The following is a 144,179-nucleotide window of genomic DNA, read 5'->3' as shown; positions in this document are numbered from 1 at the left end:
TCTACGGGGGGGCTTTATCTACGTGGGTTTTTATCTACGGGGGCTCTATCTACAGGGGGGCTATATACTGGGGTGGGCTATCTATGGTGCACCATATACAGGGGTGGGCTGTATCTACAAGGGGACTATATACAGGGGTGGGCTATCTATGGAGCACTATATACAGGGGTGGGCTATATCTACAGGGGGGCTATATACAGGGGTGGGCTATCCATGGAGCACTATATACAGGGGTGGGCTATATCTACAGGGGGGCTATATACAGGGATGGGCTATCTATTGGGCACTATATACAGGGGTGGGCTATATCTACAGGGGGGCTATATATGGAGCACTATATACAGGGATGGGCTATATCTACAGGGGGGCTATATACAGGGGTGGGCTATCTGTGGAGCACTATATACAGGGGTGGACTATATTTGGAGCACTATACACAGGGGTGGGCTATTTCTACAGTGGTGCTATATACAGGGGTGGTCTATCTGTGGAGCATTATAGGGGGAGCTATTTGTGGGACACTATATACAGGGGTGGGCAATATGGGGGCACTATCTATGGGGGCCACTATCTACAGGGGGCTCTATGGCAGGCACTATCTACAGGGGGCACGGTGTGTGTGGGATACAGTGTATGATGCTATTATAATTAGAGGTGCAGTGTATGGCGCTATTATATTTAGGGGCATAGTGTGTGGTATAATGAGAACTTTATCTTTATTTATAGGTGTAGAAATGTTGGAAAAGTGAGAAGCTGAAGACATCTGAGCGGCAAACTGCAGAAATGGGCTGTGACAGGGAGAAGTCATCATATAGGTCTGGACCGGATGGAGAAAAATAACTAGAATCTGAGACGTCACCAGTGAGTCACTTAATGTAAATGTTAATACTGCCTCTAATCAGCACCGTAGTCACTATGATCTGCAGTGAGATGATGGGTGGTATGATTATGATATGATTTCTTTTTTGTGAAACAGCAACTCCCAGCATATCCTTACCATTGTTCGGGCCATGCTGGAAGCTGTAGTTTTACATCGTACAAACCTATACGGCAGGGGTTGCACTAAATTGAGCTGTATTTGTGCTGGTGTTGTATTTATGTGCTGAGCTTTGTTCTGGTGCTGTATATATGTACTGAGCTTGGTTCTGGTGTGGTGTATAGAACTATATTGTTTGTAAAAGGTAGAAATGTTTTTATGCTCGAGTTACATAAAAAGAAATGTGGAAAAGAAATTACACATCATTGATTGGTAGAGAAAACAAACACGGCGAGGGGGAAGGAGATGTCGGGAAAGAGGTTGGGGGGGTGCCAAACTGAATCGTTGCACCGGTTGCTGGAGAACCTAGCTACGCCTCTGCCTTAGGCGGTTGCCTATCCCTCGTCTAGGCCATGATGTTCTAATTTTTGTAGTGAATGGGCAGATTCATTGTACATAGTTCATAAAACTCAAATCTTAATTACATATTATGTAAGCAATTTAGTCATAAATTATTCTGCAACCTTCAACACTTCAGTATCAACCATGACACCATTTATTTTATGATCATTTATTTTTTATGGTAGATTGGCTCAAACCACCAACATTCTCTTCTATGTTGTTAGAGGAGATTAGCTTTGATCAGATTCTTCTGCCACTCGTCTGAATTGATATTTTCTTGCTAAGGTTTGCTATACATAGCATGCTGAATTTTTGGACAACTCTATCTCTGTTATCGAGGTAATGTCTCATGAAGACAAACCCTTTTTAAACAGTATCCAGCTCTGTGATCAGCTGATTTCCTCAGGTCCGGCTTCTCTAACTTAGCCTGCCGATCAGTTGCTCTATATGTAAGAAACTTTGTAATATATCTGATTAATGAAAAATGCCTCTTTCTCCACTTATCACTTATCCACTTACTCTGAATTTACTGCTCAATCCATCCCTTCAAGACAAGACGGAACTATTCGCTCACTGAAAGATCAAGTTATATGCTGCCCATATAATTCTATAAAGAAGGGGGGAGAGAGCAAAGAGAGAGAGGCACAGACGCTGCTGCAGTTTATAGTATAGTATAGTGCTCAATCTCACCGCATTCACAGCTACACTGCTCATTACTGCTGTGTGATGTCCTTAATGTTGCTGCTGCTTCTGAGGGTGTTCTAAAAAGAGTTAGAGGAGGAAGATGTTCTCTTTTTCTATGTGTTCTTTCTAGGGAAGACATGACAGCAGTTCGACTTCTCACACTAGCTGTGGGAAATCTGAGATAAGAGATAGAGTCTTCAGTGGAAAAAACTGCTAAAAAATACAGTCATATACAGTCATATAATGGGCAGAAATAATGTTATTCCTCATGTACACTGTACAGAGGCGAGCTGGGCCAGGATGCAGGGGGGCGTCCCCCAGTAGCCCACATTTAGGGCCGCACCAAAATTGGGCTGGGGAGCAGGGAGTATGGCTGAATTAACTCACTTCTCCTCGCTCCACAAGCCTCTTCCTCTTCACATTTAGGGTTGTGACCCCACCACACCAATCTGGACCACAATGGCAGATGCGAGTTTGGCTAATCAGGAGAGGAAAGGGGTAAAGCCTATTTATTAAAGAATTGCCAAGCAAGGAGGAGAGGAAGATAAGAGAGAAGGAGCATACAGAGAACAACAAGGGGAAGGCATGTATGATGATCATACATCCAAAAGGTGCCTCAGGGAGTGTGGCAGCCGACATGGATTCAGGAACCACCAACAATACCTTCCCTTAGGGCGTAGGATCAGGTAAGCACCATACTGTGCAGTTCTACGCTGGCATTTTATCACCACTGGGCAACAAGCAACCCAGAGAGAGCTGTTTTCCAGTTCTTGGCGATTACAGGGGTTGTGCCACAATGGACATTTAGTACCTATCAACAGAATAGGTGATAAACATCTGATTGCTAGGTGGCTCCACTGCTGGTACCCCCACGATCACTAGAATGGGGGTCCCGCAGCACATTATATCTGGCGCCGTCCAGCGTCAGGACGTGGTGTGTCTACAACTGTTGGACGTTGTGTGTGGCAGGTCACACGACGCCCCGGCAGAAGAGGAGGTAAAGAGGCACAGGAAGCACGGAGCAGTGCTTCTAGGAGGAGTCTGATCTAAGTCTGAATATTTTTTTCTTTTCCCTCTGGTCTGGGGTCTTAGTTGGGGGTTCTAGTTGAGGTCTGATTAATTTAGGGAATCTGATCTGGGGTCTGATTAATTTGGGGGGGTCTTGTCTGGGGTCTGATTAATTTAGGGAGTCTGGTCTGGGGTCTGATTATTTAAGAGGTCTGGTGTCTAAATTTATTTGAGTTGGTACAAAGGCTTGGGATCCCTGCAGAAGCGAGGGGCCAAAAGATGTCTGGGCAGCAAAATTTGAAGTAATTATGAGAAATCGCCATGCAGTCTGTGCCGGATGGAGAAGAAAAGAAAAGAGAACGTCTACAATTAGAAAATAAATCACTTGTGAGTCACTGGACTTATAGTAGAGCTGTCAGCTCTCCTGCCATATCTGTTATAGTAAAGCCTTGTACTACCCATGAGGTAACAATTCTGGAGGATCTTCACTTAAAAATCTGTGTTATGATGTTCCTTTGTTATTCCTCATGGAAAAACTTTTTGCATACAAATAATTCATTTTAACTATAGACATACAGGTGGAGCACAAAGCAATTCATTGAGTTGCATGCAACCTTGTGGACTGCCGATATACCTATAGCTTTTAGTTCCTGGTCTCTCTAAATGATCCATCTGTTGCTAACAGTTCAATCATGTATCTGGGATTGCACATGCATGTGCGATCCCAACATGAAAACACCACCACCAGCCGCCTGCTGGATATAAAGCCCTTTTACCTCTGCAGTGGCGGATTAAGTGTACCATTGGCCCTGGGCTGTTGACACAACTTGGGCTCCCTACTTCCCCCTCACATGCAATTCAGCCCCCCCAACCCGCTGACACTGTAGCCGTCAGTGCCACTGAACTGACGAATACAGGTTTTAGCACTAGATACAGCTGCTCTGTATACAAGATACAAAGCAGCTGTATCTCAAAAAGTAAAAATCATTTATAATAAAAAGTATTTAGAAAGTTGCCCCAAACACACTGATACACTGTTTTATTAAAGAAAAAAATAAAATTAAAAATAAAATAATAAAAAATTGTAACACCTCTCTGAAATGTAACTAAACTTTTAAAAAACTTTTGACATGTCATAGTGATATGTCAGAACTTTTAATCGGTGGGGGGTCCTAGCACTGAGACCCCACTGATAGCTAAAGTGAAGCGGCAGAAGCACTTGGTTGAATGCTGAGCCGCTTAGTTTCTGATCGGGATTCCTCTGAGTGGCATACGTCCGTACACCGCTTGCCCGGCTTTCCGAGAAAAGAGATCAGAAACGAAGCTGCACAGTGGTCACCTGAGCGCTTTTGCCACTTTGTTTCAGCGATCGGTGGGGGTATCGGTGCTCGGACCCCCACCGATCAAAACTTCTGACATTTCACTATGATGTGTCAGAAGATTTTCAGAAGTTTAGTTACACTTTAAAGAGGTTTTTGCCATGAGGGACATTTATGACATATCCACAGGATATGTCATAAATGTCAGATAGATGTGGGTCCCACCTCTGGGACCCGCACCTATCGCTAGAACGGGGCCCCCTAAACCCCGTTCTACCTCTTTCTCCTCTCGCTGCCTTCCAGCCACTTCCTGACTTCATGGTTGGGTGTTACAAAAACAGCATTTCCGTAACACTCATAGTAGTGAATGGCAGATATGGAAGCAGTGTAGCATGCGGGCTACGTTGTTTCGGTACTACCATTCCGCTCTATGGGACTTACGGAAACAGTGTAGCTCAGCGAGTTTTTGTAACTCCCGACCATGAAGTCAGGAAGTGGCTGGGAGGCAGCGAGAGCGGAAAGAAGTAGAACGAGGTTTAGGGGGCCCCGTTCTAGAGATAGGTGCAGGTCCTAAGGGTGGGACCCGCATCTGTCTGACATTTATGACATATCCTGTGGATATGTTATAAATGTCCCTCATGTGAAAACCCCTTTAAGTAGTCAGACACCCCTCCCCTTGTAGTAAAATAACTACTGAGAGCGGTATGGGGGGGGGGGATTATATTGCAAGGGGAGGTCAGACTGTCTGAGGGGGATATCTCTCCCATAGAAACCTCAGAAGTTAGTCGCTCAGACTTCCTATAGTGCACCCAGCAGTCAGTCAGACAATCTTACCTCCCCTTGCAATATATTAGTAACTGCTAAGGGCTCTATGGGAAGGGGGGATTATACTGAAAGGGGGGGTCTAACCATATAAGTGAAAATCTGATTGCTGAGTGCTCTATAAGGGGAAATTATTATCCCCCCATAGAGTCCTCTGCAGTGAGTTAGATGGACCCCCCCTTGCGGTATAATTAATCCCTCCATAGCGTCGGTCGATCAGTTTAAAGTTGGCTGGCGAGTACCTCACTAACCTCACCGCATGACCACCGCCCTGCTTTCCTGTTCCTCCCTGCCGGTGCGTGCATCGTCAAGAGAGGCGTGTATTAACTTCTACCACTAGCAGACGTGCTTATTGCGACGCACGTCTGCTAGGCCTATCCCGCCCCTGCAAATGCTGTCCCTCCCCCAGGGCCGATTCTAGATTTTCTGCTGCCTGATGCGAGAATTTAAATGGCGCCCCCCAGATTTTGATTGACATACCCCTGGCAGTTCTACTTCACTAGCAGCCTCCTCCAACTCTTTCAGATGCGCCGTTGCCTTGTACTAGCATGCGCGGTGCAGCCGGACAGAGTACACCTCATTGCACGCTGCGTGCCCAAGTAGTACAAGGCAATGATGCATTGAAGAAAGTTGGAGTGGACTGGTAGTGATATATAACAGCTAGAGGGATGTCAATCAAGCATGGAAATGTGGGTTTGGAGGCAGGACTATGTGACTCTTCAGGATAGCGGCATCGCCCCATGACCCCAATTACAGCATCAGATCCAAGCTCTGACATATACGGCTCTAGAATCAAGCTCAGTACATAAATACAGCACTAGAACCAACCTCCGTACATATATACAGCACCAGAACCAAGCTCATACATATATACAACACCAGAACCAAGATCAGTACATATATACAACACCAGAACAAAGCTCAGTACATATATACAACACCAGAACAAAGCTCAGTACATATATACAACACCAGAACAAAGCTCAGTACATAAATACAGCACCAGAACAAAGCTCAATACATATATACAGCACCAGTACAAAGCTTAGTACATAAATACAACACCAGAACAAAGCTCAGTACATAAATACAGCACCAAAACAAAGCCCAGTACATAAATACAGCATCAGAACCAAGCCCAGTACATATATGCAGCAACCGTACCAAGCTCAGTACATAAATACAACAGCAGCACAAATACAGCTCAATTTATTGTAACCCCTGCCATATAGGATTGTACGCCGTAGAACTACAGCTTCCAGCATGACCGGACATTGGAAAGGATATGCTGGGAGTTGCTTTCCCCCCCCCCAAAAAAATCATGCCACCCATCATCTCGCTGCAGATCATATAGTGACTACAGCACTGATTAGAGGCAGAATAAACATGTACATTAAGTGACTCACCGGTGATGTCTTTTCATATTTTAGTTGTTCTTTTTTCTCTTTTATTCTCCATCCGGTCCAGATCTCTATGATGACTTCTCCTGGCTTCTCACTTTTCAAAAATTTCTGCACCTAAAAACGAAGATAAAATCCTCATGGTGCCACATACTGTACCTCTAAATATAATAGCACAATAGACTGTGTCCCCCCCCCCCACACACACACACACACACACACACACACACACACACACACACACACGCCCCATAGAGCCCCCTGTAGATAGTGCCCCCCATAGAGCCACTGTAGATAGTGGCAACTGTAGATAGTGTCCCCCATAAAGCCCCCTGTAGATAGTGCTCCCCATAATAGCACCATACACTGTGTCTCCCCACACAATGCTCCCTGTAGATAGTGCCCCCCTAGAGCCCCCTGTAGATAGTGCCCCCATAGAGCCCCCTGTAGTTTAAGCCCCTTGTAGATAGTGCCCACAATAGAGCCCCTGTAGGTGGTGCCCCCATAGATTCCCCTGTAGATAGTGCTCCCCATAGAGCCCCCTGTAGATAGTGCCCTCTGTAGATAGTGCCCCCATAGTGCCCCCTGTTGATAGTGCCCCCATAGAGCCCCCTGTAGATAGTGCCCCTGTAGATAGTGCCCTACATAGAGCCCTCTGTAGATAGTGCTCCCAATAGAGCCCTCTGTAGATAGTGCCCTACATACATTCCCCTGTATATAGTGCCCCACATACAGCCCCTGTAGATGGTGCCCCACATATTTTCCCCCTGTAGATAGTGCCCCACATACTGCCCCCTGTAGATAGTGCCCCACATATGGCCCCCTGTAGATAGTGCCCCACATATAGCCCCCCTGTAAATAGCACTCTACATATGGCCCCCTCTAGATAGCACTCTACATATAGCGCCCCCTGTATATAGTGCCCCAAATATAGCCCCTCCCTGTAAATAGTGCCCTAAATATAGCCACCCTGTAGATTGCATCCCACATAAAGCATCCCATGTAGATTGTGCCCCAAATATAGCTTCTCCTGTAGATAATGCCACTCACATTTTTAAGTAAAAAAAACAAACTTTACATACTCACCTTGATCACGTTCCCGCGCCGTTCTGTATCAATGCAGGCCTGCTCTCTTCTGACCAGGTCTGCTGGGGCTGAACAACACAAGTGGCGTGATGACGTCATCGCACCGCTTGCTTAGTTGAAAGGCGCTGATTGGCAGGGCAGAATGACTTGCCCCGTCAATCAGCGCCCTTCAGCAACAGAAGCGGTGCGATGACGTCATCGCGCTGCTTGTGTCGTTGAAAGGCGCTGATTGGCAGGGCAGAATTACTTGCCCTGTCAATCAGCGCCCTTCAACACCAGAAGCGGCGCAATAACGTCATCGCACAGCTAGTGTCCTTGAAAGGCATTGATTGGCAGGGCAGAATGACTTGCCCCGCCAATCTTCGCCTTTCAACAACGAAAGCCGCTAGCATCGTTGAAAGGCGCTGATTCTGCCCTGCCAACCAGCGTCATTGTAAGGCGCTGAATGATCGGGCACGGAACGTACCCGGCCATTCAGCACTTATGTATGTAATTGTACCTGCGTCCTATATTCACAGGTAGAATTAGTGCAGGTGGGGGCGGCGGTGGCTGCTTTCGGTTGTGCCGCCGCCCCCTCAGAGAGGCAGCAGGATGGACGGTGCAGCCTTGCCCTCCCCATCAGCAGCATCCCTATTCCCTTCCAGCCCGCTTCTGCTATTGCTCTCCCTGCCCGCCACTGCTATTGCTCTCCCTTCCCCTCCTCCCCATTAGCGGCGCTAGCGTGCTGCAATACTGATTTTTTAAAATGATGTGTGGTTTGTGCCGCCAGAACCGCCCATATGATGATCCGCCACTGTACCTCTGTCGCCTTTATTTGGTAGGCAGTGGTAAACAGGCTAAGGAGGGGCCGCTTCTCATAGGTTAGTTCCATGTGCTTGCCCCTAGTCTAAAATTTGACGCCAGTCCCTGTGTACACACATATGACAGCTTATTTGGAAAATTCACCTGAAATGACAGGTACACTTCAAGGATAATGAAACCTTGTGAGTGGAATTACAAGGAGAGGTAAACACTGAATAAACATATTTTTGATGTAATCTTTAGACCCCCAACATCAATGAGAAGATGGATGATTAGATGTACAAACAAATAGAGTGGGCTGCTCCATTTGTTTATTACCAATCTTCCACTATCACAGTGTTGATAACTGGAGATTTTTTTTCTACCCAAATATTGAATTGGGGCATGATTCGTGCTTCAACTGTAAAGGGAAGAGAGCTCCTCAACTTGTTGCAGGATAATTTTACGGGCCAATTTGTGGACCACTCAACAAGTAGTGATGCCCAGCTGGATCTGGTAATTTCTAATAATGCAGATCTTGCTGGGAATGTCACTGTTAGTGAAAACCTTGGTAACAGTGACCACAATATTGACAACTGTAAAAAAACAAACACAGGGTGGAAGGGCAAAAACATTTAATTTTAAAGAGGCCAATTTCCCCAGGATGATGGCTGCAATTCAGGATATAGACTGGAAGCAAATAATGTGAAATAACAATACAAATGCTGAATGGGACTGCTTTAAATGGGTTTTACCATAATCAATATTTATTATCTATCCACAGGATCGGTGATAAATATTTAATTGGTGGGAGTTTGACCGCTGTGACCCTCACAAATCCTGAGAACAACCACACCTGGCCATCCCTGTATGCCCCATATGAATGAAGCCCGAAAGCCCCATAGAAAATAAATGGAGTGTTGGCCATGCATGCGCAGTAAATGACTACAATAAAACCCTAGATGGATTAAACCTACTGTTAAAAGGGCAATCCTTGACAAAAAAAGGCAATTGAAAAACACAAAACTGAGGGTTCAGCTCTAGCCTTTAAAAATTACAAAACGTTTAATAAAATCTGTAAAAAAATTATAAAATCTGCAAAAATACAGAAAGCAAAACAAATCCCACATTTTTTTTAAGTGAATAAATGCAAAGAAAAAAAAAAAGGTCAGAACATGTAGGACTCCTGAAGAGTTGTAATGGGGAGTTGGTCACAGCGGATCTAGAGAAGGCAGAGTTACTAAATAGGTTCTTGAGCTCTGTATATACAGTTAGGTCCAGAATTATTTGGACAGTGACACAAGTTTTGGCATTTTAGCGGTTTACCAAAACATATTGAATATACAGTTATATAATCAATATGGACTTAAAGTGCAGACTCTCAGCTTTCATTTGAGGGTAGAAGAACATAAGAAAGACCCTTGGCGGGGATTAAATTATATAAAGAAGCAACTAATGTGCATAAGCACAGAGGTCCCAATTTCTCAACTACTACTTGATTTGGTTAGTGCATTAAAACATAACTTTTATTGTTTAGATTAAAGATAAAGCAAAGGAACGTACAACATGTAGGTTAGTTAAAAGCTTGCTCAGAGTCGGTTAGCATGACGTTTGAAAAGAGGTGTGTCCTCTGCATCTACTGAGCCATCTACAGTGAAAGTCAAGTTGTGTCACCGCTACTGTCTACTTTGCCTCAGGTACCCTTTCTGGACTATAGACATTGTATTGTACCTAGTTGGCCAGCTGCTATCCCGCTACGCGTTACGGCACAGTGGGTCCACACCCGGCACCGTGAAAATACGCTCAGGCCATGGACCCCGCTGGTCAATTTAAAGGCCTGTCATCCTCCCAATCCATGCAGGCGGACCTGCAGGATCTGCAAGCACGACAGTGTCAACTTCTTGTAGCAGTAGACTCCATGGCACAACAGATAGGGGCGTTAGCTGCTTCCTTCCCTGCTCCAGGTCAAGCTCCTCCGATTGATCCTCCTGCTACACCTCCTGGCAGCTCCGGTCCTGATCCGCGACTCTCGTTTCCATTGCCACCTCGTTTTCATGGAGACACAAGTACGTGCAGGGGATTTCTTAACCAGTGTCATATCCACCTTACCCTGTATGCCAGAGCATTCCCGTCAGACGCAGCTAGGATCGCCTTCATTATCTCCATGCCGGAAAGGCTCTGGCATGGGCGAACCTAATCTGGGAACGACAGGCACCCGAGACCCGAGACTTCCAGGAGTTCGTGCGAATATTCCGTACCGTGTTCGAGAAGCCTGGACGAGTCTCGTCGGCAGCCACTGCTATGTTGACTCTTCGCCAGGAGAACGCCTCCGTGGGCGAATACACCATCCAGTTCCGGACCCTGGCAGGAGGACTCTCCTGGAACAATGAGGCACTGGTAGCTTCCTTCTGGCATGGTCTATCATCCTTGACCAAGGACGAACTTGCTGCTCGGGATCTACCATCTTCCTTGGACGACTTGATTCTACTTGCCACTCGAGTGGACATAAGGCTCAGAGAGAGGTCTCAAGAAGTGTGACATAAGACGACTTCCTAGGCTGGCGCCTAACTTCCAGCAACCCCTCTTGCCTTCTTCTTCTGCTTCACCCGAGGTCTCGATGCAGGTGAATCGGCTCAAGCTGACAGTACAGGAGAAACACTGCAGGCGCACCTCTGGACTCTGTCTATATTGCGGCCTCGCTGGCCATGTTGTGTGTCTGTGCCCCACAGAAGCCAAAAAATCCCAACGCCTAGGATTGGTTGGAGAGACAACCCTGGGCGATACAGCATTTAATAGAGAACTCTTCTCAAAACTGTTCATTCCTGTGACCATCGTCGCTAGTGAGAGGCCCCATCCGGTCTCTGCCCATCTAGACTCTGGCTCTGCAGTCAATTTAATCTGTCAAGACCTGGTGTAAAGGATCCGCCAGACACAGCTTCTGTATCGACGTCCGTGGTTAATCAGTCTGCATCTGCTCCTAGGTCTGATAGAGTGACTCGATCTACTACCACTCAGGCTGGTAGGCTAAGGAGTGGGAGAACCTATCACAGCCTGGCCAGACGGTTCTAGCTCCCGCCCTCGGTCTATGTATACCTTCATTTGCTTCTTGTCTTTGCCTGTGATTCTCTACTGTTTCCTGTCTCTGCTGTTCCAGCTATTACTATTGTCCTCAGCTTCATATTGACCCTGGCTTTACTGACTACTCTCCTGCTCTGCGTTTGGTACCTCGTACACTCCTGGTTTGACTCGGCTCGTTCACTACGCTTGTTGCTCACGGTGTTGCCGTGGGCAACTGCCCCATTTCCCTTAGTTTCTGTGTACCCTTGTCTGTTTGTCTCTCGTGTACATATTGAGCATAGGGACCGTCGCCCAGTTGTACGCCGTCGCCTAGGACGGGTTGTGCAAGTAGGCAGGGACTGAGTGGCGTGTAGATTAAAGCTCACTTGTCTGTCTCTTTACCCCGTCATTACACCTGGTGGACTTTCTTCATTTGCCCACTGTTCTGCTGGAAAGGCCGTTGATCGTTGCCTCGGTAGATGGACTGCCACTGAGTGACCCGATTTTGTCTGTGACCAAGCCATTGAGGCTTCAAGTGGGAGCTCTTCACTCTGAGCTCATCTCCCTGTTTGTCCTGCCCAAGGCCACCAACCCCATGCTGCTGGGTTTGCCTTGGCTCCGTCTACACGCCCCAATCCTGGATTGGAACTCTGGAGAGGTTCTCCAGTGGGGTCCCAAGTGTCTCAACCGCTACCTGGGGCATATCGATCTGCCTCAGTCTCTTCAGTCACAGTCATTGGCAGGGTTGCCTCCTTGTTACTCTCTGTTCTCTGATGTCTTAGACAAGAAGGAAGCAGAGACTCTGCCACCACATCGGGCTTTTGATTGTCCTATCGACTTAGTTCCTGACTCGTCTCCTCCCCGCGGTAGAGTATACCCTCCCTCCTTACCAGAGACTCAGTCTATGTCGACCTACATTAAGGAGAATCTTGAGAGGGACTTCATACGGAAATCCTCATCCCCGGCCGGAGCCGGGTTTTTCTTTGTCAAGAAAAAAGATGGATCCCTCCAACCCTGTATTGACTAGCGGGGTTTCAACCAGATAAAGAACAGATACCCATTGCCGTTAATTGGGGTCAATGTTTTTTTAAACTAGACCTGCGGGGGGCCTACAATTTAATCCGGATTCGTCAGGGTGAGGAGTCGAGGACTGCGTTTAATACACGTGATGGGCACTACGAATACCTGGTTATGCCCTTCGGCCTGTGTAATGCCCCCCCGCGGTGTTTCAAGAATTTGTCAATGACATTTTTCGTGATCTCCTCTATGTCTGTGTTGTGGTGTATCTCGATGACATTTTGATTATTTCCCCAGATCCAGTATCTCATCAGAGTCATATCCGCCAGGTTCTTCTGCGATTAAGGGAGAATCATCTTTATGCCAAGCTGGAGAAGTGCGTATTTGGAAGAAAGTCTCTACCCTGCCTGGGCTATATCATCTCCGATCAAGGCCTCAGAATGGATCCTGAGACGGTAAAGGCTGTCCTGGAATGACCACGCCCTGAAGGCTTAAGAGCCATACAACGCTTCCTCGGATTCGCCAGCGTCTACCAGCTGTTCATTCCCAACTTCTCTTCATTGACTGCTCTCATCTCTACTCTTACCAAAAAGGGCATGAATGCCAAGGTGTGAACTCCGGAGGCAGAGGCCTCGTTCAAAACCTTAAAAAAGGCCTTCACATCAGCCTCTATTCTTCATCATCCCGATGTATCCCTACAGTTTTCGTTGTAGGTGGACGCCTCGTCTGTTGGTGCTGGCGCACTCTTGTTCCAGAGGGGTTCGAAAGTCAAGACTGTGGTATGTGGCTACTACTCCAAGCTGTTTTCTCCCACGGAGCGCAACTACTCGATTGGGGATCGTGAGTTACTGCCCATCAAGCTGGCCCTGCAGGAGTGGAGACACCTACTAGAAGGTACAGCGCATCCTATCCTGGTCTTTACGGACCACAAGAACCTGACCTATCTTCAAATGGCCCAACGGCTGAATCCTCGTCAAGCCATGTGGTCGCTGTTCTTTGCTCGGTTCCAGTTCGAGCTCCACTACCGACCTGCCATCAAGAATGTGAGGGCCGATGCCTTGTCTGGGTCATTTGAAACAGAGGACACTGTAGAGTCTCCACAGAATATTATCGACCCTTCCGGCATCTATTCTGTTAACCCTCTGCAAGTTAGTGACATTCCTCCGGGAAGGACTTTTGTACGCAGACAGAGGAAGAATCCTTCGCTGGGGTCCTAGTTCTAAGCTGACAGGCCACGCGGGTGCCCGTAAGACCCGAGATATAATTGCCTGTCAGTTCTGGTGTACTAAGCTGCCCAAAGATGCCACAGACTTTGTCTCCTCCTGTACGGTATGCGCAGCAAATAAAGTTGCCCACTCCAGACCAGCTGGTTTGCTCCAACCACTGCCTGTGCCTGATGCCCCATGGCGACATATTGCAATGGACTTTGTTACTGATCTGCCTCTCTCTGCTGGATGCAGTGTAGTCTGGGTGGTGGTGGATAGATTTTCTAAAATGGCCAGTTTCGTTCCACTGACTGGCCTGCCTTCTGCTGCTCAACTGGCTGATCTTTTCATTCAACACATCTTCCGGCTGCACGGCTTGCCTCTGCATAATGTCTCGGATCGAGGGGTCCAATTCACCTCGAAGTTCTGAAAAGCACTTTGCGGCCTCCTCTGTGTAAAGTTGGACTTCTTCTTGGCTTATCATCCTCAGTCCAATAGTCCAATGGACAAGTCGAAAGAATTAACCAAATTATGGAGAACAATCTGCGGCACTTTGTCTCCAGACGGCATGATGACTGCGTGCAGCTGCTCCCGTGGGCGGAGTTCTCCTATAATAACCATACTAGTGAGTCCACCACCTCCAGTCCGTTCTTCATCGCCTACGGCCAACATCCTCGTATACCTCTTCCTTTCTCTACTATGTCCCAGGTGCCTGCAGCTGACTGCCTTCAGGGACTTTCTGCAGATATGGCAACAGACGCAATCTTCCATTCTGCTGGCGGTGGACCGCATGAAGAGAAAGGCAGACACTAGAAGACGAGAACCTCCCAAGTTTCTTCCAGGTACGAAGGTCTGGCTGTCTTCCAGGAATATCCGGCTGAGTCTGCCGTCTTGCAAGTTTGCTCCCAGGTTCCTCGGACCCTTCGAGATTCTGCTACAAATCAATCCTGTGTCTTACAAGCTTCCGCTGCCTCCTACCCTCAAGATCCCTAACTTCTCCCATGTCTCCTTGCTGAAGCCCGTGGTCCTGAACCGCTACTCCAGGACTCCTAGTTCCGCAGTGGCTCCTGGCGGCTTGTCAGGGACTTTTGAAGTGAGAGAGATCCTGGCCTCTCCCACTCTGGTCCCAAGAAGCGGGTGCGTAAGAGGGAGGATACTGTAACGTCTATGGCCGCGGACCGCTGTTCAGACTTACCCTCTAACGGATGTGGCCACGGACGTCTGTGTTCTTGGCGGCATCTCCCTCCAGGGAGACGCCGGCACTCACTTCCGGGTTCTGAGACTGTTTCCTGCAGGGCGCGCAAGCCCACGCGTGCACGGCCTTAAAGGGCCAGTACGCGTCCAGTTGTTAATAATCAGTAATTAGCCTAGAATGCTGCTAAAAGGCTCTGCCCAATTAATCTTTACCTGAGCGTCTTTGTAAACCTAAAGTTTGTCTTGCAAATGGTCTCCTAGTGTTTTCCAGTTCCCAGTGTTACCCGTTCCTGCTGCCTGTACCCTGTATCCCGTGCTACCGTGCCTCTGTGCCATCTACAGTGAAAGCCAAGTTGTGTCTTCCGCTGCATCTACTGTGCCATCTACAGTGAAAGTCAAGTTGTGTCACCGCTACTGTCTACTTTGCCTCAGGTACTCTTTCTGGACTATAGACATTGTATTGTACCTAGTTGGCCAGCTGCTATCCCGTTACGCGGTACGGCCCAGTGGGTCCACACCCCGTTCCGTGACAAGAGATATACTTTCTGCTCAGATTAAACCAAATGCAGCAAGGTTGATTGGACGTCGCTTCACAGTAGAGATGGACAATGACCCAAAACATACTGCGAAAGCAACCCAGGAGTTTTTTTTAAGGCAAAGAAGTGGAATATTCTGCAATGACCAAGTCAATCGCCAGATCTCAATCTAATCGAGCATGCATTTCACTTGCTTAAGACAAAACTTAAGGCAGAGAGACCCACAAACAAGCAACAACTGAAGACAGCTGCAGTGAAGGCCTGGCAAAGCATCACAAAGAAGGAAAACCAGCGTTTGGTGTTGTCCATGGGTTCCAGACTTCAGGCAGTCATTGCCTGCAAAGGATTCTCTACAAAGTATTAAAACTTTTTTTTATTTATGGCAATATTAATTTGTCCAATTAGTTTTGAGCCCCTGAAAAATGTGTAGAAAAATGGTTGCAATTCCTAAACGTTCACAGGATATTTTTGTTCAACTCCTTAAATTAAACCTGAAAGTCTACACTTCAATTGCATCTTAGTTGTTTCATTTCAAATCAAATGCAGATTGTGTCACTGTCCAAATAATTTTGGACATAACTGTACAACAGAAGAAAGAGCAGCTGTTGTAGCCAGTGCCAGTGCTGTTAATACATCATTTAATATACTGAATTGTCGGAATGTAGATATTGTCCAAGCTAAGTTAAAGGCTATATAAACCTCTGTAGCCTTTTTTTTCCCCCAATAATTAAATGTATGTGTTTATGTGTTTCTCTACATTTTTCAAATTATCATTAATTAAAAAATGTATTTACTTGTTACGCTGCAGCTTTTATGTGCTTAGATGTGATCGGTGTTGGGTTTCGAGATTTTTTTTAAAGGCTATGTACACCTTCGAAGGCAATTTTTTTTAATAAAAATGTGTATCAGTGTGTTTGGTGCAACTTTGTAATTACATTTTATTAAAAATTATTTTTAGAGATACATCTGCTTTGTGTTCTGTATAAACACAAACAGAAAAAATGGGACATAGATATCATCAAAACCACAAAAAAGGCCAAACTTACTAGGTAGGTAGGTGGGTGGGTGAAAACCCGTTCCCATCAGGACGCAGACGGGTCAAAGAATGCTGCAGAAGGAGTGTGCATTAAATAGTGATAGCCCCTCCCACTAGTCTTGAGGGGAGTGGCGAACTAAGTGCTCAAAGGTGTGCGATAAATGAGTGTCAGTGTAGTGCTAGGGTGTGAATGGATGGTAAAAAATAATAAATATGTATGTATGAAAGTGTCAGAACTGTGTAATAATGTAATAAAAATAAATAAATAAATAAATGTGATGAATAGGGGTCAGTGCTGTGAATAGTACATGGGGTGTCAGTACTATGTGTAATACGTGGAGGGATAATGTGCTGGTCGTCAGGCATGGCGTATCTTGCCGAATAACAGCCTATTTGTAACGCCGCTAGTGTTAGCTAAAGCGGGCTGCTCTGCATTCCAAACCAAACACCAGCACATCATGCCCTCCCAGCATATAAGACCCGGCTGCGTCCTGAAAAAAAGTGTAGTATACGTAGTAAGAAATATCCATGAAACATGGGGTATTAGTTGTTATTTTGGCCAAAATACGCAAAGCTCGCAACCCAACGTCAAGGGTCCCCAGTGCCTTGCGAGTCCCTAACCAGAACTTTTCGTTCCTAATTTAAAAACACAAACAGAAAAAATGGGACATAGATATCATCAAAACCACAAAAAAGGCCAAACTTACTAGGTAGGTAGGTGGGTGGGTGAAAACCCGTTCCCATCAGGACGCAGACGGGTCAAAGAATGCTGCAGAAGGAGTGTGCATTAAATAGTGATAGCCCCTCCCACTAGTCTTGAGGGGAGTGGCGAACTAAGTGCTCAAAGGTGTGCGATAAATGAGTGTCAGTGTAGTGCTAGGGTGTGAATGGATGGTAAAAAATAATAAATATGTATGTATGAAAGTGTCAGAACTGTGTAATAATGTAATAAAAATAAATAAATAAATAAATGTGATGAATAGGGGTCAGTGCTGTGAATAGTACATGGGGTGTCAGTACTATGTGTAATACGTGGAGGGATAATGTGCTGGTCGTCAGGCATGGCGTATCTTGCCGAATAACAGCCTATTTGTAACGCCGCTAGTGTTAGCTAAAGCGGGCTGCTCTGCATTCCAAACCAAACACCAGCACATCATGCCCTCCCAGCATATAAGACCCGGCTGCGTCCTGAAAAAAAGTGTAGTATACGTAGTAAGAAATATCCATGAAACATGGGGTATTAGTTGTTATTTTGGCCAAAATACGCAAAGCTCGCAACGCAACGTCAAGGGTCCCCAGTGCCTTGCGAGTCCCTAACCAGAACTTTTCGTTCCTAATTTAAAAACACAAACAGAAAAAATGGGACATAGATATCATCAAAACCACAAAAAAGGCCAAACTTACTAGGTAGGTGGGTGGGTGAAAACCCATTCCCATCAGGACGCAGACGGGTCAAAGAATGCTGCAGAAGGAGTGTGCATTAAATAGTGATAGCCCCTCCCACTAGTCTTGAGGGGAGTGGCGAACTAAGTGCTCAAAGGTGTGCGATAAATGAGTGTCAGTGTAGTGCTAGGGTGTGAATGGATGGTAAAAAATAATAAATATGTATGTATGAAAGTGTCAGAACTGTGTAATAATGTAATAAAAATAAATAAATAAATAAATAAATGTGATGAATAGGGGTCAGTGCTGTGAATAGTACATGGGGTGTCAGTACTATGTGTAATACGTGGAGGGATAATGTGCTGGTCGTCAGGCATGGCGTATCTTGCCGAATAACAGCCTATTTGTAACGCCGCTAGTGTTAGCTAAAGCGGGCTGCTCTGCATTCCAAACCAAACACCAGCACATCATGCCCTCCCAGCATATAAGACCCGGCTGCGTCCTGAAAAAAAGTGTAGTATACGTAGTAAGAAATATCCATGAAACATGGGGTATTAGTTGTTATTTTGGCCAAAATACGCAAAGCTCGCAACCCAACGTCAAGGGTCCCCAGTGCCTTGCGAGTCCCTAACCAGAACTTTTCGTTCCTAATTTAAAAACACAAACAGAAAAAATGGGACATAGATATCATCAAAACCACAAAAAAGGCCAAACTTACTAGGTAGGTAGGTGGGTGGGTGAAAACCCGTTCCCATCAGGACGCAGACGGGTCAAAGAATGCTGCAGAAGGAGTGTGCATTAAATAGTGATAGCCCCTCCCACTAGTCTTGAGGGGAGTGGCGAACTAAGTGCTCAAAGGTGTGCGATAAATGAGTGTCAGTGTGTTCTGTATACAGAGCAGCTGTATCTTATGCTGAATCCTGTATCCATCAGGTCAGCGAGACTGACAAGTTCAGTGTCAGCGGGTCCTGTGTGTCCCTGACACACAGGATCGAGCTGTTACTGATCACTTCTAAGGTTATGGATGGATACAGGATTCAGCATAAGATATAGCTGCACTTTATACAGAATACAAAGCAACTGTATCTCAAAAGTAAAAATAATTTTTAATAAAAGGTAATTAGAAAGTTGCACCAAATACAAATATTTAAAGAAAAAAAACTTTCGAAGGTGTATATAGCCTTTAAATATCAACTTGAAAAATGTACAAATACACATAACACATACTGTACTCCCCCTTGGTGGCTGTCACATACAGTTACGCATGTCACCTAGGGGTTAAAACACTATCATATACCAATGTGTTTACATGACCATATCATAAAAGCGGGAGCTAAAATATCACACTCCGAAAATCCACATAGACATGATAGGACAAACTTCATGTTCACATATACTCTCTAATAAAAAGTGAACCAGATGTTTTTCAACTAATGAAATGTGTACCGAACTATAATATAATTTACCTAATAAGAAAGCCTATATGTGTTTATATAGCAGGATTTTTTGCTTTTATCCTTTTTGCCCTGGAGTTAGAAAAAATACAAAGAAGAGCAACTAAACTGATAAGGGGCATGGAGAATCTAAGTTATGAGGAAAGATGAAAAGAATTACATTTATTTAGTCTTTAGAACAGACGTCTAAGGGGAGACATGAATAACTTGTATAAGTATATAAATCACCCATACAAAAATATGGTGAAAAGTTGTTCCATGTAAAATCCCCATAAAGCACAAGGGGGTAGGTCCTCCGTCTAGTTATGTCTGCTAAATATAGGAAATGTTGAAAAAATGCCAGAAGTAAAAGGTTAATGTTCATTTCTCCTCTAAAATTCTCAAGCCGATCATCATTGGTCTGTAATATTATGCTGTAGTCTTCATTTTAAAATGATCAAACATCAGGAGGTTTTATTTTTTTATACAATACAGAGCACTTCTCAGAAGTTACTCTGATGTACAATAATCAATAATATTAAATGATTTTCTAAGTAGTTATTATCTTATCTATAGTCCATATTTTACACGACAGAATGGAAAGTGACAGCAAGAATAAGTCTGGGTTGTCATCATTGTGTGAAACCGTGTCTGGCCATACATGTAATATTACTTGCAGGCCATTCAAATTAATTACTGGCCATGTAATATATATGGGCCAGATCTGTCAAAGTGGGAGACAATCTTTGCGAGAGACAACCCCTTTAATAAGCTACTATTCTATTAGTAGGAATAGCACTGGAAAATTAAGAACCACAGCAATTTAGCCACAAAGTGGCAGACCACAAAAAGTTACAGAGCGGGGTTGCTGAGTGCTGAGGCGCATAGTGCATAAAAATCGCCAACACTCTGCTAACTCAATAACTCTGGATTTAACACCCGTTTAAAAACTGTGCACCGGGAGCTTCATGGCATGGGTTTCCATAGCTGAGTTGCTGCATGCTAGCCTTACATGAGCAAGCACAATGCCAAGCATCAGATGGAGTGGTGTAAAGCATGACTCTTGAGCAGTGGCAACGTGGCAGTTTGATGGACGAGTCTGGGCTTGGCGAATGGCAGGAAAACGTTACCTGCCTCACTGCATTGTGTCAACTATAAAGTTTGTAGGGAAGAGGGATTATGTTATGGGGTTGAGTAGTTCCAGTGTAGAGAAATCCTAATGTTTCAGCATACCAAGACATTTTGGACAATTGAATGCTTCCAACTTTGTGGGAACAGTTTGAAGAAGACCCTTTTATGTTCCAGCATGACTGTGCCTCAGTGCACAAAGCAAGGTCCGTAAAGGTATGGCTGGCTGAGTTTGATGTGGAAGAATTCAAATGACCCGCACAGAGCTCTGACCTCAAACCCATCGTACACCTTTGGGATGAACTAGAACGGAGATTGTGAGCCAGACCCTCTCGTCCAACATCAGTGTCTGACTTCACAAATGTTCTTCTGGGTGAATGGGCAAAAATTCCCACAGACACACTCCAAAGCTTTGTAGAAAGCCTTCACAGAAGAGTGGAAGATGTTTTAGCTGCAAAGGGGGGGAGGGGACTAACTCCATATTAGGATGAGATGTCATAAAAGCTCCTGTAGGTGAAATGTGTATTTGTCTCAATACCTTTGTCCATATAGTCATATTCAAAAACCAGATTACACTTTATATATAGATGGAATTTTCATATAATTTGAGTATCTTTGTAAATACACAATATTACTCATCTTGCACTGGAGCAAGGTATAGCAAATGCAAGGCCATATGTACTATAGAAGCAGCATAACTGGCTGCTATGGTGCCTCTGGAGAAAGTGGGCCCATTTTAGTTTGTTCCTGTCTTCATTTTATTGGGTGGTGAGAACCTGCGCAGGGATGTGGTTTCCGCAAGTTAAAAATGTATTAGAGTCATAAAAATAGGATGGGGCACCAGGACTTCCGCTTAACTGAATTTAGTAATGTCGTGGTGTCAAGCAGCTACTAATAGGGGGCCTAATTTTTATCTTTGCTATGGGGTCCCAAGTCCTCTAAGCAAATGTTAGGGCTCCGGGATGTTTTTACAAGTTTGCTGGCAATTACTGGAAAGCTAAGAGCTTAGCTGAGCTTTCTTAATACAGTGGGACGTTTAGATACGGTATACCTACATAAAATGACTGTACAGTAGTAGTTGTAAATATAACACTTCAATATGACAATTCACAAGAGCAAGCAAAGAACGATGGAAGATTTAAGTTCTGAAGTCAACAGAATTGTGAATGCAGCTCTGGACTATAATGCAGACTGTTTCTACAAGATAAGTAATGTCTACAATGTATCTACAAAGTTAATTAACTTTTATAAAAATAAATTATATATACTGTATAAACTGTAAATGGTGTTTAAAGGTGAACATCCTCTTGGAGGTGAAGGCTAAGAGGCACTTGATATCACCAAAGAAAATTCTCTAAAACATATTTGTGTTATGTCACACATTTCTAGTAGTCTATCTGAAATACAAAGTAGAGAAATGACACCCTACTGGAGGTGTGTAAAAAGTATGGTGTCTATTATTATCATTATGTGTGTGTTCGGTACATGGTTGAAGGATTACATTTACAGAGTATTCTAGTCCCCAGGCATATCACTAGATAAGAATAATTTGCCATTTAATGGAAATGCGAGCTCTTAATATTTTTTTTTTTATCACATTTGTTTTTATTGAGTTTTTCAAATCGAACATACAAGTAAGCAGGAATTAAGCTTACTTACAAAACTTAACATAGTAAAAATAGAAATAAATTTACATAACTTAACATAACAAAGGTATCAGTACAATATCATAGCTTTGTGTACAATAAATCATTATGAACAATAAAACAATATGTAAGGGAATACATCATGGAATCTCAATGGTATTTTTGCACAATAATATATGGTTTGTATGTGTGAATATCCATAAATCTAGTGTATCGCATTACAATACTGGCTGGAGGTCCAAACATCCCACATGTTGTCAAATGAGCTTTTTTTATTTAACCCCTTAATGACCGCCGATACGTCTTTTTACGGCGGTCATTAGTGGGCTTTATTCTAGAGCGCCGCCAAACTACGTCGCTGCTGTAGAATAAAGTAAACAGAGCAGGGAGCCGTGAAATCTCCCTGCTCTCAGCTGCCAGAAGCAGCTGAGGGCTGGGGGCGTCCCTGCTCTGCCGGGTGAGATCGATATTAGTATCGATCTCACCTGTTTAACCCTTCAGATGCGGTGCACAATAGCGAGCACCGCATCTGAATGGTTTTGGAGAGAGGGAGGGAGCTCCCTCTCATCTCACTGACACCCGGCGATAAAATCGCCGAGTGTCTGTGTCTTCTATGGCAGCCGGGGGTCTAATAAAGACCCCCAGGTCTGCCTGCAGCGAATGCCTGCTAGATCATGCCGCAGGCATGACCTAGCAGATGCCTGTCCGTTTTAAACGGACAGGCAGTAATACACTGCAATACAAAAGTATTGCAGTGTATTATAATAGCGATCGGAGGATAGTGAAGTCCCCTAGTGGGACTAGTAAAAAAGTAAAAAAAGTTTAATAAAGTTAATAAAAAAAAAAGTGAAAAAAAAAAAATGAAAAACCCAGCTTTTCCCCTTACAAAATGCTTTACTATTAAAAAAAACTACAATAAAGCAAAAAAGTTACACATATTTGGTATCGCCGCGTCCGTAACGACCCCGACTATAAAGCTGTTATGTTATTTAACCCGCACGGTGAACGCCATAAAAAATAAAATAAAAAACAATGGAAAAATTGCTGTTTTCTGTTAATCCTGACTTAAAAAAAATGTGATAGAAAGTGATCAAAAAGTCGCATCTACTCTCAAATGGTACCAATAAAAACTGCAAGTCGTCCCGCAAAAAACAAGACCTTATACAGCTATGCCGACGCAAAAATAAAAAAGTTACAGCTCTTCGAATGTGACAATGGAAAAATCTAAAAAATGGCTTGGACATTAGGGCCCAGAATGCCAGCAGGGGGAAGGGGTTAAGGAAGAGGCGATCATAGATTCAAACCAGCAGTTGTTGTTTATTCCCTGAATAATTTCTGACAAGGATGGTATTTTATTGGTTTTCCAGTATTTTGCTATTTTGAATCTAGTCACTATAATAGTGTGTAGGATAACTGCTCTGTGAGTGCGATCATACTTATCGGCACCAATTGCCAACAAGCATAATGGGGCATCTAGGATAATTGGATAACCACATATATTTGACAGAAAACGACCCATTTTTTTCCACACTTCCAGGATATGTGGACACTTCCACCAGATGTGCAACATAGTGCCTGTATTGCTACATCTCCAACACTCTTTTGATTCTTCATAAAATTTATGAAGTTTCTCCGGGGTGAGGTACCATCTATACAAGAGTTTTCTGGCTGTTTCGATATGATTAGTACATCTGGAGATCGATGAGACAGCATAGAAGGCCGAGTTCCATTGATCTTCAGATATAGTGACCTCAAGATCATGTTCCCACTTTTGTTTGTATATATGCAAGTCATTTGGGAAGGAGTTTAGTAAAAATTTATAACATTGGGAGATATTACCTCTGGAGGATGAGTTATTTGCTAACCATTTGCTTAATTTGGATTCTGATGTTGGGAGAGGTTTGGGTATGGATGTCAGTGCATGCCTAATTTGTAGATATTTATAAAAGTCATGTTTCTGAATATTGTACATTTGGGCCAGAGTTTGGAAGGGTATCAGGATGTCATTTTCCCATAAATCGGACATGTGGAGTAATCCATTAGCCATCCAAGTAGAGATGTCAAGATCTGGAATGAGAGCCATCAGTAGTGCAATACTAGATTTCTCATAATCCGTAGAATACAGGCTATGTTTAATAACTAGGTGGTGCCATAACTCCGTGATTGCCCTTATTGTAGGATGTGTGGACCTCATATGGTTCCCAAATAAAGAGGAAGCAGATAGGGATATTGCTAATGAGTGCCTTCCCAATACAGATGATTCAATGGAAACCCAGTGTTTAGAAGCATCCTGTGACCATAACGATTTTAATTGGTCGAGTATAGCGGCTCTATAGTATTGTAATAGAGTGGGGCATCCCAATCCCCCCTCACGCATGGGTCTGTAAAGAATATCTGCTTTAACTCTTGATTTGGTTTTCCCCCATACGAATCTCATTAAGATGGATTGCAGTTTATTTATGAAAGCGTTTGTCACAAATATGGGAACATTCCTAAAAGTGTAGAGAATCTTAGGAAGAGTTAACATTTTGATGGCAGCTATTCTACCTAACCAAGAAACACCGTGGTGTTTATAGTTATGTAGGTCCTCAATGATTTTCTTGTGGAGAGGAATATAATTTTGGTCAAACAATTTTGAGACTGGAAATGTTAGATTAACCCCTAGATAAGGCAGGGCGTCTTCCACCCATTTGAAGGGGAATGATGCTTTAAGTTGTGCTACCATTTTCTGGGAAAGCCCCATATTCAGAATTTGTGACTTAGAAGTGTTTATTTTGTAGTAAGACGCATTACTAAATTCTGATAAAACTTTACTTATTTCTGGAAGGGATGTGGTTGGGGAAGAGCATATTATTATTACATCATCCGCGAACAGACCTATACGGTGTTCCTTTTTCCCTATTGTGATTCCAGAAATTGAACTAGAAGACCTTATTTTCTCAGCCAGAGGTTCCATTAAAAGCGCAAAAATTAAAGGGGACATGGGACATCCCTGTCTAGTTCCATTTGTAATGTCAAAGCGTGAGGATAAAAATCCGGCTGAGTATACGGAGGCGGAAGGACCGGAGTATAGAGCTAAAATGGCTTTCCCAAACGGGCCCACTATTCCTATTTTATCCAGAACCGACTCTAGATAACCCCAATGGATCCTATCAAAGGCCTTCTCTGCATCTAATGATAGGAGCAGAGAAGGGGTGTTATGCGTTTCTGCATAGTGAAGGATGTTGATTAGTCTTCTAGTTCCATCTACCGTTTGTCTATTTTTAATAAATCCTACTTGATCAATATTGATTAGAGAAGGAAGGATATCAACCAGCCTGTTGGCCAACACTTTTGAATATATTTTCAAATCGCAATTTAGCAAAGAAATTGGTCTAAAATTTTCGGGTCTGTCAGGAGATTTACCTGGTTTCGGGAGGGTAATTATTAGTGCTTGTAGCATTTCTTTAGGAAAACGACCTGAAATAGTGGCCTGATTGAACATTGATACTAGGTGAGGGGCTATAATCTGAGAGAACTGTTTATAATATTCGTTTGTTAGACCGTCTGGTCCGGGAGATTTATTAATCTTGAGTTGTTTAATGACATTTTGTACCTCTGATACTGTGAATTGTGCATTAAGGAGTGTCATTTGATCACTCGGGATCGACGGTAAATTGACCGAATCTAGAAAGCCATCTATAAGTTGCTGCGTAGGTTGTTTGGTGAGAGGATCTTTGTTTAAATTGTATAAATGACCATAATATTCAGCAAAGGCTTCAGCTATCCCCTGTGGGTTTAAGATTTTATCCCCAGATGGTTTAAAAATATAGGGTATTTTAGCCTTCAAAGTTTTGTTTTTAAATTTATTAGCTAACATCTTCCCAGCCTTATTACCCTGCCAGTAATAGATCATTCTGCTCCTTCTCAGGGCGTATTCACACTTGTGGTATAACAATTGGTGAAGTTGTGTTCTTAATTGTTTTAATTCGATTGTTAGACCTCTCGTGGTTCTCTTTTTATTAAGATCTTCTAATTTCTTAATTTTAAGCAACAATTCTTCTGTTTTAGCTAATCTTATTTTCTTTGCTGTTGCCGCAATTTTGATAAGGTGACCTCTGATTACTGCTTTGTGTGCACACCAGTTGTTAAAGGTGGACTTGTCATCCCGTTTGTTAGTTTCGAAAAAGTCAGTCAACGCTTTGTTTATCTGTGCATTGTATTCCTCTTTGTTTAGTAAGGAGTTGTTTATGCGCCAGGGGGAGGTGGGAACTCGATTATATTGCTCATTAATAGAGATAGAGACTGGGGCGTGGTCCGACCAAGTGATTGTCCCGATGCTAGGGTTGATCACACGCTGGAGTAACCATTGGTCAGCAATAATAAAGTCAATTCTAGAATAGCATTTGTGGGGGTGAGAGAAAAAAGTATAATCTCTTTCTGAGGCATTACAAGTTCTCCACGTGTCATAGAGATTTCCCCTGAATAAAATATTATAGATATCTGTGTTTTTTTCTTTTGGCTTGCTCCTACTCTTATCTAATTGAGGAGTCAGTACTTTATTGAAGTCCCCACATAGTATTAGGGAACCAAATTTATTATTCTCAATTCGTTTAAGTAGACGTTTGAGAAATCTGCCTTGATGCTTATTAGGAGCGTATAGTGAGACCAAGGTGTATTTCTCATTGTTAATGAGGCACTGTATGATTACAAACCTATCACATTTATCATAAGTTACTTGTATAAGTTGAAAGGCCAAAGAATTTTTGATAGCAATCAACGTCCCCTTTTTCTTGCCTAAGTTTGGGGTACAAAAAATATGGGGGAACTGTGCATTTTTAAGCCTGTGGATGTCTTTCTCCAAGAGGTGCGTCTCTTGTGCACATAACACATCACATTTCAGCATTTTACACTCTTTCCACATGAGAGAGCGTTTGAATGGACTATTAAGGCCCTTCACATTCAAAGATGATATTTTAAAGACCATTATACCCTAAGAAAGATCGATACTGTGTACTCTTGTAGCATACCTGATCTCTAAATATCTCCCCTACGTGAGTAATATTATGTGAGTGAGGACCACTCATCTCCGTTATTCCCCGACAAGAAAGACTATATGTACATAACGTATTTTTCTTATCAATCAGTAGTGATACCTTGTAACATAAAAACCTGAGAACACATATGAAAATATGTTCAAATATATCTAGCCAACTCCTTGTAAAGATAGTTGGCCTCATGGGGGGGGGGGGAAGAGACACAACACGTGTAACATAAGTGCCTTCCTAGCCCACATGGTTATTTAAAGGCACAGTACAACCTGCAGCAATAAGATTATCAAAAAGAAAAAAAAAAGGATATCAGACAACACCGTGAGTTCCTTATTCTGGATTCAACAGGGAGTCCAAAATTCTTGCTGGGCCAATCTCCTCTATATTCAATCAGATTGAATTCAGGGATTCTTAGGAGATCCAACCTGTGTCCATTCCTGGGATAATACCGGTGGTTTCTTTTTCGCCATCATTTGATGATCTCGAGGCTGAAAGTCGGGAAACCATTTTGCTAGAAGAGACGCTGCTTCTTTGGGTGTGTGAAGGACATGGGTGGCTCCATTTTTCGTGATGAGGAGCTTGACCGGGTAACCCCATTTATAGGGAATTTCTTGGTCACGTAGATGCTTTGTGAAAGGCGCAAATTCTCTTCTGCGATTCATCGTGGTTGGTGATAAATCTTCGTACAACGAGATGCCCACAAACCGCTCAGGGATGTCGTTATTTTTAAACGCCGACTTCAAGATGGCCTCTTTTGTTTGATAAAAATGAATTCTTGCCAGAACATCTCTCGGCGTTGTTTGCGGTAGATGTTTGGGTTTTGGCAATCTGTGTACTCTATCAATCATCAAATCTCTTTGATCCGCCTCTGGGATTAAAGCAGTAAAATAATCAATCAGGAACTCTCTGAGTTGCGCTGGCGTGATGGATTCCGGTATACCGCGGAAACGAATGTTGTTCCTTCTGGAGCGGTCTTCCAAGTCAGCCAATTTTAATTTTACTGCTAGCATGTCTTCATCTGTCTCATTTTGAGCGTCCACCAAAGTATTAAAAGCAGAGGAAAATTCATCCATTTTTGTTTCAAGATGAGCTGTGCGATCACCAATATCTCTAATGTCTTTAGACAGTGTGGTAAAGGCAGTTTGGAAATCGTTTTGCATGGATGTCCTTAATTCTGACAATAGACTCCTCATATTAGATAAGGTGATGGCTGATTCCTCAGACGGGCTGCTTTCCCTAGATTTCCCCAGATTGGGCACACTAGGAGGGAGAGAGACTGACCTGAAATCCAGTGCATACAGCTTGTCTGGTGTGCTTGAAGATCCTTCCACACTTGGACTGCCTGCTGTGCAATGTGCTGCCTGGGAGAGGATAGGAGCTCCTAGGACCGGAGCGTTTTCCTGCAGAGTGTGGCCGGCGCCATTTTGTGAGTTTCCCGCCGGGGGATAGAAGGACGTGAGTTTAACCGGGGCAGCCGGTTTAGATCTTCCTCTCACCATCCCTGCTGCTTTGTGGCTACTTCAGGAGTCTCCGGGTATATTTTTGTGTCGGTATCCGACCTTTAAGGGTGGTTATGAGCCGCTTTATCTGAGGCTAGGAGAGGAGCTCAGACTTATGTGACCGCTCTCCTCGGCATCCGGACACGCCCCCCCGCGAGCTCTTAATATTAAACAACTGCTGCCGAAGTTATCTTTATGTCTTCACATCCGTTTATGCAATCACCTTTATGATCGCCACTTGCAGGTCATGATTTGCCGGCTATAAACCTTCTTAGTTAAACAACACTCAACCTGTGTAATATTTTTTATTCCATGACACTATTCTATGACTCTGAGATTAGTTCTCTCTAATAAAAATTCCACTTGTAGCGTGTATGAACAGCTGAAAGTGTTACCATAGATAAATTGAATCAAAAGCCTTTCAGATGTGCTTGCCTTATCAAAGGTTACAATAGATTTTTTACCCTTCTTAGATGTAATGGAAAATATGTCTCTAAACCAGAGACATATCTGATCGGTGGGAATCCAACTCTCACCACCTCTGCCGATGTACTGTTTGAAGGGGCCGCGGCGCTCGTGTAAGCACTGCTTCCCCTTTATTTCTTTCTCTGCTCCATACTATCAAATGCTGACACACTTGTAGCGGCGGTTCATAATATCACAGCCTTCGCCCACTCAGGTGATGTGAAAAGGCTGTAATACTATGACCGCCGCTACAAGTGTGCCAGCGTTTGACAGTATAAAGCAGGGAAAGTAATGAAGGGGAAGCAGCTTGCTGTGGCCACTTCAAACAGCTGATAGCAGGGATGCCGAGAGTAGGACCCCCGATCAGATTCTAATAACCTATCCTGAGGATAAGCCATAAAATTTATCTGACTGGATAACCAGCCATTTTTTTTAGCATTTTAGTTTTACCCTTTCACCTATGACAGCACCCCTGGAGAGACATCCCATTCGCTGGACAGGAAGCCTGAGGATATAAAAAAGGACACACCTCTCCACACACCCAGTCAGGTTTCCTGTCCTCTGGAAGGGATTGTCCTTTTAGAAAAAAGCACTTCTCCCTGGGTTGAAGACCCCCTAGCAGGTTCTTACCTTTTCTCCCTATGGGTGCTCTGGAAGATGTAAGTCTCCTCTGGATGGAGCAACCTTAAGTCTGGGTTCGGTTACTCCCTCCTCTCCTGGTCCATCGCTTCCCTCCCTGGAGGTGGTTTTAGGTCCCACGAGGTGAGACCTTCCTCTGGCAGAAGAGCGGCTCTCCCTGGGTCATACTCGGTTCCCTAGGTGGGGCCGGAATGCATGCCCAGCATTGGCGGCTTCCGGCGCACTCTGTGCAAAACTTACGGTCGCTGCGTCGTGTCACTTCCTACGCTCCAGGAATCGTTGATTCCGGCGACCCCAACGGGGAGGAGGGGTTCCAGGCGTCTGGAGCAGAGGACCTCCCCAGCCAATTCAAGACCTATTTAGGCCTGAACGACATGGATCCTCAGTCTCCAGCATCTCCTTCCATAATGGAAACGCCAGGAGAAGCAACATGACACGCTGACTTCTAGGATGCCACAAGATCCTCCAGTTCGGTACTTGAGGAGAAGGCAGGACTATAGGGTAAGACAAAAAAAACTCTCTTTCTTTGCTAATACAGTTATCTTCTCTTGTACATATGTTTAGGCCAGGGAAGGTCCTAGAAAAAAACTGGATAAAAGCCGTAACAAGGAGTGTGCAGTTTGTAAAAAAAACTAGCAGCCTCTTATAATAAAAGACTTTGTCATAATTGTCTACATAAGATCATCCCGGAAGAATCTACAAGTCTGGCCTCAAGCATTAAAGAGATGTGAGGGCAGAAGTTAGGAACTCCCTAAAGTCCCTAAAAAAAAAGTAGGTTCTTCCATCCACCTCTTCTAGTTGGGTAGATCTATCCGATTCCTCTGCTGAAGAGGATTTTCAGCTAGAAGAAGGACAATTCTTCAGATAATTCCTCAGGCGAGGACGTGGGGGGATTTGTTCTTAGCAGAAGACGTAGACCAGCTTCTTAAAACCGTAAGAACAACTATGAATATCGATGACCTCAAAGAAAGTCGTTCCGTCCACGACATAATGTTTCAAGGCTTGGGGCCTGGAAAGCAGAGAACCTTTCCCATTCATAATAATGTATTAAGCCTCAAGGGAATGGAAAAATCCAGATAGGAAAGTTGGCATTGCCAAATTTCTTAATAGGAAATATCCCTTTGAGGAAGAGGTCTGCAAGCTGGGATAATACCCCTAGACTTGATGCCCCAGTGGCAAAAATATCAAGGAAGAATGCTCTTCTATTTGAGGATCTAGGCTCTTTATCCGATCTCATGGATAAAGAGCATAGAACCTGGGAAGCTTATACGGGGGCTTTTAAGCCAGGCATTGCAGCCACCTGTGTGGCTAGGTCTCTAAAGATATGGCTAGCGCAATTAGAGCTCCACCTTAGAGATAAGACTTCTAGGGATCAGATCCTCTCCTCCCTTCCAATGTTATCTAAGGCAGCAGATTTTTTGGCCGACGCCTCAGTAGATTCTGTACGCCTCTCTGCCAGATCAGCCGTGCTCTCAAACTCCACTAGGAGGGCTATTTGGCTAAAAACCTGGAAGGGGGACAGTTGGTCAAAAGGGAAGCTATGTGCTATTCTCTGCTCTGGTGATTATTTGTTTGGGCCCCCACTAGATGACCTATTAGAAAAAGCATCTGATAGGAAGAAGGGGTTCCCTAAACAAGGAAAACCAATGGATTCCTTTCGCCCCAAGAGGGTAATATAAGACCTAACCCAAGGGGACAGGAGTTTACGCCCTCGAAATTTCCTAAGAAAAACAAGGCAAAAGGACCCCAAAAACAGAGACCACCAACAATGACGCCAGAAGGCCCATGGTGGAGGGTTGTCTATCCATGTATTACAAAAATTGGGAAAAAACATAAAATCCGGGGATCCTAGGAATTATAAAAACAGGGTACGTCCTAGAATTCGGAGCTCTTCCTCCAAACAGATTCTTTCCCACAAAGACCCTAAAAAATTTAGAGAAACAAGAAGTATTAGAGGCAGAAATGCTGTCACTTATAAAAAAAAAGGGGTTCTAATTCAAGTCCCAAGTGCAGAGGCAGGCCAGGGCTTTTATTCCCCTCTCTTCCTAATGAAGAAATCAGAAGTGAAGTACCGGGTCATAATAATTCTAAAGGATTTGAACTCTTATCTGACATACAAAAATGTTTGCATGTAGAGCATTCCTTCCACTATAAATCTCCTCTCCAAAGATTGTGTGATGGCAACACTTGACCTGGAGGATGCATATTATCATGTGCCAATATGCAGTCCTCACCAGAAATATCTAAGGGTAGCAGTGGCCCTCAACAAGTCTTTCTTTTACCTTCAGTACAGAGTCCTCCCCTTTGGCATTTCACAAGCCCCAAGGGTGTCCTCAAAAATAATAGCAGAAATGACATTATACAGCAGGACGAGGGACATCCTCCTGATTCCCTACCTGGACGATTTTCTAATAGTGGCAGAAACATCTCAGGCCCTGATCCAACAGATAGAAATAATAATAATAATAAATCTAAAAAAAATCTAATTTAATCCCATCAACCAGATGCGTCTTTCTAAGGATTCTGCTAGATTTCTCCAGGCAGATGTCCTTTTTCCCAGAAGGGAAGATCAATCCCCTGATAGACAGAGTCTCAGAGCTATATTGAGGCCATATGACCTCTTTCAGGAAAACTATGTTCGTTCTGGGCCTCATGACATCATGCATCCCAGCAGTATTATGGGCTCACTTCAGATCCAGGGCTCTACAATGGGACATTCTAAATCAGTGGGATGAGAACAGTCTCTCCCTAGATCAATCCCTCCACATCTCATCAGCTCCAGGCTGTTTCTCAGATGCTGATTGAACAGGGAAAACCTCAGACGGGGACCCCTACTCTAAATAAAACTAAGGATGCAATCCTTGGGGATGGGGAGCTCACTACGACTCCACTTTTCTTCAGTGTCAGTGAGATCACAAGATTGCGCAGAGGTCCTCCAACTTCAAGGAACTGGCAGCAGTTTTTCAAACTATGAAAACCTCTAAACCAGCAATTTCAGGTCAGAATTTAAACATACTGTATATTCAGACAACACGACGACAGTGGCTTATATGACGAGATCGGTTCCACTGATGGATTTACCTTACCAGATATTTTCTCTGGCAGAGCACAATCTGTTGACCCTCTCAGCTGTCCGCCTGAAGGGAAGGGACAACCAGGTGGCAGACTTCCTAAGACGAGAAAAGTTACGTCAGTCAGAATGGTCTCTGAATACGAAAATATTTCAGAAGATTGTTTACAGATGGGGGATTCCCTCAATAGACCTATTTGTATCCAGACGAAACAGGAAGGTCAAGAAATTCTTGTCCCTGGATCCATCCGAACACCCAACAGCAATAGATGCATTCTCCCAGTGTTGGAGTCAAGAGAGGGGTTATGCCGGTCATTGGACTATGTCGGATTTGAGGACTACTTCAATGACAGCATTTTTTTTAATTCTCAATAAAATGGTTAATGAGGGTTGTGTGTTTCTTTTTATTTAAATTAAATATTTTTTCCTATGTCCTTGTATTTTTTTAAACTTTATTGTTACCACCTTAGTAATAGCTGCTGGCTGATTGACAACATTCATTACTAAGGCCGGGGCTTAATGTTAAGCCGGTGCAGAGGCTAACACTAACCCCCATTATTCCCCCGATACCCACTGCCACCAGGGGTACTGGGAAGAGCCGGGTACAAACCAGTACCCGACCATCTGCAGTGATGGTCGGGAACTGGAGCGGCCGCAGGCTGGTAGCATTAGGCTGGGGAAGGCCAAAAACAGTGGCCCGTCCCACCCTGGTAACGCTGCCTGCTGCTGCTATGCTGTTTCTGGCTGGTTATGAAAATTGGGAGGGGACCCCACATCGTTCTTTTCAATTATGTTTCCGGACTTTCCTAGCCTGATAATACCAGCCCACAGCCGCCCCAGTATCCGACCATCAGTATAGATGGTCAAGTATGGGATCGTACCCGGCTAACCTGATGACTGTGGGTACCAGGGTAATAATGGGGGTTAGTGTTCGCCTCTGCACCGGCTAACACTAAGCCCCACCTTAGTAATGGACGCTGTCAATCAGCCGGCGGCCATTACTAAGGCGGTAGTAACAAAGTTTAAAAAAAACACAAAGACATAGAAAAAATATTTTATTTAAATAAAAAAAAAAAACACACAACCCTCATTAACCATTTTATTGATAATAAAAAAGCCGTCATCAAAGTAGTCCTCGAATCCGATATAGTCCACCGACCGAACCTGTAAAAAAACACAAACACAAAAAAACGATTAGTAACACATGTGGTAGGCTTAGATACAGGACCCATGTGTGATACTGTCTGTTGGACCCTGTATCTAACTAACGAAAACCTATTCGTACAAAAAGGGGATGATCTTGTTTAATGAATGTAAAGAATCATAGCATCAGTGCTAAACACAAGATCTTACGTAAAACCAAGTATATCTTGGTGCATTGACCCTCAACAACTGATATAACACCTACAAAGAATGGGGTACAATTAACACAAAAAGTGAAGCAGAATAATCACAAACTTTATTGAGAAAAATGTAACAATGATAAAAAATGAGTCATGCAAAGCATGGATAAAAACGTTCAAAAATTACAGGGAATAAGGTACAAAAAAATGGGAACAGAGTATAATGACATGAACTCAGGTGGGGCAATAAGACTAGTTGGTAACGTGATCAGAGCAAAAATACAACATTGGTAATATATTGTAGTCAAATAGCATGTATTGATGCTGATATGTATATAGCGATTCTGTTGCCAAACACTCATCTACCATGAAACTGTTATGAGGATAAGAACAGATGGATACATGATGCTTCAAGTGAATAAATCATGGAATAAGTAGATAGACATGACATACCCATAGTGATGAAAGAACCCTGTAATGAGAGACCGTCAGACCCGACGCGCGTTTCGGCGGGATGCCTTCGTCCGGGGGTGGCGTCTCTCCAGCTGGTATCTCCCCTTATCTATAAACCCCTGCCCAATCATGTGCTAGTACACAAGGTAAACAAACAGCTTGTCATCGGCGTCATGCGACAGGTGTAGATGAGACCGCTTACGAACCTCTGACAGCACGTCATCAGAGTGGTAGCGGAGCAACGGCGTCTGACGCCGGGGTGCCGTGCCCACTCCGATACAGACACACCAATCCGAGGGAAGCAGAGGCCCATCCCCCTGACGTAAGCGCACAGCTCAAGCGCCAGTGCAGGTGATAGGATGTACAGAAAAGGCACATGATTGGATAGAGCGATAGAAGACGTCGAGACAACATAACCTCGTAATGTAAATAACTACTGTGAATTCATTAAACTTTACGATAAAAAATCCATATGTATGTGTAAAAACATTTAATGCTATAGCCATTAAAGGTAGTGTAGCTTATATAGTGAAAATAAATCGATTGGAAGTCAATGTGTATGTCTGTATGTTTATGTTAATGTGAAAGACGCAACAGTGTGAACAGGGATATACCCAAAGTGACAAGTAAACATTACAAGAAAAAGATATGCTGAAAAATAATAAATAAACAATAATCATAATGAATTGGAGAGTGATAATGTGTTTAATAAATAATGTACCATACAAAGACATTAATACTCATAAAATAAAAAAGAATGTATGAGGAAAGTGTGTGGTGCAGCATAGGAAAGAATATAATTGAAAAAAATGTGGAAAAAATATATATATATATAATATAATATATATGTATACATGTAAATATGTGTGTTTAAACAAAAAATATTAAGATTATTAATCAATAAAAAATTCATTGATTAATAAAAGTTACATAAAGAGTGAGTTGTGAGTGAAAAATACAGTGATGAATAATATATCCAATGAATATAAAGTATATGTAATATATATATGTGTGTGTGTACATCACACTCAATAAACCCACATGTACAAAAATATACAAGTATTTACGGAGAGAGTAGTTTTATATACATTTGGATACAGTATATATACATACACAAATATAGATATATAAAAATACAAATGGATAATGTATATAATGATACAAAATAAAAATTACAATAAATAATCAAACAGTAGTATATTATTATTATACGAAAAAAGGAAGTTTCTTCGAATACTTTGTAATTTCCAAGTCTCAGTTTCCTCTAGCTATAAAGTACTTGATTGGTTCTATATGAAAGGGAAGAAAGTAATAAGTTAGATACACAATAACATAAATAGTTAAAAGATACTTAAAAAATGACCCGCTGGAGGTCAATGGTCAGAGAAACGGAGCAAAATTAAGATTTTCATTGAGACCCAAGGGGCGCATTGTTCTCAGAGTCCAGATCCATTTTGCCTCACACTTCGCCAGATTTTTTGCAACTTCACCTTTACGGATATTTTGTTTAATACAATCTATCCCTTTTATTTTCAATTTAGTAGAATCACAGGAATGGTGAGTTTTGAAATGTCTTGCAATGGGTTTTAAGGTCTCAATCACCTCTATCTCTTTAGCCATTGTGATGTCGCGTATATGTTCCCTTACTCGTATTTTAAATTCTCTCGTAGTCAAACCAACGTAGATCTTAGGACAGGGGCATGTTGCATAGTAGACAACCGCTTTCGTGGAGCAGGTAATTGAGTGTGTAATATTATAAGAATATTTACCTGTCGAGTCGGAGAAGGATGTCGCTTGTTCAATGTTAGGGCAGGCGACACAGTGCCCGCATGCCTTACATCCCCATTTAGGGCCTTTAGTTCCGAACGGGAATCTGTAGTTCTTATTCTGATAATGGCTTCTCACCAGGTAATCTTTGAGATTCTTAGACCGTCTCGCTGTAACACAGGGGTATCTAGGAATATATTTTGCGATGGTCGAATCTGTGAGTAAGATAGGCCAGAATTGTTTTAAAATTCCTTTCATCTGATGCCAATGTGAATGGTATTCTGTAATGAATCTCACCTGTGTGTCGGATTTGTTTTTGGGTTTGGGGAACAACAGAGTTTCTCTGGGCGTGTTCTTAGCGCGATGGTAAGCCTTCTTTATTGAACGCTTACTGTAACCCCGTGCCAGGAAACGATTGGTGAGATCGTATGCCTGTTTTTCAAATCCGTCCAAGGAGGAACAGATCCGTCTGATTCGTAAGAATTGACCCGTTGGAACGGCCCGAACCGTCTGTACGGGATGAGAGGAGGAAGCAAGAAGAAGAGAATTAACTGCAGTGGCCTTACGAAAAACATCAGACTGGAGGAAACCATTTGAGTCTCTGGTTAGTTTAACATCCAAAAATTCCACCTGGTGTTTATCACAATGATATGTGAGTTTGATGTTCAATTTATTTTTATTCAAGTCCCCGATAAAGGTTTCAAATGACTCAGATGTACCCTTCCAGACGAGGAGGATGTCATCTATGTACCTGGCCCAAAAGATGACCCTGTCCATAGAGACATCCTGCCTCCCCTGGAAGAGGTCCCTCTCCCACAACCCCAGGAACAAATTGGCATATGACGGGGCACACGCTGCCCCCATCGCCGTGCCCTGGAGTTGTAGGTAGAAGTTCTCGTTGAAGATAAAAAAGTTATGCGTAAGAGCAAACTCCAATAGTTTGACTAAGAAACTAGAGAGGGCACTTTCCATATTCCCTGACGTCAAAAAGAAGGAGAACGTTTTTATCCATGCTTTGCATGACTCATTTTTTATCATTGTTACATTTTTCTCAATAAAGTTTGTGATTATTCTGCTTCACTTTTTGTGTTAATTGTACCCCATTCTTTGTACCTGTATCTAACTAAGCCTACTACAAGGTATGCTTAGATACAGGGTCCAGCAGACAGTAATCTTATACGGTATAAGATTACTGTTTGCTGGAGCCTTGTATCTAAGCCTACCATGTGGTAGGCTTAGATACAGGGTCCAACAGACAGTATCACATATGGGCTCTGTATCTAAGCTTACCATGTGGTTATGTAAGATGCTTAGATACAGGGCCCCAGCAGACAGTAATCTTATACAGTATAAGATTACTGCCTGCTGAGGCCCTGTATATAAGCCTACCGTGTGGTAGGCTAGATACAGGGTCTAACAGACAGTATCACACATGGGCCCTGTATCTAAGCCTACCATTTGATTGGCTTAGATACAGGGCCCAGCAGACAGCATCACACAATCTGTGATCCTGTTTCATGGGCCCTCTAAGCCTGTTACATCGTAGGCTTAAAGGGGTTGTCCAGTCCCTAAACATTGATGGCCTATCCTCAGCATAGGCCATCAATAGCTGATGGGTCGGGATCCGACTCCCGGGACCCCACCAGTCAGCTGTTGAAGGGGCCGCAGCGCTCGTACGAGAGCTGCTTCCCCTTCATTTCCCTTACTTGCTCATACTGTGAGTCACCGACACAGATTCACAGTGTGAGCAAGTGACCAGAATGAAGGGAAGCAGCTCTCGTACGAGTGCTGCGGCCCCTTCAAAACAACTGATTGGCGGTGTCCCGGGAGTCCGGACCCTGACCTATCAGCTTCAGCAGACGGATATTAATCTTACCCTTTTCTTCAGCCGCAGCTGAGGTCCTGTCCTGACTCTGGCGCTGTGATGTCAGGGCCTCTGCTGCGCTCCGGAACAAGGTGGATAAGTACTGTCAGTTACTATGCACCGATTTCCAAATTATTATGCAAATGTTATTTTTCTCTGATTTTCCTAAATAGTCGATGCAAATGACAGTCAGTATAATCATCAAGCCATCAACCGTTGGAGTATAATGCAAATTTTATTGAACAAATCTCCTAATGATAACAATTTTTTTTTTAGAAGTAAAAAACTCAAAATGCACTGTTTCAAATTATTATGCACAACAGATATCAAAACATTTTAAAGGTTGTAAAGAGAACTAAAATGGTAATTTGTTGAATTTGCAGCATCAGGAGGTCATATTTACAGAAATCAAAAGCTCTTTCAATCAAAAAAAAACTTAACAGTCCAAGTTACATGTTAACATAGGACCCCTTCTTTGATATCACCTTCACAATTCTTGTATCAGTTGAATTTGTGAGTATTTGGACACTTTCTGCTTGAATATCTTTGCAGGATGTCAGAATAACCTCCCAGAGCTTCTGTTTTGATGTGAACTGCCTCCCACCCTCATAGATATTTTGCATGAGGATGCTCCAAAGGTTCTCAATAGGGTTGAGGTCAGGGGAACATGGGGGCCACACCATGAGTTTCTCTCCTTTTATGCCCATAGCAGCCAATGACACAGAGGTATTCTTTGCAGCATGAGATGGTGCATTGTCATGCATGCAGATAATTTTGCTACGGAAGGCACGGTTCTTCTTTTTGTACCACGGAAGAAAGTGGTCAGTCATAAACTCTACGTACTTTGCAGAGGTCATTTTCACACCGTCAGGGACCCTAAAGGGGCCTACCAGCTCTCCCCCCATGATTTCAGCCCAAAACATGACTCCGCCACCTCCTTGCTGACGTCGCAGCCTTGTTGGGACATGGTGGCCATTCACCAACCATCCACTACTCCATCCATCTGGACCATCCAGGGTTGCATGGCACTCATCAGTAAACAACACGGTTTGAAAATTAGTCTTCATGTATTTTTGAGCCCACTGCAACCGTTTCTGCTTGTGAGCATTGTTTAGGGGTGGCCGAAAAATAGCTTTATGCACACTTGCAAACCTCTGGAGGATCCTACACCTTGAGGTTTGCGGTACTCCAGAGGCACAGGCCATTGCACAGGGCACATCACTTCAGCAGGTGGAAGGGGGCACTGCGCTGGCTCCCTTTCCCTGCTTGTTTCAGAAGCGCCCGGGCCCGGCGACTCAGCAGCTGCCTTTCCGCCCTGGGCTCTCCTTCTCTCAGTGGCGTCGCTACTGCTGTAGCAGCCATGGTAGCTGCTAGCGGCAACACCGGGCATGAGGGTGCCCGTACTGCCCATCGGGACAGCCCCCCCATCGCTGGCGGCACCGCTAACAGCTGCTACAGCGGTAGCAATGCCACATTCAATAGTATCTGCATCCTTAGGACGCAGGTACTATTGAATACTATAGCAGAGCAGGGAGGTATCTCCCTCCTCTGCTATCTACTAGCGCCACTGTAGCTCCCTGAAGGAGCGGAATCCCCGTGTGGCTGGGGATTCCGCTCCTGGACGGAGCGCTTGATGTCTCTGTCCATATATGACCGGGGATTCCACTCTAGGAGTAGCCCCTGATGTCACTGCTGTGGACGGAGATTCCACTTTAGAAGTTGCCCCTGATGTCACTGTCCACCATATATTACAGAGACATCAAGCGCTCCATCCAGGAGCGAAATTCCCGGCCACATGGGGATTCCGCTCCTTCAGGGAGCTATAATGGCGCTATCTACAGAAAGGAGGGTGCTATCTACAAGGGGGCTGTATGGCACTACCTACAAGGGGGTGATTGGAACTGCTTACAAGGGGACTGTGTGGCACTACGTACAAGTGGCTGTGTGGCACTATCTACAGGGGAAATCTGCGAGTGGCGGGCTGATCGTCATTTTACTGTAAGTGGAGGGATAATGGTCATTTTACTGTGAGTGGCGGGCTGATTGTTATTTTACAGTGAGTAGGGGGCTGATTGTAATTTTTACTGGGAGTGGGGGGCTGATGGTAATTTTACTGTGAGTTGCGGATTAAGGGTAATTTTACTGTGAGTGACCGGTTGTCTTCATTTTACTGTGAGTGGAGGCTGATGGTCTTCAAGTGGTTTCCACCTCTGAGCTCCAATTGAAATTAATAGGAGGAAGAAAATACCTGCGGCGTTTGTTTGGAGTGCTTTTATGCCTACGTCTTTTGCATTAGCTTCAACGTCTTTAAAAAAAATGCAAAAAAGAACGTCAAATATCGCTGTCATTTTAAAATCTGCCTCAAGTTTCCTCAAGGAATTTCGAGGCAGATTTTTTTCTGCCTTACAAAAACGCTGTGTGAACATAACCTGAGAGTGTAGTGCTTGTTTTTAGCCATTTCTGTCTTTCTCCCCAAAAAATTTGGTAGGGGTGCCCAGGGGAAATTAATTTTTTTCCAGGGGTGCCTCGAGTTCGAAAAGGTCAATCCGGCCATCACAAGGATCCCGTCGTGAAGCAGCTCAGTTTGTCGTGGGAACGAGACCTGGGTGATTACAATGTTTTTTTGTTTGGGGACACTTTCTACAAGGGGGCTGTATGGCACTGTCTACATGAGGGAGGTGGGAGTGGGTGTAATGCACGATCTACAAGGGGGAGATGGGGGGATGTATGACACTGTCTACAAGGAGGAGGTTGGGGATTATGACATGGTCTATAGGGAGGCTGTATGGCACAATCTACAGGAGGCGACTATCTACAAGGGGGGGCATTATACTGTGTGGAGGCCACTAAGCAGACATTACACTGTGTAGGGGCAATACAGGGGGCAATATACTGTGTGTGGAGCTTAGGGGGCATAATACTGTGTGGGCACAATTAGAGGACAAAATACTGTGTCCTTGAAGGGGTTACAATATATTATAATTTAAATATTATTATTATACTGTATGGGGGACACTAAAGGGGCATTATACTGTGTGGGGCACTATATAGAGCATTATACTGTGGGGGGCATTGTACTTTTTTCTGGGGCATTTTTTTATGATGGGATGGGGTGCAGAAAGATAATTTTGCACAGGGCGCCATCTATACTAAGGCCGGCCCTGGGTTTAGCGCATAGGGGGGGGTGGGTGAACGCATTTTTAGAACTAAGGAGACGCACTCTAATTATAGCGGTCATCATTCCGAATGATCACTGTGCTCCATATACTATCCATTCTTAATAAAGTTTCATATTTTCTCTGACAGAGGAGTTTGCATTAGACCTCTCTGAAAGTAAATTAAAGAATATATAACCGCCATCATCCCTTTATATACCATTCATTAGCCCTATATATACCAGCCATCACTCCTGTATATAGCCCACATCATCCCTGTATTTACCAGTCATCATCCCTGTATACAACCCCATCATCCCTGTTTATACCTGCCTGGCTGGTACATACATGGATGATGGAGGTTATATACAGGGATGATGGTTGTTATATAAAGGGATGATGGGTAGTCCAGCCATCATCCCTGCATTATCCCCCATCATCCCTGTATATAACCAGCCAGGCTGGTATATACAGGGATGATGGGGGTTATAAACAGGGATGATTGTTGGTATATACAGGGATGATGGGGGTTATATACAGTAATCATGACTAGACCAGTCATCATCCATGTATATAACCCCACTCATCCCTGTATACAACCACATAATCTCTGTATATACTAGTCATAATTCCTGATGGAGGTTATATAGAGGGATTATGGGGTTATATACAGGGATGATGGTTGTTATATACATGGATAATGGGTAGCCAAGCCATCATCCCTGCATTAACCCCCATCAACCGTGTATATACCCGCCATCATCCATGTATATAACCCCCATCATCCCTGTATATACCAGCCATCATCCCTGTATATACTAGCCGGGCTGGCATATACAGTGAAGGAAATAAGTATTTGATCCCTTGCTGATTTTGTACGTTTGCCCACTGTCAAAGACATGAACAGTCTAGAATTTTTAGGCTAGGTTAATTTTACCAGTGAGAGATAGATTATATAAAAAAATAAAAATGAAAATCACATTGTCAAAATTATATATATTTATTTGCATTGTGCACAGAGAAATAAGTATTTGATCCCTTTGGCAAACAAGACTTAATACTTGGTGGCAAAACCCTTGTTGGCAAGCACAGCAGTCAGAAGTTTTTTGTAGTTGATGATGAGGTTTGCACACATGTTAGATGGAATTTTGGCCCACTCCTCTTTGCAGATCATCTGTAAATCATTAAGATTTCGAGGCTGTCGCTTGGCAACTCGGATCTTCAGCTCCCTCCATAAATTTTCGATGGGATTAAGGTCTGGAGACTGCCTAGGCCACTCCATGACCTTAATGGGCTTCTTTTTGAGCCACTCCTTTGTTGCCTTGGCTGTATGTTTCGGGTCATTGTCGTGCTGGAAGACCCAGCCACGAGCCATTTTTATTGTCCTGGTGGAGGGAAGGAGGTTGTCACTCAGGATTTGACGGTACATGGCTCCATCCATTCTCCCATTGATGCGGTGAAGTAGTCCTGTGCCCTTAGCAGAGAAACACCCCCAAAACATAATGTTTCCACCTCCATGCTTGACAGTGGGGACTGTGTTCTTTGGGTCATAGGCAGCATTTCTCTTCCTCCAAACACGGCGAGTTGAGTTAATGCCAAAGAGCTCAATTTTAGTCTCATCTGACCACAGCACCTTCTCCCATTCACTCTCAAAATCATCCAGATGTTCATTTGCAAACTTCAGATGGGCCTGTACATGTGCCTTCTTGAGCAGGGGGACCTTGCGGGCACTGCAGGATTTTTTTTTTTTTTCATTATCAAGACACTGCAGGATTTTAATCCATTACGGCGTAATGTGTTACCAATGGTTTTCTTGGTGACTGTGGTCCCAGCTGCCTTGAGATCATTAACAAGTTCCCCCCGTGTAGTTTTCGGCTGAGCTCTCACCTTCCTCAGGATCAAGCATACCCCACGAGGTGAGATTTTGCATGGAGCCCCAGATCGATGTCGATTGACAGTCATTTTGTATGTCTTCCATTTTCTTACTATTGCACCAACAGTTGTCTCCTTCTCACCCAGCATCTTACTTATGGTTTTGTAGCCCATTCCAGCCTTGTGCAGGTCTATGATCTTGTCCCTGACATCCTTAGAAAGCTCTTTGGTCTTGCCCATGTTGTAGAGGTTAGAGTCAGACTGATTAATTGAATCTGTGGACAGGAGTCTTTTATACAGGTGACCATTTAAGACAGCTGTCTTTAATGCAGGCACCAAGTTGATTTGGAGCGTGTAACTGGTCTGGAGGAGGCTGAACTCTTAATGGTTGGTAGGGGATCAAACACTTATTTCTCTGTGCACAATGCAAATAAATATATATAATTTTGACTATGTGATTTTCTGTTTTTTTTTTTTTATATAATCTATCTCTCACTTGTAAAAGTAACCTAGCCTAAAAATTCTAGACTGTTCATGTCTTTGACAGTGGGTAAACTTACAAATCAGCAAGGGATCAAATACTTATTTCCTTCACTGTACAGGGATGATGAGGGTTAAATATAGGGATGATGGTGGCTGGTATATAGAGGGATGATGAGGGTTATATACAGGGATGATGGCCGGTATATACAGTGATGATGGCTGGTATATACAGGGATGATCACTGTTAGATATATACAGGGATGATGGGGTTATATACAGTAATGATGGGGGTTAATGCAGGGATGATGGCTAGACTACAGGGCTGGTACATATAGGGATGATGGAGGTTATATACAGGGATGATGGTGGTTATATACACGGTTGATGGCTGGTATATACTGGGATGATAGTTGTTATATACAGGGATGATGGGTAGTCCAGCCATCATTCCTGCATTAATCCCTATCATCCCTGTATGTAACAACTATCATCCCTGTATATAACCCCATCATCCCTGTATATACCAGCCATCATCCCTGTTTATAACCCCCATTTTACCTGTGTCTACTAGCCAGGCCGGTATGTACAGGGATGATAGGGGTTAAATACAGGAATGATGGCAGGTATATACAGGGATGATGGGGGTTATATACAGGGATCATGGCTGGTATCTACAGGGATGATGGCTGGTATATGCAGGGATGATGGCTGGTATATACAGGGATGATCACTGGTATATACAGGGATGATTGCTGGTAGGTATATACAGGGATGATGCGGTTATATACAGGGAAGATGGTGGTTAATGCAGGGATAATGGTTGGACTACCAATCATGCCTATTTATAACAATCATCATCCCTTTATATAACTCACATCATCCCGGTATATAGCCCCATCATCCCTGTATATACCAGCCTGACTGCTACATACAGGGATGATAGAGGTTATATACAGGGTTGATGGCTGGTATATACTGGGATGATGGTTGTTATATAGAGGGTTGATGGGTAGTCCAGCCATCATCCCTGCATTAATCCCCATCATCCCTGTATATACCAGTCATCATCCTTGTTTATAACCCCATCTTACCTGTATATACTAGCCAGGCTGGTATATACAGGGATGATAGGGGTTAAATACAGGGATGATGGCTGGTATATACAGGGATGATGTGGGTTATATACAGGGATGATGACTGTTATATACAGGGATAATGGCTGGTATATACAGGGATGATCGCTGGTATATACAGGGATGATCGCTGGTAGGTATATACAGGGATGATGGGGTTATATACAGGGATGATGGGGGTTAATACAGGGATGATGGCTGGACTATCCATCATCCCTATATATAACAATCATCATCCCTGGTATATACAGAGATGGCTAGTATATCCAGAGATGACAGCGTTTATATACAGAGATGATAGCTGGTATATACAGGGATGATGGGTTATATACAGGGATGATGGGTGGTCCAGCCATCATCCCTGCATTAACCCTTATCCCTGTATCCAAACCCCATAATCCCTGTATACATCCATCCATTATTGGGGAGGGCTGCTTGCTCACCCTCCCCTCACACGCAGGCTTCTTCTGTTCTTCTGCTCCTCTCTGGCGGGCAGCATCAGGGGTGTGCTTGAGTAGATGTGCCTAGCATGTGGCACATCTGCTAGATAGAAGGCGTGGCCGCGGCAGTCATGGCAGGAGCAATGGCATTCATGGTGGGGACAGTGGGAGCGGCAACAGTTATGGCAGGAGTGGCGGGCCCCACCAACTCAGTGGGCCCAAGGCCACCGACCCCCTTCTCCCCTTGCTAGCTATGCCACTGTATGGTAAAATAACCAGTTTAAATTACAGCTTGCATGTCAATATGTCATCCTTCCAGCTTTTTTAGAATAATTCTAAGGGTTTATGCAAACGTTTATGGCATTATGCAACACCGACCTTTAGGAATTCAAGCACTAAATATTTAGTTATGCCAGATCAATTATGAAACAGTCCTTTTGGGCTGTCAAAATAGCTCACCATGTGTTACGTCCACTTGATGGTCAGTTAAAGAGGCTCTGTCACCACATTATAAGTGGCCTATATTGTACATGATGTGATCGGCACTGTAATGTAGATTACAGCAGTGTTTTTTATTTAGAAAAACCTTCATTTTTGTCGGAGTTATGACCTATATTAGCTTTATGCTAATGAGTTTCTTAATGACCAACTGGGCGTGTTTTACTTTTTGACCAAGTGGGCGTTGTGGAGAGAAGTGTACCAATCAGCGTCATACACTTCTCTCCATTCATTTACTCTGCACATAGCAATATAGCTATATCGCTATGTGCTGCCACATAAACAAACACTAACATTACTGCAGCGTCCTGACAATGAATATACATTACCTCTAGCCAGGACGTGATGTGTATTCAGAATCCTGACCACTTCTCTGCACGTCTCTGTGATTTACAGCTCAGCACAGCGAGATCTCGCTGTAAATGATAGCTTACAGCGTAATCTTGCAAGACTACGCCTGCTATGCTGTAAATCACAGAGAAGCGCAGAGCAGTGGTCAGGATTCTGAATACACATCACGTCCTGGCTGGAGGTAATGTATATACATTGTCATGACACTGAAGTAACGTTATAGTGTGTTTATGTGGCTGCACATAGTGATATAGCTATATCGTTATCTGTAGTGTAAATGAATGGAGAGAAGTGTGTGACGCTGATTGGTCACTGATTGGTCAGCGTCATACACTCCTCTGTACAACGCCCACTTGGCCATATAGTAAAACACGCCCAATTGGTCATTAAGAAACTCATTAGCATAAAGCTAATATAGGTCATAACTCCGTCAAAATGATCGTTTTTCTAAATAATAAACACTGCTGTAATCTACATTACAGCGCCGATCACATCATGTACAAGATAGGCCACTTATAATGTGGTGACAGAGCCTCTTTAATGGTCATTGTTTTTTATCTATTTAGGACAATAATGAGAGAAAACTTTAATGGCATAGTCAAATAAACAGCTTTTTATTTAAAGTTGGGAAAAAAAATAAGATAAATCACAAAATCTATTTTCCCTGATCTTTTTTTAGAGCTAAAATGACTGTAATCTACAGTATGATAGGATTTTCTTTTCTCAATAAATTGTTCTTCAGACATTGGTTTACTCTTACTCTGACCACAATACATAACATTAGTGATGTAATTCTGTACTATATATATATATATATATATATATATACATATATACATATATATATATATATATATATATATATATATATATATTCAGTTACTACTGCAGCACAATGTCATTACAGTATACCATATGCAATAATTAGAATTGTTATACTTTTTAATTTAAGAGATCTTATAATTATGATGATACACAATGTTGGCACATCTGTTTTGTTTACCTAACCAAGTGTTGTGAGACGTATTGAAGAAATAATATAATCAACCTGAAATGCTGTTAAGAATTAAATAATTCCATTCTACCATACCCTTTCCTATGTTATAATATCCTCCCATACCTACCCCAACCTATCTTACCCTACTGTACCCTATCCTTTCCTAACCTAACCTAACTTACCCTATCCTACATTATCTCACCTCTTCTATACTATCCTACCCTATCCTGTCCTACCTTATCCCACCCTTCTCTACCCTGTCCTATCCTATATTCAATGTAATGGATGTTTGTTGCTAAAACGCCTATTCTATAAAAAAATTACAAACTTCCAATGTGCCGTGTAGTGCACATGCACATCAGTTTTATGAAATTCTATTCAATCTCCATGCAATCCTCTTCCTAAATCAGCTGATAGACCACATTGTAAGGAATAGGCTACATGCAAAAATGTTAAATAAGTAACAGTACTTTATTTGTACGCACAAGCAAAATTATTAAACAGAGCCTCAAAATGTAATGTTATATAAGTTTTAAGTGGTCTTTACTGACTTCTAGATAGACTGGACAAACTGGGAAAATGTCAAATACCTGGGCAAAAACAACATTGTAAATGATAGGGCTGATGGACAGATTCCTCATTTATTTTCTTTTAAAGTATAACTACCATAAGATCTATTGTAAGATTTATAGTGAAGTTCCTTCAGCAGTTAAGGTGGCCGTACACATTAGATTAATGTCAGTTAATGTTAATGTTGAACACATTTCAACGGGACTGGCCAGCCATCTAATTTATACGACGGTGTCCTGTCACTCTCCGACAGCAGATTTCGGTGGAAAGAAGCATTGGACATTAGATTTCAACATGCCCGGCCCTTTTGTTTACAATGAGACAAGTTGCTGCCAGGGTGGCTTTCTCCTTCTCCGTATTTAGAGAACATGCACATGTCAAGCCGAGCGTGTATGGGGGAGATGAGAGGAATAGCTTTCGACCGAACGTGCTTCACTGTCTCCATAGCCAAACTTCCTGCTCTTGTGATCGGGCAGTTCAGCTTTATCATTAGGGATACTGGGCCTCATAGTTAACAATCAGTAACCAGCTAGCATTGTTCAACTACATATAATAAAATAAAATAGAAGATCTATTGCTTCCTTCTAGGCCTACAGTGCCTACAATGACATTGAGCTGTCAAAGACAATCAGTCTTTATTCTCTCTGTGTAAGTGGATTCCCAAGTATTGTACCATTATTGGAATACAGCATATAGCCTCAAATCTAAAAAATACATTTGTAGCTACTATCAATGTTTTCTCCATGTTCATCCTAATAAATCATTAAAAAAAAAAGCTATGTCTTTGTTGGGAATATTTATTTTTTGTTAACAATAACCAAACTTCTTCCAGGTAGTAGAAGTTGTGAATATGTTACCATTATTAAAAGCTAAATATTTTGCATGTGATTTGGTTTAGTTGTCTTTGTGGAGGCAACCTGTTCCATCAAAACCAATGTGCCTACGTATGATGTTTGTATCTTTTAATCTTCATGAACATGGACTCATCGGTCAGTCAAACAATTTCTTTTTTCAAAAAGGCAGACATGAAATATATAAAAACATGCTGAAATTTAGAAGTACAGTAGTATTTGTAGAACATATTTCCAATGAATGAGAGCACACTTTAGAAAACATCTGGTCTCTCCAAACATGGCATTGATAATAAAGGACTGTCTGATAGAGGGCTAAACATTGAGTCCTTATTGAGACCATACCATCAATACATCAGAATTGAGTTTCAGAAGACACCTAGAAAAGAAATAATTATTAGACAATGGAATGTATAATAAGCATGAAAACAACTTGTAACTTGTAGTGCACTCAGGAGTATTAGGAAATTGTACACTACATGTGTGACTAAAAGTACATACAGATCTAGCCATCTTAAAGGTAATGTGTCGCTAGAATTTTCTTTTATTTTTTTTTAGTTAAACAGTTAGTGTATAAGTGATTAAACATTCTTCTAATTTTTTTAAATTTTTTAAAATTTAGATTCTAATTTATAACACTTCCCAGTGCTGGTCACTAGATGGAGCAAGATCTAGCGTATTTTTACTTTCGACCAAGTGGGCGTTGTACAGAGGAGTGCATGACGCTGACCAATCGGCATCATGCACTCCTCTCCATTCATTTACACTGCACTAGCGATATAATTATATCACTATGTGCAGCTACATACACAAGCCCTAACATTATTACAGTGGCCTGATAATGAATACACATGACCATCCAGCCTGGACGTCATGTGTACTCAGAATCCTGACACTTCTGAATCTTTTTTGTGAGATTTCGGCAAGTGAAACGAAATCTCGCGAGATTACGGAGCTAAACGAGATTTTGTTTCACTTGCTGGAATCTCACAAAAAAGATTCAGAAAAGTCAGGATTCTGAGTACACATGAAGTCCAGGCTGGATGGTCATGTGTATTCATTATCAGGACACTGTAGTAATGTTAGGGCTTGTGTATGTAGCTGCACATAGTGATATAACTATATCGCTAGTGCAGTGTAAATTAATGGAGAGGAGTGCATGATGCCGATTGGTCAGCGTCATGCACTCCTCTGTACAACGCCCACTTGGTCGAAAGTAAAAATACACCCACTTGGGCATTAAGAAAGCTCATTAGCATAAACCAAAATCGCTCCTAACGTTGTGAAAATAGATCGGCCATCTTATTGGTCTGGATTCACAATGCTGCACCCATAGCCTGCTATGGGCCCTACTGGATCTACATGTGCTAAGTTTATACAGAGACACACAGGTTGTTATTTATTTATTTTTTTACCACAGATTCACGAGAAAATAATCTCCATCACATGCTGTCTCTCCTAGAAGCATTGTCTCATGGTGGCACAATATGGCAGCATGAAAAATGCCTATGAGTCCAAAATACTCATTATGTGCTGCCGTATGAGCTCTACGCACATGACAATGCATGTATACCTTTACAGAGATTGTTTGTTTATTTTTCACTCTGACCCATTCAATGGAGCATACAATTGTATACCCTACCTCAAGCATACACACATATAAACCTATCAGTATGCTTTTTAAGTATTTAGTATAAACCCTCACACCTAGGTATCTACATTGCAGCCACTATTGCACACATTTAATTGTAATTTATGTGACTGATTTTGTTGTTCAGTGCATAAGAAAGCTGTGCATATTTCCTATATTACCTGTTACTTCCTACCCAATAACTTTTTGCATGGTTAGGATCATTATTATCTATTTTTAACACTGCCCCAGACACGCAGATGTATGAAGTATTGTTCTTCTGACAATTGAGTGCCTAGCTGTCAGTAATAGCTGGACAACCAAAAGAGAATGCAGAACTAGTCTATAATGTCATTTACAAGGCTGCTTCTATTCTAACTGGGCTGCTTTGAATTAAAAATATCATATCATGTATATACAATTAATGTTAAGATGTATAAAAAATAAAATAAATTAACTAAAAACTAAACTGCGTCACAAACCTACCCACTTGACAAGCATGCTATGTTATAAATGGAAATAAATATTAGGGAAACAAAATGTTTTTGTTGGTTTTCTATTTCAAACTCTGAAAAACTGACACGAAAAACTGGCATTAAACTACCCCATGGGTAACTCAAATGTTAAATTAAAAATAATTATTAGAAGAAGTATTAGATATTACAAAATAGACCAAATACATATGTTCAAATAATGTGCAAAATTTAAGTTTATTCTACTTACCACATTGTCATTAATGTATATAGTTCCTTTGGTAGCAACTTGTAGAGACTTACAGAATGTTCCAGGATCCTGAAGAATTATAAAGCAGTAAAAGTTGAAAGATAGTTTTATTTAATTTGATTGTAGTTTTTCAAAATTGAGTAATGTGACAAGAAGCTCATTGTTAAAGTTGCTATCTATAACCTACACCCTAGGTCGTCAACGTGCGATAAGTTTACCCTAGGGGGCACACACCATGTCTCTAGAGGGTACTCACATTGTCCTGATGCTGTGAGTTTAATAGGTCTAGCATAGAGTATGAGCATAGTGTTGAGGGTACTTCGATGTAATTTATTTGATATGGAATGCTTAGCTTAGAAACATTGAGGAACACGGACCTACACCATAACTAAAAGATAACTATCTCCATGTAGAGCAGTGAAAGAGTGACATCTTCAGGATATAAAATATGAAAATGTATAACCTTGGAGGGTGAATCACATAGTCAGGGGCGTAACTAGGAAAGACTGGGCCCCATAGCAAACTTTTGACTGGGGCCCCCCTCCCCTGGGTGTCACACAACCCCCCGCCTTGTAGATAGTGCCTTTTTTGCAGCCCCCCCTGTAGATAACGCCATACAGCCCCCTCTGTAGATATCTACAAAAGGGGCTGTATGGCGTTATCTACAGGGGGGCTGTATGGCGCCATCTACAGAGGGGGCTGTATGGCGTTATCTACAGAGGGGGCTGTATGGCGTTATCTACAGACGGGCTGTATGGCGCTATCTACAGAGGGGGCTGTATGGCGTTATCTACAGAGGGGGCTGTATGGTGCTATCTACATGGGGGGCTGTATGGTGTTATCTACAGAGGGGGCTGTATGGCGTTATCTACAGAGGGGGCTGTATGGCGTTATCTACAGACGGGGCTGTATGGCGCTATCCACAGGGAGACTGTATGGTGTTATCTACAGAGGGTGCTGTATGGCGCTATCTACAGGGGGGCTGTATGGCGTTATCTACAGGGGGGACTGTATGGCATTATCTACAGCGGGTCTGTATGGCGTTATCTACAGCGGGTCTGTATGGTGTTCCCTACAGGGGGGTCTGTAGGGAACACCATACAACCCCCCCCTGTAGGGAACGCCTTACAGCCCCCCCTGTAGGGAATGCCATACAGCCCCACCTGTAGGGAACGCTATACAGCCCCCCCTGTAGGGAACGCCATACAGCCCCCCTGTAGGGAACGCTATACAGCCCCCCTGTAGGGAACGCCATACAGCCCCCCGTAGGGAACGCTATACAGCACCCCCTGTAGGGAACGCCATACAGCCCCCCTATAGGGAACGCTATACAGCCCCCCACTGTAGGGAACGCCATACAGCGTCCCCAACCTCCCAAAATGCGACCTACAGTTTGAAAAGACAAAAGACATGTATCCCCTATACACAGGATAGGGGATACATGTGTGATCGCTGGCAGCGATAGGGATAACGGGGGACCTAAAGTCCCCTGAAGTTCTCCATGACTAGCCTCTGACTTCCGGCGTCTGCGCAGCTCAATAAAAATGAAAGGAGCGCTGGTCACGCATGCGCACAAGCGCGACCGGCGCTCCATTCATTTCTATGGAGCTACCGACACAGACCCCGGAAGTCAGAGGTTTGTGATGGAGAACTTCAGGGGACTTTCAGTCCCCCGTTCTCCCTATCTATGCCAGTGATCACACATGTATCCCCTATCCTGTGGATAGGGGATACATGTCTTTTGTTTAATGGCAGAGCGGGGAGATACCTCCCTGCTCTGCCGTAGTGTTCAGTGGCGTCCCGCTGTAGCAGCCATAGCGGCTGCTAGTGGAGCCTCCAGCCATGGTGGGGGCCCGTGCCGGCGGGCGACACGGGCCCCCTCATGCCGCGGGCCCCATAGCAGCCGCTATGGCTGCTATAGCAGTAGTTACGCCACTGCACATAGTAACTGTGGCGCTCATTGACACCATTTGTTCCTAATCAGACCAATTATTAACCAGTGGCGTAACTACATTGTAGCAGCCATAGCGGCTGCTACGGGGCCCACGGCATAAGGGGGCCCATGCCACCAGCCGGCACGACCCCCCAGTGCCCGGAGGCACCGCTAGCAGCTGCCATGGCTGTTACAGCGGTAGCGACTCCACATTCAATAGTTTGAATGCTATTGAAAACTATGACAGAGCAGGGAGTTGTCTCCCTGCTCTGCCATAGGCTACTGTACACAGTTGTGTAGCTCTAGGGGTCGCAACAATCACAATTGCGACTGGGACCCTAATGCATGGGAGGCCCAAAGGGCCGCCACAGCCACACAGCGCTGGTGCTGCTTTCTGAATGCTGGAGCAACTACTCCTTGCTCCAGCATTCACTCCGCCGTGAATGGCTCGGTGCAGACAGGTGCGATATAGTGACATCACCGCGCCTGTCTGCGCCGAGTTACTCACAGCACAGACCATAGGAGAAGGATCCACTACCCGTCGTCAGAACGGGGATAAGTAAGTAATCATTGTAATGATGGGGGTAGGTAAACGGACAAGTGAGCCCTAATCTACCCTGCCTACTTGCAACGACCCGCCCTAGGCGATGGGGTACAACTGGGCGGCGGTCCCTACGCTCAGTAAGTGCACGAGACAAACAGATAAGGGTACACAAAGCAAAGGGAAAAGGGGCAGTTGCCCATGGCAACACCGTGAGCAACAAGAGTGATGAACGAGCTGAGTCAAACCAGGAGTGTACGAGGTACCAAACGCAGAGCAGGAGAGTAGTCAGTAAGCCAGGGTCAGTATGGAGCAGGATCAAATAGCCGGGGTCAGTATGGAGCAGGATCAAATAGTCAGAAGCTGTAGCTGGGCCAGGAAACCACACAAAAAGAATCACAAGCAAAGGAGGAACAGGAAAGGCAGGTATAAATAGACAGAGGGCGGGAGCTAGGCTCTCCCACTCCTAAGCCTGCCAGCCTGAGTGGTGGAAGCTGGAGTCAGTCTCAGAGACATAGACTCAGGTGCCGACTGATTGCCTATGGGCGTATACACAGAAGTTGTGCCTGGCAGATCCTTTACAGTACCCCCCCTTTTATGAGGGGCCACCAGAACCTTTCTACGTGGACCTGGTTTATTGGGGAAACGGAGGTGGAACTTCCTGACCAATACCCCAGCGTGAACATCCCGGGCGGGTACCCAAGTCCTCTCCTCAGGCCCGTATCCTCTCCAATGGACCAGGTACTGGAGGGAGCCTTGGACCATCTTGCTGTCCACAATCTTGGCCACCTCGAATTCCACCCCCTCAGCGGTGAGAACGGGAACAGGAGGTTTCCTCGAGGGAGCCAAGGACGGGGAGCATCGTTTAAGGAGGGAGGCATGAAACACGTTGTGTATTCGAAAAGATGGGGGCAGCTACAGTCGGAAGGAGACAGGATTGAGGACTTCAATTACCTTATACGGCCCAATAAACCGGGGAGCAAACTTCTTGGACGGAACCCTAAGGCGCAAGTTCCTAGACGATAACCACACCAGATCCCCGACCATAAACAAGGGGTTAGCAGAACGTCTTCTATTAGCCTGAGTCTTTTGTACGCACTGGGATGCCTCTAGGTTCTTCTGAACCTGGGCCCAGACTGTGCACAGTTCCCGATGAACGACCTCTACCTCGGGATTGTTGGAACTACCAGGTGAAACGGAGGAGAACCGTGGATTAAACCCAAAATTACAGAAAAAGGGGGAGACCCCTGACGAGTTACTGACCCGGTTATTAAGGGAAAATTCGGCGAGGGGAATGAATGAGACCCAATCATATTGACAGTCAGAGATAAAACACCTTAAATATTGTTCTAGAGATTGATTAGTCCTCTCAGTTTGGCCATTAGTTTCAGGATGGAAGGCAGAGGAGAAGGACAGATCAATTTCCAACTTTTTACAGAAGGCTCTCCAAAACAATGAAACAAATTGTACCCCTCTGTCAGAAACAATATTGACAGGGACCCCATGGAGACGCAGGATGTGTTTGACAAACAAGGTAGCTAACATCTTGGCATTGGGTAGTTTCTTGAGGGGCACAAAGTGGCACATCTTACTGAAGCGGTCTACTACAACCCACACCACCGACTTGCCTTGAGATGGAGGCAAATCGGTGATAAAATCCATGGAGATATGGGTCCAAGGTCTCTGGGGAATGGGCAAAGAACGTAGTAAGCCCGCTGGTCGGGACCTGGGAGTCTTGGACCTAGCACAAACCTCACAAGCGGCGACGTAGGCCTTAACGTCTTTAGGCAACCCAGGCCACCAATAGTTTCTGGCAATGAGGTGTTTGGTACCCAGGACGCCTGGATGACTAGATAGTGCGGAGTCATGATTTTCCCTAAGTACCCTTAGCCGGAATTGCAGGGGAACAAACAGCTTGTCCTCAGGAAGGTTCCCGGGAGCTGAACCTTGATCAGCCGCAATTTCAGAGACTAAATCAGAATCAATCGAAGAAATGATTATACCAGGAGGCAAAATACAAGCAGGATCTTCCTCCGAAGGAGGGCTGGCCATGAAGCTACGCGACAGTGCATCGGCCTTAATATTTTTAGACCCAGCCCTATAGGTAACCAAAAAGTTGAATCTGGTAAAAAATAGCGCCCATCGACCTTGTCTCGGGTTTAGCCTCCGGGCAGATTCTAGGAAAACCAGATTCTTGTGGTCGGTAAGGACCGTTACCTGGTGCCTAGCCCCCTCCAGGAAGTGGCGCCACTTTTCAAATGCCCATTTAATGGCTAAGAGTTCGCGGTTGCCAATATCATAGAAGCGAAAACTTCCTGGAGAAGTAGGCACAGGGACGGAGATGGGTGAGGGACCTGGTACCCTGGGACAAGACAGCCCCCACCCCCACCTCGGATGCGTCAACTTCCACGATAAATGGCTCCATTTGGTTGGGCTGAACCAGCACCGGGGCCGAGATAAAGCACTTCTTAAGGACCTCAAAAGCCTGGACAGCCTCAGGAGGCCAGTGGAGGAGATCAGCACCTTTGCGAGTGAGGTCCGTAAGAGGCTCAGCGATGACCGAGAAGTTAGCAATAAATCTCCTGTAATAATTAGCGAAGCCCAAGAAACACTGTAACGCCTTCAGGGAGGCAGGTTGGACCCATTCCGCCACAGCCTGGACCTTGGCGGGGTCCATGCGGAATTCATGAGGAGTAAGGATTTGACCCAAAAATGGTATCTCCTGTACCCCAAACACACATTTTTCGGTTTTCGCAAACAGTTTGTTTTCCCGAAGGACCTGGAGCACCTTCCTGACATGCTCAATGTGGGAGAACAAGTCCTTGGAAAACACCAGTATGTCATCAAGGTACACTACAAGAAATACCCCCAGGTAATCTCTTAAAATCTCATTTATGAAATTCTGGAAGACCGCAGGAGCATTACACAACCCAAAGGGCATGACGAGGTATTCGAAATGACCTTCGGGCGTGTTAAACGCAGTCTTCCACTCATCCCCCTCTTTGATGCGGATAAGGTTATACGCCCCCCGTAGACCAAACTTAAAGAACCATTGGGCCCCCTGAACCTGATTAAAGACATCAGGAATCAAAGGAAGGGGATACTGGTTCCTTACAGTGACCTTTTTCAAGTTACGGTAGTCAATGCAAGGCCTAAGACCACCATTCTTCTTCCCTACGAAGAAGAAGCCAGCACCTACCGGGGAAGTAGAGGCGCGAATGTAACCCTTGGCCAGGCATTCCTGGATATACTCTCTCATGGCTTCACGTTCGGGACAAGAAAGATGAAATATTCTACCCTTAGGGAGCTTAGCTCCTGGTACCAATTCGATAGCGCAATCGTATTCTCTATGAGGAGGTAACACTTCGGAGGCCTCCTTAGAGAAAACATCAGCAAAGTCCTGAACAAACTCAGGTAGCGTGTTCACCTGCTCAGGGGGAGAAATCGAATTAACAGCAAAACATGACATCAAGCATTCATTACCCCATTTGGTAAGCTCCCCAGTATTCCAGTCAAACGTGGGATTATGCAACTGCAACCAGGGAAGGCCTAAAACCAAATCGGACGATAATCCCTGCATCAACAGTACAGAGCACTGCTCCAAATGCATGGAGCCAACAAGGTGTTCAAAAACAGGGGTATGCTGTGTAAAATAACCATTAGCAAGAGGAGTGGAGTCGATACCCACTACCGGGACAGGTTTAGGCAAATCAATCAAAGGCATAGCTAGAGACATAGCAAATTCCACAGACATGATATTAGCAGAAGACCCTGAATCCACAAAGGCACTGCCGGTAGCAGACCTACCACCAAAAGAGACCTGAAAGGGAAGCAAGATTTTATTACGTTTCATATTTACGGGAAATACCTGTGCGCCCAAGTGACCTCCCCGATGATCACTTAGGCGCGGAAGTTTTCCGGCTGCTTATTCTTACGCCTAGGACAGGTGTTCACTTGATGCTTGTCATCCCCACAATAGAAGCAGAGACCATTCTTCCTGCGGAACTCTCTACGTTGTCGGGGGGACACGGAGGCCCCGAGTTTCATAGGTACCTCCGAGTCTTCCGTGGAAGAGCAAAGCAACGGGACCTCGGGGGGCTTCATGGGGGAGTCAGAGGGGAAAACACAAAAACGTTCAAGTTGTCGTTCCCTGAGACGTCGGTCAAGTCGTACCGCTAAAGCCATAACCTGGTCTAGGGAGTCAGAAGAGGGATAGCTAACTAGCAGGTCTTTCAGGGCGTTCGACAGGCCCAACCTAAACTGGCACCTTAAGGCAGGGTCATTCCACCGAGAAGCTACGCATCACTTCCTAAAGTCAGAACAATACTCCTCAACAGGTCTCTTACCCTGACGTAAGGTCACCAGCTGACTCTCGGCAAAGGCAGTCCTGTCAGTCTCGTCATAAATGAGTCAGAGAGCAGAAAAGAAACGATCAACGGAGGAAAGTTCAGGGGCGTCAGGAGCCAAGGAGAAGGCCCACTCTTGGGGCCCTTCCTGGAGCTGGGACATATTAATACCCACCCGCTGGCTCTCAGAACCTGAGGAGTGAGGCTTTAAGCGAAAGTAGAGCCTACAACTCTCCCGAAAGGAGAGAAAAGTCCTCCGGTCCCCTGAGAACCGGTCAGGCAACTTGAGGTGGGGTTCAAGAGGTGAGGTGATGGGCACTACCATGGTAGCGTCAGGCTGGTTGACCCTCTGAGCCAGGGCCTGGACCTGTAGGGAGAGACCCTGCATTTGCTGGGCCAGGGTCTCAAGGGGGTCCATAGTAGAGTCAGGGACCAGTGTAGACTAGGTATATGGGCTTGTGATTATGTAATGGTGGGGGTAGGGAAACGGACAAGTGAGCCCTAATCTACCCGCCACTCTGTCCCTGCCCTAGGCGACGGGGTACAACTGGGCGGCGGTCCCTACGCTCAGTAAGTGCACGAGACAAACAGACAAGGGTACACAAAGCAAAGGGAAAAGGGGCAGTTGCCCACGGCAACACCGTGAGCAACAAGAGTGGTGAACGAGCCGAGTCAAACCAGGAGTGTACGAGGTACCAAACGCAGAGCAGGAGAGTAGTCAGTAAGCCAGGGTCAGTATGGAGCAGGATCAAATAGTCAGAAGCTGTAGCTGGGCCAGGAAATCACACGAAAAGAATAACAAGCAAAGGAGGAACAGGAAAGGCAGGTATAAATAGACAGAGGGCGGGAGCTAGCTTTGTCTGGCCAGGCTGCGATAGGCTCTCCCACTCCTAAGCCTGCCAGCCTGAGTGGTGGAAGCTGGAGTCAGTCTCAGAGACATAGACTCAGGTGCCGACTGATTGCCTATGGGCGTATACACAGAAGTTGTGCCTGGCAGATCCTTTACAATTATGTTATTATTTTTCTATTAGGCACTATGGGGCATTATATTGGGTAGGCAAGGGGGGCTATTATGGTGGCAGCCATAGGAGCATTTTACTATATGAGGGGCATTATACTGTAAGGACGGCATTATACTGTGGGGGCATTATTCTCTAGGGACAGCTATGGGGGGCATTATACTGTATGGGGGGTATTATACTGTGGGGACAGCTATGGATGGCATTATACTGTGGCAACAGCTATGGGGGCATTATACTGTGGGGGCATTATACTGTGGGGGCAGCTATGGGGGGCATTATACTGTGCGGGCAGCGATGGGTGGCATTATACTGTGGGGACAGCTATGGGGGCATTATAGTGTGGGGGCAGCTATGGGTGGAGTTATACTGTGGGGTGAGCTATTGGGGATATTATATTGTGGGGGCAGCTATGAGGGGGATTTATACTGTGTGGGGCATTATACTGTGGGGGCATTATACTGTGTGGGCAGCTATGGGGGGCATTATACTGCTGGGGGCATTATACTGTGGGGGCTGTTATGGGGGACAATATACTGTGCGGGAGCAGATATTGGAGGCATTATACTGTGTAAGGGCAGCTTTGGAGAGCCTTATACTGTGTGGGTGCAGCTATGGGTGGCATTATACTGTGTGGAGCAGCTATGGGGAGCATTATACTGTGGAGGCAGCTATGGGGGTATTATGCTGCATGGGGCAGCTATGGGGCATTATGCTGTATGGGGGCATCTGTGTGGGCATTATACTATATGGGGCATCTGTGTGGGCATTATATTGTATGGGGCATCTGTGTGGGCATTATACTGTATGGGGCATCTGTGTGGGCATTATAATGTATGGGACATTAAACTGTATGTTGGCAGCTATGGGGCATTATACTGTGTGGGGGCACTATGGGAGCATGATACTGTGTGGGCTGAACTGGGTGTGTAGGGCTGGGATTGGGCGGGATTAGAGGCGTGGCTTAAAATAAAAAATGTGGCGTTGCGCACCGCAACGATTGTCCCTCTTTGTGATACTTCAAAGTATAGCACTGTCTACAGGGGGGGTGTATAGCACTGTATGGAGAGGCTCTATAGCCCTGTCTACAGGGGGCGCTGTATAGCACTGTCTACAGGAGGGGGCTGTATCACACTATTTACAGGGGGCACTATCTACAAGGGCGGGCTTTGTGTGCCACTCAGGGGAGGTGGACCCAGTCAAAAGTTTGCTATGGGGCCCAGTGTTTCCTAGTTACAGCCCCTAATATTAACCTCAAGTTACATAAATAGCAAGTATCTATAGTATACTCATTTACAACTATGTGTCTGAATTAGATTCTGAACCTTATTATGAATAAAATATTATTAGGGGAAATTCCAATATAAAATATAAGTGAATAGCAAAAACGAACTGTAGCTAAGATATATTATTTTAAAGTTTATGCAAAAATCCCTTAGGCTTAATCTTGCACTGACACTCGTTCCCTGACTCTCTGTCTACTGTATTTGTGATTGTATGGATTCTTATGTGTGTATAAGATTTTGTGTGTATCTATATGTATTTGTTTTTATTTATGTATAGGTATTTGTGTATATGTATGTACAGTATATATACCCCCTTGTGATAATCCTCTGAATATCACGCTTAGGCCACGGGTGTATTTTGGTCATTATTTTGTAAACCAAAACCAGGAGTAGGCCCAGAACACAGTACAAGGGTGTGCCCCCTTGTATTTTGAGGGGGCTTTACATGGAACATGATTTCACCAATTTTTTTTGTATGTGCCATTCATATATTTATGTAAGTTAATCATGTCCCCCCTTAGTCGTCTCTTTTCAAGGCTAAATAGGTTTAATTATTATAATATTTCTTCATAACTTAGATTCTCCATGCCCCTTATTAGTTTAGTTGCTCTTCTTTGTATTTTTTCCAACTCCAGGGCATCCTTTCTATGAAATGGAGCCCAGAACTGAACTGCATATTCCAGATGAGGCCTCACTAATGCTTTGTAATGTGGTAATATTATATCCCTGTCCCGCGAGTCCATGCCTCTTTTAATACACAACAATATCTTGCTGGGCTTAGAAGCAGCTGATTGACATTGCATGCTGTTATTTAGTCTATGATCTACAAGTACACCCAGGTCCTTCTCAACAAGTGAATCCGCCAGTGTAGCTCCCCTTAGGACATATGATGCATGCATTGTTGGTACCCAGATGCATAACTTTACATTTATCTATGTTAATCCTCATTTACTAAGTGGATGCCCAAACACAGTGCGTCCAAATCGGCTTGTAATTTATGAACATCTTCCACTGATTGAACAATACTACATAGCTTGGTGTCATCTGCAAAAATAGAAATAGTGCTATTAATTCCATCCTCTATATCGTTAATAAATAAGTTGAATAATAGTGGTCCCAGCACTGAACCCTGGGGTACATCACTTATAACCGGGGACCATTCAGAGTAGAAATCATTGACCACAACTCTCTGGATACAGTCCTTGAGCCAATTCTCAATCCAATTACAAACTATACTTTCTAAACCTATAATTCTTAATTTACCCATTAGACGTCTATGAGGGACTGTGTCAAATGCCTTTGCAAATTCAAAAAACACTATATTCTCAGCGGCCCCTCTGTCTAGGCTTCTATTCACTTTTTCATAAAAACAAATCAGGTTGGTTTGACAATTTCTGTCCTTAGTAAAAACCGTGCTGTTTGTCAATTATAATACTATTTTTTGTCACATAATCCTGTATATAGTCCCTTAAAGGGAATGTGTCGCTAGAATATTATTATTTTTTTTTTTTAGTTAAACAGTTAGTGTGTAAATGATTAAACATTGTTCTCATTTTTTTTATTTTTTCACGAGTCAGGAAATATTATAAATTAGATTCTAATTTATAACATTTCCCTGTGCTGGTCACTAGAGGGAGCAATTCCCAAAATTGCAGCATTGGCATGTGGCGAAGCAACCACATTGCTTTATGCTGCAAAAATTGAGAAGACACACTCGCTCTAGCGTCCTCAAACAATCCCCCCTCCTTTATCCTGGCTAGTGCCAGGAGAAAGGAGGGGATTGAATGTTCAAACCTCCTACACTGTGTGTCGTTATTTTTTGAGCGAATACACAGTGTAGTAGGCTTACATACAGTGGTAATCACACAGTAAAACACGAACAAACACAGACATAACTTACCTGCTCCTGCCGCCGCCGCTCCCTCAGGTCCATCCGCTCCGTCTGCTCCCTCTGCTCCTAGTGCTTGCTTCAGAACACATGTCCGGAAGCCGCGACCGGAAGTAGTAATCTTACTGTCCGGCCGCGGCTTCCGATCCACAAGAAAATGGCGCCGGATGTCGCTCGGCCAAAGACCTTCCATTTGGACTGTGTGGGAGCGGCGCATGTGGGATGTATGTGCCGTATTCCATCTCTGTATGTGTCGTCAATCGACACATACAGAGATGAAAAAAAAAATGGCAGCCCCCATAGAGAAGAAAAAGTTCGAAAATAAAAAAAGTAAAACACAAACACACAAATAAATAAAAACATTTTTAATAAAACACTAAAAGCAAATTGATATAAAAAAAAAATTGCGACACCCTTACTTTAATAGCCCCTCAAATATTTTTCCCACGATTGATGTTAAGCTTACTGGTCTATAATTACCCGGGGAATACCTAGAGCCTTTTTTAAAAATAGGCACCACATTCGCCCTGCGCCAGTCCCTTGGCACTATACCAGTCACTAGACAATCTCTGATTATTATGAAAAGGGGGACAGAAATAACTGGACTAAGTTTATTAAGAACTCTAGGTTGTAACCCATCTGGTCCTGTACTGTATGAGTTCCAAATTATTTCCTAGTTTAGATCCTGTCTTTCCTGACAGTAGTTTAGAGAAGAAAAATTATATTCATACAGTACCTGTACAGAGATTTTTACACAGATTCGTAAATGTGAATGTAATTTTTAAGTCTCAATTGACTTTTATTGGAGAAAATTGGCACACATATGGCAACTGATGGAGCACGGCACAATTTTTATTCATATGGCATAACACCGAGTGCATACAACACCTCTGTACAAGCATTCGGAAACTCATGAAGGTACGGAGACTTCCATAGGATGTCATTACTTTCGTATTACATCTTGGAACTGGTTAACAGTAGTAATATGGATGTAGCCATATTTATCTTGATTCTGATAACTTGGAGTAGAGTCACACATATCACACAACAAAAGATAAGTCAAGATAAAGATAACTACATCTGTACATTGATACATGTTTTTGATTTAAAAAAAAGTGATCATAGTGAAACGGTTGACGGATCCTATCAATTCCTATGACACACAAACTGATACCAAAGTACAGTCATCAATCATCAGTTCTGTCATGATTGTGGAGGTCAATATGTGACAGGTTGAAAAAAACCTAATTGAAACTGATGCAATATGAGGTCAACTTAACATCGGTTTTTCAATCAGTTTGGATCAGTTGCAGAGAAATAAACATACTGCAAAAACATGTGTGACCCTAGATGACCCTCATATTGAGTTTGGTCTGGCCCTGGGGAGGAGAAACAAATCCCAAAGATTGTTTGGTATAAGTGATTGTAACACACTGACAACATTTTGGGACACAGCACCTCTACAAATGATTATTACTATAAGGGTATGTGCACACGAGAAGTGCCTTTTACGTCTGAAAAGACAGACTGTTTTCAGGAGAAAACAGCTGCCTCGTTTCAGACGTAAAAGCTCCTCCTCGCATTATGTAAGGCGTCTGTGACGCTCGTAAATCTTGAGCTGCTCTTCATTGACTTCAATGAAGAACGGCTCAAATTACGTTGCAAAGAAGTGCCCTGCACTTCTTTGCCGAGGCAGTCAATTTACGCGTCGTCGTTTGATAATACGCCTCGTTTACGCCTGAAAATAGGTCGTGTGAACCCAGCCTAATGCTTACTGATATAGATTTTACAATATACTGTAGCTGAGCAAAATATTAGCTCATTTTACATTCTATAAATTATTACATTGGTGTAACTAACATATGCCATATGTATGCAGGACTGGAGCCGGACTTCCAGGGTGAATACCTCTGTGGCAGATGTGAGCATGTTGTTCACCTGGAAACTAGATTAGAGATCTGGAGGAGCAAAATGCAAGCCTGAGGGCGATAGACAATCTTGAGCGAAGCATGCTGCTCACTGAGCACGCAGTTAGTGGGATATATCTGGAGGATGAAGTCATGGGTCAGCAGGGTCAGCAGGATCAGGTAAGTAGCTGGGTTAATGTAGACAGGGGTCCAAGAAAAGGAAGGCCAATCCTGTTTCTGTTATTCCAAGCAAAATTGCCATGTTGGATGATGATGCAAAGTTGTCGGTCTCAGAAATGGCAGCGCTAGTGGATACTGATCTCCCTAACAGCCGGGAGAACAGCCCAGCTAGTAGTCGGTGGGATGATAATGAAGATAAGGCAAGACAATTAGTAGTTGTAGGGTATTCTATAATCAGGAAGACGGATCGAATAAGACCGCCTCAAAAGAATGATTTGCTGGCTCCCTGGTGCCAGGGTTCGGCATGGTGCCAGGGTTCGGCATGTACGGGTGGATAAATTACTGGGAGGGGCTGTTCATGATCCAGCTGTCGTGGTCCATGTGGGTTCTAACGACAGAATACATGTGTAACGTCTATGGCCGCGGACCGTCGTTCAGAATTACCCTCTGACGGCCCCGGCCATGGACGTCTGTGTTATCGGCAGCATCTCCCTCCAGGGAGATGCCGGCACTCACTTCCGGGTTCTGAGACTGTTTCCCGAAGGTCGCGCGCGCCCGAGCGTGCACGGCCTTAAAGGGCCAGTACGCGTCCAGTTGTTAATAATTAGTAATTAGCCCGGAATGCTGCTGTACTATAAAAAGGGCTCTGTCCACTTGATCCTTGCCTGAGCATTGTTGTATACCTAAAGTTTGACTTGCAAATGGTCTCCTAGTGTTTTCCAGTTTCCAGTGTTACCCGTTCCTGCTGCCTGTACCCTGTATCCTGTGCTACCGTGCCTCTGTGCCATCTACAGTGAAAGTCAAGTCGTGTCGTCCGCTGCATCTACTGAGCCATCTACAGTAAAAGTCAAGTCGTGTCTTCCGCTGCATCTACTGTGCCATCTACAGTGAAAGTCAAGTTGTGTCTCCGCTACTGTCTGTATTGCCTCAGGTACCCTTTCTGGACTATAGAGATTGTATTGTACCTAGTTGGGCAGCTGCTATCCCGCTACGCGGTATGGCCCAGTGGGTCCACACTCCGCACCGTGACAGTATGCTCAGGCCATGGACCCCGCTGGTCAATTCAAGGGCCTGTCACCTTCCCAAGCCATGCAGGTGGACCTGAAGTATCTGCGAGCACGACAGGATCAACTTCTTATGGCAGTAGACTCTATGGCACAGCAGCTAGGGGGCGCTAGCTACTTCCTTCTCTGCTCCTATTCAAGCTCCTCTGATCGACCCTCCTACTACACCTCCTGGTAGCTCCTGTTCGGATCATCGATTCTCGCTGCCATTGCCACCTCGGTTCCATGGAGACGCAAGTACGTGCAGGGGGTTTCTGAACCAATGCCATATGCACTCTGCATGCCCCAGCATTTCCTTCGGACGGAGCCAGGATCGCCTTCATTACGTCTCTACTTGCCGGCAAGGCCCTGGCGCGGGCGAATCAAATCTGGGAACGACAGGAACCCGAGACTTCCAGGGGTTTGTGCGGTTATTCCGTACTGTATTCGAGGAGCCTGGATGAGTCTCGTCGGCAGCCACTGCTATCTTTAACCTTCGCCAGGAGGACGCCTCCATTGGCGAATACACCATCCAGTTCCGGACCCTGGCAGGAGAACTGTCCTGGAACAATGATGCCTTGGTAGCATCCTTCTGGCATGGCCTATCTCCCGAGATCAAGGACGAACTTGCTGCTCGAGATCTACCAGCTGCCCTGGACGACCTGATTCTACTTGCTACTCGAGCGGACATAAGGCTCAGAGAGAGATCTCAAGAAGTTCGACAGGAGAGATGGCTTCCTAGACTGGCACCCAACTTACAGCAACCCCTCTTGCCTTCTTCTACTCCTCCACCCGAGGTTCCGATGCAGGTGGATCGGCTTAAACTGTCCGTTGAAGAGAAACAGCGCAGGCGCACCTCTGGACTCTGTTTATATTGCAGCCTCGCTGGCCATGTTGTGCGTCTATGTCCCCTGAAGCCAAAAAACCCCAATGCCTAGGATTGATTGAAGAGACAACCCTGGACGATACGGCATTTAATAGAGAACTCTCCTTCAAACTATTCATTCCTGTGACCTTCGTCGCTGGCGAGAGGTCCCATCCAGTCTCTGCCTACCTGGACTCTGGCTCTGCAGCCAAATTCATCTGCCAAGACCTTGTGGATCTTCTTCAGTTGCCCACTGTTCTGCTGGAAAGGCTGTTGATCGTTGCCTCGGTAGATGTACTGCCTTTGCCTTACCCAGTTTTGTCTGTGACCAAGCCATTAAGACTCCAAGTGGGAGTTCTCCACTCTGAGCTCATCTCCCTGTTTGTCCTGCCCAAGGCCGTCAACCCCGTGCTGCTGGGTTTGCTTTGGCTCCGTCTACCCGCCCCAGTCCTGGATTGGAGCTCTGGAGAGGTTCTCCAGTGGGGTCCCAAGTGTCTCGACCACTGTCTGATGCATGTCCAACCGTCTCAGTCTCCTCCGCATCAGTCACTGGCAGGGTTGCCTCCTTGTTACTCTCTGTTCTCATATGTCTTCAACAAGATATTGTCACCACATCGAGCATATGATTGCCCTATCGACTTGGTTCCTGATTTGTCCCCTCCTCGCGGTAGAGTATACCCTCTCTCCTTGCCTGAGACCCAGTCTATGTCAGCCTACATTAAGGAGAATCTGGAGAGGGGCTTCTTACGTAAATCCTCATCCCTGGCCAGAGCCGAGTTTTTCTTTGTCAAGAAGAAAGATGGATCCCTCCGACCCTGCATTGACTACCGAGGACTCAACAAGATCACGAAGAACAGGTACCCATTGCCTTTGATTTCGGAACTGTTTGATCGCATACGGGGGGCAATTTTTTTTTCTAAACTAGACCTGCGGGGGGCTTGCAATCTAATCCGGATTTGTCAGGGTGACGAGTGGAAGTCTGCATTTTTTACACATGATGGACACTATGAATATCTGGTCATGCCCCTCGGCCTGTGTAACGTCCCCGCGGTGTTTAATGAATTTGTCAATGACATTTTTCATGATCTCCTCTGTGTCTGTGTTGTGGTGTATCTCAATGACATTTACATTTTTTTCCCCAGATCTTTTGATTCATTGGGGTCATGTCCGCCAGGTGTTGCTTCAATTCAGGGAGAATCATCTTTATGCCAAGCTGGAGAAGTGCGTGTTTGAAAAGAAGTCTCTACCCTTCCTGGGCTATATCATCTCCGATCAGGGTCTCAAAAATGGACCCTGAGAAGGTAAAGGCTGTCCTGGAATGGCCACACCCCCAAGGCTTATGGGCCATACAGCGCTTCCTGGGATTCGCCAACTTCTACCGGCTGTTCATTCCCAACTTCTCTTCATTAACAGCTCCCATCTCCACCCTCACTAAAAAGGGCATGAATGCCAAGGTGTGGACTCCAGAAGCAGAAGTCGCATTTAAAACCTTTCAAAAAGTCTTCACGTCAGCCTCTATTCTTCATCACCCTGATGTATCCCTACAGTTTTCAGTAGAGGTGGACGCTTCCTCTGTTGGTGCCGGTGCACTTTTGTTCCAGAGAGGTTCGAAAGGCAAGACTGTGGTATGTGGCAACTATTCTAAGCTGTTTTCTCCTGCAGAGCGCAACTACTCAATTGGGGATCGGGAGTTACTGGCCATCAAGCTGGCCCTGCAGGAGTGGAGACACCTACTGGAAGGCGCAGCTCATCCTATCCTAGACTTCACAGACCACAGCAACCTGACCTATCTACAGACGGCTCAACGGCTGAATCCTCGTCAAGCCAGGTGGTCGTTGTTCTTTGCTCAGTTCCGGTTCGAACTCCACTACTGACAAGAATGTGAGGGTCGATGCCTTGTCTAGGTCATTTGAAACAGAGGACACTGTGGAGTCCTTTTTCATATGATTGATTAATAACGGGGCCCCTTCTCCTGTTATAACCGATTTACAATGCATTGTAATCAGTTATAACAGGAGAAGGGGCCCCAAGATTAACCCGTTAGTGACCGGCCCATAGTGTTTTTACGTCGGTCACTAACGGGCCTTATTCCGATGCAATAGACTTTTTACGTCGCTGCATCGGAATAAGTAAACAGAGCAGGGAGCTGTCAAATCTCCCTGCTCTCAGCTGCCAGAGGTAGCTGAGGGCTGGGTGCGTCCCTGCTCGACCGGGTGAGATCGATATTAGTATCAATCTCACCCGTTTAACCCTTCAGATGCGGTGCTGAATAGCGTGCACCACATCTGAGTGGTTTTGGAGAGAGGGAGGAAGCTCCCTCTCATCCCACTGACAGCCGGCGATAAGATCGCCGAGTGTCTGTGTCTCCGATGGCAGCCGGGGGCCTAATAAAGGCCCCCAGGTCTGCTTGTAATGAATGCCTGCTAGATCATGCCTCTGGCATGACCTAGCAGATGCCTGTCCGTTTTACACGGACAGGCATAATACACTGCAATACAGAAGTATTGCAGTGTATTATAAATGCGATCGGATAATCGCATAGTGAAGTCCCCTAATTGGACTAGTAAAAAGTTTGATAAAAAGTGAAAAAAAAAAAAGTGAAAAAAATAAAGAATGAAAAACCCACTTTTCCCCCTTACAAACTGCTTTATTATTAACAAACAAAATAAAATAAAAAAGTTACAGATATTTGGTATCGCCGCGTCCATAACAACCCCGACTATAAACTTATTACATCATTTAACACGCACGGTGAACGTCGTAAAAAATAAAATAAAAAAACATGCAAAAATTGCTGTTTTCTTTGAATACAGCCTTAAAAAAAAATGTGATAAAAAGTGATCAAAAAAGTCGTATCTACTTCAAAATGATACCGATAAAAACGACAAGTTGTCCCGCAAAAAAAAAACCCTCCTACAATTGCGTTACGGCTCTTCAAATATGGAGACACAAAAACAAATAATTTAAAAATAAAACTGTTTTCACTGTGTAAAAGTAGTAAAACATACAAAAACTATACAAATTTGGTATCATTGCAATCGCAACAACCCACTGAATAAAGTTATTGTGTTATTTATACCACACGGTAAACGGCGTAGATTTAAGACGCCAAAAAGAGTGGTGAAATTGCTGTTTTTTTTCTATTCCCCCCCAAAAAAGTTAATAAAAGTTAATCAATAAATTCTATGTACCCCAAAATGGTGCTATTAAAAATTACAACTTGTCCCGCAAAAAACAAGACCTTATACAGCTATGTCGACGCAAAAATGAAAAGGCTATAGCTCTTTGAATGAGACGATGGAAAAACTTTAAAAATGGCTTGGTCATTAAGGCCTAAAATAGGCTGGTCATTAAGGGGTTAATGTTATTAATGATAACGTGATTTATGCTGCATAGTAAACGGCATACATTTATAACGTAAAACTCAATGCTGGAATAGCTGTTTATTTTCAATTCTTTCCTAAAATAAAGTTAATAATAGTTAATCAATATATTATATGCATCCAAAAATATTGCAATTGAAAAATACAACTCGTCCCGCAAAAAACAAGCCCTTATACGGCTATGTCAACGGAATGAAAAAAAAGTTACGACTCTTGTAATACGACCGTGAGAAAACAAAAAATAATCCTTGGTCATTGACGCGCAAAATGGCCTTGTCATTATGGGGTTAAGCATGTGGAATAGATGGCATGTTCAGGACGTAGCCCCATTTTTCAAATCTGACATGTGTCACTTTATGTGATAATAACTTTGTAATGCTTTCACCTATCCAAGCGACATTGTACTTTATGTTAGTGGTAAAATTTGGTTGATACATTCAGTGTCTATTTGTCAAAAACACCAAAATTTAGAGAAAATTAGCAAAAAATAGCATTTTTAATAAGTAGTTTCATTGCTCCACAGAAACAATTAAAACAGTAACAACGAAAAATATAACATACAACAATAACACATGGATGACAATACATTAAGATCCATAAAATTAAACCAATTTGAAATAAAAAATACACATTACTGACCCAATAGTTCACATTTCCCATATGCCTACTTTATGTTTGCATCGTTTTTTGAACGTTCTTTTATTTTTAAAGGACGTTACAAGGCTTAGAACGTTAGCATCAATTTCTCACATTTTGAAGTAAATTTCAAAAGCCTTTTCAGTTCCAAAGTGGCCCATTTTAAAAACTGCACCACTGAAAGTATTCCGTTTCTTAACCCTTTTGGCGTTTCACAGGAATTAAAGCAAAGTGGAGGTAAAATATACAAATTTCATTTTCTTTTTTGCAGAAAATCTGTTTGAATCAATTTTTTTCAGTATATTTATTAGAATATATTTTAGGCGCCATGACAGGTTTGAAGAGGTCTTGTGGGGCCAAAACAGTGGAAACACCCTCAAAAAGGACACCATTTGGAAAACTACACCCCTCAAGGAATTTATCAAGGGGTATACTGACCATTTTGACCCCACAGGTTTTTTGCTGAATTTAGTGGAATGAGGCTGCAAAAATTTAAATCTAAAGTTTTTCCAATAAAACGTAGAAACTTTCAATTTTTGCAAGGCATAAAGGAGAAAAACACCCGAACATTTGGAAAGCAATTTCTCCCGATTATGGCAATACCCCATATGTGGCAATAAACGTCTGTTTGCACACATGGCAGGGCTCAGAAGGAAAGGAGCACCATTTGGCTTTTGGAACTCAAGTTTTGCTGGAACGGTTTTCGGGTGCCATGTTGCATTTGCAAAGCCCCTGTCGAAAACAGTGGAAAACCCCCCAAAGTGAACCCATTGGGAAACTACACCACTAAAGGAATTTATTGAGGGGTATAGTGAGCATTTTGACCCGACAGGTTTTTTGCTGAATTTAGTGGAATTAGGCAGGGAAAATTAAAATCTAAGTTTTTTCTAATAAAATGTAGTTTTATCTCAGATTTTTCCATTTTCACAATAAAGGAAAAAAAGCACACCATCATTTGAAAAGGAAATTCTTCCGATTACGGCATGAACCCATATGTAGCAATAAACTGCTGTTTGGACCCATGGCAGGGCTCAGAAGGGAAGGAGCACCATTTGGCTTTTTTTTAGCTCAAATTTTGCTGGAATGGTTTGCGGCGCCATGTCACATTTGCAAAGCCCCTGCGGGACCAAATCAATGGAAACCCCACAAAGTAACCCCATTTGGGAAACTATACCGCTGTTTTTTTGCTGAATTTAGTGAAATTAGGCCATGAAATTGGCATGACATTTCTTCTGATAAAACATGGACATTTTAAATTTTTACAAGGAATAAAGTAGAAAAAGCACCCCATCATTTGAAAAGCATTTCTCCAAACGGCAATACCCCATATGTGGTCATTAACAGGTATTTGGACATATGGAAGGGCTCAGAAGAGAAGGAGCGCCTTTTAGTATTTGGAGCTCAAATTTAGCTGGAATGGTTTTTAGGTGCTATGTCGCATTTGCAAAGCCCCTGCGGGGCCGAAATAGTAGGTATCCCCCAAAAGTGACCCCATTTGGGAAACTACACCCCTTAAGGAATCTATCTAGGTGTATAGTAGCATTTATACCCCACAGGTCTTTTGCAGAATTTATTAGAACTAGGCCGTATAAATGAATATCAACATTTTTTTCCAATAAAAAGTTAAATGTTTTCATTTTCACAAGGGATAAAGGAGAAAAATCACCACAACATTTGTAAAGCAATTTCTCACGAGTACGGCAATACCCCACATGTGGTCATAAATTGCTGTTTAAACACACAACAGGGCTCAGAAAGTCTATATGGCAATCAGATTTTGCTGAATTGTTTTTTGGGCTCCATGTCGCATTTGAAAAACCCCTGAGGTACCTGGTACAGTGGAACCCCTGAGAAGTGGAAACTACACCCCTCATGGCATTTACCATTTGCCTGGACATATGACAGGGCCCAGAAGTGAAGAGCACCATGCGCATTTGAGGTCTATTTTGATGATTTTCACAGCATTGGCCCACAATTGCAGAGCTTTGAGGTCAAATAGTAAAACGAACCCCTTAGACGTGACCCTTATTTTGGAAACTACACCCCTTAAGGCATTTTAAGGGGTGTAGTGAGCACTTTCCCCATACAGGTGTTTTTTTTATTACAAAATTAATGCTCAGCGGATGATGCAAAGTGAAAATTGCTATTTTCCGCTGATATGCCAATTTAGTCCACAATATGTTGTGCTCAGTTTGTGCCACCGATGACAAATATCTCATAAAGTGTTAAGCGGATTCTCCCAGGTATGGGGATGCCATATATGTGGACGTAAACTGCTGTTTGTTCACACTGTAGGGTTCAGAAGGGAGGGAGCGCCATTTGGCCTTTGGAGCGCAGATTTTGCTTGGCAGTTGTTCTGTGTGGGTTTTATTAGTGTTTTAGTTTATACAGAGGCGTAGCTAGGTTCTCCTGCACTCGGGGCAAAGACTCAGATTGGCGCCCCCCCCAAACTTATTTCCCGATATCTCCTTCCCCCTCGCCATGTTTTCTTTCCCTACCAATCAATGAGATGTAATTTTTTTTCACAACTTTTTTAATGTAACAAGTATAAAAGCATTTCTACATTTTGCAAGCGATGTAGTTCTATAATGTAATTAACATAAAAATAAATTAAAAGAAAATAAATTAAAGAGGCCACACACAGCCCCCTGTAGATAGCGCCACACAGCCCCTCTCTTGTAGATAGTGTCACACACAGCCCCCTGTAGATAGTGCCACACACAGCCCCCCTTGTAGATGGTGCCACACACAGCCCGACTCCCCCCTAGTAGATAGCGGCACTCTCCCCCCCTTGTAGATAGTGTCACACACAGCCGGCTTCCCCCCTTGTAGATAGCAGCACACTCCCCCCCTTGTAGACAGTGCCACACACAGCCCGCTGCCCCTTTGTAAATAGCGCCACACTCCCCCCCTTGTAAATAGAGCCACATTCCCCCCCTTTTAAATAGCGCCACACTCCCACCCCTTGTACTTAGTGCCACACTGTGAACAGACCGGTGAGCGGTAGCCTACTGCTACCACTCTCCGCTCTGCCTGGTGTGACTTACTGGAGGAGCCGAGGAGGTCATGCGGCGCAGGAAGCGGCAGAGTTTCTTCTGACTAGGGTCGGTGACAACCAGGGCCGGCCTTAGGTTGGATGGCGCCCTGTGCGGGACTCTCTATTGCCGCCCTCTACACAAACCAAAAATGAACCACATATATGGACACGTTGGAACATATATACTGTACATACATAAAGACAGATATTTAGACATACAGGCATATATACATACACACATTCTGGAATACATACATAAAGGTAAATATATAGACATACAGACACAGACACACATATATATATATATATATATATATATATATATATATACACACACACACACACACACACACACACACCGGCAGATAAATACACAGACAGGGACATATACAAATACATAAAAGGCACATATATACAAGCACAAAGACACATTCACAAACAGACCCATATATACGCACACAGGCACATATGTACACAGCACAGATAATGTAGTAGATGTTACCTGCAGTCCTATGTAACACCACAGATAACACAGAGATAACTCTCTAAATACAGATAGTAGTGTTACCTGCAGTCCTATGTAACACCACAGATAACACAGTGATAACTCTCTGAGTACAGATAATGTAGTAGCTGTTGCCTGCAGTCCTATGTAACACCACAGATAACACATTGTAGTAGAGCTGAGATTGTAATTTGTGATTGTAATCCCTCCATGTTTCACTCACTTGCACCCCATTATCCATTTATTTCTATTGAGGCACTTCATTTATTACTGCCCCCTATATTTCACTTATAGTATTACACTTGCACACACACTATTCATTTATTATTTCTTACTACACATCCCATGCACCACACACCACTCCCCTCAAGACTAGTGGGAGTGGCTATTATTATTTAAAGCACCTGCTCGCCCTTTCATCAGCATTTCTGGCCTGGCTGTGTCCATTTGCAAGTATGGCCTTTTTCGGTGTTTCTGAGATTGTAATTTAGCACAATGTGTTATCTGTGGTGTTACATAGGACTGCAGACAACAGCTACTACATTATCTGTAATCAGAGTTATCACTGTGTTATCTGTAGTGTTACATAGGACTGCAGGTAACACTACTATCTGTATTTAGAGAGTTATCTCTGTGTTATCTGTGGTGTTACATAGGACTGCAGGTAACATCTACTACATTATCTGTACTGTGTAGCAGAGCTGAGATTGTAATTTAGCACACAGTACAGATAATGCAGTAGATGTTACCTGCAGTAGATGTAAGAGACAAACACATGCAGAGACACATACAGAGACACACACACACACACACACACACACACACACACACACACACACACACACTCTTCGGCGCCCCCCCCCTTCCCTACACACCGGGTTGCGCCCGGGGCACATGCCCCGCCTGCCCCCCCTAGCTACGCCCCTGGTTTATAATGTGGGGACATATGTAATCGGTGCGGATGACATCAGGGCATAATAAGAGGGTATAATAATGCTGTAAATAAATAATAATCCGCAGATATGTGGCCACTGTCGCACCAAATGGTGCCTAATTTTATCCGCTTCAGGAACGCTCTGAAAATTTTGCATCGCCATATTCTGAGAGCCAGAACTTTTTTTTTCTCCAACGGAGCTGTGTGAGGGCTTATTTGTTGCGGGACAATCTGTAGTTTTCAATGGTACCATTTTGGGGCACATTTTTTTAATCACATTTTATTCCATTTTTTGGCAAGCAATGTGACCAAGAACCAGCAATTCTGACAATGTTTTCTATATTATTTTTTTTTACATTGTTCACCGTGGGCTATAAATGATATTCTTACTTTATTCTACGGGTCGATACGATTACGGCGATACCAAATGTATATAGTTTTTATGTTTGCACAATAAAATCACTTTTTTTTAAAAAAAAAAATCTATTTTTTATGTCACCATATTCTAAGAGCCATAACTTTTTTATTTTTCAGTCAAAACAGCCGTGTAAGGGCTTGTTTTTTTTAGGGGACAGGGTTTTAGTTTTTATTGGTACTATTTTGGGGTACATATGACTTTTTGATCACTTTTTATGTTTTTGAAGAGGTGGTGACCAAAAAACAGTGATTCTGACATTGTTTTTTTTGGTGTTCACCGTGAAAGAAAAATAACATTATAGTTTTATAGTTTGGGTCGTTATGAATGAGGTGATACCAAATATGTGTACTTTTTTTTAAGACCGCTTTGGTTTTTGAAACTTCTAACTAATTTTTTTACTTTTGTACAATATTTTTGTTAACTTTTTTTCTGTCCCAGTAAGGGACTTGAATGCCTGCCCCTCTGATCTTTATTCTAATGCAATGCACTATGCACTACCCACGTAGTGCAATGCATTAGAGAAGTCAGCAAGCCTATTAGTCTCCGCCTCTGGGCGGGGCCTAATGGGCTTCCGTAGATGGCAGACCAGGAGGTCATTGTTAGCGCTTTTGAGCGATGTATCTAAGGGGTTAATCGGCCGGATCGGAGCCTATCTCCAGTCCTGGCCTTGCAGCAGTTGATAGTGTTAAGCTTTCCCTACTTTAAAACTGTGTCTACAGACACAGTAGCCTGTTAACGCAATGCTATAATAGTACGGCATTTCACGTTAACAGGCCAACGCCCGTGACGTAATAGTACGTGATAGTGCATTAAGCGGTTCAAGAAGTTAATTCAGTTATTCCTGTCCCCCTTTTCATAATATTCATGGATTCTCTAATGACTGGTATAGAGCCAAGTTACTGGCACAGCTCAAATGTGGTGCCTATTTTCAAAAAGGGCTCTAGGTCTTCCCCGGGTAATTATAGACTAGTTATCTTAACATCCATTGTGGGAAAAATGTTTGAGGGGCTATTGAGAGACTATATACAGGAGTATGTGACAAAAAATAGTATTGCAAGTGACAGCCAGCACAAGGACAGAAGTTGTCAGACAACCTGATTTTTTTTCATGAAGAGGTGAGTAGAAGCCTTGACAGAGCGACCAATGGGGATATAGTGTTTTTGGACTTTGCAAAGGCATTTGACACTGTCCCTCACAGACTTCTAATGGATAAATTAAGATCTATAGGTTTAGAAAGTTTTGTTTATAAATTGATTGAAAATTGGCTCAAGGACCGTATCCAGGGAGTTGTGGTCAATGATTCCTACTCTGAATGTTCCCGGTTATAAGTGGTATACCCCAGGGTTCAGTGCTGGGACCACTATTATTCAACTTATTTATATAGAGGATGGGATTAATAGCACTATTTCTATTTTTGCAGATAACACCAAGCTATGTAGTATTGTTCAGTCTATAGAAGATGTTAGTAAATTGCAAGTGGATTTGGACACACTAAGTGTTTGGGCGTCCACTTGGCAAATGAGGTTTAACGTAGATAAATGTGAAGTTATGCATCTGGGTAGCAACAATCTGCATGCATATGTCCTAGAGGGATTTATACTGGGAGAGTCACTTATTGAGAAGGATCTGGATGTACTTGTAGATTATAAACTAAATAACAGCATGTAATGTCAATCAGCTGCTTCTAAGGCCAGCAAGATATTGTCATGTATTAAAAGAGGCATGGACTCGTGGGACAGGGATGTAATATTGCCACTTTACAAAGCATTAGTGAGGCCTCATCTAGAATATGCAGTTCAGTTCTCGGCTCCAGTTCATAGAAAGGATTCCCTGGAGTTGAAAAAAATACAAAGAAGAGCAACGAAGCTAATGAGGGGCATGGAGAATTTTAGTTACGAGGAAAGATTAAAATAATTAAATCTATTTAGCCTTGAAAAGAGATGACTAAGGGGGGACATCATTAACTTGTATAAATATATGAATGGCCCATACAAGAAATATAGTGAAAACCTGTTCCATGTAAAACCCCATCAAAAGACAAGGGGGCACTCCCTCCGTCTGAAGAAAAAAAGGTTCAACCTGCAGAGGCGACAAGCCTTCTTTACTGTGAGAACTGTGAATCTATGGAATAGTCTACCGCAGGAGCTGGTCACAGCAGGAACAGTAGATGGCTTTAAAAAAGGCTTAGATAATTTCCTAGAACAAAAAAATATCAGATCTTATGTCAATGTATAGAATTTTTGTTTCATCCCTTCCCTTTTTCCCCATCCCTTGGTTGAACTTGATGGACATGTGTCTTTTGTACCTATTTAACAATTCTAAGGTCTGTATGTAATACTTAGTGCACTAGTTACCTTTGAGTTATTTTCCAAACCTTTCTCCTCTAGTACATGTAAAACAGCATCATGAACCGTGATGTACGATATTGATGTTTTAATATTTTTGTCCAAATCTTCGCTTCTCTTCAATTTATCCAAGATTGAACCTAGAGAGTATTTGTAAAATTAAACAATGCGAGTTGGATGTTAAAGGGGTATTCCCATCTCAGGCATTTATGCATATCCACAGCATATGTCACAAATATCTGATAAGTGCAGGTTCTACCACGGACCCATACCTATCAGGAAACTGAAGTTTTCAGACTCCCAGTCTGTCTGCTAAAGCGGCTGCCACATTTAGCTGTTTTACAGCTTGTTTGGCTGTTTCTGTAGCTCGTCTCTCGTTCTCCGGCTGGATGTGGACGCCAGCTGCCTCCTCATCAGGCGAGACAAGGTTTGGGGGATCTGTGTTCTCAACAAATACACCACAACATGTCAGAAATATATGGCATATCCTATGGATATGTCATAAATGTCTAAGATGGGAATAACCCTTACACCAAGCAACGAAATGAAAAACAGCAATAACATTCAAGAACTCTGTCATATATAGACATACGGTAGTAAGAGACTATCTGATGAATGCCTGATAGTTCAGGACACTACAGGTCATGTAGAACCCCTCTGGACAATGATCTTAATTTTAGAACCACATTGTATTGGAAAACTAATAGCAAACACTGGGGCAGATTTACCTATACTGTAACAATTGTCATTAATGTGAAGGTTGTCTGCAAAATATATCTTAAAATATTACAAGACTGATGATACAACATTTCCTGTTATAAAGTGGGCTGATTTTTTACACCAGGTCTGAAGTGTCCTCTTTTTGCTCCACTATTGCAAGGCCTCCTTCACATATATTCAGCCCACCAGTCTTTTTTACAAAAATGCCAGAGGGAAACTGCTGACATAACTGTTCCCATTGTTTTCTATGGAGACAGTTTTCTGTCCGGCATTATCAGCTTTGCCGCTGGACGTCTCCCTGAGCTGGGTAGAGAAATATTGCATGCAACGCTTTTCTATCCAGCCATGTATAAAGTGCAAAGATATATGTGAGCCCAGCCTGAGACAATATTCTGATATTAGTTACTTTTAAGTCACGTCCTTGTACAATCCCTGCAACGTCCCTTTTGAAAGGCAGACCAGTTCTTTGGACACTTTTAGAAAAAAACAGCAGTAGATCCTAACTGGAAGAAAACTATAAAGGAATGATTATGTCCTTTTCTTTTTTGGATCCAATATTGGCTAACGAAAAAAAAAAAAAACATGAAAAACTGACCCAAAACTGCCTAGGCCTAGCAGGGCTTTACTCCAGTTTTCCAGCTGCGGAACATTGATAAATCATTTACATTTTTTTTTGCTGCAGAAAGGAAAAAAAGACCAGCAAAAAAGACAGTGTGAGGTGTGCTCCAACAGTACAGACATGTACTGTTCTACATCTACATATGGGTGCTGTATATTTAATGTCAAGAAGAGGATCAGCTCCTGTCAGAACAAAGCAGGGCACCCGTTTCCCAAACAAAGACTTTGAGAAAGGTTTCCATGCTTTGTTCTGGCTGAGCCAATCCTATTCTTGGCACAGGATAGTTATACGTTTCCTGTCTGAATGCTGTATAAAGAGCTATTCCTCCCCAAGCAATCAGCATAAGGCCTCATACACATGACCGCATTATGGTTCAATTTTAGGGCTTCCATACAAGTGCATGGGGCATTTACTGTATGACTATATAACTGTATGTGCGTATTCCATACATATCCGACATGCTTCATCACATGTCATGGTTGGAGCTTTTCACCATTCCTTCTAGGCAAGAATATCTCCATACGAATGCTGTGCGGTTCCGTACTAAGGAGCTGTACACATTCCATGCACAGTGTGTACACGGCATATAAATACATAAGTAGGGGGAATTATAAATATAAAATCACACACAAATGCTACTATGTTCTAGATTTAGGACTATGGTGCAATTTGAGGGTAACATTGACATGACAAAACTCAGAAGTTGGAACCTCGCTTGAAGATAGTGAAGGGGGAAAATAACAAAATTGGTGTTAGGGCCTGTTCACATCACCGTTCATTTCCGTTCCGGGGTTCCGTCGGAGAGTTCCGTCAGGTGAACCCCGCAACGGAAAGTGAAACTGACAGCACAGCTTCCGTTTCAGTCACCATTGATCTCAATGGTGACGGAAGCATCGCTAATGCTTTCCGTTCGTCACCATTCCGGCTGGTTTCCGGTTTTCCGACAGAATCAATAGCGTAGTCGACTGCGTTATTGATTCCGTCGGAAAACTGGAAACCAGCCGGAATGGTGACGAACGGAAAGCATTAGCGATGTTTCCGTCACCATTGAGATCAATGGTGACTGAAACGGAAGCTGTCCTGTCAGTTTCACTTTCCGTTGCGGGGTTCACCCGACGGAACCCTCTGACAGAACCCCGGAACGGAAATGAACGGTGATGTGAACAGGCCCTTATTCGTTTTTATTGAAATCAAATGTTTACATTACGCTAAACAATGATCAACTGTTCACATTACGCTAAACAATGAGCTAATATAGTGTAAGTTATAGATTTCTACTTACAGTCAGCCCTGGTAATGTATGTGTCAACTTCAACCTTGTTGAATTCCTTTAATACCTAAATAAAATAAAGATATTTTTCAGGTCTGTGTAAAGCTGTTATATACTGTATGTACTGAAAATATCATCATGAGAGAGGAATTTTGGTTAATCATATTCATTATCGACAATACCTGCAGTGTGGTTTCATTGCTTAAATCAATTTTCTGGGGGGGAAAGGTTGAAAGATTATATGTCTCATGTTCGAAAATAAAAACTGATAGATTGTATTCTCATAGTTTCAGTGTCAAGTTATGTCAAACCATAGAGGACACCTTTGGGAAATCACAATGGGCTATTTACAGGTATATGGGCAGTAAAAAACGACAAAGTGTGCTGTATTTATATAGTGTTATTGTTTATTAGGATGCATTTAGGTAGTAGATATAAATTCTCTGCAATGTACTCCATACACTATATGTACTACAAGAACAATCATGCCTTCCGCTGCTCAGTATTCTTAACATGCGCAATGCATTTTGTACGGAAGAATCAGCCAATATTTTTTTCCCTCGCTTCTCTCTGGTGCAAGCAGTCCTGTCTAGATGCATGGATCATTTTGTTCCCCTCTAGTCCACCAAGACCATAAAAGTAGAAATTGTTTACAGAATGTTATATTTTATGGCTTCACTTAGTAGTGAAATGTATGCAAAAGTGAAGTTCAATACAGTATAATAAAAAAACTCTTACAGGTAAAGCTATGCTATGCTATGCTAAAGGGAATCTAGTGGATTTATGAAAACGGCATTACTATATAAGAATGTATAGGTAAAGGCGTCATCAACAGAACATAATTGTCTACTTCGGGGAGGTATTACTGCTAAGTACTTACTGCTTTCAAGGCCTTCATTCCAGACATATCAATAAATGACACTAGTCAAATCCAGAATTAAGCTGTGAGGATCAATTTTTGGAACCTGGATAATAAGTGGAAGATCCTTATTCCAGTTTACAACAATGGGCAGTTCTGGTGCCCCATCCAGCTCTTCTATTCTGTTAGTGTTCAGTTCTTCATCATCAGACACTTCATAATCATTTAATGTTTCTACCAAACCTTTCTTAAAAATGACAAATGTGTATATTTAGGAGATGGAATGCATTTCAACCAAACAGCAAAGAAACCCTCTTAAGAAAGCAGCGTGTTATAAAAACAGTGTTGGATCTTGGGTCCCTAAAAACAATGATTCTGAAGGTGTCAGGATATACATAAGATGCCCATGTACTGTTATAATTTCATACATAGGTTATATGATCAGTTATTACTAATAGACTATTTATAAATTAAAGGTGATAAACGCTATCGACAAGTGATCTGCCCCAAAGCCAGCTTTAGATGAGTTTACCTTTTGTTGGACATAGTCAATACAACTTATTATACGAGAAAGGGAAATCAGAGGATCCCCTGGTTCCCTGTCAGTAAGTTCCCACCCTGGTGACATGTCATCATAATTTAGTATACCATTAATACCATTGTTCTACATTACTATACATATCATTATGCTTAGTAGCAAATTAAGTACATAAACACATTATGAAGCATTTAACACATCATCTTTCAACCTGTATCATATATGCGATCATTTCAGGCATAGATCATTAGACTTACTGGTGCCATACATAATTCTCCCCTTATAACTAATTTTGTTATTTTTCTTAGAGCCTTATTGTGTTTTTAACGCAGCCACAATGCATTAAAGCCAACCTAAAATACAACATATTATAATAAAATAACTTCCATAATGTTCACTGTAAAATAATCAATCAAGCAAACGAAAGAAATAAGCAGAAAAGGACTTACAGCAGTTATAAGTGTCTCTTTGAAGACGTCAATGACGACAAAGAAAACAGGAGATGGATATCTGAAAATTGTCACCCCTTTGACCCAGATATCTATGGACAGTGAAGGAATCCATTGAGAATGTCCATATACTATAACAGCGAACATGAGGATACGTTTTCTTATACTTACATAGATATTTCTGTCTTTATAGATGTCTGTTCATGCAATATTTGCTATCACAGCATACTTGGGGCTTATAAAGTAATATTAGGTTGTATTAATGGCATTGCAATACATATGTCTAAAATGAAAATCTAAAAAGGAACTTTGAGAAGATATATATATACACATATACATACAGTGAGATCATTTATGACCATCCGAAGCTGAACAAGAGCTGGACTTGTATGATTCTGACTTGTATAATAATAGAATTTTTGGAATTTCAAAAATGTAAACAGAATTTGCTTCTATGGCTGACACAAGCAGGATTCATTTCCCAACATACAATGGTTATACTGTGACCCTGATAAACAAACTAAACAGACAGGGAATTGACAAATAATTCCAATTCAAATATTTTATGTTTTGCTTGATCTAACAGAGACATTTAATATTTAATCATGGCAAACCCCTTTAAGTTCAGACACCTTGACTTCTTTTTACCCAGAATTTTGGAGTACGTGTACATTAGCATTTTAGTTCCATCATGCAGAAATATTTATTTATCATTTTTCTACACTTTTTGTATTAAGTGAAAAGAATCAGAATGGATATGCTCAATAAAAAAGTGAATACCATGCATTGAGATCTTATGAGCCTGCTCCGAGGGCACTACAGACAGAATAACAGCTGTCACGATGTGGGGGAACTAAAGCTCAATGAAATTATTTACAGAGCATACCATGTCAATCAGATTCAAGCAAACAGACAGATATAAGTAACAGTAAACAGTGTCTTTTTTTTTTTACAGCAAATGTCATGTATTCTATTGCTAATTTGTTTATTTTAGTGGTAAAGATATGATGCAGATACAAATTATTATAAGCAGCAAACGTAACATTCACCCCAATGGCAATGTTGGGGAACTGTCAAGCAGCGCCCATCCACGTTAGGTTGTAGGTTGAGTTTAACTTGTGTCAATAGCATGAATGCATTTTTGTCAAGATCATATAAACCAATCACAAGAGGGAAAGATGGCACATTAACCCCTTAATGATAGGCTTAAAAATATCTTAATAACCAGCTACATTTTTCAGTTTTTACCTCTCTGCATTTCAGCAGCCATAACTTTTTCTTTTTTCATTGATGTGGCTGTATGAGGTCTTGTTTTATGCAGGAGAAATTGTTTTATTTTTCCCACAGTTTGGGGGTAGAAAACAATTATTTTAGGTTATTATGGTCGTTTAGATACCTAATATGTGTAGGTTTTTTGTTTTTATTTAATCTAGGGGCAATAAAATATATTTTGCGCAAAAGAATTACTTTTTTGGGGATTTTTTTTTATTTATTTATTTATTTTTGTTACTTTTTTCTAATCCAAGTAAGGGATAACTTTATTTACGAGTCTATTCTTTACTTATAATGTGTTAGCACACTCCTATATGCTAATACATTATACTGAGTCACTTTGACACAGGCCGCTGTTAGGGCAGCACATTGTGTGCCCTAACAGCAGGCAAACTGAACAGACAGCCCTGGAGTAATTTCTAGGTCCCCAGGGCTGATTGCACAGGGATTCCCTGGCCTTTGATTATGACATCAGGTTTCCATTGACACAATAAAACAGGAGAGTTCCCTTTGATCATGCCGCGGTCACGGAACGTGGCGATCAAAGGGTTAAACAGCTTGGGTCTGAAAAGTTTTCCGACCCCAACTATATACAGCAGGCTGCTCTAAGATCAGGAGCTGTAAGTTACAGCTCCTACTTAGAAGATGAGCACTCACAAGAGCGCTCATCAGCCTGATCTACAGCGACGCCAAAAGACATCGCTGTAGATTAAGGACCTGCACTGTCTGCCGTCAAAAGACGGTGGGCGGTCATTAAGGGGTTAAAGTTTTTTTATTGTTTAATTAACACAAAATTAAAATAAAAAAAGCCTATCCAACTTATCAACTCCTATTTACATATTAATGTGAGTTTACTGCTGTATACATTTCAGACACATTCTTGTTATACAATTATGTGTTGAAGGTTTATACACTGGCAAACTCACATTAATACTACTTATTATGTTATTATAGAATGACAAAAACAATAAACTCACCAGAATAATTTCAATTGGGATGGGTAAAGGCTTTTTTTTTTTTTCAGTAGTCCTTGATCTCCTTCACAATGTAAACTATAACCACTACAAGAATTGATATAACAAGGGAGGCAATATTTGTAATTTGTAATTGTGAACATATAGCATAAAGCATTTGCAACAAGTAAAACAATATTACAAATGTCAAGCAGCAGCTGCAAAAGCAAATAGTACCTTAGGGTGTATAAAAAGAGAGATAAAAACCCAGGATTCAAATGTAATATTACCACTCTATAAATCCCTTGTAAGGCCACATCTAGAATATGGAATTCAGTTTTTGGCTCCACATTGTAAAAAGGACATAGGAGAACTGGAGAGGGTTCAAAGGCAGGCAACAAGATTATAAAATGGGATGGGAGTTGTTGCTTAGGGTATGTGCACACGATATCGACAATTACGGCTGAAATTACGGAGCTGTTTTCAGGAGAAAACCGCTCCTGCATTTCAGACGTAATTGCTCGTACTCGCGTTTTGCGAGGCGTCAATTACGGCCGTAATTTGGAGCTGTTCTTCATTGAAGTCAATGAAAAACGGCTCAAATTACGTCCCAAGAAGTGTCCTGCACTTCTTTGACGACGCTGTTATTTTACGCGCCGTCTTTTGACAGCGACGCGTAAAATTACAGGTCGTCGGCACAGTACGTCGGCCAACCCATTGAAATGAATGGGCAGATGTTTGCCGACGTATTTGAGCCGTGTTTTCAGGCGTAATTCGAGGCGTAAAACGCCTTGTTTACGCCTGAAAATAGGTCGTGTGAACCCAGCCTGCAATGAAAGGCTAGAAAAATTGGGCTTGTTCAGATTGGAAAAAAAGACGTTTTAGACGTTGTTCACACGGCTTATTTTCGGCCGTTTTTCGGGCTGTAAACGGCCAAAAAACGGCAGAAAATACGGAAGCAGAACGCCTCCAAACATCAGCCAATTCATTGCAATGGGAAATACGGCATTCTGTTCCAAATGCCCACGAAAAAGAAGTGCATGTCACTTCTTGAGCCGTTTTTGGAGCCGTTTTTCATTGGCTCTATAGAAAAACAGCTTCAAAAACAGCCTTAAAAAACATAGCGAAAAACGTGAGTTGCTTAAACGGAATGTGTCGCTAGAAAATTTTTTTATTTTTTTTTTAGTTAAACTATTAGTATATAAATGATTACACATTGTTCTAATTTTTTTAATTTTTTCACGTCAGGAAATATTATAAATTAGATTCTAATTTATAACATTTCCATGTGCTGGTCACTAGAGGGACAAATTCCCAAAATTGCAGCATTGGCATGTGGTAAAGCAACCTCATTGCTTTATGCTGCAAAATTGGAGAAGACACACTCGCTCTAGTGTCCTCAAAAAAAAAACCCTCCTTTATCCTGGCTAGTGCCAGGAGAAAGAAGGGGGTTGAATGTTCAAACCTCCCACACTGTGTGCCGCCATTTTTTGAGCGAATGCACAGTGTAGGAGGATTAGATACAGTGGTAATCTGACAGTATAAGAGTATGTTCACACGGCCTATTTACGGACGTAATTCGGGCGTTTTTGCCCCGAATTACGTCCGAAAATAGCACCTCAATAGCGCTGACAAACATCTGCCCATTGAAAGCAATGGGCAGACGTTTGTCTGTTCACACGAGGCGTAATATACGCGCCGCTGTCAAATGACGGCGCATAAATAGACGCCCGCGTCAAAGAAGTGACCTGTCACTTCTTTGGCCGTAATTGGAGCCGTTATTCATTGACTCCAATGAATAGCAGCGCCAATTACGTCCGTAATTGACGCGGCGTTCAAGCGCCTGCACATGCCGTTACGGCTGAAATTACGGGGATGTTTTCAGGCTGAAACATCCCCGTAATTTCAGCCGTAACGGAAGCCCTCGTGTGAACATACCCTAACACGAACATACATACACAAACATAACTTACCTGCTCCTGCCGCCGCCGCTGTCACTGCCTCCGCTCCCTCCACTCCTAGTCCTTGCTTCTGAACACATGGACGGAAGCCGCGACCGGAAGTAGTCATCTTACTGTCCGGCCGCGGCTTTCGGTCCACATGAAAATGGCGCCGGATGTCGCTCTGCCGAAGACCTTCTTTTTGGACTGTGTGGGAGCGGCGCATGCGCCGTTCCCACACAAACGGCGTACCCTTTAGTGAATGGAACGGCTCCCATTCGCATTCTCTATGGGGATGTATGTGCCGTATTCCATCTCTGTATGTGTCGTTAATCGACACATACAGAGATGAAAAAAAAAATGGCAGCCCCCATAGAGAAGTAAAAGAAAGAAAAAAGAAAAAAGTACAACAAAAAACACAAATAAATAAAATTAATTTTAATGACATACTAAAAGCAATAACATTAATAACATAATTTTTTTTCGTGACACCTTCCCTTTAAAAAACATCTGAAAATCAGGAGCTGTTTTCCCTTGAAATGTTATTCTTGTTTGGTGGTATTATTCAGTAACAGTATGGGGGTATTTTTCAGTCACTATGTGGTTATGGTGTGGTAGTATTATTCAGTAACAGTATGGTGGTATTATTCAGTCACTATGTGGTTATGGTGTAGCTGTATTATTCAGTAACAGTATGGGGGAATTTTTCAGTCACTATGTGGTTATGCTGTGGTGGTATTGTTCAGTAACAGTATAGGGGTATTATTCAGTCACTATGTGGTTATGGTGTGTAGGTATTATTCAGTAACAGTATGGCAGTATTATTCAGTCACTATGTGGTTATGGTGTGGCGTTATTGTTTAGTAAAAGTATGAGGGTGTTATTCAGTCACTATGTAGTTATGGTGTGGCGGTATTATTCAGTAACAGTATGGGGGTATTTTTCCGTCACTATGTAGTTATAGTGTGGCGGTATTATTCAGTAACAGTATGGGATATTATTCAGTCACTATGTAGTTATGGTGTGGTGGTATTATTCAGTAACATTATGGAGGCATTTTTCAGTCACTATGTGGTTATGGTGTGGCGGTATTATTCAGTAACAGTATGGGGATATTATTCGGTCACTATGTGGTTATGATGTGGCGGTATTATTCACTAACAGTATGGGGATATTATTCAGTCACTATGTAGTTATGGTGTGGTGGTATTATTCAGTAACAGTATGGTGGTATTTTTCAGACACTGTGGTTATGGTGTGGTGGTATTATTCAGTAACATTATGGGGGCATTTTTCAGTCACTATGTGGTTACGGTGTGGTGGTGTTTTTTTAGTAACAGTATGGTGGTATTTTTCAGTCACTATGTGGTTATGGTGTGGTGGTATTATTCAGTAACATTATGGAGGCATTTTTCAGTCACTATGTGGTTATGGTGTGGCGGTATTATTCAGTAACAGTATGGGGATATTATTCGGTCACTATGTGGTTATGATGTGGTGGTATTATTCAGTAACATTATGGGGGCATTTTTCAGTCACTATGTGGTTATGATGTGGCGGTATTATTCACTAACAGTATGGGGATATTATTCAGTCACTATGTAGTTATGGTGTGGTGGTATTATTCAGTAACAGTATGGTGGTATTTTTCAGTCACTGTGGTTATGGTGTGGTGGTATTATTCAGTAACATTATGGGGGCATTTTTCAGTCACTATGTGGTTACGGTGTGGTGGTGTTTTTTTAGTAACAGTATGGTGGTATTTTTCAGTCACTATGTGGTTATGGTGTGGCAGTATTATTCAGTAACAGTGTGGGGATATTATTCAGTCACCATGTGGTTATGATGTGGTGGTATTATTCAGTAACATTATGGGGGCATTTTTCAGTCACTATGTGGATATGGTGTGGCGGTATTATTCAGTAACAGTATGGGGATATTATTTGGTCACTATGTAGTTATGATGTGTTGGTGTTATTCAGTAACAGTATGGGGGTATGATTTAGTATCAGTATGGGGTATTTTTCAGTAACTGTGGATATGTTGTGATGGTATTATTCAGTAACAGTATGGGGGTATTATTCAGTCACTATGTGGTCATGGTGTGGCAGTATTATTCAGTAACAGTATGGGGGTATTTTTCAGTCACTATGTGGTTATGATATGGTGGTATTATTCAGTAACATTATGGGGGTATTATTTAGTATCAGTATGGGGTATTTTTCAGTCACTATGGGGATATGGTGTGGCAGTATTATTCAGTATCAGTATGGGGGCATTTACAGTCACTATGTGGATATGGTGTGGTGGTATTATTCAGTAACAGTATGGGGCTACTATTCAGTCACTATGTGGTTATGGTGTGGCATAGTACTTTTCAGTCACTATGTGGTTATGATGTGGTGGTATTATTCAGTAACATTATGGGGGCATTTTTCAGTCACTATGTGGTTATGGTGTGGTAGTATTATTCAGTAACAGTATGGGGGTATTATTCAGTCACTATGTGGGTGGTTATGGTGTGGAGGTATTATTCAGTAACAGTATAGCGGTATTATTCAGTCACTATGTGGTTATGGTGTGGCGTTATTGTTTTGTAAAAGTATGAGGGTGTTATTCAGTCACTATGTGGTTATGGTGCGGCGGTATTATTCAGTAACAGTATGTGGGTATTATTCAGTCACTATGGTGGTTATGGTGTGGAGGTATTATTTTATAAATTCTGTGTTCAGTGTTTTTGAGAGCACAAGCTCTTATTGATGCAGATGATTGTGGTATAAATGAACTTTTCACACCTTGATCTATTATTTTTGCATTGTTTTTGTGTATAAACCTCTGCTTGTATGTGAGTTTTAGGTGCACTTTGTACTTTGATTTTCAGTATGTGTGTTGTATATAATTTTCTGCTTTGGTCACAGTTTTAGCCAGAAATATAATTTTTTATGCATTTTTAAAAAAAAATTACACTTTAATACAAGATTGCATGACGTTTCTTGCATGTATAAAATACTGACTGGCCAGGTGTCTGCTTTCAGAAAAGTAATAAGTATGAGGGTTTAATATTCGTTCTTTTTTTTTTTGCAATTTAGGTTTAATTTGTACATGTCAAGAGTGTGAAAATTGTCCTGGCTACCAGAGGTGCAAAATGTGCAAAAAACCCTGGTAGCGAAAGGGTTAATGACAATGACTATGAATATCAGTTTTGTAAACACACTTGCATTGGTTATTTTTGAGGGACATTTTAACAACCATCAAACAGTAATTGGTCTAAATAATCAGGCGCTCAAGGTTTACAGTATGTGCACAGCAAACACTGCTATCTTTATTTACATTAGAAACTAATTATATCATAAAACTAAATCATTGCTCTAAAAACAAACACCACATTCTACATGCTTTTACAGTAGTTTGTAGATAAATTTCTGTACATTTTTAAATAGGCCCTGTCGCCTATTCTGACATGTCTATTTTAATAAATAATTGTATTCCGTATGAAATAACAATCCTGGACCATATTTTCTTAGAACACGTGTGGTGTAATTTGCTACTCCTGGTACCATCCGCCACGTCTAGCGCAACCTGCCGCATCTAGCCCCATCCGTGCCAGGGCCTCTGCCACCTTCTGGACTATCTCAGGTACCCTTGTGCTACGCACTTCTTGTATAGACTTTGCCTAGACTGTGACTTGGTCAGCTGCCTCTCCGCTATGGCGGAGCAGTATAGTGGGTCCACATACCCCTAGATCGTGACAGTCAGTCTGTGTAGGGACATACCCCCAACTGGTAACACCCAGTTGTCAATTTATTAAAGAGGCTCTGTCACCAGATTTTGCAACCCCTATCTGCTATTGCAGGTGATCGGCGCTGCAATGGAGATTACAGTAACGTTTTTATTTTTAAAAAACGAGCATTTTTGGCCAAGTTATGACCATTTTTGTAGTTATGCAAATTAGGCTTGCAAAAGTCCAAGTGGGTGTGTTTAAAAGTAAAAGTCCAAGTGGGCGTGTATTATGTGCGTACATCGGGGCGTTTTTAATACTTTTGCTAGCTGGCCGTTCTGATGAGAAGTATCATCCACTTCTCTTCAGAACGCCCAGCTTCTGGCAGTGCAGACACAGCGTGTTCTCGAGAGATCACGCTGTGTCGTCATCACAGGTCCTGCATCGTGTCAGACGAGCGGGGACACATCGGCACCAGAGGCTACAGATGATTCTGCAGCAGCATCGGCGTTTGCAGGTAAGTAGCTACATCGACTTACCTGCTAACGTCGATGCTGCTGCAGAATCAACTGAAGCCTCTGGTGCCGATGTGTCCGACACGATGCAGGACCTGTGAGTGACTTCACAGATCTGCACTGCCAGAAGCTGGGCGTTCTGAAGAGAAGTGGATGATACTTCTCGTCAGAGCGCCCAGCTAGTAAAAGTATTAAAAACGCCCCGATGTACGCACATAATACACGCCCACTTGGACTTTTACTTTTAAACACACCCACTTGGACTTTTGCAAGCCTCATTTGCATAACTACAAAAATGGTCATAACTTGGCCAAAAATGCTCGTTTTTTAAAAATAAAAACGTTACTGTAATCTACATTGCAGCGCCGATCTGCTGCAATAGCAGATAGGGGCTGCAAAATCTGGTGACAGAGCCTCTTTAATGCATTTCTAGTAGGAATGATAGGGAAGTGGAACAACAAAGAGTTCTATGAAAAGATGCTCCGCAATTGTTATTTCATGGGGAATATAAGTATGAACTTTTTAAGCATTATCTATAAACTATAATAATAATAACAACATAAATGCACTTTGGCTAGATTCACTAGATTCACTCTTTCAGATCTCTGGGCCTAATAGTCCTGATGGTCTGAGCTGGTCAGGTAAATAGAGGAATATTTAGCTAGAATAGCAAGAAATATTGCCATATAGCAAGACTTGATTAATATCTGCTGCATAGCGCTAATTTCTCCACTGACTCCTTTAATTACTTTTGTCACCCACATCTGAACCTGCACCAGTTCATCTATGTCTCTCTTAGGCCTCATTCACACAAACGTGTGTGTTTTAAGCACGCAAAAAACATAGCGTTTTGCGCACATTGCAGTTCCGTGTGTCATCAGTGAATGGTGTGTGGCTGCGCGATTTTCACGCAAATGCCATCCTTATGACACGCGGTTTTGATGTTTAGGTAAAAAAATGAAGGAAGTGCTTTTATTTTTTCCTTCATTTATTTATCTACTGTTGCGCGAATCACGCGCGACACACGGAAGTGCTTTCGTGTGCTGCGTGTGATTTTCACGCACCCATTGACTTCAATGGGTGTGTGATGCGTGAAAAACATAGGTCCGTGCGATGCTCGTGATTTTCACGTGCGTATCATGGACGTTCGTGTGAATAAGGCCTTATTAATAGGTATCAGTGGCGGACACAGACAGAAGAGAGCCCTTGCGTAAGAACAGTATATGACCCCTAGCTCTTCAATAGCTTATCATAGAGCACTCCCATATATCTCTTAAAAAATGTATGAGCAATAGTGAGTCATATACTTAGACTCATACTTGCGGCACTGAAATCATAAATATGTGACAGATCCTCTTTAATGACAACCCTTTTTACACCGTCCAAGCATTCTCATTTTATGTGCCAATCTTTGATGCTTTTGGAGAATGTAAATTTACAACATCCACAAAGGCTGATCATATTTGGTTTCTAACAATGATCCCTCTTTAATGCATGCTGGTGCTGTTTTATACGTTTATTATTCAGTGAGATACTCCAGCATAGGTTTCTTGGAAATGTAGATTTCTAACATTAATTTGGTTTCCCTTAGTCCTAACAGCAGCACAATAATGGGGGTATTTCTGCCCCTGTGAACTAGTAGGACAGATGGAATTTTTAATTTAATCAAACTAATTAAGTACAGCCCCTCCCTACATAAGGACGTCTAGCCCCTCCCACCTTGTGTTTATTATAAAGTAGCAGCCTTAATTAGAGCGGAAAGCTTGTGCTGCTGTTAGGACTAAGGAAAAACAGATTAACGTTAAAAATCTACACTTCCCTTATGTCCTACCAGCAGAAAAATACTAATGTAATGACGGGGTAGGGAGACAGACAGGTGAGCCCTAATCTACCCGCCACTCAGTCCCTGCCTACTTGCAACGACCCGTCCTAGGCGACAGCGTACAACTGGGCGACGGTCCCTACGCTCAATAAGTGCACGACAGACAAACAGAGAAGGGTACACAGAAGTTAGGGAAATGGGGCAGTTGCCCACGGCAGCAAATGAGCAACGAGAGTAGTGAATGAGCCGAGTCAAACCGGGAGTGTGCGAGGTACCAAACGCGGAGCAGGAGAGTAGTGAACGAGCCGAGTCAAACCAGGAGTGTACGAGGTACCAAACGCAGAGCAGGAGAATTGTCAGTAAAGCCAGGGTCAAAATGAAGCAGAGGACAAAATGTTCAAGCAGCAGCAGCAGAGCCAGGAAACAGAATCACAGGCAAAGGAGGAGCAGGAAATGCAGGTATAAATAGACATAGGGCGTGAGCTAGCTCCGTCTGGCCAGGCAGTGATAGGCTCTCCCACTCCTCAGCCTCCCAGTCTGACTGGTAGAAGATTGTGTCACTCTCTCAGACTTAGGAGCAGGTGCAGACTGATTACCCACGGGCGTCGACACAGAAGCTGTGTCTGGCAGATCCTTTACAACTAGGGATTTAGCAAGAACTAACCCCATAGGCAGGGCCCTCTTGACTGGTGGAACTCAAAATTGACAGCACAAGAGCCGTCTCTTCGGAGAACCAAAAATTCAGTCTAAAACGGTTGATAAATATTAAGTGCAAACTCCAAGCTGCATAGCAAATATGATCCAGCGGGATAAGACTTTATTGAGCCCAAGAGGTGGCCAATGCTCTAGTAGAAATATACTCTAGAAAAATTTGTTGAAACAGAGATCTAACAATGTAAGTCTGCTGGCCTCTACACTTCATATACCCAGGGTAGGTCCGGTGGATTGTTACTGGTTTTTTCTTACAGGAAACAATAAATTCTCAACATTCCTAATCTCTTACTCCAGCCAAATAGATCTGAAGACAACAGCAGAGATCTAGGAATGGAGAATATGTTCCTCATGTGAGGAAGACACGTGCCAGAACACTGGAAGAGAGCTGACCTGATTTCAGGTTACAAATGAGGGAGCTTTGGAGTGAATTTGGCAGTAGCCTTAGCAAGACCATGTCATGGAGGAATCTGATGCATGGATACACTGGTGATACGGCTTGAAGGTCCTCTATTCTCTTGACAGATGTTATGATTAGTGGCGCATAAACTTCTTAGGACTAAAGCAAAGTCTAATTTTGCCATAAGTCTGAGGATAGTAGGTCTCATTCTACTAGACCATTTCAGAAACATTTTCACCAAGGGCTTTTGTGACAAGGATCTTACCCAAAAAAATGGACCTGGACAAATTTTGGACCTTTCAGGTAGATAGAGTCAGTCCTTTTCCGAATCCTTCCCGCTGGAAGTGTAGGATGTTGTTTATCCGCAGGTTGGAACTATCCATTTGACCCTTGTGTAAGCCTTCTTGATAGATCCAGACCTGGACTGTGTGCAGTTCTTCATAAATTCATTAAAGAGCCTGTTAGATTATAAAAGGGGCTGGTCAACCTTCAGGCTGTCAGGTTGAAACTCTTCAGGTCCAGGCAGAGTTGAGTGCTCTGAGACACCAAGTTCTGCACTGGGGGAAGTCTCCAGAAACATCCTCGACTCATCTGAATGAGTTAGGAATACCATGACCTCTGTGGCCAGAACGGTATGATGGCTTTTACGTGGCCTGGTCTTGCTTGATTTTCATCAATACACTGGGTATCAAGGAAACCGGAGGGAAAACGTAGGCCAGCCTGAACCTCCTAGGGATGGACAGGGCATCCTCTGCGAAGGGATTGTCTCCCTCAGTGGCGGATTAAGTAGACCATGGGCCCTGGGCTGTTACCCAAACTTTGGCCCCCCTTCCTCACCGCCGCCCTGCCGCGCCGTAACTATTTTTAACACTACCTTTTTGGGCAAGCATTAACAGTGTAAGGCTGGGTTCACACAAGCACATTAACGTCCGTAATGGACGTATTAGGCCGGGCTCCTAGCATCATAGTAATGTACGATGCTAGGAGTCCCTGCCTCTCCGTGGAACTACTGCCCCGTACTGAAAACATGATTACAGTACGGGACAGTTGTCCTGCAGAGAGGCAGGGACTCCTAGCATCGTACATTACTATGATGCTAGGAGCCCGGCTCCCTGCACTGAGTTCGGTCCGGGACTTCCGGCCGAAATACGTCCGTCCATTACGGATGTTAATGTGCTCGTGTGAACCCAGCCTTACGATTTCCCTTGTCACAGGGCTGTGTCCATACATACTGAGAGTATCACACTGTGCAGGGACACAACCTCCTGACAAGGGGAATTGTCTATCAGTCCTGGACTGCAGAAAGACTTTTTGTGAAATACAAGGATTCCTATAATAAACATGTCAGGAGAGGTGACAGATTCTCTATAAATCTAGTGACTCACAGGTGACGACGTCTCAGATTCTAGTAGTTTTCTTCCTCTTTTCTTCTCCATCCGGTCCAGCGCTCATGACGACTTCTCCCGGCCATGACTCATTTCTGCAGAATTTGCCACTCAGACGTCTCCTCACTTTTCCAACATTTCCACACCTATAAACGAAAATAAAGTTATCATGGTGCCACATACTGTGCCCCTAAATATAATAGCACCAAACACTGCGTGCCTGAATATAATACCACACACTGTAAAACGCCACATACACACAGCCCCCTGTACATAGTGCCACACACAGCCCCTGTAGATATTACACACCCCCATAGATATCGCCATACACAGCCCCCACTATATATCACATCCCCCCCGTAGAGAGCGTTACACACAGCCCCATATAGATAGTGCCATACAGCCCCCTGTAGAGAGCGCCACACAGCCCTCCCCCCTTGTAAATAGCACCAAAAAGCCCCCCTATAAAGAGCGCCACACACATACCACTGTGGATAGCACTACACAGCCCCCCCTTGTATATAGTGCCACACAGCGCTCCCCCTTGTATATAGTGCCACACAGCGCCCCCCTTGTATATAGTGCCACACAGCACTCCCCTTGTATATAGTGGCACACAGCGCTCCCCCTTGTATATAGTGGCACACACCGCCCCCCCCTTGTATATAGTGGCACACAGCGCCCCCCCTTGTATATAGTGGCACAAGGTTATGTACACATTTAAAAACTTTATATCATAATTTTATATATATATATATATATATATATTAGTATGTGTGTGATTGATTGATTTTATTAAAAAATATTTTCACTTTTTGAGATACAGCTGCTTTGTATCCTGTATCCGTCAGGTCAGCAGGACTGACAGGATCAGTGACACGCAGGATCCACCTCAAATCTATCACATCTAAGATTATAATTTAGCGCAGGGCCCGTTTCACTGATCCCGTCAGTCCTGCTGACCTGACGGATACAGGATACAAAGCAGCTGTATCTCAAAAAGTGAAAATATTTTTTAATAAAACGTAATTACAAAGTTGCACCAAACACACATTTTTATAAAAAATAAATTAAAACGACGGGATTTTTGCGACGTTTTTTCCGTAGACAATGCAGGTTTCGTTTTTTATCATTTTTATGCACACCTTTTTTGCTATTTTAGAATTTTTATTCATAAAGTTTGAAAATAATAGTAAAAAAATAAGCTTTTTTACGTTTCAGCAATTTTTTTTGGTAATAACATAGTTTTACCCTAAAATAGACCTTTTATTTGTGATCGTCATTGTCTACCGGAAATTTTTATATATTACATGTCTATATTGGGGTAATTGGGTCAGCGCTAGCGTTACAACAATGATTGGCGGGGGGAACATTTTTTTTGGGGTGGGTATTTTATGTGTATTTATTATTAATTTTTTTTTTGCACTTTACTTTATTATTTTTTTATTACTGTGGTCTGATCCTCAAAGGTCAAAAAAGACCTTTGGGGAACTTTATATATACTTTTTCTTTCTTTTACACCATGTTTTTCCACTGTAACTGGAGCTGCACAGCAGCCCCAGTTACAGGGGAAATCAGCCCTCTCATAGTGACGATTGTCACTAATAGGGCTGTGCTGGGTCTAGTTAGACCCAGCAACAGTCTGCCACTAACGGCACCCGGCGATCATGTGACCAGTCACATGATCACCGGGAGGAATAGAGACAGCGCCGCTGCTGCTGTCTCTATTCCTATACACAGCGTTCATTGAACGCTGTGTAAGACATCGGAGAAGACAGAAGCAGAATAGCTGCTTCTGTCTTCTCCTCAGGGTCCCCGGCAGTCACTGACAGCCGGAGACCCGACATTCAGCTGCCCGATCGCGCGGGCAGCAAGTTAAAACCCGAGCCGTAGAAAGTCTATGGCTCGGGTTTTAAGGACCCGTCCCTGACCGCTGGCCGTAAAAATACAGCCAGCGGTCGGGAACCATTTGGGCAGGAGGATAAGCCAACTAACCTCAGCGCCGGTGACCGCCCGCCAGGCTCTTCTTGCAGCTTTGGAGTAACAGAACAGCCGTCCGTCGCTGTTCTGTTACTCAATGGCGGCGCCCGCACTTGTCAGGGAGGCGTGTCCTACACCTGGATCCCGGCCAATTCTCTGCTCCTCCCCTCCTCATCTTCGGCTTGTAGCAGCGCTAGCGCGCTGAATAGGTTTGTAAAATGATGTGCGGTTCGGGCTGCCATGGGCCCCCTGGGAGCCTCGGGCCCCGGGCGGCCGCCCAAATCGCCCATATGATAATCCGCCACTGGTCTCCCTGATAAAGGGAGAGAAAAGTTTCCACCTTGGCACTGAACCTGTTCGCCATGTGATCGATCTCTGCCACTTCCCACATTCTGCTGATCTCCTTGAAGATCTCTAGATTCAGTGGCATTGTTCCCAGGACTGTTAGGCTTTGACTCAGTCGGTTGGCAATAATGTTGAGGGAGCATTGAATATGTACAGCAGACAATGGCTAGGTTAAACTCTGTCCATATTATCATGACTGTGGGATATGTGGACCCACACAGCCGCTGCGCCGTAGCGAAGTAGCAGTTGGCCAAACAGTAGTCAATGGAAGTCTCTAGGATAAGAGTACCTTGGTAGGAAGTGTGACATGCACTTGGCGCAGATGACACTCAGCACAGGTGACACTTGGCGTGGCAGATTACACGTGGCATGGCAGATGACACGTGGCACAGAGGATGAACTCGACTCCAACACAAGACTTCGCTCAGGAATAAACACAATTACTGGATAAGGGATACAGGAACACAGGATACAACTAAGGGACCATTTGCAATAACGAACATGGTTAGACACAACAACGCTCATGTAAGGAGGTAGAGGGCAGTGTCCTTTTTATACAGCAGGGCGAGTAGGGATTCGATAGGGAGCTTTTTGTAGGTGCACGCGCTGGCCCTTTAACGCTGGAAGCGAGCGCGCATGAGCAACATAGCATCTGTCGAGAACACTACAGTGTGCTGTCATGAGACGCCGGGATGAGCTCGTGGGTCTTCGGTAGCGGCCGTCGGCGGGTGAGTAATGCTGAGAGACAAAACTGAGACAAAACTAGAGTTAAAGAGGCTCTGTCACCACATTATAAGTGCCCTATATTGTACATGATGTGATCGGCGCTGTAATGTAGATTACAGCAGTGTTTTTTATTTATAAAAAACAATCCTTTTTGATGGAGTTATGACCTATATTAGGTTTATGCTAATGAGTTTCTCAATGGACAACTGGGCGTGTTTAACTTTTTGACCAAGTGGGCGTTGTACAGAGGAGTGTATGACGCTGACCAATCAGCGTCATACACTTCTCTCCATTCATTTACTCTGCACATAGCGATATAGCTATATCGCTATGTGCAGACATATACGCAAACACTAACGTCACTGCAGTGTCCTGACAATGAAGATACATTACCTCCAGCCAGGACGCGATGTGTATTCAGAATCCTGACCACTTCTCGGCACTTCTCTGTGATTTACAGCATATCAGGCGTAGTCTCGCGAGATTACTCTGTAAGCTGTCATTTACAGCGAGATCTCGCTTCCAAATGCAAATGGCACACCTGGAATCAACTCCAGACCTTTAACCAGCTTAATTGATGATGGATTAACGAGGGAATAGTCCATGCAGCCCATTAAATAGATTTTGAGATAATTGTCCAATTACCTTTGGTCTCTTGAAAAAGAGGCAGCTATATATTAAAGAGCTGTAATTCCTAAACTCTTCCTCAAATTATGATGTGAATACCCTCAAATTAAAGCTGGGAGTCTGCACTTTAAGCCCATATTGATTATATAACTGTATATTCAATATGTTTTGGTAAACCGCTAAAATGCCAAAACTTCTGTCACTGTCCAAATAATTCTGGACCTAATTGTATGTGCCTTATGTGAACGGTTTCCAACGTATACATTAGAAACTTAGGTTGGTACCTACAGGAGATAGGCATGCTAGGTATCGATCTTGACATCATAAGTATAAACAATATGCAAAAATAATACTTATTATCTGGTTGTGGGATATATATGGATATGTTGGGTAAATTCATTTATAGAACATTCCTTGCTGATATGCAAATATAAATGTATGTTATTAAGTAATTGTTATTTAATGTTACTAATTCTATTTTTCAGTATGGCGCCAATGAAATGCATTTGGCGTCCGTATTTGCATATAGACACACAATTTTTTACTGTACTTCATATAGTCATAGAAAAGACTTGACAACAGTGACATCTAGTGGTCAGAGCAATAGGAGTAGGTCTTTGACGAAAACAGCACCTGATTTTCAGACGTTTTTGTAACAACTCGCGTTTTTCGCTGCGTTTTTTAAGGCCCTTTTTGGAGCTGTTTTTCAATGGAGTCAATGAAAAACGCCTCCAAAAATGTCCAAAGAAGTGTCCTGCACTTCTTTTGATGAGCCGCCATTTTAGGCGCCGTATTTTGACAGCGACGCATAAAACAAAGGCTCGTGGGAACAGAACATCGCAATTCCCATTGAAAGCAATGGGCAGATGTTTGTAGGCGTGTTAGGGACGTTTTTTCAGGCGTAATTTGAGGCGTAAAACGCCCGAATTACATCTAAAAACACTGCGTGTGAACATACCCTTATACTTACATGGTCTCTAATCATTAAACTTATATAAACCAGTAATTTATTGTAGTACCAACACCCCTGAGGAAGCCACGTTGTGGCGATACGCGTGAAGCATCTCTCACCAGTATGGGTAACAGTGCTATTCACAGTGGCGGATTAAGTGTACCATGGGCCCAGGGCTGTTGACAGAACATGGGATCCCTCTTCCTCCCTCACACGCAATGTAAGGGTATGTGCACACACACTAATTACGTCCGTAATTGACGGACGTATTTCGGCCGCAAGTCCCGGACCGAACTCAGTGCAGGGAGCCGGGCTCCTAGCATCATACATATGTACGATGCTAGGAGCCCCTGCCTCTCCGTGGAACTACTGTCCTGTACTGAAAACATGATTACAGTACGGGACAGTTGTCCTGCAGAGAGGCAGGGACTCCTAGCATCGTATATAACTATGATGCTAGGAGCCCGGCTCCCTGCACTATGTTCGGTCCGGTACTTGCGGCCGAAATACGTCCGTAAATTACGGACGTAATTAGTGTGTGTGCACATACCCTAACTCCCCCAAACCCCTTTTCCCTTGTGAGACGCCTAAACCACGCTTTCATTCTTTGAACTTTTTTTAAAACTTTAAAACAAACAATCCTATTAATATTTTTTCAAATGTAAAACTGTAGCATATGAACTTAGATGTGATCAATAACCGCTCGATCCTGCTCGACACGCAGGACCCGAGGACTGGACGGATACTGGTTTTAGTGCTAGATACAGCTGCTCTTTATACAGGATACAAAGCGGATGTACCTCAAAAAGTCGTTTATTAACACATCAAATAAAAAATGTTAACACCTGTCTCTGTGTATGGTCTCAATAGAAAGTCTATGAGTCGACTGCACTATTGATTCCGCCCAAAAAAACCTGAAACCTTATGTAACGAAGACAAAAAGGAAACAATTTGCAACAAATACATTACCATTGAAATCAATGATAATGCAAACGGCAGCTATGATTTCCGTTTGCCTTTCCGTTGATGGGTTCCCCCAATGGAAATGCCTGACAGAAGCAATCAATGGAAACCAAACACTGATGTGAATACACCCGTACTGTATCAATAATGCAGTCAATTCAGAAGGCGATGTGCAGAGAATTGCATCACTGATTTCTAGCGCGTCCAAGAGTGTTACAAGCCTCAGAGCATATGTTCCCCCTCTCACACAAACAAATTATCTATATACATATACAGTTATTATAGCATACCACTATTCCAGATTAAATATTACCTGCATCCTGTTACTGAACACAACTCGCTATTATAAGACCAATGTTACCAATAATAACACAATATAAGGTCCAAATAATACCGCCACATAGTGACTGAATAATACCCTTGTACTGTTACTGAACAATACCTCCACACCATGACAACATAGTGACTGAATAATACCCCATACTGTTACTGAATAATACCGCCACAACATGACCACATAGTGACTGAATAATACCCCATACTGTAACTGAATAATACAGCCACACCGTAACCACATAGTCAATGAATAATACCCATATACTGTTACTGAATAATACCGCCATGCCATATCCACATAGTGACTGAATAATACCCTTGTACTGTTACTGAATAATACCGCCACACCGTTACCACATAGTGACTGAATAATAGCCCCGTACTGTTACTGAATAATACTGCCACACCATAACCACATAGGGACTGAATAATACCCCTATACCGTCACTGAATAATACTGCCACACCATAACCACATAGTGACTGAATAATACCCATATATTGTTACTGAATAATACCACCACACCATAACCACATAGTGACTGAATAATACCACCATACTGTTACTGAATAATACTGCCACACTATAACCACATACTGACTGAATAACACCCCCATACTGTTACTGAATAATACCACCATAACCACATAGTGACTGAATAATACCACCATACTGTTACTGAATAAAAAACACTATACAAAGACCAATCTACCACCATATAATGACCATATAGTGGAAGATGGCAGTTATACACAAGAGCTCTGTGATTACAGCACATTTATATCTAGTGACTCACAAGTCATGTCTGTCTGATTAGAATCGTTCACTTTCCCTTTTTTTCTCCATCCGGCACCAGACCACTGTGATGATTTAGTCCAGCCACGACTCGTCTCTGCAGAATTTGACACACAAACATGTTGGTTTCTCGCCTTTCCAGCACCCTGCACACCTATACACCATCCTCTAAACAAACTCATAATCGACAGTGCCCCAGATGGTAATAATGATCCCTTAGTGCTCGACACAATAAAATTGCCCCATCAGTAACCATGCCGCCTTTGTGCACCCGCAGTGATAATGCCCCCTTTGTGCCTCCTGTAGATAGCGCCACACACAGCACCCTGTAGATAGCGTCACACACAGCCCCCATGCAGATATCGCCACACAGCCCCCTGCAGATAGGGCACAGTCCTCCCCTTGTATATAGTGCCACACAGCCCCCCTAGTAGATAGTGCCACATATCTCCCGCTTAGTAGATAGTGCCACACAGACCCCCTCTTGTATATAGTGCCACACAGCCTCCTTTGTATATAGTGCCACACAGCCCCCCTTGTATATAGTGCCACACAGCCCCCTCTTAGTAGATAGAGCCACACATACAGACCCCTGTATATAGCGACACATACAGACTCCCGTAGATAGTGCCACGCAGCCCTCCCCCTTGTAAATAATGCCATAGAGCGCCCCTAGTAGATAGCGCCACACACAGCACCCTGTAGATAGCGTCACACACAGCCCCCATGCAGATATCGCCACACTGCCCCCTGCAGATAGGGCACAGTCCTCCCCCTTGTATATAGTGCCACACAGCCCCCCTAGTAGATAGTGCCACACAGCCCCCCGCTTACTAGATAGTGCCACACAGCCCCCCTCTTGTATATAGTGCCACACAGCCTCCTTTGTATATATAGTGCCACACAGCCCCCCTTGTATATAGTGCCACACAGCCCCCTCTTAGTAGATAGCGCCACATACAGACCCCTGTATATAGCGCCACATACAGACTCCCGTAGATAGTGACACATAGCCCCCCTTGTGTAGTGCCACACATCCCCCTCCCTTGTACACCGCATTCCAAATTATTATGCAAATGTTATTTTCCGCTGATTTTCCTAAATAGTCGATGCAAATGACAGTCAGTATAATCTTCAAGCCATCAACCGTTGGAGTATAATGCTAATTTTATTGAACAAATCTCCTAATGATAACAGATTAAACACCTAAACTACGGCCAGGGTAAGTCTAAACTTTTTTATAAATTTTAAAAATAGCCTTTTTTTTTTTTCTCATTTGTGATTTTTGCGGCAGAACCTTAGCATTTCCGCAACAGAGGAGCAGAGATTCCGCAGAATAAATTGACATGCTGCGGCTTAAAAAGCCACACTGCAGGTCAATTTTTTTTTGCAGCGTGTGGATGAGATTTGTTCAAATCTCATCCACTCTGCTGCGACTGTAATACGCTGCCGATTTTCCACAATAAAATGTGTTGCATAAAATCCGCAGTGTTCATGCCTAGTGTGTTCCTACCCTAAGGCCGGATTCACACGAGCGTGTGCTTTTTGCGCGCGCAAAAACGTGGCGTTTTGCGCATGCAAAAGGTCCATAACAGCTCCGTGTGGCAGCAGCGTATGATGCGTGGCTGCGTGATTTTCGCGCAGCCGCCATCATTATGACACTCTGTATGTTTGTAAACAGAAAAGCACGTGGTGCTTTTCTGTTTTCATTCATAGTTTATACTGCTGCGGAAGTGCTGGGCCTGATTTTCACGCACCCATTGACTTCAATGGGTGCGTGATGCGCGAACAATGCACAAATATAGGACATGTCGTGAGTTTTACGCAGCGGACACACGCTGCGTAAAAATCACTGACTGTCTGCACAGCCCCATAGATTAACATAGGTCCGTGCGAGGCGCGTGAAAATCACGCGCGTTGCACAAACGTATTACACATTCGTCTGAATAAGACCTAACAATAAGGCCCAGTTCACAGAGTTTTTGGGCCTTGATATTGACTCGGACACTGCGTCAGAATCAGCACCAAACAACTTCCAAAACCGCCTCCCATTGATTTAATCTGAAATCAATGGGAGCCCGTCGCGGAAAAAAGAAAAAGCACGTCCTTTCTTGCCGTTGCTCCGCCTCTGACCTCCCATCAAAATCAATGGGAGGCAGAAAATGCATTTTTCGCTGCATTTTTTGTCTGCTGTCCTCAATCGCCGCAGGCAAAAAACACAGCAAAAAACGCGGCAAGATTGTGTGGGCAGGTCAAAATCTGCCTCAAAATTCGAGCGCGAAAGCGGGCGGTGTTTGACGAGAGGGGGGCCCGCAGCTCACGGCGGTGTTTGAAGAGAGGGGGGCAGTGTTTTGGTGAAAAGAACAGGCCCCATTTCAGGGGCCTGTTTTTTTCTACCAAAGGCAAGTCGCCGCAGTTGCCGGCCCCCCCTTTCAATTAAGTTTGGCCGGGCCCCCTACAGTAGTACCAGTAATACCCCCCTGATGGCGGCCCTGAACATAGTACCCCTTCTTTGATATCACCTTCACAATTCTTGCATCCATTGAATTTGTGAGTATTTGGACAGTTTCTGATTGAATATCTTTGCAGGATGTCAGAATAGCCTCCCAGAGCTTCTGTTTTGATGTGAACTGCCTCCCACCCTCATAGATATTTTGCTTGAGGATGCTCCAAAGGTTGAGGGTTGAGGTCAGGGGAACATGGGGGCCACACCATGAGTTTCTCTCCTTTTATGCCAATAGCAGCCAATCACACAGAGGTATTCTTTGCAGCATGAGATGGTGCATTGTCATGCATGAAGATAATTTTGCTACGGAAGGCACGGTTCTTCTTTTTGTACCACGGAAGAAAGTGGTCAGTCATAAACTCTACGTCATTTGCAGAGGTAATTTTCACACCGTCAGGGACCCTCTCTCCCCATGATTCCAGCCCAAAACATGACTCTGCCACCTCCTTGCTGACGTCGCAGCCTTGTTGGGACATGGTGGCCATTCACCAACCATCCACTACTCCATCCATCTGGACCATCCAGGGTTGCTCGGCACTCAAAATTAGTCTTCATGTATTTCTGAGCCCACTGCAACTGTTTCTGCTTGTGAGCATTGTTTAGGGGTGGCCGAATAATAGCTTTATGCACACTTGCAAATCTCTGGAAGATCCTACACCTTGAGGTTCGCGGGACTCCAGAGGCACCAGCGGCTTCAAATACCTGTTTGCTGCTTTGCAATGGAATTTCAGCAGCTGCTCTCCTAATCCTATTAATTTGTCTGGCAGAAACCTTCCTCATTAAGACTTTATCTGCACGAACCCGTCTGTGCTCTGAATCAGCCACAAATCTTTTCACAGTACGATGATCACGCTTAAGTTTTCTTGAAATATCCAATGTTTTCATACCTTGTCCAAGGTATTGCACTATTTCACGCTTTTCGGCAGCAGAGAGATCCTTTTTCTTTCCCATATTGCTTGCAACCTGTGGCCTGCTTAATAATGTGGAACGTCCTTCTTAAGTAGTTTTCCTTTGATTGGGCACACCTGGCAAACTAATTATCACAGGTATCTAAGATTGATTACAATGACCCAAAGAGCCCTAAGACACAATACCATCCATGAGTTTAATTGAAAAACTAATAATTAAATGTTTATGACACTTAAATCCAATGTGCATAATAATTTGGAACACGGTGTATATAGTGCCACACAGACCCCCTCCCTTGTATATCATGCCACACAGACCCCCTTGTATAAAGTGCCACACAGCCCTCCCTCATCTATATAGTGCCACACAGCCCCCCTGTATAAGGTGCCACACAGCCACCCTTGTATATAGTGCCACACAGCCCCCTTAAATATAGTGCCACACAGCCCCCCTTGTATAAAGTGCCACACAGCCCCCTTGTATATAGTGCCACACATCCCTCCCCATGTATATAGTGCCACACAGCCCCCCTGTATAAAGTGCCACACAACCACCCTTGTATAAAGTGCCACACAGCCCCCCTTGTATATAGTGCCACACAGCCTTCCCTCCTTTTACATAGTGCCATACAGCCCTCCCTCCCTTGTATATAGTGCTACACAGGGCTCCCCCTCTTGTATATATAAGTACACAGCGCTTCCCCCCTTGTATATAGTGCTACACAGCGCTCCCCCTTATATATAGTGCTACACAGCCCTCCCTTGTATTCAGTGCCACACAGCCCTCCCTTTCCGTTATATATAGTGCCACACAGTGCTCCCCCCACTTGTATATAGTGCTACACAGTGCTCCCCCTTGTATATAGTGCTACACAGCGCTCCTCCCCAGTATATTGCCACACAGCCCCCCCAGAAAAAAAATAATATTGTACTTACCTTGCCCTTTTCCCTCAATGGACAAAGCGCTGCACAGGCTCCGGTAGTGATGCATGCGCAGACCAGCGTGATGCAGTGATGTCATCACGCTGGCCTGCTCAGGGAGCCTTCCCAGTGCCTTATAGGCTGCAGGCCTAACGTGGCCCGCAGCCTATAGATTCATTTGTATCTGCGTCCTGAGGATGCAGATACAAGTGAATGTGGCTGTCGCTAGCACCAGGGCCCCTCCAGTGCTAGCGATGCCACCGGGCATGAGGGGACCCATGTGGTAATGTGCGGTTCTAATGATGATCTGCCACTTGCTATACACTCTATTTGTTACGTTGATGCAACATTTTGTATATTTGCACACTTTCATGCTTTGTAGGCAATGATGCCTTCTGTATATTAGCAAATTTATGGTTAGGGGGTCAGTGGTGTTTGACCACTTATCTTGGTGGTATCCCTCATGTATTTTGGACAGAGCATGTTTATGCTATTTTAAACGTTTTTATTTCTGTCAGTGTGGTTTATGTGTTTCTAATAAACAGTTTTCTATTGAACTTACAATGGTATTTTCATTGTGACCATATACGTTATGTGAGGGTTTAGCATCAGGAGAGGTTGGTACAGCGGTTTCTTTGTAGCCAGAGACAGGGACACCGTGCATTAAAAGTTATAACAGGGCTTTGCCTGTGTTTTTATTCTTGTCAAAGAAACAGCCTCTTGTACAACAAGGCAAAATACAAAATAAATCCTGCTCGTCTGAGCACTAACTAAACAAGATATTATCTAACTATACCAAGTGCCTTCCTACCAGGCACTGGACACAAAGTAACACAGGTCTTTACTCACATAGAATACAGGCTACTCCAGCCTTAGTAGTCTCCAGTCTGAGTCAGGGGTGAGACTCACACACTCTGTGTCTGCACCTTTTTATACACAGGCTACAGGTGCAGCTAATTGAGCAGCAGCCTTGTCCTACAAACAGAGATGGACTAGGGATTGGGGAACCCGTCCTGCTCTTCTCCAATTCAACTCCAGGCCCTTTTTCCGGCTTTTCCTTAAGCCGAGATTGGAAAGCTAGAGCTTTTTATTGCAAAAACTACTCATTCCCTGGAGCCTAGGATACATATGACAGGATTCTAGGGGAAATGTACCTTCCCTCAATGACTTTACCTGTCACTGTTTCACATACCCTCTTCCTCGGTTCGAGCCTGTGGGATCGGACACATTTAGCTACAAGGCAGTGTGTCCTAGACAAAGCGTCAGCATTGCCCTGCAGTTTTCCTGCTCTGTGTTCCACAGTATATTTGAAGTTCTGCAAAGTAAGAAACCACCGTGTAACTCTTGCATTTCTCTCTTTAGCTTGACACATCCACGTAAGAGGAGAGTGGTCTGTAACCAACCTAAACCGACGACCCAATAAATAATATCTCAGGGACTCAAGTGCCCACTTAATTGCCAAGCACTCCCGTTCAACTATGCTATAGTTTTTCTCAGCCGGGGTAAGTTTTCTGCTCAAATAGGTCACAGGATGTTCCTCACCACCCACCTCTTGTGACAGAACTGCTCCGAGCCCCACATTAGAAGCATCAGTTTGGACAACAAACTCCTTTTTGAAGTCAGGAGTGACTAAGACTGGTTGGTTACACAGGGCCAGTTTCAACTCTTGAAAGGCGCTTTCAGCCTTCATGTCCCACTTGACCATGACAGACTTACTTCCCTTGGTAAGATCTGTCAGGGGCGCTGCTGTGCTGGCAAAGTTTGGAATGAACCTGCGGTAATAACCTACAATTCCTAGAAAAGCTCTGACCTGCTTTTTGGTTGAGGGCTGGGGCCAGTTTTGGATAGCCTCAACTTTGTTGACCTGTGGCTTTATCACCCCTCTCCCAATTATGTACCCCAGATACCGTGCTTCCTCCAAGCCTAAGGAACATTTCTTTGGGTTTGCTGTTAACCCCGTGGCTCTGAGGGAGTTTAGTACTGCTTGTACTTTTGGTAAGTGGCTTTCCCAGTCATCACTAAAGATTATAATGTCGTCCAGATATGCCGAAGCATACCGACGATGGGGTTTGAGGACTATGTCCATTAACCTTTGAAAGGTCGCTGGAGCCCCATGTAGCCCAAATGGTAAACAAATATATTGAAACAGACCATCCGAGGTGATGAACGCAGTTTTCTCTTTGGCGCCCTCCGTGAGGGGTACTTGCCAATAGCTTTTGGTTAAATCAAGTGTTGAAAAATACCTTGAATGGCCCAGTCTCTCTATTAACTCGTCAACTCTTGGCATTGGGTATGCGTCAAACTTTGACATCTCATTTAACTTGCGGAAGTCGTTACAGAAACGTAATGACCCATCTGGTTTCGGAATCAATACAATGGGACTTGACCATTCAATTTTTGACTCTTCAATAATGCCAAGGTCTAGCATTTTCTTGACCTCCTCAGATATGGCTTGTCTACGAGCTTCAGGGACTCTGTAGGGTTTCAAGTGGACCCGAACCTGAGGCTCGGTCACAATGTCATGTTTTATTATGCTGGTCTGTCCTGGCAGTTCTGAAAACACGTCTGTGTTTCTCTGCACAAACTCTTTTGTCTCCTGTTTCTGTGGCTTTGCGAGGGATTCTGACACATACACATCTGGGTTAGGACTATAGGGGGTCCTTACTGCCATGAGGGTCTCTCTTTCTTTCCATGGCTTAATTAAGTTTACATGGTATAACTGCACTGTCTTCCTTTTTCCTGGTTGGTAAACTTTATAATTTACATCCCCCACCTTTTCAATTATCTCATACGGCCCTTGCCATCTAGCAAGAAATTTGCTTTCTACGGTTGGCACTAAGACCAACACTCGATCACCAGAGTTAAAATTTCTAACTTTAGCAGTTCGGTTATACACCCTGCTCTGAGCATCCTGAGCTTGCTCCAAGTGTTCCTTAACTATCGGCATGACCGCAGCGATTCGGTCTTGCATCAACGTGACATGCTCAATTACACTCCTATAAGGTGTGGACTTTTGCTCCCACTTTTCCTTGGCTATGTCCAGGAGACCACGGGGTTGTCTGCCGTATACAAGTTCGAAAGGAGAAAACCCTATGGATGATTGAGGAACTTCACGTACAGCGAACATCAAATAGGGCAGAAAACAGTCCCAATCCTTCCCATCCTTACTAACCACCCTCCTCAACATGCCTTTTAATGTCTTATTGAATCTTTCGACAAGACCATCAGTTTGAGGGTGATATATAGAGGTACGCAGGTGTTTAATTTTCAGCAGTTTACATAATTCCTTGGTGATTTTGGACATAAAGGGAGTTCCCTGACCGGTAAGGATTTCCTTAGGTAAACCAGTACGGGAAAACATGTAAAACAACTCTCTTGCAATGGCTTTTGAAGAGGAATTTCGCAAAGGGACTGCCTCAGGGTAGCGTGTGGCATAGTCCAACACCACTAGGATATATTGATGTCCTCTAGAGGATTTGACTAAAGGGCCGATCAGATCCATGGCAATTCTTTCAAAAGGGATCCCAATGATAGGCAAAGGCACCAGCGGACTCCTAAAATGTGGCATAGGAGCCGTTATCTGACACTCCGGGCAGGACTCGCAATACCTCTGAACTTCGTCCAGAAGAATCGTTGTAAGATACGCTCTCTGGTCTTTTCGCAACCTAGATGTCCACCCAGCACGTGTTTATGAGCCAGGTCCAACACCGTTCTACGATACGGTTGGGGTATCACCAGCTGTTCAACAACCTCCCCACGTACGTTATCTATCCGATACAGCAAATCCTGGTTAACCGCCATGTGTGGAAACACCTTATCAGCCCCTGGATGTTGAGGCACTCCATTTAATACCTTAGTATTTTCCCTGGCTTTTACCAATGTGGGATCGCTAAGTTGAGCGGTCCCAAAATTGTTACGTGATACATTTAACTCTGGTATCTCAGAAATTTCCTCCTGCTCATCTGTTTCACCAGCAAAAACAGCCAGAGGAAATTTATCAGGCTCAGTGGTCACCCCTACTGCTGGCACCTCAGCATCTTCGTTAAAGGGTTCTGGGCTAATCACAGCGCACACATTAATACCATCATTAACATTTACAGTGGAGGTTACATCTTTCTTCCTCCACAAGTCCCAGAACACTGGGAAGTCTCTCCCCAGGATCACACTGTGCATCAGGGACTTGACCACACCCACTTCATGGCAAGCGGTTCCACAGGAAGTCTCTAGAGTGACCAAAGCGGTGGGGTATTCTTTAGTGTCCCCATGTATGCACAGGACCCCTATACTATGTCCGCTGAATGTTCCAGGGTCTATCAGGCTGTCATGCACCAGGGTAACCAGACTCCCAGAATCCAGCAAGGCACTCACAGTACACCCTTCCACTTTTACGACACACATTTGTTGCTCAGTCTCGAAAACAGTCTCAGCAGAACAAACAGGACGTGCAAACAAGGATATTCGCCTTGCTGCATCACACTCCATTGGCTCAGTAGTCAGGGGACAATTGGCAGCAATATGCCCAGGTCCATAACACCGCCAGCACTGTATGCGGCCCCGGTCCCCAACTTGAGACCCTGGTCTGGCCTTCAGTGTCTCTCTGGGATTTCTTCCCTCCGTCTGCTCCCCTTCTGAGCCACCTCCCTTAAAGACATTTCTCACCCCTCTAGTAAATGGAACAGTCTTACCGGGTGCTCCGCACGATTTGCTGTTCCTGGGGTTAGAACATCCAGGCGGTACTTCTTGGAGTAGATCCTGAGTAGCTCTGTACCTTTCAATCAGGTTCACCAGCTGTTCCGCATCCGTAGGATCTCCTTGACCGACCCAACGCTGAACCTTCGGTGGTAAGGAGCGGATGTATTTGTCAAGCACCACTCTCTCCACAATCTGCGCAGGGGTTGATTCCTCTGGCTGTAGCCATTTCCTTGCAAGATGGACAAGATCATACATTTGTGATCGCGCAGTTAGGTGTTCCATGAAAGTCCAGTTGTGCACCCGTCGAGCACGCACATTCATATTAACACCCAGACGGGCAAGGATCTCACCCTTCAGCTTGGAGTAATCCTTGGCATCCTGCTCATTGAGATCAAAGTACGCCTTTTGCGGCTCTCCGGTTAGGAAAGGTGCCACCACTGCTGCCCACTGATCTGAAGGTAACTTCTCTCGTTCTGCCACTCGCTCAAACACCATGAGATAGGCCTCAACGTCGTTGGTGGATGTCATCTTCTGCAGAGATGTCTGTACCGCTGCACGAGTGGTTTGGCGCAAACCATGAGGCCCCGCTGACCTCTCCACTGAGGCCTGAATTTGGTCTTGCAAATAGCGATTAATTTGCTGCTGTTCTTTTAAGGCCAGTCTGTGGACTTCACCCAGCAGAATATTGGTTTCAGAATGTGCACGCATGGCTTCCTCATGCACCATTCGCTGAGTCGGGCTGGCTTCTTGCAGAGCTGTGCTTATCTTCCCCTGGTTGATATTAGCCTGAATCAGCTGTTTAAGTATTTCATCCATTTTAACAGTCTCTTTTAGCCCTGTTGCCGCCTTCACCCAAGACATACACTTCAAAGCACTCTCAGGGAGAAAAAATGGTGTTGTTGCCCCTAGCAACGATTTTCCACTTGGAGCAGCAAAAGTCCTTTTAAATAGGTGTATGTCTCTTTAAGACCACGCCCGCATCGGCCACCATATGTGAGTGTTTAGCATCAGGAGAGGTTGGTACATCGGTTTCTTTGTAGCCAGAGACAGGGACACCGTGCATTAAAAGTCATAACAGGGCTTTGCCTGTGTTTTTATTCTTGTCAAAGAAACAGCCTCTTGTACAACAAGGCAAAATACAAAATAAATCCTGCTCGTCTGAGCACTAACTAAACAAGATATTATCTAATTATACCAAGTGCCTTCCTACCAGGCACTGGACACAAAGTAACACAGGTCTTTACTCACATAGAATACAGGCTACTCCAGCCTTAGTAGTCTCCAGTCTGAGTCAGGGGTGAGACTCACACACTCTGTGTCTGCACCTTTTTATACACAGGCTACAGGTGCAGCTAATTGAGCAGCAGCCTTGTCCTACAAACAGAGATGGACTAGGGATTGGGGAACCCGTCCTGCTCTTCTCCAATTCAACTCCAGGCCCTTTTTCCGGCTTTTCCTTAAGCCGAGATTGGAAAGCTAGAGCTTTCTATTGCAAAAACTACTCATTCCCTGGAGCCTAGGATACATATGACAGGATTCTAGGGGAAATGTACCTTCCCTCAATGACTTTACCTGTCACTGTCTCACAGTACATACACAATTTGTGGAGTTTTTTTGATTTCCGCAACAAATAAGCAGTGCAAATACAATTAACATGCTGCGGTCTAAAAAACCGCACCACAGGTACATTTCTGAGCGTTTTCTCCGCTCAGCATTTACGCAGCGTGTGGATGAGATTTGTTCAAATCTCACCCACTCTGCTGCTACTGTATTATGCTGCGGATTTTACACAACGAAATCGTTTGCAGAAAATCCACAGTATTTACGCTACGTGTGAACTTACCCTAATGGTGGTATTTGAGCATTGACTAGGTCAGAGTGGGATGAGCAGAGGATATGATCTGTCCAAATGAAAGTTAGTGACACTCCAGAACTACGCAATTAATTCCTGGTCCTCAATTTATTCAATCTAAGGGTATGTTCACACGGCTTATTTTCGGCCGTTTTTCATGCCGTAAACGGCCAAAAAACGGCCGAAAAGTCGGCAGCGTAAAATAAACGGCCGTGGAAAAAGAAGTGCATGTCACTTCTTCAGTCGTTTTTGGAGCAGTTTTTTATAGGCTCTACAGAAAAACAGCTCCAAAAACGGGCATTAAAAATGCAGAGAAAAACACGACTTTGATTAAAAAATGTCTGAAAATACGGAGCTATTTTAGTAAGCGTGTGAATATACCCTAACTGTTCTTACACCCACAATAAAGATTTCAGATACAGACCTTTGTACTGATGTGTTTTAGCAATGTTGGATATAGGATAAAGTACCACCAGCGGGAGTAGTGGCTGTGATTGTCACACGCACTCCCAATGTAATGGCCATTTAACCATTTAGATGCTGCAATCTAAAACAACTGTAGCAACTATGAACAGTAAATAAAACGATGGTTAAACGGTATTACAGTGCTATATCATTGTTACTATTATTTGAAAAACCTTCAATAATATCTTGTGTGAACTAAAAAAATATAAGTAACAGTCCAAAGGACCAAAACATTTTAAATATAGTTTAAGAAAATGAAACAAAAGATCACAAAGAATCTATATGAATATTGTAACATTATGGATAATTCAGTAATTTCGGTGCTGTAAACTTCATTTAGGCTTTTATCAGGCCCCCGGCTGCCATGGCACCCCATCGGAGACCCGCGATTGCATTTGCGTGCCGCCGATGGGTGAGAGAGGGAGCTATATGTTTGTTAAAGTGTAGCTAAACGTTTGACAAACTTCTGACATGCCATAGAGACATGTCAGAAGTTTGGACTGGTGGGGTCCGAGCACTGAGACCCCACCAATTGCTAGATCAAAGCAGCTGAAGCACTCGTGTGAGCGCTCAGCCGCTTCGCGTCTGTTCGGCTTTTACTGGAAAGCTGATGTATCGGTGTACGGGCTCATAGACTTTCTATTGAGCCGTACACAGATACATTTATTTCCGGAAATAGCGCTCATACGAGCGCTTCAGCTGCTTCGTTCTAGCGATTGGTGGGGGTTTCAGTGCTCAGACCCCCACCAATCCAAACTTCTGACATGTCTCTATGACATGACAGAAGTTTGTCAAACGTTTATCTACACGGCCCTGTTCACATGTTTTTTTTTGCCGCGGAAACTGCAGCAAAAACCGCAGCAAAAACCTGCTGAAATTGACTCCCATTGATTTCAATGGGAGGTGGAGGCGTTTTTTTCCCGCGAGCAAAAAAAAAATGATCGCGGGAAAAAGAAGCGACATCCCCTATCTTGAGCCATTTTCTGCCTCAAAAACTCCATTGAAATCAATGGGGGACGGAAATAAACGCGTTTGTTGACGCGTTTTTTTTAAGCAAAAAATGCTTGCGGTTATTCCATCTTTCTGTTGAAGAGATAGCTAAAGAAAGCCTAAAAGAAAAACGCAGCAAAAACGCATCACAAAACGCGTGTGGTGCAAAACAACTTAAAAAAAATCGGAGCTGATTTTTCCAGGCAGAATTTTCTGCCTGCAAAAAAGTGGAAACCCCCTTTCAATAGAACTGAAAGTTAGATATCCATGTAACTGAAAGCATTTGACACAACTGCCACCTAGAGGATTCTAACTGTAATTACTGCCACAGAATAAAACTGAAAATCTACCGAAATAGCAGTATGTAAGCATTAAAGCGGATCTGTCAGTTGAATATGCTGTGCTAGGTTAAAGGCAGTATATTACAAGGACAGGTCTATCCTCTACTAGGAAAAATCGCACAAAAAAATATTGTGTTGTTTGACTAAAGAGATTCAAAGAATACTCATAGTTATGAGTTCTTTGTATTCAGGGGCGTAACTATGAAAGACTGGGCCCCATAGTAAGCTTCTGACTGGATCCCCCCTTTGGGTATCATACAACCCCCCCCCCCCCCCCGCCCTTGTAGATAGTGCCTCCCTATAGATTCCACCACACAGCGCCCCCTATAGATAGCACCATACACAGCCCCCTGTAGATAACGTCTTACAGCCCCAAACCCCCTGTAGATAACACCATACAGCCCCCTGTAGATAACGCCATACAGCCCCCTGTTGATAACGCCATACAGCCCGCCTGTAGATAACGCCATACAGACCCCCTGTAGATAACACTATACAGACCCCCTGTAGATAACGCCATACAGAGTCCCCCCTGTAGATAACTCCATACAGAGTCCCCTCTGTAGATAACGCCATACAGAGTCCCCCCTGTAGATAACGCCATACAGCCCCCCTGTAGATAACACTATACAGACCCCCTGTAGATAACGCCATACAGACCCCCTGTAGATAATGCCATACAGAGTCCCCCCTGTAGATAACTCCATACAGAGTCCCCTCTGTAGATAACGCCATACAGAGTCCCCCCTGTAGATAACGCCATACAGCCCCCCTGTAGATGACGCCATACAGACCCTGCCTGTAGATAACGCCATACAGCCCCCCTGTAGATAACGCCATACATACCCACCCCTGTAAATAATACCATACAGACCCCCCTGTAGATAACGTCATACAGAACCCCTGTAGATAACGCCATACAGAACCCCCCCTGTAGATAACGCCATACAGACCCCCCCTGTAGATAAAACCATACAGAACCCCCCTGTAGATAACGCCATACAGACCCCCTGTAGATAACACCATATAGACCCCCCCCTGTAGATAACGCCATACAGACCCCCCCGTAGATAACACCTTACAGAAGCTCCCCGGAAATAACGCCATATAGCCCCCCCCAAAAAAAAACGGCCTATAGTTTGTCTACAAAAGAGATGTATCCCCTATCCACAGGATAGGGGATACATGTGTGATCGCTGGCAGCGATAAGGAGAACGGGGGACCAAAAATCCCCCCAAGTTCTCCATGACAAACCTCGGACTTCCGGAGTCTGCGCAGTTCAATAAAAATGAAAGGTGCGCTGGTCACGCATGCGCACAAGCGCGACCAGTGCAGAATTCATTTCTATGGAGCTGCAAACAGACCCCGGAAATCCAAGGTCTGTCATGGAGAACTTCGGGGGACTTTCGGTCCCCCGTTCTCCTTATCGCTGGGCGTCCCAGCGATCACACATGCATCCCCTATCCTGTGGCTAGGGGATGCATGTCTTTTGTAGGAACAACCCCTTCAGTGGCGTCACGCTGTAGCAGCCATAGCGGCAGCTAGCGGAGCCTCCGGCCATGGGGTGCCTGTGCCGGCGGGTGGCACGGGCCCCCTCATGCTGCGGGCCCCGTAGCAGCCGTTACGGCTGCTATACCGGTAGTTACGCCACTGTTTGTATTATTTGATCACTGCTGTATCTGGTGTATTCATGAGGAGAGCGTTCCCTCTTGCCTCTTCCAGCCTCCTCCCACCCGTCTCAGCGGTACAATATGTTTTTTGTGCTATTTTGTCTTATGGGAGTTTAAGTTATGGGGTTACATAAATACATTAATGTAAGTTAGATTTTTTTTTTTTAAAACAACAAAACCTGTATTTACACAATTCTACTATAGATTGGACAAGCAGCAGTAAGAGCTGAGGTTGCAAGGAATTCATCCGGCATGTAGTCCTTGCCTTCCTAAACTTTCCCACAAGGCTTTCGGAAGATCTTGTATATTTAGTATTATTTCTGGCTCTGGTAATGCTATGTTCACATCTGCGTCAGGGCTTCCGTTCCGTCGTTCCGTTGGAGCTTTCTGTCGGAACGGAACCCTGACTGACAAACTGAAACCGTAGGTTTCCGTTTCCATCACCATTGATTTCAATGGAAAGCTCCGACGGAACGGAGCCCTGACGCATGTGAACGAAGCCTTAGGACTCTTTTACGGTGTGCAAATTGGTCAGTATTTTGCATCTGTATTTTTAAGTCAAAACAGGAGTCTAACGAAAGACGAGAAGGGTATATCTTTCCATTAGGTTGGGTTCCCACAGTGCAGATTTGCTGCAGATTTTGCATGCGTTTTTAAAGGCAAAACCAGAATTGGATCCAGGAGAGCAGACCTATAAGGCCTTTCTTTATATATTTCTTCTGTTTAGGTTCCATTCCTGGTTTTGGCTTTAAAAACGCATGCAAAATCTTCAGAAAATCTGCAGCAAATCTGCACTGTGGGAACCCAGATTTAAACTTTTTCTGTGTTTTGGTTCCACTCATGGTTTTGGCTTAAAAATACAGATCTAAAATACTGACCAAAAGTGCACTGTGTGAAAGTGGACTTTGGCTCCATGCGCACGGCTGTATTTTTCATCCGTAATTAGGGACCGTAATTACGGACAGTAATTACGGACCCATTCATTTCTATAGGCTACCGACACATTTCCGTATTTTTATGGATGGGTGTCCGTTCTGTAAAAATGATCCGTAAAATATAGAACATGTCTTATTCTTGTCCGGAATTACGGCACGGACACCCCATAGAAGTCTATGGGCGCTTCCATAATTACAGACGGCTACGAATTTACCCCGTAGCTGTCCATAATTACGGAAGCGTTGCTAGGCGATGCCAGGTTTTGCAGATGTTGGATATAGTTTGTGGTTTTCGTCTTTTTGCGGATCCGTAAATACGGATGCATTACATCTGCACTACGGACCGTATTTACGGATACCGTTCCGTATATGTGGATAATTTACGGATGACTATAAGTGACTACGGATCCATATGTACGGATAGTATTTCCAGATGGATGAAATCTACTGTCGTGTGCATTAGGCCTAACCGGGAGTGCACTAGAAATAAAAACAAGATCAAGTGCTGATTTCGCAAAACCTGCAGTCTTAGGCCCCATGCACACGACCGTAATAAAGCTCCCATTCACTTTAATTGAACGCGGACACCTTTTCTTTATTGCTACGGATAAGGCCCCATGCACACGACCGTAAAAAAAACTCAGTTTTTGCGGACCGCAATTGCGGTCCGCAAAAACGGAGCCATTCACTTTCATTGAACACTGACACCTTTCCGTAGCACTACGGAAGGGTGTCCGTGCCGTGGAAATGTTCCGGGAATTATGGAACATGTCCGTTCTTTCGCATTTTGCGGGCCGTGCTCCCATACTTTGTATGGGAGCATGGCCCGAAGATGCGGCTGTCAGTCAGCGGCCGGCCGTGCCCGCAATCGCGGGCCGTGATTGCGGGCACGGTCGTGTGCATGGGGCCTAAGTGTCCGTTCCGCAGAACTGTGCCGTAAATTATGGAGCATGTCCGTTCTTGGTCCGCAATTGCGGCACGGACTCCTCCATAGAAGTCTATGGGGAAGTCAAAATTGCGGATGGCTACAGAGGTGCGTCCGCAAATACGGATAGCCATCTGCAAATACAGAAGTGTTGCTAAGCGACAAAAAGGAAATTTCCCGTCAATAAGGCCCCATGCACACGACAGCAAAAAACCTCAGTTTTTGCGGACCGCAACTGAGGTCCGCAAAAACGGAGCCATTCACTTTCATTGAACACTGACACCTTTCAGTAGCACTACGGAAGGGTGTCAGTGCCGTGGAAATGTTCCGGGAATTATGGAACATGTCCGTTCTTTCGCATTTTGCGGGCCGTGCTCCCATACTTTGTATGGGAGCACGGCCCGAAAATGCGTCTGTCAGTCAGCGGCCGGCCGTGCCCGCAATCGCGGGCCGTGTTTGCGGGCACGGTCGTGTGCATGGGGCCTAAGGCCTCTTTTTTTTTCCGGATCCGTATATACGGATGTAATACGGATGCACTACGGACCGTATTTGCGGATACCATTCAGCAAAAATGGGTACGTTGCTGATGATTTGCTGATGACTATAAAGCAATACGGAACCGTAATTTACGGTCAGTATTTGCGGATACGGTCGTGTGCATGGGGCCTTAGGCCCCATGCACACGACCGTAAAAAACCTCCGTTTTTGCGGACCGCAACTGCGGTCCGCAAAAACGGACCCATTCACTTTCATTGAACGCGGACAACTTTCCATAGCGCTACGGAAGGGTGTCCGTGCCGTGGAAATGTTCCGAAAATTATGGAACATGTCCTTTCTTTTGCATTTTGCGGGCCATGCTCCCATACTTTGTATGGGAGCACGGCCAGAAAATGCAGCTGTCAGTCGGTGTCCAGCCATGCCTGCAATCGCGGGCCGTGATTGCGGGCACGGTCGTGTGCATGGGGCCTTACGGTATGTTCACATGCCCGAAAAACTGCCGAAAAATCGGAAGCAGAACGCCTTCAAACATCTGCCCATTGATTGCAATGGGAAAAACGGCTTTCTGTTCCGATTGGCCGTTTTTTTACACGGCCGTTTTGAAAAACGGCTGCGTAAAAAACGGCCGCAAAAAAGAAGTGCAGGACACTTCTTGGGATGTTTTTGGAGCTGTTTTTCATTGACTCTATAGAAAACAGCTCCAAAAATGTCCGTAAAAAACGCAGTGAAAAACGCAACGAAAATCGCGAGTGGCTTAAAAAACGTCTGAGAATCAGGAGTTGTTTTCCCTTGAAAACAGCTAGTTTTTGGTTAAGTGTGTGAACATACCCTCAAAGGGAACCTGTCACCAGCATTTCACCTATTGAACTTTACTTATCCCTCACTGGCCACTGCTATGAGAAGTTCATTACCGTTATCCCCTCTCCTAAACTCTTCCTCCGACTGTAAATAACGGTCTGCAAACATTTCTGCTTTTTATCGTAATGCTCCGGTGTCCCTTTGAGCGCAAACACCAGAAGAGGACATCAATGCACAAGCGCAGGATTTAGTGTGCTGGGGGAAGGCGAGGAGCTGTCAATCAAAAGTAAGGCCTCATGCACACGACCGTATCCGCAAATACGGACCGCAAATACGGTTCCGTACTGCTTTATAGTCATCAGCAAATCATCAGCAACGTACCCATTTCTGCTGAATGGTATCCGCAAATACGGTCCGTAGTGCATCCGTATTGCATCCGTATATACGGATCCGCAAAATAAAGAGGTCTGGTTGATGGGAAATCCCCTTTGTGTCGCTTAGCAACACTTCTGTATTTGCGGATGGCTATCCATATTTGCGGACGCACCTTCGTAGCCATCCGCAATTTTGGCTTCCCCCATAGACTTCTATGGAGGAGTCCGTGCCGCAATTGAGGACCAAGAACGGACATGCTCCATAAGGCCCCATGCACACTTCAGTTTTTTCCTTCAGGGGGCTATCCGTTTTTGTCACTGATAGCACCCTGAACCCATTCATTTCAATGGGGCCATGCACACTACAGTTTTTTTGACGGTCCGTTGCTCCTTTCCGATCCAAAGTAGAGCATGTCCTATTTTGGTCCGGGATTCCGTGACCATGAGGCCCATGCAAGTCAATGGGGCCGTCAAAAAAACTGAAGGCACACGGAAGGCATCCGTGTGCCGTCCGTGTGAGGCGGAGCCGTTGCCTAGCAACCGCCGGGCGGGCAGAAAAACATTAGAAAAATATTACACTAATCGGCAGCCCCTTGTCTCTATCAATAACTGATAGAGAAAAGAGGCTGCTGATTAAAAATAAAATAAAAAGCATTTCATACATACCCGGTCGTTGTCTTGGTGACGAGTCCCTCTTCTTCCTCCAGTCCGACCTTCTTTTGTGACGCGGCAGCCTGTGATTGGCTGCAGAGGCCGCGGCAGCCTGTGATTGGCTGCAGCGGCGACATGGATTGAATGTCATCGCTGGAGGCCGGACAGGAGGAATGTAAGTATGAACTTATTTTTTTTAATTTTTTTTATTACATTAAAATTGTATTTTCCGCGCGCCGAGCATGGTACTGTCAGAAAGAGTTACCGCCGATCAGTGCAGCCCATTAACTCTTTCAGCACCCTGGACAGTACCATGCTCGGCGCACGGAAACGGAAACACGGAGTGCACACGGGAGTGCACATGGAAACCACACGGCCGCTAAAACGGGTTCACGGACCCGTCAAAAGCGGCCGTGAAAACGGTGACGTAAGTGTGCACGAGGCCTAATTCCCGGCACAGTTCTGCGGAACGGACACTCATCCGTAGTGATAGGGTTCTGTTCCGACGGGCCATTTTTTATGCTGCCGTTTTGAAAAACGGGCGTGTAAAAAAACGGTCGTGAAAAAGAAGTGCAGGTAACTTCTTGGGACATTTTTGGAGCCGTTTTTTATTGACTCTATGGAAAACAGATCCAAAAAAGGCCCTAAAAAAAGCATGTGAACATGCCCCAAAGCTACAGAGGTGACTAAGAAGTCAATTATAGGTTATATAGTAATGATTTTTCACCCACTACCATCAGGTATTGCTGGTTTAACCCTTTCACGCCGACAATCTGTAGATTCACGTCCTATTCGCATATATCCCATGCAGCGAGGACGTGAATCTACAGACCTCTGCTTTTGCCAGCATAGCGCTGAGGAGAGCGCTCTAACGCTGAAGGTGTCAGAGGTGTCAGTGTCCGCGGCTCCCCAGCAACCTCTTCTGTGATAGTCGAACCGATTGGTTCGGCTACAGAGAATATTATCACTGTTATTACCTGCTTGCTGACTACCCACAGTAAATTCACGTCGGCGCATGCTGGGCTCTGTGCAGCGCCAACGATAAATTCACAGTGGGTGTTAAAGGGAAGGTGTCACGAAAAATAAAATATTTTTTTTATATAATATTGCTTTTAGTTTGATATTAAAATAAATTTTATTTATTTGTGTTCTTGTGTTGTACTTTTTACTTTATTCTTACTTTTACTTCTCTATGGGGGCTGCCATTTTTTTTTTCATCTCTGTATGTGTCGATTAACGACACATACAGAGATGGAATACGGCACATACATCCCCATAGAGAATGCGAACGGGAGTCGTTCCATTCACTATAGCGTACGACGTCTGTGTTGGAACGGCGCATGCGCCACTCCCACACAGACCAAAAGGAAGGTCTTTGGCAGAGCGAAATCCGGCGCCATTTTCATGTGGACCGGAAGCCACGGCCAGACAGTAAGTTGACGACTTCCGGTCGCGGCTTCCGGTCATATGTTCAAGGCAGCGAGGACGCAAGGAATAGGAACGGAGGCGGCAGCGGCGGCAGGAGCAGGTAAGTTATGTATGTTTTACTTTCGTGTATGTTTGTGTTATACTGTCTGATTACCGCTGTATCTAATCCTCCTACTGTAAAGGATCTGCCAGACACAGCTTCTGTGTCGACGCCTGTGGTTAATCAGTCTGCATCTGCTCCTAGGCCTGCTAGAGTGACTCGATCTGCTACCACTCAGGCTGGTAGGATGAAGAGTGGGAGAACCTATCACAGCCTGGCCAGACGGTTCTAGATCCCGCCCTCGGTCTATGTATACCTTCATTTGCTTCTTGTCTTTGCCTGTGATTCTCTCTCTTGTTTCCTGGCTCTGCTGTTCCAGCTATTACTATTGACCTCAGCTTAATTTTGACCCTGGCTTTACTGACTACGCTCCTTCTCTGCGTTTGGTACCTCGTACACTCCTGGTTTGACTCGGCTCGTTCACTACTCTTGTTGCTCATGGTGTTGCCGTGGGCAACTGCCCCATTTCCCTTAGCTTCTGTGTACCCTTGTCTGTTTGTCTCTCGTGCACGTATTGAGCGTAGGGACCGTCGCCCAGTTGTACGCCGTCACCAAGGATGGGTCGTGCAAGTAGGCAGGGACTGAGTGGCGGGTAGATTAGGGCTCATCTGTCTGTCTCCTTACCCCGTCATTACATAATCACAGGCCCATATACATTTTCTACCCTGGTTCCTACTACTATGAACCCCCTTGAGACCCTGTCTCAGCAAATGCAGGGTCTCTCCCTACAGGTCCAAGCCCTGGCTCAGAGGTGCGACCAGCGTGATGCTAACCAGCTAGTGCCCTCCACCTCACCTCTTGAACCCCATCTCAAGTTGCCTGACCGGTTCTCAGGGGACCGGAAGACTTTTTTCTCCTTTCGGGAGAGTTGTAGACTCTATTTCCGTCTAAGGCCCCACTCCTCAGGTTCTGAGAGCCAGCGAGTGGGTATAATTGTCTCCCGGCTCCAGGACGGCCCTCAAGAATGGGCCTTCTCCTTGGCTCCTGACACCCCTGAACTTTCCTCTGTTGACCTTTTTTTTTCCGTTCTCGGGCTCATCTATGACGAGACTGACAAGACTGCCTTTGCCGAGAGTCAGCTGGTGACCTTATGTAAGGGTAAGAGATCCGTTGAAGAGTACTGTTCTGACTTTAGGAAGTGGTGTGTAGCTTCTCGCTGGAATGAGGTGCCAGTTTAGATTGGGTCTGTCGAACGCCCTGAAAGACCTGTTAGTTAGCTATCCCTCTTCTGACTCTCTAGATCAGGTTATGGCTTTAGCGGTACGTCTTGACCGACGTCTCAGGGAACGACAACTTGAACGTTTTTGTGCCTTCTCCTCTGGCTCCCCCATGATGGCTCCCGAGGTTTCGTTGCTTCGTTCTTCCAGGGAAAACTCGGATGAACCAATGCAACTCGGGGCCTCCGTGTCTCCCCAACAACGTAGAGAGCTCCGCAGGAAGAATAGTCTCTGCTTCTACTGTGGGGATGACAAGCATCAAGTGAACAACTGTCCTAGGTGTAAGAATAAGCAGGCGGAAAACTTCCGCACCTAAGTGACCATCGGGGAGGTCGTTTGGGCGCACAGGTATTTCCCGTAAATATGAAACCTAATAAGATTTTGCTTCCCTTTCAGGTCTCTTTTGAGGGTAGGTCTGCCACCGGCAGTGCCTTCGTTGATTCAGGGTCTTCTGCTAATATTATGTCTGTGGAATTTGCTATGTCTCTAGCTATGCCATCGATTGATTTGCTTAAACCTGTCCCGGTAATGGGTATCGACTCCACTCCACTTGCTAATGGTTATTTTACGCAGCATACCCCTGTTTTTGAACTCCTTGTTGGCTCCATTCATTTGGAGCAGTGTTCTGTACTGGTGATGCAGGGATTATCGTCCGATTTGGTTTAAGGTCTTCCCTGGTTGCAGATGCATAATCCCACGTTTAACTAGAGTACTGGGGATCTTACTAAATGGGGTAATGAATGCATGAAGTCCTGTTTTTCTGTTAATTTTATTTCTCTCCCTGAGGAGGTGAACACTCTACCTGAGTTTATTCAGTACTTCGCTGATGTTTTTTCTAAAAAGGCCTCCGAAGTGTTACCTCCTCATAGAGAATACGATTGCGCAATCGATTTGGTACCAGGAGCTAAGCTCCCTAAGGGTAGGATATTTAATCTCTCTTGTCCCGAACGTGAGGCCATGAGAGAATATATCCAGGAAAGCCTGGCCAAGGGTTACATGCGCCCCTCTACTTCTCCGGTAGGTGCTGGTTTCTTCTTCGTAGGGAAGAAGGATGGTGGTCTTAGGCCGTGCATCGATTACCGAAACTTGAATAAGGTCACTGTAAGGAACCAGTATCCCCTTCCTTTGATTCCTGATCTCTTCAATCAGGTCCAAGGGGCCCAATGGTTCTCTAAGTTTGATCTTCGTTGGGCTTATAACCTTATCCGAGTCAGGGAAGGGGATGAGTGGAAGACTGCGTTTAACACACCCGAAGGTCATTTCGAATACCTCGTCATGCCCTTTGGGTTGTGTAATGCTCCCGCGGTCTTCCAGAATTTCATAAATGAGATTTTAAGAGACTACCTGGGGGTATTTCTTGTAGTGTACCTTAATGACATACTTGTGTTTTCCAAGGACTGGTCCTCCCACATTGAGCATGTCAGGAAGGTGCTGCAGGCCCTTTAGGAAAACAAACTCTTTGCTAAATCCGAAAAATGTGTGTTTGGGGTGCAGGAGATACAATCTTTGGGTCAAATCCCCACTCCTAATGAATTCCGCATGGACCCTGCCAAGGTTCAGGCTGTGGCTGAATGGGTCCAACCTGCCTCCCTCAAGGCGTTACAGTGCTTCCTGGGGTTTGCTAATTATTACAGGAGATTCATTCATTCATCGGTAAGCCTCTTACCGATCTTACTCGCAAAGGTGCTGATCTCCTCCACTGGCCTCCGGTGGCGGTCCAGGCTTTTGAGATCCTTAAGAAGTGCTTTATCTCTGCCCCAGTGCTGATTCAGCCTAACCAAATGGAGCCATTCATCATGGAGGTTGACGCCTCCGAGGTGGGAGTGGGTGCTGTCTTGTCCCAGGGTACCAGGTCCCTCACCCATCTCCGTCCCTGTGCCTACTTCTCCAGGAAGTTCTCGCCCACTGAGAGTAACTATGACGTAGGCAACCGCGAACTCTTAGCCATTAAATGGGCATTTGAAGAGTGGCGCCACTTCTTGGAGGGGACTAGACAACAGGTAACGGTCCTTACCGACCACAAGAATCTGGTCTTCCTAGAATCTGCCCGAAGGATAAACCCGAGACAAGCTCGATGGGCGTTGTTTTTTACTAGATTTAACATTGTGGTCATCTATAGGGCTGGGTCTAAAAATATTAAAACTGATGCACTGTCACGTAGCTTCATGGCCAGCCCTCCTTCGGAGGAAGATCCTGCTTGTGTTTTGCCCCCAGGTATAATCATATCCTCTGTTGATTCTGACTTAGTCTCCGAAATTGCGGCTGATCAAGGTTCAGCTCCCGTGAAACTTCCTGAGAACAAGCTGTTTGTTCCCCTGCAATTACGGTTAAGGGTAGTCAGGGAAAATCATGACTCTGCACTATCTGGCCATCCAGGCATCCTGGGTACCAAGCACCACATTGCTAGAAACTATTGGTGACCTGGGTTGCCTAAAGATGTTAAGGCCTACGTTGCCGCTTGTGAAATTTGTGCTAGGTCCAAGACTCCCAGGTCCCGACCAGCGGGCTTACTATGTTCTTTGCCCATTCCCCAGAGACCTTGGACCCATATCTCCATGGATTTTATCACCGATCTGCCTCCATCTCAAGGCAAGTCGGTGGTGTGGGTTGTAGTAGACGGCTTTAGTAAGATGTGCCACTTTGTGCCCCTCAAGAAACTTCCCAATGCCAAGACGTTAGCTACCCTGTTTGTCAAACACATCCTGCGTCTCCATGGGGTTCCTGTCAATATTGTTTCTGACAGAGGGGTACAATTTGTTTCATTGTTTTGGAGAGCTTTCTGTAAAAAGTTGGAGATTGATCTGTCCTTCTCCTCGGCCTTCCATCCTGAAACTAATGGCCAAACTGAGAGGACTAATCAGTCTCTAGAACAATATTTAAGGTGTTTTATCTCTGACTGTCAATATGATTCGGTCTCCTTCATTCCCCTCGCCGAATTTTCCCTTAATAACCGGGTCAGTAACTCGTCAGGGGTCTCCCCCTTCTTCTGTAATTTTGGGTTTAATCCACGGTTCTCCTCCGTTTCAACTGGTGGTTCCAACAATCCTGAGATAGATGTCGTTCATCGGGAACTGTGCACAGTCTGGGCCCAGGTTCAGAAGAACCTAGAGGCGTCCCAGAGCATACAAAAGACTCAGGCAGATAGAAGACGTTCTAAAAAATTTGCGCCTTAAGGTTCCGTCCAAAAAATTTGCTCCCCAGTTTATAGAGCCGTACAAGATCATTGAGGTCCTTAACCCTGTCTCCTTCCGGCTGGAGTTACCCCCGTCTTTTCAAATACACGACGTGTTTCATGCTTCCCTCCTTAAACGCTGCTCCCCGTCCTTTGTTACCTCGAGGAAACATCCGGTCCCTGTTCTCACCCCTGAAGGGGTAGAATTTGAGGTGGCCAAGATTGTGGACAGCAGGATGGTCCAAGGTTCTCTCCAGTACCTGGTCCATTGGAGAGGATACGGGCCTCAGGAGAGGACTTGGGTACCTGCTCGGGATGTTCACGCTGGGGCATTGCTCAGGAGGTTCCATCTTCGGTTCCCCAATAAGCCAGGTCCACCTAGGAAGGGTCCAGTGTCCCCTCATAAAAGGGGGGGGTGTACTGTAAAGGATCTGCCAGACACAGCTTCTGTGTCGACGCCCGTGGTTCAGTCTGCATCTGCTCCTAGTATCACCTATATAAATATATTTCTTACCAATTTATTATACTCAAGATACCACAATATTCATATATTAAACCAAAAAAGAGATCTTGATATCATGCAATTATATTTGACAAAATACAATTTTATTTTAATTTTAATACTTTACAATATATTATACATCAATATAAAAATAACCCCCCTCCCAAGTATATACTATAGACATGTAAAATATATAAAAGAAAACCAGGTGACCTCAAATATGATGTCATAAATCATGAATGGTAATGACTCCTCATAAAATGCAAATACACCTCAGATGAAGTGAATGGCATATATATATGGCACAGAGTATAAAGCACGATCTATAATGGCAATAAGGATCACAGTGCAGTAAATTTATTTATTTAAACAACATGACCATGCTGGTAATCCTGCTAAAGGCAGTACGATAAAAATAGCACTACAAATGGCAACAATAAATGTTAGGAGTACTAATGTTGGTAGTTTAGCATACCTGAGGAGGACATAGTGAGTATATGATAGGGCACCTGGACACCGAGCACCTCGACGCGCGTTTCGCAACCTTCGTCAGGAGGTGTAGTAGCTACTCTGACGGCTTCGTTTTAAATACACAATCGAAAAACCCCTGTAATCAATGGCGCGCCGCGCACCGCTCACACCCACCGACGTCATCCCGTCAGCATCATGACGAGCACCTCTGAATGCAGAGCATAACAGAGATGCCCGTCATTATCCAGACAGCTTCCGGTCTGAGGACGGTAAGTGAAAAAGAGCGCAAGCGCGCACATCTCGGACATAATTCATGTATAAAAGATTCATTAATAAAGTGAAAATAACACAATCTCTCCAAGGGATTGTAGATCAGACATAAATTCAGAAATATTAAAATTCTTAGATTTATTAATGTTGTACTAGTACCGACCCATCTTCTGAAACCTAAAACAAAAAAACAACTAAATGATACCACTGTGAGATTTATCTCCAGATTCAATAAGAATTGGAACTCTATTCGTAATATCTTTCAGAAACACTGGTCTATATTACTTACGGATAAAAGATTAGGAAAGATACTGAATGGCAGTTCAGCGATGACACCACGTCGAAGCCCGAATTTACGGGATATGTTGGTTCGGAGTCATTATGTTCTCCCTGTGAACAAATATTTATTTGGATCTAGGGGACCCAGATGGGGCAATGTACCTTGTGGATCCTGTGGTGCTTGCCCAGTAATGGAGAGAACGGATTCCTTTCTAGGGTCAGACTGTGCGAAATCTTTTAGCATAGTACACTTCATCAATTGTAATGTGCGGAATGTGATCTATCACGCGCAGTGTCCCTGTAATAAAATCTATGTGGGGATGACCACGAGGGAGTTAAAGGTGCGCGTGATGGAGCACATTCGGGACATCAAGGGCATTACCAATGGAGAGTTTGATGAAGGTTTCGGTGATCGTAATAAGCCACTGGCTAGGCACTTTAGGGACTACCATGACAGAAATTGGAGGCAGCTCAAAATCAAGGGGATTGATCGGATTTATCAGGGGAATCTTGGTGGTGATTTCTTTAGGGACCTTTTGCGGAAGGAGACTAAATGGATTGTGATCTTGGATACTATGTCTCCTAGAGGCCTAAATGAATCTCAAAGCTTTGCATCCTTCTTGTAAGTATTGTTTTATGTTTTTTAATATATATTTTTTTATTTATATTTTTGCTACTCTGACTAGATCCCGTTTGACTGATTCTGACATGAATCCAACTGCCGATGACTTGTACATCCGTGTGACGATGCGATGGAAAAGATATTGGATGATGTGAAGAATTATTACTATGAAATTTATACCATCATTTGATTTAATGTAATTTCATCGGTGAATGTTACCTGTCTTTTGACAGGGTTGATATCTGTTCTGTAATCCTTATATTTACTGCATAAATGGATATAGTGGATAGATAATTGGCTGTTATATGTGTTCATCCTAATGATATTATGCTATAGTTGTTTACGATGTATTTGTATGTGCATGTATGACAATTTCTGGGCGCATGAATGTATATGTATAATATAATATTTTTGGAATATCCAAGGAGCTGTTGCGCCCTGGATTTTCATATACATGTGTGGATATATTTGTTTATTATATAATTTATATAAAATAATATAATTTTTTGTGGTTTTGTATATTTTTAATTATGATATATTTATATATATTTATTATTTATTTGTGTAAATATATCTGAAACGACTTTATAGTGGTATATGGTAAAGCATATGCCCATAATAGACACAATTAGCTAATTATTTATATATTTTTGATTATGGCACTATTTTTATGTAATACACACATATATAATGAATTTTTCCTGGTTGGTATGTGATTGCTTCGGCGATCGCCTGGCTGTCCGGCGGGTGTTTGGGACCCGGTGTACGTTTCTGGGCGGAGGGCCCCCGCCTGGTGGGTATCCCGGGTGTCCGCCACTTGTTGGACTTTCATGTGCTTTCGCTGTGGCATTCACTGGCTCACCAGGGAATTTTTCACATTTTTATACATTTGTATATCTTATATATATATTTTTTACACACAAATTATTATTTACAATTTGTCATATCATATATGGCCGATTTGTATATCACATTGGTGTTATATATGAAATCGTGTATTATCACACTTTTTATATATATATATATATATATATATATATATATATATACATTAGACTTTGTACACTTTGTTATTATTTCACATGGGGGCGTTTTTTATGTTTCATATATATATATATATATATTTTTCATATTTTTAATTTTTTATGATTTATGATATTTAGTTATTTAAATATGCATGTATATATGTTATCTCTGAGCCTAATTGTATGGGATGTTTGGGGTATGCACATATAGTGCTACCAATTATGTGACAGTACATTTTACATCACATCTCATTGAGATATATATATATATATATATATATATTTTCTTTTTTTGGGTAGCATACTTATATGCATCGTATAATTGGTGATGGATACTGAAAATGGTATCGTATGGGTCGGTACTAGTACAACATTAATAAATCTAAGAATTTGAATATTTCTGAATTTATGTCTGATCTACAATCCCTTGGAGAGATTGTGTTATTTTCACTTTATTAATGAATCTTTTATACATGAATTATGTCCGAGATGTGCGCGCTTGCGCTCTTTTTCACTTACTGTCCTCAGACCGGAAGCTGTCTGGATAATGACGGGCATCTCTGTTATGCTCTGCATTCAGAGGTGCTCGTCATGACGCTGACCGGATGACGTCGGTGGGTGTGAGCGGTGCGCGGTGCGCGGCGCGCCATTGGTTACAGGGGTTTTTCGATTGTGTATTTAAAACAAAGCTGTCAGAGTAGCTACTACACCTCCTGACGAAGGTTGCGAAACGCGCGTCGAGGTGCTCGGTGTCCAGCTGCCCTATCATATACTCACTATGTCCTCCTCAGGTATGCTAAACTACCAACATTAGTACTCCTAACATTTATTGTTGCCATTTGTAGTGCTATTTTTATCGTACTGCCTTTAGCAGGATTACCAGCATGGTCATGTTGTTTAAATAAATAAATTTACTGCACTGTGATCCTTATTGCCATTATAGATCGTGCTTTATACTCTGTGCCATATATATATATATATATATATATATATATATATGCCATTCACTTCATCTGAGTTGTATTTGCATTTTATGAGGAGTCATTACCATTCATGATTTATGACATCATATTTGAGGTCACCTGGTTTTCTTTTATATATTTTACATGTCTATAGTATATACTTGGGAGGGGGGTTCTTTTTGTATTGATGTATAATATATTGTAAAGTATTAAAATTAAAATAAAATTGTATTTTGCCAAATATAATTGCATGATATCAAGATCTCTTTTTTGGTTTAATTCATCTGCTCCTAGGTCTGATAGAGTGACTCCATCTGCTACCACTTAGGCTGGTAGGCTGAGGAGTGGGAGAACCTATCACAGGCTGGCCAGACGGTTCTAGCTCCCACCCTTGGTCTATGTATACCTTCATTTGCTTCTTGTCTTTGCCTGTCATTCTCTCTCTTGTTTCCTGGCTCTGCTGTTCCAGCTATTACTATTGACCTCAGCTTCATTTTGACCCTGGCTTTACTGACTACGCCCCTGCTCTGCGTTTGGTACCTCGTACACGCCTGGTTTGACTCGGCTCGTTCACTACTCTTGTTGCTCACGGTGTTGCCGTGGGCAACTGCCCCATTTCCCTTAGCTTCTGTGTACCCTTGTCTGTTTGTCTCTCGTGCACGTATTGAGCGTAGGGACCGTCGCCCAGTTGTACGCCGTCGCCTAGGACTGGTCGTGCAAGTAGGCAGGGACTGAGTGGCGGGTAGATTAGGGCTCACCTGTCTGTCTCCTTATCCCGTCATTACACCTACACTGTGCATTCGCTCAGAAAATGGCAGCACACAGTGTAGGAGGTTTGACGATTCAACCCCCTCCTCCTTCTGGCACTAGCCAGGATAAGGGAGGGAGGATTGTGTGAGGACGCTAGAGCGAGTGTGTCTACCCCAAATTTGCAGCATAAAGCAATGAGGTTGCTTTACCACATTGCCAATGCTGCAATTTTGGGAATTGCTCCCTCTAGTGCACAGCACATGGAAATGTTATAAATTAGAATCTAATTTATAATATTTCCTGACTTGTGAAAAAAAAAAAAATTGCAACCATGTTTAATCACTTACATAATAAATATTTAACTAAAAAAAAACAAAAAACATTTCTAGCGACACATTCCCTTTAAAAGCGTGATCAGGGTGTCTCAGAGTAGCAGTGACACCCGGATCGCGCTGTCAACCCCTGCCTCTGGTCCCGGAGACATGATTGGGACCTGATTGGTTCAGGTCCCAATCATGTAATCTCAGGGAAATTTTGTTGTAACAATAAATTTTCCCGGGGACCGATTGTGGGTGCTGCCGTCAGTTGCATGGCAAAACCGGAGGCCATACAACGGCCTCTGGGTCTGCCATTCATTTGATTTAATGTAATTTCATCGGTGAATGGTCCTCATTGGCTTCCTGTCAGTGTGACTGTCAACGTCACACTGACACACTGACAGTTTATAATATATAACACTACCTAGGGTTTTTTTTATGTAACTTGAGCATAAAGCCATTTGTACATTTTACAAGAAGTATAGTTATATAAGGGCGTTACCGTAACAATAAATAAAAAAAATAAAAAATAAAGAGGCCAGTGCTGGACTAAAACAGATTGTATAACTGAGGCTAATGAGACTATATGATGACATAATCAACAGCCTCCTCTTGTAGATAGTGCCACAAACCTCCCCTTGTAGATAGTGCCACATAACCCCCCTGTAGATAGTGCCACACAACCCCCTGTACATAATGCCACACAGGTCCCCTTGTAGATAGTTCCACACACCCCCCTTGTAGATAGTGCCACACACCTCCCCTTAGTAGATCGTGCCACACAGCCCCCTTGTATATAGTGCCACACAGGCCCCCCCTTGTGTATAGTGCTACACAGGCCCCCCTTGTATATAGTGCCACACAGCCCCCTTGTATATAGTGCCAAACAGCGCACCAACCCCTTGTATATTGCCACACAGCCCTCCCCCCCAAAAAAAGGAGCAACATGTGAGATCATCCAGTTACATGACATGTTCCAGTGACATCATCACGCCGGCCTGCGCAGGGAGTTTTCTCAGCGCCTTATAAGGATACTAGTATTCATTAGTATCTGCGTCCTGAGGACACAGATACAAGTGAATGTTGCTGTCAGTACTACCGGTACCCCCTGCGGTGCTTTTGATGCCACCGGGTATGAGAGGGCCAGCGCAGTTCGGTCTTGGGCCCCCGGGCAACTGCCCGAACCGCCCTAATGATGATTTGCCACTGGATACAGGGTTTATTTGTTGCAAGACCTCGCAGGGGCCGAGGGTCTTGGGAGCGAATTTGTGAGAAGGGATCTTGAGACTAATGTTTTTAGAAGACAGCCAGACCTTGACTCCGGGGAAAACTCAGCAGGAATTTTTCTTTTTTTCATCGGCATACCTTTTAATGCGATCAACTGCCGGAAGAAGGGCTTGGTTTGCTGCCAGATGTGAAGGAAAGAACCAATTGGCTGCAGGTACTTGAGTCATAGCTGGCACAGAAAGAGGAACACGGGAATGCTGACTGTGTCATGCCCATGGCCACAGGCCACAGGCCGTCAGGCTAGCTCACCTCCTGACGGCCGCAGCCATGGGTCTGTGAGCGCTGGCCCAAATCTCCTCATCAGGAGATGCCAGCGCTCATTTCCGCTTCTCTCGCGCTCGTGCCCGTTCTTAAAGGGCCAGCAGGCACACCTGAGTTTAAGTGCCAAATTAGCCCATGAGAACCCTGGACTATAAGAGGGACCCAGCCCCTTCCTGCCTTGCCTGAGCTTTGTTGTCATTACCCTAGTTTGTCTCTGCAAATGGTCTCCTAGTGTCTTCCAGTTCCCAGTGTTTCCCATTCCTGCTACCTGTAACCTGTATCCCCTGCTATCCTGGTCAAGTGCCGTATTGAGTTGGAGTCGTGCTGTGCTGTGTACCACGCCTGTCCTGTTACACCACACCTGGTGTCCGCCTGCTGCCAAAGTCCCTCTCGAGCCTGCCTCGCTACTGTCTGAAGCAACCACAGGTACACCTATACGAACTATAGACTTTGACCTGTGTCCTGTTGGCCAGCTGCCATACCGTTAAGGCGGTACGGTCCAGTGGGTCCACGTACCCAACGTCACAGACTGTACACGATGAAGAATGGAGAAGTAGTAGATTCAAAAGAGGGGAGGAAGCCTCCAGCTCACCTTGTATGAAGACTTGAAGAATTATTTATCTTTTAATCCTCTACAGCGCTGGATCCAATCTCTTCTTCCTATTGCAAGTAGTAGATTCACTTGTATAGTTGTTATAGGAGAATTCCGCCCAAAGCAAAAGCTGTACCCAGTTGTCATGTTGACCTGAAACAAAATGATGAAGATAATTATCTAATATTTGATTGGTCCTTTCCACTTGACCATTAGACTGACGGGTGATAGGCAGAAGAAAAATCTAGCTTCATATCTAGCAGCTTACACAGGGCTCTCCAGAATTTGGATGTGAACTCTACCCCCCCAGTCAGACACAATATGGAGGGGTAGTCCGTGTAGATGAAACATTTGCTGGATAAACAGATTTGCCAGACGAGGAGCTGAGGAAAGACCAGTTAAAGGAATGAAATGTGCCATTTTGGAGAAATGGTCCACCACTACCCAGACAGCAGGGATGTAGCTAAAGGCTCATGGGCCCCGATGCAAAAGTTCTTATTGGGCCCCCCTGCAAACTTCTCATGGCCGACAGCCCACAGCTTTCAGCTGCATCGCTGGGTCTCCTGAGTGACCCAACAATGCAGCACCAGCAGCCAGGGGCATCACTAAGGACTTAAAATGGCAGGGGAAATAGCCCCAATACATATACCCCCAAAAATATGTGTGTGTGTGTATACGTGTGTGTATGTATAGGAGACCGCATATCTATTGCACTACGACCCTAGGATAGGATTTGATACAGTGGCTCAGCAGACAGTATCACACATGATAGGATTAGATATAGGGCCCAGCTCGCTGACATTGCGGCTCCAGCGCTGGACCCAGGAATGGTAAGAATAATAATTGTTTTGCTTTTTTATGTGTTACTAATTATTTTCTTGTGTTTTTTTACAGGTTCGATCGTCAGATTCGAGGACTACTTCAATGACAGCGTTTTTTTATTCTCAATAAAATGGTTAATGAGGGTTGTGTGTGTTTTTTTATTTCAATAAAACATTTTTTCTATGTCCTAGTATTTTTTTAAACTTTATTATTACCGCTTTAGTAATAGCCGCTGGCTGATTGTCAACCTCCATTACTAAGGCGGGGCTTAATGTTATGCCGGTGCAGAGGCTAACACTAACCCCCATTATTAACCCGGTACCCACCGCCACCAGGGGTGGCGGGAAGAGCCGTGTACGATCCAGTACCCGACCATCTGTAGTGATGGTCGGCATCGGGCGGCCACAGGCTGGTATTATAAGGCAGGGGAAGGCCAAAAACAGCGGTCCTCCCCACCCTAGTAATGCTAGGCTGCTGCTATGTTGTATCTGGCTGGTTATGTAAATTGGGGGGGACCCCACATCGTTCTTTCCAATTATTATTATTTTTTTTTAAATGACGTGGGGTCCCCCCCATTTTTCATAACCTGCCAGATACAATAACCCTCATTAACCATTTTATTGATAATAAAAAAAGGCGTCATCGAAGTAGTCCTCGAATCCAACGTAGTCCAACGACCGAACCTGTAAAAAAACCACAAACACAACAAAAACGATTAGTAACACATGTTAGGCTTAGATACAGGGCCCATGTGTGATACTGTCTGTCAAGGTAGGCTTAGATACAGGGTCCAGCAGACAGTTTCACATATGGGCCCTGTATCTAAGCTTACCATGTGGTTATGTAAGATGCTTAGATACAGAACCTCAGCAGTTATACAGTATAAGATTACTGTCTGCTGGGGCCCTGTATATAAGCCTACCGTGTGGTAGGCTTATATACAGGGCCCATCAGACAGGATCACACATGGGCCGTGTATCTAAGCCTACCATGTGATTGGCTTAGATACAGGGCCCAGTAGACAGCATCACACAATCTGTGATCCTGTCTCATGGGCCCTCTAAGGCTGCTACATCGTAGGCTTAAAGGGGTTGTCAAGTCCCTAAATATTGATGGCCTATCCTGACACCCGGACCCTGCACAGATCAGCTGCTCCGGCTGCCTCCGGGACCGGATGTCCATGCCAGAAGCAGATGCCTCCGGTCACAGAATAGCGGCCGAGCTGCAATTCTGGAGCACGGCAGCTATGCAATGTACGGAGCCAACTGCTTCTGGCTCCGTACATTGCATACTGTGCAATAACATCCGATGTCCACAGGCAGCCGGAGCAGCTGATAGGTGCGGGGTTTGGGTGTAGGACCCACAACGATCATATACTGATGATCGATAGGTCATCAGTTATCTGGTAGTGGAAAACCCCTTTAAAAAGTAAAAAATTATTTAATCAAAGTCCATTAAAAAGTGTTATAAAATCACCTAAAACATTGTTTTATAAAAAGAAAAAAAGGTTGAGTTCAAAGGTGTACATAGCGTTTAAGACAATAAGTCTATGGAAACTCCTCTATATTTAGGAGTATCTTTTCAAGTAGATATTTTTACTAGAATGACCGTATGATTCCTGGGCAAGATTTCATTGTGATTCCCATGTCCTCTGTTATCACTTCAAAATATTTAATGGTGTGGAAACTTACGGGAATGATTTCTACTTAGCAGATGACTGATGGTAAAGGGCATAACATGTCTTTAGAGCGAAACACAGCAAATTTTCCGAACTCGTAAAATGAAGCTACTAGGGTCATGTAACATTACCGGGCTGTTAATTACTTTATTTGGTCCCTCAAATACCAGTTTCCAAGGTGCTTTCTAGATCCTTAACACCACAGACAGTAACAAAACTCCTGCATACTTGTGGGCTGTACAGGAAAAGTTTAAAACTGATGTCACACAGTGCTCTGTAGACATTTGATACAGCAGTAACTCACAGACTTCCTGTTCTGCCTAAACAGGTCGGGCCTAATTTACATGCTCGGTTTCTATGAGGAGGTAAGTGCAAATCTGGATGTTGGTCATGCGGCTGATGTGATTTATTTGGATTTTGAAAAAGCATTTGATACTGCTCCACACAACAGTCTTGTTCTGAAGCTACAGACACAGGGACTGGGGGACCATGTATGCAAGTGGGTAAAAAACTGGTTAACGGACAGAAAACAAAGAGTCGTTATAAAAGGTACTTACTAAAAATGGGCTGAAGTCAGCGGGGTACCACAATGATCGGTGTTAAGCCCAAATCTTTTTAATCTCTTTATTAATGACCCTGTGGATGGGATTGATAGCAAGGTGTCTGTTTTTGCTGACGATAGAAAACTTTGTAGGATACTTAAAACTCAGCTTGACTATAAAATATTACAGAAAGGCCTAGATAAGCTGGCAGCATGGGCAAAAACATGGCAGATGAAATTTTATGTTGATAAATGTAAAGTAATGCACCTACGATGCAATAATAGTATTAATACTTATACATTAAATGGAATAAAACTGGGGACAGAAAAAAGCTAAGTAGCAGTACTCAATATCAAGCAGCGGCTGCAAAAGCAAATAGTATCTTAGGGTGTATAAAAAGAGAGATAAAAACCTTTGATTCAAATGTCATATTACCACTTGTAAGGTCACATCTAGAATATAGAATTCAGTTTTGGGCTCCACGTTGTAAAAAAGATATAGGAGAACTGGAGAGGGTTCAAAGGCAGGCGACTAGATTATTAAATGGGATGGGAGGTGTTGTTTACAATGAGAGGCTAGAAAAATTGGGCTTGTTCAGCTTGGAAAAAATATGTCTTAGAGGGGATCTTATTAACATGTATAAATATATGTGCGGTCAATACAGAGAACTAGCACATGATCTGTTCTTTCCAAGTACTCTACAAAGGACCAGGGGACATCCATTGCATGTGGAAGAAAGACGTTTCAGACATCAATATAGGAAAGGGTTCTTTACAGTTAGAGTAGTCAAACTATGGAATGTCCTACCTCAAGAGGTAGTAATGGCAAATACTATGTCAGCATCTTAAAAAAGATAGATGATCATTTATTGATGAAAGGACTCTTCAAAGGACCGGGGGACATCTATTGCGTGTGGAAGAAAGACGTTTGAGACATAGATATAGGAAAGGGCTCTTTACAGTTAGAGTAGTCAAACTATGGAATGCTCTACCCCAAGAGGTAGTAATGGCAAATACTATGTCAGCATTTAAAAAAAGGCTAGATGATTATTGACAAATGGCATAGAGGGTTATAATTAATCAAGCAATAAATGACGAGTAAATTATTGAGAAGGGTTGAACTTGATGGACCTGTGTCTTTTTTCAACCTTTGTAACTAAATGAAACTATGCCCACCCCTTGCATGTACTCTGCACATAAAGTTGAACATAATAAAGGGTTATCCTATCACACAAAGTGATGGCAAGCACCTTAGATGTACTCACCTTAGATGCAGACCGTGCCACTGCTATGGTGTCCATGGTGAGAAGAGGGCTTAGCTATGAACTCCTCCTGTTTTTCGACATAAAGTCATAGCATTTTCCTGTAGCCACCACTAGAGGGAGCTCAGTGCTTAAAGGGTTTTTCCAATCTTAGACATTTATGGCATATCCACAGTATATGCCATAAATGTCTAATAGATCTGGGTCCCAGCCCTGGGACCAGCACTAATAATGAGAACCGGGTCTCCCGACCCTGTTCTGCCTGATGCGACGGCCATAGAATCCAGGCAGGGACTAGTGGAGAGAGGGTCGCAAAGGCTCAGCTCTCTTCATTCTGTCCAATGGCAATTCCGGAAAAAGACTAGCAAGCGCTACTCAGCTGTTTCCTGAACTCGCATTGAACAGAATGGAGAGAGTAATGCGCACGCGTGGCCCTCTCCCCACTAGTCCATGCCTGGATTCTGCGGCCAGTGGCTGCCACACCAGGCGAAACAGGGTTTAGGAGCCACATCTTTCAGACATTTATGGCATATCCTGTGGATATTGACTAAATTTATACGTTGGGAAAACCCCTTTAACTCCTTCCCGACATTTGTCGCAAGTATACATCATGGAAAGCCAGTGCTTTCCGCAAAATGTTGTATACTTAGGACAAATGGATGGAGTCGGTGCCATCATCCCCGGATGTCAGCTGTATCTTACAGCTGACATCCTGCTGTAATAGCGGGGACCAAAGTTAGCTTCGAGCCCCGCCATTAACCCCTTAAATACAGCGACCAAAAGCGATCGCTGCATTTAAGATGTTTGCAGCTCATCGACACCCAGCAATTAAATAGTGTCAGTGGCTGCAATGGCAACCAGAGGCCTAATAGTGGCCTCCTGGTATGCCTAGTATGGAAAACGTTCAGTTTTAGGCGGAGCCTAAAAGGCTTCCGTAGCCGCCGGCAAGATGGCGCCACCTCATGAGATGAGCCGGCGTCATCAGTGCTGGATGTCAGCTGTATATTACAGCTGACATCCACCTGTAACGGCAGGAACCGGAGCTAGCTACGATACCTGCCATTAACCCCTTAGATGCAGCGATCACTGTATCTTTGTGGTTGTCAGCAGATCGGCAGCTGTGCCCTGCAATCGCACGGCTGCCGACTGCTACTATGCCAGCAGGAGATCTAACAATGGCCTCCTGCTCTGCCATTATGGAAGCCGATTAGGCCCCACCCGGAGGCGAAGCCTAATCAGCTTGCTGTCAGTGAATGACTGACAGATTCAATACATTGCACTACATAGGTAGTGCAATGTATTAGAAAAAAAATCTGACAGCTGGACCTTCAAGTCCCCTAGTGGGACTAAAGGAAAGTGTAAAAAAAAGTGTTGAAAAAAAAGTTGTATTAAATATAATAAAAGTTTCAAGTAATAAAATAAAACACAATAGCCCTTTTTCACTTATCAAATCCTTTATTATTGAAAACAAAATAATAAACCATACATATTTGGTATCGCCGCGACGATAACGGCCTAAACTATAAAAATATTATGTTATTTATTCCATGCGGTGAAAAGCGTAAAAAACAATCGTAAAAAACAATGCCAGAATTTCAGTTTTTTGGTCACTTTGCCCTACAAAAATTGAAATAAAAAGTGATCAAAAAGTCGCATGTATCCAAAAATGGTACCTATAAAAACTATAGCTCGTCTCGCAAAAAACAAGCCCTCATACAGCTTCGTAGACTAAAAAATTAAAAAGCAATAGTTCTCGTAACATGGCGACAGAAAAAATACATTATTTTTACAAAAGTAATTTTATTCTGCAAAAAGTTGTAAAACATAAAAAAGTTCTATAAGTTTGGTATCGCTGGAAATCGTACTGACCCGCAGAATAAAGTAAACATGTAATTTATAACGCATGGTGAACGCTGTATAAAAAAAACGAAAAAAATATGCCAGAATTGCTGTCTTTTGTGCCTAAAATCTATTCTAATAAAAAGGAGGCCTAAAATCCACTAGGTGGTCCTTTGCTTCTGAGGCCTGTGCTTTAGTCCAGAATCACACCAGGGCCACATGTGGGATATTTACTAAAACTGCAGAACCTGGGCAATAAATATTGAGTTGCGTTTCTCTGGTAAAACTTTGTGTTACAAAAAATGTATTAAAAATTAATTTCTACAAAAAAAATTATGAAATTTGTAAATTTCACATCTACTTTGGTTTAATTCCTGTGAAACGTCTAAAGGGATAAGAAACTTTCTAAATGCTGTTTTGAACACTTTGAGGGGTGAAGTTTTTAAATGGGGTGACTTATTGGGGGTTTCTAATATATAAGGCCCTAACAGCCACTTCACAACTGACTGGTCCCTGAAAAAATAGCCTTTTGAAATTTTCTTGAAAATGTGAGAAATTGCTGCTAAAGTTCTAAGCCTTGTAACTTCATAGAAAAATAAAAGGATGTTCAAAAAAACAACGCCAATCTAAATTAGACAAATGGGGATGTTAATTAGCAACAATTTTCTGTGGTATAACTGCCTAACTTACAAGCAGATATATTTAAATTTAGAAAAAGGCAAATTTTTTAAATTTTTACAAAATTTTGGTGTTTTTCACAATTAAATACTAAATGTACCGAGCAAATTTTAACAGTAACATAAAGTCCAATGTGTCACGAGAAAACATTCTCAGAATCGCTTGGATAGGTAAAAGCATTCCGAAGTTATTACCACATAAAGTGAAACATGTCAGATTTGAAAAATGAGGCTCTGTCAGGAAGCTCAAAAGTGGCCAAAGCGGGAAAGGGTTAAAGATGTATAAATTCATATGCACTACTTAGTGGCGGCTGCGGGCAGCCAATTTTATTTACTGTGAAGAGGAATACAGGGGATTTATCGCTGTATTTATGGCAGTTGTCTGGTGCAAATAAATAGAAAAATATGGTGTTTAGACTGAGCGCCATTTTTTTTAAGCACTTGTTCCACTTTTCTAACACACAATTTGGATAAAGTTGACGAGGCTTCAGAGTCGTGTGGAGCCCAATTTCTTTAATAAAACATTTACTACACTTTACAACTTACAAAAGTGTTGTAAAAAGTTCAATCTGACGTTCTGGGCTGATTCATCAACAGTACTGTTTGCTAATTCCTATAGAAGCTGAGGATGAAGTACAGATTTCACCAAGGCCAGATGCCCGTGCAGGGACAATTTTTGCTTTTCTCTAAATCAAATTAGCAACGGCTTTATATTTAATTCTGAATAATCTTCCACTCTTTTTTAGATATTTATCCCCAAATACTTAAAGGGAACCCGTCACCAGCATTTCACTTATTGAACTTTACTTCTCCCTCACTGGCCGCTGCTATAAAAAGTTCATTGCCGTTATCCCCGCTCCTAAACTCCTCTTCCGACTGTAAATATCGGTCTGCAAACGTTTTGCGCCTTTTATCGTAATTATGCGGTGTCCCTTTGTGCGCACACACCAAAAGAGGATATCAATGCACAAGCGCAGGATTTTGTGTGCTGGGGGAAGGCGAGGAGCTGTCAATCAAAAGTAAGGAGGCGGGGTAAACTCGGAAAGACTTGAGGAATGACGATATGACTCTTTCCAAACGAAGATTTGACTCTTTTCAAATGAAGATTTGACTCTTTTCTGCTCATTAGCATACGGTGTGGGAACACTAAAAAGCTAAATACTAAAGCTACAGAGCCGACTAAGAAGATAATTATAGGTTATATAGAAATGATTTTTCACCCACTACCACCAGGTATAGTCGGTTTAATAGGTGAAATGCTGGTGACAGGTTCCCTTTAAAAGAGGTATTGCCTTGCAGGAAGGGGGGGGGGGGGGACTCAGGGTCCTCAATTGGACCATCAAGGGGCATAATCAGACTTAAATCCTTATTAATTTCAATACCAATACCCATGTCAACGAGTTCCCTCTATCACCCAAAAATATTAAGTGGTTTGACAGGCCCCCAGGCCTGCCTTGCTTGTCTGCCTAATAGGCCGTGCCAGAGGAATGGCCTTGTAGAAATTGGTCAGTATAACCAGTATTATGTGTAAAGTGCATGCAGAGAGTGGGCACATGCAGCTTTAGCAAATAGCTGCAGTACAGTGATGTCAGAGTGGGGTAGGGCATAGTTTTGGCAACTTCTCCTCTACACAGTCCAGTAACATGCAGCCATTTTGTTATTTAGGAATCTATAGTATACAGAGCACTTTGGAAACTTGCATTTGAGGGACCAGAATTAAAAAAAATTAACAGCCCTGGTATGGTGCATGACCCAGCTTAAAGAAGCTCTGTCACCACATTATAAGTGCCCTATCTCCTACATAAGGAGATGGGCGCTATAATGTAGGTGACAGCAATGCTTTTTATTTTAAAAAAAACTATCTATTTTCACCACATTATTAGCGATTTTAGCTTTATGCTAATGAGTTTCTCAATAGACAACTGGGCGTGTTTTATTATTGACCAAGTGGGTGTTGTACAGAGGAGTGTATGACGCTGACCAATCAGTGTCATATACTTCTCTCCATTCATTTCCTCAGCACATAGGGATCCTTTTAGATCAGTATGTGCTGTCTTATACTAACACATTAACGATACTGAAGTGTTTAGACAGTGAATAGACATTCCACGGGATGTCTATTCACAACAACGGGCACTTCGTTAATGTTTCTGTGGTAGTTACAGCAGAGCAAGCGTAATCTTGCGAGATTACGCTGTAGATGACAGGTTACAACGAGATTACGCTTGCTCTGCTGTAACTACCACAGAAACAGTAACGAAGTGCAGGGATTGTGAATAGACATCCCGTGGAATGTCTATTCACTGTCTAAACACTTCAGTATCGTTAATGTGTTCGTATAAGACAGCACATAGCGATCTAAAAGGATCCCTATGTGCTGAGGAAATTAATGGAGAGAAGTGTATGACCTTGATTGGTCACCATCACACACTTCTCGTCCATTGAGAAACTCATTAGCATAAATCTAAAATCGCTAATAACGTGGTGAAAATAGATGATTTTTTTTAAAATAAAAAGCAATGCTGTCACCTACATTATAGCGCCCATCTCCTTATGTAGGAGATACGGCACTTATAATGTGGTAACAGAGCCTCTTTAATTTTACTAAAAATTAGGAACTATTGAAAAAGTCCAGACTTCTTTAAGATCTTCTTACCTAAGGCTTAGTTCATGCAGAATTTTTTGATGTAGACACCACGCCAAAAAACTTCCAAAATCGCCTCCCATTGATTTCAATAGGAGGCTGAGGCATTTTTTTCCCGTGAGCGGAAAATAACGCTCACAGAAAAAAAAGCGACATGCTCCTTTTTTAGTTGTTTCGATCTCTGACCTCCCATTGACATCAATGAGAGGCATAAAAGGCCGTTTTCGCTGCGTTTTTTGCCTGCGGTGCTTGATATATACAGCGAAAAATGCAGCAAAATATGCTGCAAAGAGAGTGCAGGCAGGTCAAAATCTGCCTCAAAATTCCTGAAGGAATTTTGAGGCAGATTTTTAGGCCTGCAAAATACTCCCTCTGAACATACCCTAATACCTTCTATTCGGCGGGCTATGCCATTATTGAAGTGATTTAAAAGATGTTTAATAACATTTTCTTCTATGGTTATGGCTGTAACTTTTTTTTTAAATTTAACACTACTTACTATTGGCTGATTATAATATATAATTTATCTTTAGGCTAGGTTCACACGACCTATTTTCAGACGTAAACGAGGCGTATTATGCCTCGTTTTACGTCTGAAAATAGGGCTACAATACGTCGGCAAACATCTGCCCATTCATTTGAATGGGTTTGCCGACGTACTGTGCAGACAACCTGTCTTTTACGCGTCGTCGTTTGACAGCTGTCAAACGACGACGCGTAAAAATACAGCCTCGTCAAAAGAAGTGCAGGACACTTCTTTCAGACGTAATTTGAGCCGTTCTTCATTGAACTCAATGAAGCACAGCTCAAAATTGACGGCTGTCAGAGAAGCCTCGCAAAATGCGAGGAGGAGCATTTACGACTGAAACGAGGCAGCTGTTTTCTCCTGAAAACAGTCTGTCTTTTCAGACGTAAATGCCTGCTATCGTGTGCACATACCCTTAAACACCTCTCTGTGGTTTTAATGAGGACATTGGTGTCTGAAAAATATAGGCGGCTATGGATTTTTTTTAACAAAAGGTCTTAATTTCTCAAAGTCAGGGGTATAAGAAAGTCATTAGTATAATCCAATGTATAAAGTGATAGTGATGCTTTTATTTTTTAAACCAGTAGAATTAGCAGAATTGATCAAAACTGTGTTACAGAAAAACATGCACCGTTTCCCATCGCAGCCAATCACAGTACAGCTTTCAAATGAAAACTGGGCCCTGATTTGTTGCCATGGGCAACAAAGCCAGTTTCTCAGACCGTTTTGATATATAAAGGCCATTAATATGTATTCTTTGTAGCAACTATGAAGTGTTTCATAGAATATACAGCAGCACAGTTAATACTCCTATTTTGAAAGAAATTATATTCTACTCATATTCAGATAGATATACTTAGATTTTTTTTTAAATGATTTATAAAGTATCCCCTTTTACTATTACTTAAAATCTTCTATTCGCTTCAAAGGGAGAAAAGGCTGCAATACCTGGTGAATCGCCGCTACATGTGTGTCGAACATTCACAGTGAGCAAGTAGAAATGAAGGGGAAGCAGCGCTCGTACGAGCGCTGATCTCCATTCAAAGCAGCTGATCAGTGGGGGTCCTAGGAGTCGGGCTCCGACAGATCAGCTATTGATGGCCTATCCTGAGGACAGGCCATAATTTTTTACTGGCTGGAAAACCCCTTTAATATGGCGCACACAAAGTGGTTTGGATTGTGCAGTGCGAATAACAACATATTTCCCTCGTTTTAAGCATTAGAATTTCTTGTCAGAGGTGGTTGTCACTTTCTACTACATGGTGGTAAGGGGAATAACATTTTCCTAAATGTTGTTGAATAC

At 43.5% G+C, this 144,179-nt stretch overlaps 1 protein-coding gene across 3 annotated transcripts; it reads right to left on the bottom strand.

Moving 5' to 3' along the window:
• Positions 1 to 48,688: 48,688 nt before the first annotated feature.
• LOC142747958 (chloride anion exchanger-like) lies at positions 48,689 to 133,754 on the bottom strand. 3 transcript variants are annotated; one of them, XM_075855066.1, is made up of 8 exons: positions 132,888 to 133,754; positions 83,916 to 83,999; positions 81,667 to 81,901; positions 80,701 to 80,926; positions 79,833 to 79,887; positions 77,221 to 77,351; positions 50,946 to 51,014; positions 48,689 to 48,971 (listed from the first exon to the last, which is right to left on the bottom strand). In XM_075855066.1, exons 4-8 carry the CDS (start codon positions 80,725 to 80,727, stop codon positions 48,948 to 48,950), a joined length of 306 nt encoding a protein of 101 aa, XP_075711181.1. In that variant the 5' UTR covers positions 80,728 to 80,926; positions 81,667 to 81,901; positions 83,916 to 83,999; positions 132,888 to 133,754; the 3' UTR covers positions 48,689 to 48,947. The 3 variants fall into 3 exon arrangements, with proteins under 3 accessions (XP_075711181.1, XP_075711182.1, XP_075711183.1); XM_075855067.1 differs by having other exon boundaries at positions 81,838 to 81,901; XM_075855068.1 differs by lacking the exons at positions 83,916 to 83,999; positions 132,888 to 133,754 and having other exon boundaries at positions 81,838 to 82,360.
• Positions 133,755 to 144,179: the final 10,425 nt, after the last annotated feature.

Source organism: Rhinoderma darwinii, chromosome 3 (genome assembly GCF_050947455.1).
Source record: "Rhinoderma darwinii isolate aRhiDar2 chromosome 3, aRhiDar2.hap1, whole genome shotgun sequence".
Classification (NCBI taxonomy): Eukaryota; Metazoa; Chordata; class Amphibia; order Anura; family Rhinodermatidae; genus Rhinoderma; species Rhinoderma darwinii.
This window is presented reverse-complemented; position numbering and strand designations above follow the sequence as displayed.

What these genes read in the sequence shown, in the direction of transcription:
- LOC142747958 (XM_075855066.1), bottom strand. Translation starts at nt 80,727, where the DNA reads ATGTCTGGAATGAAGGCCTTGAAAGCA. An exon ending in GAATGAAGGCCTTGAAAGCA is followed by an intron (nt 79,888 to 80,700) that starts GTAAGTACTTAG and finishes TATTTTATTTAG; the next exon opens with GTATTAAAGGAATTCAACAA. An exon ending in ATACATTACCAGGGCTGACT is followed by an intron (nt 77,352 to 79,832) that starts GTAAGTAGAAAT and finishes AATACTCTCTAG; the next exon opens with GTTCAATCTTGGATAAATTG.